Genomic DNA, 144179 nt, shown 5'->3' with positions numbered 1-144179 from the left:
TTGGAAAATATAGGGCATGAGTTAACCCTTTCCTCTCAAGAATTTTAAACTCATCCTTCAGTATACCTTGATCACATAGTTTCTCATACGTCAGATGAATCTCATAATCACCAACTTTGCTAGTTTTGCACATGTAACAACTTCATACATCATGTATCATAATAACCTTAGGTGGTATTGATGATAATGCATTAGTTGAATCTCCTTTCATAGCAATATCCAAAGTAGCATGAAACTTAGGTGGAGGAAAAGTGTCACTCATCACCAATTGAACATTGCTTACCTCTATTCCTTGTTTCTTCATTGCAGATGATGAAGATGCCATATTTTTGTTTTAGGGTTCTGAAAATATCCTTTATGAACTATTTGGCAATACTGGAGATTAATACTTGATCAATTTTTTGTGGCTAGTTCACTTCAAATCACCTTGAAATTTCTTTGCAAATTTCTTAATTGCTTTGTGTTCTCAAAATTTGAATGTAAGGTGTGTAAAGTATTTTCAAATTCTTGATATATACCTTCATTTATTCAAGTTAGGGTCTTCATTAATGCTATATCTTCTAATAGGTGCAATCTAGCTGTAGTGCCTCTCCCATTTGACTTTTGTTAGTCATCTTGATGGATGCAACCTTTCTGATCTTTTGTTGTGATGGATCATGATTGTGACCCTGAGTGGTCTACACCGTTGAGGTGTTTGGATTTATTTTTTTGTATCAGTTGCTTTGATTATGCTTTTGGCTAATCTTTGAGATTATGATGTGATTTTTGGTTCACTAAGGTTTGTGCCAGTGGTTACTAGGATCGATGTGGTATCATGAGGTTGTTCCGTGATTACCTTGAGATGTGTGCAGAGATTGCACTGTGTACTTTTTACCATGCTACACTGGACTAGGTTCCTGTAGCAATGGTTAGTCATGTTTATGACTGTGTTTTCTTATGTGTTTTTAGTGACTTTTTAATGCAGAGTAATCAATCATTATTAAATGTGTAAGTAATTAAATGGATTGTTCATGTGGGATTATTTGGTTATGTGCCGCGGCCATTTACCTTGTTATATTTCTGATTAGAGAAATATTTGTTACTCATGTTATGTTTACATTTGAGAGGACCTAAGGGTCAGATGTTACACTTTGATTCCAATATCATGGATTTTAGACTACTAAGTTGTTTAGTTAATCATATTGCATGATGATGCCATTTTGAGATGATAATGTGTTTTATGATTATATCTAGTTATCTAGTTATCTGGTAATTGGACATACCTCTAATTTTGTTATTTGATGGAATTAATGCTATGGTTATTTACTTCATTCCTACATTGTTATGCTTTATGCGAATGTGAGTGATGTAAATAGATTATTTTAATATAATTAAATAAATGGTTAAATTAAGTGATTTAACGCATTATTTCTTCGGCTATGTTATTATATGCAATTGCACTTGATCGTGTTGTTTAGTGTGTAGGATTTATATCCCTGGCAGTGGTACATGGAGTTAGTGATTCAAACCATTCATATTTTACCAATGTCGTCCTTATATGGTCGACGTATCCTTTATTAAATGTTTAATTTAAACCTTTCGATGATTATTAAATCTGAACTCATTTGCACTATGTGATTAGACCAGTAAGCGTGTCTGTGCATTTAGAGGTTTGCATTGTCGCGAAAGTTATTAAGGAGATTTATATGTTTTTGGGTTTTTGGGCTTTTTAATTGTTTTATTTTAATTTTTGGCAGTTTTTCCATAGTTGAATTCCTATTTATAGGAATATCCTATTTTCATTTGGGTCGATTTGGGGTTTAACTAGATTGGTTGGTTAAATGCCCTAATCGATTATTCACCCAAAAAGTGAATAAGTATCCAAAAAGGAATTTAATTCCTCACTTCTCACTTTCAAATTGGAAAGTTGGAGAGTAAAACCCAAAATCCTCTTCATGAGGATTTATTGTTTTGTTCGTTGTGGGAGCTACGGGCGTGGGATTTTTGCGAGGTTGAGCTCATTGGATCCAGCTCGGGGAAACCTTGGATTGTCGCAATTTTCAGCTACTTTTGCGAGATATTTATTTTATGGTTTAGATTCCCATTTTGCCCTCTTGGCTGTGAGGTAGGACTTTCATGTTTTATTGTTTTTGCTCCGTTTCTGCTTTTGTTTTTGGTAGCCATTTGTTTGGAGGCTGAGAACTAGTGTTCCCCTCCATTTCTATTTGCTAGTTTTGCCCGGTTGGTTGAGTATGAACATTTTCTCTATTTTTGGACTGAGGGTTTAGGATTTTGCACCGTTATGCTGACCATTTTTGCATACGATGTTCGTTTTTATTTATTTTTGGATTTTTGGGGTTTTTGAACCCAAAGGCCAAATGGGTTCTAATTTTGAAGTTTTTCTAAATTTGGAGTTTTTACCTCATTTTGCATGCCGCCCTATTTTCTCAAGTTTTCTTGGCACAATGTAGGTCGTGGACTTGGATGATCTATTTGGATATTAGTTAGACCACTTCTGCACTTTTATGTTGCATTGGGATGCGTGTTGCATCCGTACTCCCAACATTGTGTTGGGTTGAGTAATTTTATACTTGTTGTTATTGTTTCTTTTGGACCTTTGCTTTTGTTTCGTGAAAGCTAGGATTCGTGTAGAATCCATACTCTCAGATTGAGGCCGATTGAGTGGGTTCATGATGTTTGGTCTCGTTACATCATTGGGATTCGTGTAGAATCCAAACTCTCAGATTGAGGCTGGTTGAGTGATTTCATGATGTATGGTTTTATTGGCTTTGGGATTCATGTAGAATCCATCCTTCCCATGTTGCTTTCAGTTGGGTGTTTTCTTTGCATTGTGTTCTCATTCCTGTCCTTGTGTTATGATCTTCGTGATGGTGATGCACCACACACGAGTATGTCCTTGTACATTTTTTGAGTGACTTGCGAGGCTTGATCTTCAGTGGTACTTTCAGAAGTTATGATCATTGGGGTAGGGATGGGAGTGTGCATGCCCACGGGCACTTGTTGTAGGATGAGCATGGGTAGGGTAGGGTAGCATATGGAGGGGGCTTCTATCTTGCAGCTTGGTGACCTTAGTCCCATAGGGTTGGTAGAGGATAGAAAGTTTTAAATAAGTGATAACTAAATAAAATGTGTGACTGTTAATAAAACTTAAGATAATAAAATGGTACTTTTGTGTATTGGCCTTCCATTGAGGGAGTTGAGCTACACAATGTATTGGCCTTCCGTTGAGGGAGTTGAGCTACATAGATTCAAGCTTGGGCTTTTCAATGCCAAGCTACTCTCCATGATGCTAGTCCCTACATAGTAGCCTATTGAGCATCTGACTAGGACCTGTACTCCTTGCATTGTCTTAGGTTCTTGGTTGCAACCATCATATTGTCTGGCATGAGTGTTAGCCTTGGATGTTGTGCTTTATGTGTGTTTGTGGTTGGATCATTATCTCCATCAACACGACAGGTGTGGACCTATGGTTGCCACGTGGTTGGGAGGTGTAGCTACCTTCACCACTGCTAGAGATCGGTATACATAGACGATCTTTTGTCCTAGTGCGACTATTACTGGATGTCTTCACTTGTTACTTCGAGTTCTAGAGTATGCTTTCTTGTGATTTATGCTTTCACTAGGACGCTTGTATATCATGTTTAGATGATGTTATTTTAATTGACACATTCCCTTATCATGATGTTTAGCATATGATTAGATGATGTTTTCTTTAGTAGTATATCTGTTGCTTACTGCTATTTAGCATGTGATAGGTGATGTTATCTACTGTAGGATTATCTCATGCGTTATCACTAGCATGTTAGATTTCCTTATGCTTATATTGTTGCTTGTTTTTAGTAGTGATGTCCCTATTATGATAGTACCGACGATCTGGTCGATGGCTTTGGATGTTACGCATGGGGGATGGCTAGGACCCACGATGGTATTATGATGCTATTGACGGTTGGGAGGAACCATGTACTTAGTTTGGTTGTTTAGCTCTCTATGAGGTTTATTTTAGTGTGTTCTTTGCTGCTGTAGTTTAGATGGATAGATGTTCTTCTTTCTGTGTTGTTCTTGCACTCGAGTCATTCCTTGATTTTTGTGGATTCGGTACTCCCTGGTGTGGAGGTTCTTTGCTCTATTTTGGTCCTTTTTGCTTCTAGGAGTGTTTTTGTTTTCTATGCATGACATTTGTTCAGCATGGTGTGACACTTAAAAAAAGTATCGCACGCCCATGCAAACAATGTCGTACGACACTGTAAAGTATCGCACGCCTTCTTGAGAAATGTTGTATGACATTGGAAGAGTGTCACACACCTTCTTGAGAAATGTCGTACGATGCTGAAAAGTTTTGCATTCCTTCTTGAGAAATATCGTACGACACTAGAAGAGTGTCGCACGCCTTAAGGAGAAGTGTCACCCTCCCTTAGTAAAAGTGTCGCACAATTTTTGTGAAAAACCTGCGCATGCTGGCAGCGGGAACTTTTCTTTGTGATCTAAACTTTTTGAGAGTGGTTTTGGATACCCTTTTGGGCGTTCTTCAACCCTATGTTGTTGCATTTTGAATTCTGTCGATTTCTCTTGAAATCGAGTTTTCGTGTTTTTGTTTTAGTCTCTTGGGGTTTAAAATATATCGTTTAAGTATAAGTTGACATATATTTAATTTCTTATACTTAAGTTGATTTATATTTAATTTCTTATACTTAAGTTGATGTATATTTAATTTCTTATACTTAAGTTGATGTATATTTAATTTCTTATACTTCAACTTAAGTATAAGAAATTAAATATATGTCAACTTATACTTAAGATATATTTTAATATATGCGACAAATCATTTGAGATAGGCTTCAGACCTCTCAGAGATAAGTTATGGATTCTAGGAAATTTCAGGGCTTCAGAAATCCAAACTTACCCAATTTTCAGGGCTTCAGGATTTTAGGCTTAGCCAAATTTTAGGTTTTTGCATTTTACCCCATCTTGGTGTTTTGTTGATGAGTGGTTGTTTTTTGTGCCCTCATCATGTGCGTTGTCGTTGTTGGCTTTGTTTGTGTGTGTCAGTTTGGTTGTGGCATTTGGAGATTCGTTGGTTGTCAGGATGGTGGTGAAGTCTTCCGTTGTGATCGTTGTGATCCTTGTATGATGTTGTCATGTGCATTCATACTTAAAAAAAAAAAAAAAAAATTCTTGGCTTGATTTGAATCCTTGTTTCCAAGGATCTCCGGGTGGGGCATTACACCAGCTATCTCAATTGATATAGACACATTTGAACTTAGTCTCCACTATACAACTTGATCAATGCCATCTAACCCTACCTATACATTAGTATGAAATTAGGTTACTCATACTATATTGCAATGCTCGATCAATATAGAAAATTTTATTGATGCTTGACACTCATTGTGTAAATGATTCTTTTGCACTATTCTTTACATAGAAATATTCTTATATATCTTTTCTCATGCTGATATTAATTTTTACACATTTTATGTTAGGAATTGATGTAAGACAAATTGTTAAATATATAGTTCCTTACATACTTTTCTTAATTAGTTTGAGATGGTGTGATCACCTTCTCCATTGGATTGGGTGACCTTAACTTCATTTTCTCCATTATTTTCTTCTTCCACCTTTTTCTTCTAGTTTTGATTCATCTCCTTCTTTTTTTTTTCAACATCAAGTTTTCCTTTACCCTTGTCATGTTTATTATTTGGTACTAGTTCTCTGGTCCTATAGTTCCTTCTCTCATGTCTAATCCTATGAAAATTGGAACAAAATTTCTTAGGTGCATTCCTATTTTTCTAGTAGGGGTATTTCTGTAATTTGCATTCATATGCTCTATGTCCAAACTTTTGACAATTGTAACAATATCCCTCAAATCTAAGTGTAAACCAGTAAACTTAGGTTTAGAGTTTTGCATACCATTCTTGCTTCTACAAATGTTTAAAATGTGTCTAAGTTTACCACAATGATAGCATGTGTGTTTGCCTTTTGATTTTTCATTCCTTAGCTCTCCACCCTTGGATGATTCTCCTTCTTTAGTAGATGAATGTTTCTTTGTATGTCCTAGTCTAGAAGTGCTACCAGATGACTTAGGTGATTTCATTAGTTCTTCAAAGTATTTTAATGCTTTACTAGGTTTGTTCATTCTTTCCACAAGTTATTTTTCAAATATTAACTAATTCCTTAGCAGGTCACTTTGTGATCTCAAATTTTCTATCTCCATGTCTTTCCTATTCAATTCCTAATTTGCAAGCATCAATTGATTCATCATATCTAGCTAGGTGTTTGTAATATTTTTCACATTAGATGACCTTTCTTCAAGTCTGATAGTCATTTGTCTTTTTTCCTCCATAGCTAATACTTTTTCTTCTGTAACTTTCTTCTTCTATTCGATCACTTCACATAGCCTTACTGACTAGATTTCATGTTTTCTTTTCAATCCTCTACCTTCTTCATATAGGAAAAAATTCTTCTCAAGTAGATCTACAATGGTTGCATCACTCTCATTATAATTCCCATTGTCAAACAATCCTTCTATATCAACTTCTTCATAAAGTGTGTCATTTTGTTGAATGATCATATCCTTTCTCTTTCTAAAGGATTTCCTTATTTCCTCTCTTGCTACTTCAAGTTATTGTATTATGAGGTGGATGTCAGTCACTTGATTATCAATAACCTTTCCCAATTTGTAAGCCTCCATTTCTAAGATTTGAACTATCAAACTGTTAGACTTCCTTCAAGAGAACCAATTCTTTGATACCAATTGTTGGAAGTTTAATTGGGAAATTAAAATACTGAGAGGGGGGAGGTGAACCAAGATATATAAAACTTTTTTTAACCTTCAAAATAAATTTACCGCATTCACCATATTGACCTACTCCTATCTGATTTTTGCATAACATAACTTGTAAAATCAAATGTTGTAATAAGTAAATCTATCTATCAATCACATCTATGAAATGTAAACACATAACAAAAATTATTTGATTACCTAGAAAACCTCCAAGGTGAAGGTAAAATTGGGGTGGGGATGACACCTCCAAATCATCACTACTAGAATAACAAATTTAATCTATTAGGGTTACAATTTGATTACTTCTGATGATCTACCCTATTAGGGGTTTTCCCTACTAGAGATGTTTAAGACTATTAGGTCTTACCATGTTAAAGGATTTTACACTTATAATGAATTAAGGAATCTATTAGGACATTTAAAAAGGTATGTTAAAACCACTTTGTTAAGAGATTTTCCATCATTCAATCTATCGAAATAGACTTAGTACTTGATCCTTTATTTTCCACTATAATTACTAATTACAAATCTCCTCCTTTCAATCTCTAATCTAATCTCCAATGTGATATAGATTTTCTCAATCCTTCACTACTTCATAAGGTCACTATACTCTATTCTTCACAACTCTCTTATGCATGCATCATCCAAAACTTAACTTCTTTCACTTCCTTCATACACTTTTAAATTTCTTCAATAGTAGCTCACCACGTATGAAACAAATAAGCTTTGGATTTTCCTAATTTAAAGACTTCTATGGAGTCTTCTAGATGCTTCATTTCTTGCCTCTTCATCTGATTGGTTTTTTATTCCACATAGAGATTGGTGATCCACATCAAAATGTGTAACAACCTTTGTAACAAACTCTATGATCATTAAATATTGTGTCCATACCATCTTGAAATGGTTTACCTCAAAGTTTGTATCATTTTAGAAATTTATGTTCACTCTATGTTACTCGACACTCATTGTTTCTAATTCTTAGTCATAAATATTCTTTGTTCTATTGCTCAACCTTAACTATACTTGACTCCTTCTATATAACTCAATATCTATGTGCTCTATCTGCTTGACATTTATTGGGCTCAGCTTGTATAGAAAATACTCAATGACCAATAAATTTATTAGCTCCTATAGAGCTTGGCATATACATGATTATTAACAAGTGTTTACATGACTTGACCTATATAAAGTATCTTAGCTGTAGTGATGACCTTCTAACTCTTCCTTATATATGAGTAAGTGTTTGGCACTAATAGAAAAAAAGACTTAGAACTATCAACATTTTTATATTTTTATTGATGTAAAACCTTATTGGTAAGAGAGCTTCTATCTGAGTGGAGTGCCATACTAAGATGATTGATGAAGAGGATTTGAGGAGGACATTAAAAAAAGGCCTAGAGGAAGGGTTGAGTTATGAGGAGCTAAAATGGGAACTTGATTAGTTATACTTTGATAAGATAATATTATTGTGTAATCATAACCTAAGTGGAGAAGATAGTTGTACTGAAACCTAGAAGAAGTGATCAAAGAAAGACCAAATGCATAGGCTTGATTGAAAAAAGAGAACAAGATTAAGGAACTTGAAGTTTATGTCAAGTGATGCTAGAGTTGACAAAACGATATTTTAAGACAAGAAAAATATAGTGTCAGAACCTAGTATTGACTGAGCGACATAATTTGATAGATTATGAGAAAATTTTGTTTTCTAGCTAGCACAAATGAATTATTGGGACATGGAAAGTGCGTTGAAGAAAAAGATGAATGACCTAGATAATTTAATTCAAGGGAAATCATATTTGATTATTTCTATGCATGAATTCAAGGAGAAGTTTAAAGAAGAGAAAAGAAAAAATAAAAAGGTGAATAAATTTATTGTATGTGTTAAATCTTATCAAAACCCTAAGATCTACGATGATGTTTAAGTGGAAAAAGATTAGAATTACCTATTTAAGGAGGTAAAAGGGATAAAATTGAAGAGGTTAGTAGAGTTGGTAAAGACCTTAACAAGGTTGGAGAAATTGTTGATTTTGTTGATTGGAAAAATTGAGCAGAAGGATGAATAGTTAAGTGTTGGGGTGGAAAGTCATTGCTTGAAGGATTGCCAACCAAATCAGTGATAGAGATGTTGATGGAGGCTAGTCAATGAGTCAAATGTTGGATTGGATTGTGATCTATACTTTTTAAGTGAGTTATATTTGTCAAATCAACTTGCTGTTACTTTCTAACCATTGCATTAGTATTGAAATCCTTTAATCAAGGTTGACCTAGTAGTCTTTTGTAAATCCTTTAATCAATATGGAATTCTAGTGGAATGTTCTTAAGCCCACTAACAATACCACTCCTAATAGGGTGATTAAGTCCTTTACCAAGGTCACATTTAATAGAATGTTTTGTAACCTTTAACAGGGTTGTCTCCTAACAGAGCTCACTTCAAAAGAGTGAAAAATTGTTGACATGTTACTCGTGATTTTTCCCAAATTGGATTTCCATGTTAAATCCTAGTGTCATACTTGTGTGGATATTATCTGAGATGTTTTACTTTTAATGTTGTACATTCTAAAAGTTTGTTACTATTAGGACAATGGATTGAAAGTTTATGTTATCGATTATTTTCTATAGAGACCAAGATAGTAAATGTTTAGATCTAAAGTATTTGAAGTGATTAAAAGTTCAATTAGTACATCTAGACCTAAGGATAATTGATTCACCCCACTCTCAATTATTCTAAATCACTCTAAGAGTAGGATGCCTACAAGGTCTTGGTCAATGAACATTTTTTGGTGAAATTTAAGATTGGAAGCTACCATGATGGGGTATACTTTGTGACATCATAACAATGGATACATGTCACATGTTGCTAGAAGATTGTGAAAGTTTAGATGGAATGTTGTACATGATGGGTATGGAAAAACCTACTCTTTGACAAAGGACAAAGTTCATCACAATATCAAACTCCCAGTGAATGAAGAGGAAAAGGTATGTGGTAGTGCTAGGGTATTTCTTGTCGATGGAAGAATTTTTTTGGATTATATGAAACATCATTATTGACACAAAATTTGGCACCCTTACTCAAGGTATGACCCTCAAGTTAACTTGTATAAAATGGAAACAACCTCCAAGTGTGGGACTTGCACTTTAAGGTTGAATCTCTAGAGAAGGTCAACTTCCTTATAATCAAGATGCATATAAACTAAAAATTTTGAGGAAAAGGGAGAAGAACATGCTAAAATTAAAATGGTAAAAAGGAAAGGGGACACACTAGAGTGAAATTTGGTTACTAGCTCTACCTAGGACTGCACTATAAATCAATAAAACATACCATACATAAATCTTAACTCTATATTTATTTCCTAAAGACTTATAAGCATATCATAATTGATGAGATGCTACAAGGAAGATGAATTCAATTATATAGCATTCATAAGAAAAAACATGTACAAGATATTAACTACAGAAAATAAGAAAGAAAAATTTATTGTAAGGAAAATAATATGCATAGATACAAAATGCTGAGAATAGGTAAAACATAGAGAATTCTATTAATGGAAGGAAAGCAAAATTATAGTTGTAGAACATAAAGCTATTGCAAAAATACAATAGAGAAGAACCTCTAAAATATGTACAAAGCTTCCTTTTAAAGAGATCTAGCATAACTAAGTTATAACAATTGAGTCTAAACTCCAAACACATTGGAGTTAAGTTACATATTTGAAAATCAAGAAAATATCAGAATACATATTATCCTATGTGTACATTTGATCATGAAGTGACAAGGAACAACCAAAAATTAAGAATTCTATACAAGGAAAATATCCCAAGTAGAATAAATTAAAAAATCTGATTTCCACATGTATCCAATCCATGAAATGATGAAATTTGGGGTAATAAATGCTCCTGCAATCAAGAAAATCATGCCCATACCCATTTTGAGTAGAAATATAGGAAGGAAAATGACTTATGTTTCATGAAAAACCTTATAAAAGTAATTCAACCATAAATATAGAGCTCTCAAGTCACATCAAAGTCATTAGAAAAAATTAATGCAAACAATAAATATGACTTTTCTGGCTTATGCACCACCACCACATGAAACAACTTCCAGCATAAAAGAGTCATTATGTTGCACAAGCACAAAAATACACAACAACATCTCAACCTATGGAACATCACACCAATAAATCCCTCTCGTCAAACAAACCTTATAAAGTTACATGAGCATGGAAAGACACTACAATTTTAGCTTGTGAACATTGAATGAAAAAAAAATCTTTCTATGACACCCAAACTCATTCGATATACTCCTATGATGTACAAATATGTACAATAGTTTTGGCCTATGCAAAATCACAATGAAGATTACCTTCTCTTCAAACTGTCCTATAATTCTACAAGGATGCAATCAACCTCCAAATGTCGAATGAGAAAAAAAGGACTCATACAATGAGCCAACTCATTTGATGCAACTCCTATGACACCCAAAAATGTACAATCTTTTCATGCACTTGAGAATGTGAAAAATACACAACTTTTCTTGGGGCAAACATTATAGAACTTATCTCATGAAAGATGGCTCTGACCGATTATTTGTATTGGAATAAAGGTTGACAAAAATATCAACAATAATAACTTGTGTTATGCTTTAATTCCAAGGGTGGATAAAGAGGGCATTAGAGAATTTGTAGTAGAGGTTTCATATCAATTAAATGAGTTTCAAGATATTATATATGGTAATATCCATGAGGGGTTTCTATTAGAAATAGGAAATACTAAGAGTGGGGGGCATAAGCGTTCTCCAAACATTTTCCCAGTTATGGATATCATTAACAAACTTATAACTTTCTTATGAAAATAAAGTAATTGAGCTAAATAGTGAACATAACCATAGAATAATGCAACACATAACACCATTATTTGTTAACTAGGGAAATCCTAGCCAAGGGAAAACCCTAGTGGTGATGGTACCCACAAAGAAATCCACTAATCACAAGTATCTTGTGAAAGATATTGACCCTATTAGGAAACTATTACATCTATATAGTATCTTGTTCCTTATTAGAGGACTAGGCTTTGTTAGAAGCCTCAAATCTATTAGGATTTGGTATTACAATTACAAAATGTATGCAAGATGAGACTACTACTTAAACATGCAATATACCATGATATTCTATATACAAAAAGAATAGATACAATGATATCTTCAATATCTGATATGATATTTATAGTTCTCTATACAAAATTTGTATACACTACCTCTTACTACTCTGATCACAATATTCACATCACAAAATAATAGCATAGTTATCGCAATAACCACACATAACTTCACATTTCCAAAACTATTCTTTATATTATATTTTTCTATACTTTTGACATTCATGCTTTCACACGTGTCTCAAAATAAAAAACTATTCTTTTCACACTTAGGGTTAACATCTAGGATGTTATCCCTAATTATTCAAGTAATTATTGTGATAAAAATAATAATTCCTTAACATAAAATATCCAATTTCTTAACTCTATCCTATTATGTCTATTCAGTACTGCATCTAGTAAAACCGTAATAACTCCATCTAGATAGATCCAAATGACTTGTACACTTACATGCATGTAGTCTAATGTCCACTTTATCATTTCCAAACTACGCATGTGCCAATAATGTCTCTATGAAGCTTGCTAGTCAAAATTGTGTCTCTATTGACAGATAAACTTCATAATATTTAGAAAAATTTCTAAATCTTCTTACCAAAGCTTCATCTTCATAATCTACTCACTTAATAATGAGTATATGTTTCCATAAATGAAAAACTTATATTAGCTAGCCTATCCAAATTTACAACAATCCCCCGCTTTGTTATTGATGGCAACATATGGGAAAACTGGCTAAGACCCAAAAATCAAAATTTCAAAACTTGTGAATCTTCAGATGGCCTTTTAAAAAATTTCAAAATGGGGATCATTTTCTATTTATACCATCTTACATCCTTATATCTCCTAATTACAAAAATCATATTATTCCCCCTTTGAATATGCTCCATGTTATACCTCCCTTTACAAATGACATATACAATTTTGCATAATATACTCCTCCTTTGACATCAATGACAAAGGTGAGTCAAAAACTATGTACAAATTAATCTTTTACTAGTACCTTCATTCTTGATATTGATGAACTATTTTATTCTTGAGGATAGTTAGTCCATCATTCAATGCTGCTTTTTCCAAGTCTAAAACTATGAGAAGTGCACCTAATCCATAAGATGCTAACTCAATTTCTTGAAAGTCTAAATAGCTAAAGTGTTCATATGATGTATTTTATTTTAAAAAATTTGTAGGTTGTACTTGAACTATATGAATCTTCAAACATAGATGTTCTCTCAACAAAGAGAACCTCTGCAATAACTATTCTCTTCTTCTCTCTAGTATCCTTGTCTTATCATTGAGTTTGGTGATCTTTTGTTCCAAGTGAATCACTTGAACATCTATCCTCTTCATCTCACTTGTAATCATCTTCATCTCATATTCTCACTAGTATCCTCATCTCATCATTGAGTTTGGTGATCTTTTGTTCCAAGTGAATCACTTGAACATCTATCATCTTCATCTCACATGTCATCATCTTCATCTCATATTCTTTTATCTTAATTTTTACACTAAAGGTATTAATGTATTCATGTGCTAGTGCAAATTTCTCACAAATTCAATTTTCTTCATGCACACAACCTTGCAACTCCTTGATGCATATGTCAAGATTGGATAAATCATCTTTAATATTCTGACATACCTTTGTAAAGATATTAACATCATGCTCTCTTTTTCTTTTTCTATTGCAACCTTAGTCATGGTCTTGCAATGACTATCAAACTCCTCTAATACTTTCATTTCCTTTTTCATAATGTCACTTTCATGAATTTTAATGTGCTTATAAAACTTCTATTTTATTTTTCATTTTCTCAAGAATCTCTTGAGTTTCTTTTATACCTTTACCTTTCTTAATTATTCTTCTAGTTGTCAAAACTAATAACTATTTGAGCATTTCTAATTCAGGGTCTTCTATTGATTCTATTGGAGTAGAGCTCATTATGATTGCTACCAAGGTCTCTATTGGTGACTTTGAATAACTTACTACTCCTTTGCTCACATCTCTGACATGGATGACCAATTGACTATCATCCTCATGCTGATAAGAAATTGTTTCTACCTCTATTTTTGTGTGCTTTAATTGGGGTACACATAGAGCTATTTCTTGAGTAATTACTTTCTAAACAACCTAGAATTTTTGATGATAAATTCTCTTTAGTTCATTTGCTAATGTAGCTAGATCCTTATTCTTATTTTCATATTCTCCATCCTTCTTTTATGCTTATTCTCTCTTTACCCTTTTCTTTCTCTTTATTTTCATCTCCCTCTTTCTTCTCTTCTTCTTTTCTTACCTTAACCTAGTATATCCTACAAATGTCAATAATTAGGCTAGAATCTTGAAAAGGATCTTCTGATGTATCAATAGTAATACTAGTACTATCAATTTTCATTATGTGGCAATTTTAATTTGGAGTGGCTATGATGTGGTTACCTTTGAATCTCTCATCACCACATCTTCCTTTGTTGTAGTTGTAGAAGTGGTAGGTAGTGTTGAAAATTCTTCTTTCCTCATTTCTATGTCTTTCTTCCCTTTTTCTAGTATTTCTATAGGAATAGGGATTGCTCCCCACTATGCTTTCTTCCTCTTTTCTAAGTTTATTTGAACACATTATTTTGTCTTCTGAAGTCTTCAACACTTCAGTGTCCTTAAGATTTGTCATTATCTTTATAAGTGATTCCTTTGTCTCTTTATTTACCTCTTCATGATTGCCTCCCATGCTCAAGATTAATCTTTTCTTGTTCCTGAGAAATGGTTCTATACTCTTCATTATTCTATGAAAATGTTCCTCATTTATAATTTCACAAATTTTTCTTATCACTTTTTCTCTTATGGCTTTTTCTTCTTATTGGTGCAGGATCATCTTCGGTGTAAGAGAAATTTTGCATCACCCAAAAAAAAATTCCCTTTTGTTTCTTGAATAAGGGTTGTCTTAGTGTAGAGTTATTGTTTCTAGAGAATTTCTACTTAGCAAGTTAGTCATACGAGCTCCAGATATCCTAATTTATGAGGTGGATGTTCATCTTGGATATATCAGGCTACTTGTTGAGGCTATATGTCATATCATGAGAATTCATGGATTTATTGCATATTTTTGGTGTGTAATTTTGGTATAAAAGCTTTAGGATCACCATTGAAGATCTTAGATTCCTAGGATGGGCTCCAAAATAGGGTTGACTGGAGCTTGTGCAAGTTGGGCCTCGTAGATCAGAATCTAAGGATTCCAAAAAGAGGTTATAATAGCTTATCAAAGCAATCATTCAAAATTTATGGCCTTCCAAAGTTGGGCCAAATTTTTTTTCCAAAATAAGTATCAAAGGTGTATTGGGCTAACTCTATATGTAATTTCAGAGTTAGTCAGTCTCAAGGATTAGAGTTTAAAATCTAGAAACTTCATAGGCAGTGTAAAAATGCCTATTTATAGAATGCCCACACATTGTTGAGGACAACTCAGGGTGATAGTTTGAAGCTCTTTGTTAAAAATTATTGTAAGGAAGACACCCATGAGGGTTTTCATATTTTATTTTAGAGTTCTATAATTTTGCATTTGCAATGATAATAAGAAGCCCATATTTTGTTCTTGCCAATTGTTGTTGTTTCTTTATTTCTATTATGTGTTTGTGCTATTAAGGGGAGTACCTTTCATCACTTCTACTACCCTATTCTTCATTTTTACTAACCTTTCATACAGGTCTTTAGCAATTTATCCTTGTACATCCCAAAAATTCTTATTAGACAAGATCATATGTCTAATAACTACATTCTCTAGCTGAAATTTCTCAAAGTTTTCATACAAATGATAATACTTGTGTAATTGTACATAGTTTCCATCATGAATAATCATGACATTTAACTTTTAAATCTTTGGCTTCCACTTTTTTATTCCTTTATGTTTTTTTGTCTCTTTTTATTCTTTCCTTTTCTATGTAGCTACATGAGCAATAACTTGTTCTCTCATCTTTTTATTCCCTTCATATGATACCAACACTTTCTACCTTTTGCCTAGTTGTATAGCCATTTCCTTTATTCTCTTTGGTCTGGATGCCTCTAATGGATCTTTCTTAACCTATACTCACTTTTTAGATCTCCTCGTTCCTTCAAATGCACATGTTTTAACCTCTACAATATTGAGCTACTTCTTCTTCTCTATTGGTCTGAACTCATGGAGGTGGAATAACTTGTGGTTGCACTAGTGCAAATACTACATATGGTGTTGAAAATGACTTTTTTGATGGTTCAACAACTATAACACCTATAGCTAATGCTGCTAAATCTAGTGGTACAGGGCTTGCTAATGCCAATGGTGGCACACACATAATGTTTTCTTATCTAATCTATTTCATTCTAGATATGATCTATTTAAGTGTAATGAATTCTTGCAGAGTCATGTCAGTGTCTTTAATTAGCTTCTTAATTGTACTATTTAATTTCCTCTTATTAGACTTCTCAATCTTAGCTTGATAAGCCAGCTACCTATTCTCCTCATAAATTCCAAATCTATCAAATTCAACATATGATTCTGACTTAAGAATTGCTTGAGCATACCCTTCAATTTCCTCTTCAGTTATCTCATAACCAAAAGGGTCAACGTATAGTATTTTGTGTTCAACTTCCTCAATGTATGTAAAATTTGTATCTACTATGAAACATATTTCTTTCTTATACTTGCATACAATAGACGATGGAATTCTGAATCTCTGTTTCATTTTAGTTTGGAATTCTTTACAATAAGTTTTGTACTACTTTTAATTTTATCAATTAGATGTATTTTTTGTAGGTATGTGATCTTTTTCATTGTACACTTATCACTATTGTTCAAATTAGAAATTGACATGAAAGGAAATCTTCTCAATAGGTGGAAAAATATGTGAGTAATCAGGGATTGAAATCTAAATTGTCCATTTTTCACTATCTTGATCTGTTTTAGATTCTTTGTTAGCTAAATTCTTAGAATCTCACATAAGTTGACCTTGGTTCTCTCAACACATAGTTTATATGCTGCATGAATAAATCTAACTACTATGTCATCATCTCTAGAACTAGAACACAACTTGGTTTCCATAATCTTTCTTATAAACCTCACATCATCCTATTAGATTTTTTCTTAGAACTATGCCTCTACCACTGTATGATGATTTGGTGTTCTCAATATTGCCTTCTTCAAATTTTTCTCATTTAGTGGAAGATAAAATTCATTTCTTAAACCCATAATTTCATGTATTAGGTTTTAAAAAATTTCAACTACATTATCTCCCATCCAAAACTTTCCAGCATGAATTGTGCTAAGGATTATCTTTGTCTAGCCTTCTTTGCCAAAATCATAGTAAAACATTTACTTCACAACATCATTTTGACATAGGCTTTCATAACCATCCTTGAATGACATATCTTGATTCTAAACTACATCAAATTCACTATCTATATTTAATTCACCTACTATTTCAGATTTACATCTTGTATAACTACCAATATCTTCCAAATATAACACTTTATCTAGGGTTTGTGAAAAAGTTGTTGATGGGTCATCCTCTAAAGATGAAATTGGGTTTAACTTGATCTTAGGTCTATGAGTGTCCTAAACATTTCAAATCATTATTCCTTTAATTTTAACTAATAAAATATACTCAACACAACTTCATAAATTACTAGCACAAGATCGTAAATACCTCTGAAATCACAAAATTAGGGCTTGCTGACTTTACTTTCAAAGTCATTCTAATTTTCTCCCAAATTTTCCTTCAATTTCTCCTCACATATTCACACAATCAAATGGTACACATAAATCTGACTTCATCATTTAAATCCTTTCAAATTAACTTTTGCATTAATTACACAAGTATGTAAGCATCAAAAAGTTATTTTCATTAATCATAGAAATTTGTTCTCTTCGCGTACTCACATATGAGCTCAAAACCAAATGTACACTTAGCCATAAATTCCTTACATCCATATCCAACTCCTATTAATTGCACAAACCTTAATTCATCCTCTAAGGGTTCAACTTATTTTTTGAGCTAATTTCCCTTTAGTTTATTATGAAATAAGTTGCTCAAATAGATAGAGGTTGGTTAGAAACTATCACTGAATTCAATTTGTTTCCAAGTATTTCACTTGACTTCATTTCTAAAAAAACTTAAGGACTTGTTGGAGTCTTAGCCTTAAAAAATATCTCATTATATTTTGTACATGATCTTTCACATTTTTTTCTAACTCTTGTTGCTATTCTCATTCCTTCTGAGAGTGTTTATATTTCTTCTAAAGTTTGGTTTTGTCATGTTGTTCCTCATATTATTTGGAATTATTATATTGTTCATCCTATAAAATCTTGGCGTATATCTCATATTGTTATAAATATGATATCCTATCACATTATTTCCATATCCATGTCCTAACTAATTGATTTGTAATATGCAGTCTCTTACAATGTGTCTAAAATTGTTTCACTTATAACACATTACAATACTTCTTATAACATTGGTTCCTCCAATAAGTCTAATACATGTAGGGTTAGTACCATGATGCATATTATTGAACATAGGTTTCCTACACTCACTTGTTGTATGTCCAAAACCATAATAGTTATAACAATAACTAGAAATAGGTCTAATATACTTACTTGTACAATCCTTCTTTCTATGACCAACTTCATTGCATGCATAACATCTTCTAGTAAATGACCTCTTTAAATCTTTAGGTGGTTCAACATGTTTAGATACATCTTCAAATTAATTTGACTCAATTTTGTTCAAATCCTCATGCTATGCTTTAGGTTGCTAGATCACAAGATCTAGTCCCTCAGTAACTTCAAATTTCTTAGATAATTCTCCTCCAAAGTATCCAAGACTAGTCTTATCATAAGAAGGTCTTTATGCCATAATCTACTCATCAAGCTTTCACTTCTTGAATACAACCTTTCAAGATGTTTATTAGATTGTGTAAGATATCCTTTCACAATGGCATTATAATTATCAAGTTCTACATATTATAACTTTGAAGATCAAAGTTCAGATGCCACCTTTCAAAATTTTGATCTTAGGTCTGCATTCAATGATCTCAAATCTGATTTAGTTTCTTTGTCATCATCCTTTAGACTCAAATTTAGCTTTGTAATCTCTAGCTCATGCTTTAGAATCTCTTTCTCTTTCTTAAGCCTTGAAAAATTATTACTAGCCTTGTTATGATCTTTATACTCTTTCTTGGATCTAATAGATTCTATCATGTCTTTCAACTTCTCAATGTAGTCCTTTGCATTTTCATACTTTTCCTTCATAATATCTCTTTCTTCTATAAGTACATCAAGTTTCTCAAGAGCTTCATCTAGGTTCTTCTATAACTAATCTATATCCATAGAGATCTTAATCAAGTTGTTAGGTATTCTTTGAGTAACTATGTTGTGATACCAATTGTTAGAAATAGTAAATACTGAGAGGGGGATTAGTATTCTTCAAACTTTTTCCCAATTATGGACATCATTAAAAAACTGATAACTTACATATGAAACTAAATTGATTAAGCAAAATAATGAACACAAACTTAAAGTAATGCAACGCAAAACACCATAATTTATTAACCAGGAAAACCATAGCCAAGGGAAAAATCTAGTGGGGATGGTACCCACAAAATGATCCACTAATCAAAAGTACCTTGTGAAAGATAATGACATTTGTTGGGAGTCTATTACATCTGTATAGTGTCTTGGTCCTTGTTAGAGGACTAGACCTTGTTAGAAGTCTCAGCCCTATTAGGAGTTAGTATTACAATTAAAAATTGTATGCAAGATGAGCCTACTACCCAAACATACAATATATAATGATATTTTGTATACAAAAAAGAATAGATACAAAAGCCTTTTTCTCAATGATGATATCTTCAATATCTGATATGATCTTTATAACTCTCTATACAAGCTTTGCATACACTTCCTATTAATTCTTTGTTCACAATATTAACATCACAAAATAATAGCATAGTTATCACAATAACCATGCACAACTTAACATGTTTCAAAAAATATTCTTTATATTATATTTTTCTAGACCAATGACCTTCATGCTTTCACACATGTGTCAAAATAAAAAACTATACTTTTTCCACTTAGGTTTAACATCTAGGATGTCATCCCTAATTAGTCAAGTAATTATTTTGATAAACAAAATAATTCCTTAACATAAAATATCAAATTCCTTAACTCTATCCAATTCTATCACTACTATATTTGGTCCCAAATTGTGATGGCCACTCATCACCTAAGCGACAATACCACAAATTGGCTCTCATTGGAAGGGCGTCAGATTTTTGCTATCTCAAATTGCAATGACAAGGGTATCTATCACAATTGTGATGGATAAAGTTGTCATTACTTAGAAGAAGGCAAGGGAAAGAGTTCATCTTTACACTATTAGAATTGCGACAGTAAGTCATTGCAAAGACGATGAGGTAAATGCACAAACATGTGTCACCTTTTATAAAGAAACATGATATCAGAATGTGACAGTTCAAAATTAATGACAAAAAAAAGGTATTTTTGTTTAAAATATGAAGATGATGTAAAATGACGAAATGTGTAGAATTGGATGAATTTTATGCCTATAATTTTTATAATTTTTTTGATTAAGAATTTATTCATTTTATTTTATTTTGAAGTCCCTTTTTTAACTATAAAAAATATAGGGTCTAGTTCCCATCAAACAAGTATATGTAAACCATATTTTTTTATTCTGATTTGAAAATATCTTATAGATGACATGTATAGCTAGTGAACAAAAAAGGAAATAATTATTTTTGATGTATATTTTCTTTGTTATAAGTACTCAAGTTCAACCTTATCAGAATCCAATAGTTTTTTCCTCCTGTCAAAACATCCCCATCAAATCTATACATTCTTGAAAAAAATTTACATATTCATGAAGATGATTCTCTCCTCTAGAGATAAATATAATTTTTTAATTTTTTAGATATGATTTACTATTTTTTTTCCTTTTTTGAGGGAGCATCTTCTCAAATGTTGAAATATCGATTTATAATATTTTGAGATTATAACATATTATAACTAATTAAAACACTCAAATATTTATATAATGATGATATTGAATCTGTGATCTATAAAAGGGTATTTTTAGTTTTTGAAAAAAATTGAGTTTTGATAGAGAAATGAGATTTGACCAAAATAGGTTTTGGTATCATAAATGGTGACAGAGATCTATGATTTTACCCGATGCCTTAGGTCTTCACTCTACCATCCCAATTGTGATAGTTATGTGATAGTGGTGTTGTGGGAGGGATGGCTATCTATTAGAATTATTTGTTGAAATTGTGATAGGTATGTGATAACAATGTTGTAGGAGTGACAACTATTTGTCAGAACAATTCGTCAAAACAATCTGTCGCAATTGTGATGGCATGTTGAATTATTAAATTTTTTTTTGTAAGAAAACATTGATTAAGTATTTCCATATTCCCCAGGAGGACATCAAAAAGAGGCTCAAAGTTAGCTATGATTCTCAAGGGAAGCAAGAGAAGTATATGTCCTTGGATGCAACATGTTTCTTCATTGGAGAAAGAAGAAGTGCAACCATTGTAGCATGAGATGCTAAGTTTTATAGAACAATTTTTTGGGGAACTCTTTTCAATAGATGTCTTGTTGGGGAGGATGAAGATGATTGGATAAGAATGCACATCACTTGAGGGACATGGGGAGGGACAATGCAAATGGATAGCCACCGTACCACCTTTGGTCTCCAAAGAAGGTTACCAAGGTGAAGTCAATGCCTTCTTGTATGGATTTATTAGTCATGACATGGTTTTTCCTTTGGTCTCAAGATATCCCTCCTCAACAGGTGAATTCAATGACTTCTTTTTATAGCTTTAATAATCATGGATAGGGCACCCAACTTCTCTAGTTATAATGAACTCTAAAATATTTCTTATGTTTACTTTGATAGTAAGAGAAACAATACGAGTTTGAGGAATAATAATAGACTCACACTATTAGTTGTCATGCAATCATAGGTTAATGTTGAGGCTCACTTGGTTTCAAGAATACTTTAATATTCTCTACTAATAAGGGCCAACTACATGAAGGTGGAAGCTCATTTGGCCCCACCTCCCCCTAACATCTAAATTCCTCATTAACATCTACAATTCATTCATTCCATTAATAATTTCCTCATTAACATCATACCATTGATTTGAAAAACTTGAGAATGCCACTCTAAATCAGAAATTCACGTGCAATTGTGTTCTATATGCATGGACAATAGAAGGATCTGAAAAAACCCACCATGTTTACATTTATTTAATAGGTCTATGCAAACCTCTAACAAAAATGCAAATCTATCAGGTTTTTTATAGCTCCACCTAATGTTGTGTGCATATGAATTGAGATTGCATATTGAACTATGGCATCCTTCCAAATTTCTTAAAACCAAGAGATTCACACAGTTAATTATCATGCAATCTGATGGGACTCAAAATTGCATTCCCATGTTGAGCACCATTCTAAACTTTTGAGTCATTTCGAGCCCTATGTGCATATTTTCTTGCATGTGTACCCGAATATCATTTTGAGGTCTAAGAGGTGTTTTATGTTTCTAACACCTTGCATTCAGTATATACGCACATCTGCTAATGATAAATTGTCATTTTGCGAAGTTATGTTTTAAGCAATGTCCAATTCTACATTTTTGCTTAAGTGTGAAACAACAACAAGAAGCTTAGTTTTTATTTGAATATCTTATACCCAGTTATATTTCATGACTCTCCACTTTGGGAGTGTTTAGTATGCATATCAAAGAACCTATGTTTCATAATTCAAGTTGTTTTGATGTGTTTTGACTAGGTTTGGAATCCTCAATGTTGGTTATCTCTGTCATGCTAATGTAAAATTGTTCAAAATTTTAGGAGGTCCTATTTGACTAGTTGTAACTTGAACCAGTTGACCATATTGAGAAAATTCCTTTTTAATTGTATTCTAGAGGTTAGACATTTTCTATATTCTAGATTTATGGGCACTTACTAGCATACATGGTGGTTACTATTTATGGGCACTTACTATTTTTATCAAGTTTGTCATATGAGCTTGGAATGTTCTCATTTTCTATAGGAAGGTTCATTTTAGAGTTGTAAGCCTTCCATAACAATCTCATTGCTCAAGCATTAGTATCGGAGAAGTTATTGCAGATTTTCAGTGGAAAATTTTGTAGAAAAACTTTAGGCTCATTGTTGGAGGCCTTAGAGTGCTTGGATGAGGTTTGAAAACTCAATGGAAGGGCACTAGCATAGTTCTAAGCCTATAAATCAAGAGACGACATTTCTAAAAAGTGGTTATAATAGCCAATCAGAGCAATGGTTTGTGAGTTATGGCCTTTGAAAGTTGGACTACCAAAATTTCTAAAATAATTTATCAAAGATGTATTTGGCCAACTCTATGTGTATTGTTAGGGTCTATCAGCCTGAGGTATTAAGTTTGAGCATCTAGAACCTTCTTGGGTGACATAAAACTGCCTATTTAAGAAAGGCCCAAACATGTCTAGGAGAGCTCTGGGTGATAGTTTGCAACTTGTCTTGCAAATTATTGTACTTATGAATTCTATAATTCTAAATTTGAGGAGCAAATAAGAAGTCCATATTTGTTCTTGCATTTTTTGTTGTTTCTATGTTTCTATTATGAGTTTATGGTATTAAGGGGAGTTCCTTGCATCATTCCAAATGCAAGTTATAAAGTTTTACTGATGTTAAGAAATGCAAATTGGTCAATACTACTATTCAGGATGTCATAACTCCAAATCCATGATTTTGTGAACTAAATTGATTATACCATTGTGTTCCACTCTGAAAATTCTTTAAGTGTGCTAGTTTTCAAGTCTTGATGAATTTGTCTACACACTTTTCCAAGTCCATTCCATTTGTGAAAATCACTTTTCTACCATTGTTTCTAATCCTATAAATCCAAGTACTCCACTTCACATGCTTTTTCCAAATGCAACCTATTATTTATCATGAGCCCAAATCATAGAGTTATATTCTCCTCATGGTAGTGAGCTAATGCCTTAGTTTTCAAGCCCTCAAGTATCTGTTTGCCCTAATTTTGAAGCCAAAACCAAATCCACTTTCCTATTTTCTAACATGTTTGTTCGCAGTATGTTTCAATTGAACAAACTTGACTATCAATATCTTTTAACCTAGGTGTCTTCATAACATGAGATCTAACAGGGTGAAGGAATATGGAACAAAGAACCATCATGTTAGTTTTCAGAGCCTAGTTATCTGTTTTGGTTAGTTTTTAAGGCTAGCCTATAGGCCCTCTTATCAAAAAAATCTTAGTTTGTAGAAAGTGGGTAAATGAGTTTTAAATGATGTTTTAGGGCTCTATTTTGAATCCAGTTAGTGTGATAAGATCAATGGATCAATTAGAGTAGTTTAAGAAGTTAGTTGTTTGAAATGCAAAAAAAATTTAGCCAACCCATTTTTGTGCTCGATTGACTTCATCAAATCGATAATATGTTGTGGAGATTGGTGAAATTATAGGTGATTTTTATAATGGTAACTAAAAAAGGGAAAGTGCTAAATAGGCTATTGTCTAAAACCTTATGCATAATAGTGACCAAAGGTCCTCTAGTATGTATTATGTATTGAATTTACATAGTTTGATTGCCAAATTAGTTTTCATTGGGGAAAGATGTCATGTGCATGTCTTTATCATGAAGATGGACTTGGCATAAAATGCAACTATAAGGAATGCAATCATTAAAATGTATGCTAAATGCGGGAGTATAGATGATGCATATTCAATTTTTATCTATGAGAAGGTAAATGAGTGTTCTTAGACTCCATTGATTTTGGGCTACATGCACAATGGACAACATGAGGAAACCTTGAAAATTTTATGAAGAATTCAATAGGTAGGTGTTGTATTAGAGCCATCCCCTTTTCTTATAAGAGGTCACCATAGATTCCATAAGTTTGGATCTTTATAAGAGAGCTCATGTATCAATAGGAGCATCATCATTGACCCAAATGCATGTGGAGCACATGAAAATCTATTATTTTGTGATAAAATAAAGATAATGCCCGAAGTGGCTCATGCCCAATATGAAGTCACAAATGTTTAAAAGTTGCAGGGAATATATCTTCTGATGATCCATTGGTTGTGTGGTCTGTATCTGGAGGTTTACAAAATTGAAGGAACACTTTGATTCTAAGATAGCAAGACTGAAATCAAAGATAAAGTCTTCCCTTTGTGAGAACCACAATGCCTTAACATGGATACCTAGGATCCATGCAAGAAGGAGACGAGAAGAGCTCCACAGTAGTAGGGGAAACACTTGGGAGGAAAGTGAAAGAGGCACACACACCCATATCCTATGGAGGCACCTATTTTCCAAAAAATTGCAAATCATTCGCACCAACAATGGAGGCAGTTGGAAGTGTTACCAGACTAAGAGAGTTCCACATTTTTTCTATGAAGATGTGATTTAAAAAAACAAAAAAACTCAGACACTACAAGTAGAGTAAAAGTTCTGTAGTACCCTCCCAAACATGCATCAAAAGTGAAACACCTACCTTCTTGGTTAAGGTTGTAAGTAATGAGGCTAGTTGTCATGCCCTCTCAAGAAGTGATAATGTATTCTGAATAGGGGCACCTGATGGATATTGATCAAAAGAGATCTAATGTATGAAAAAAAGCCTTTTAATTTTTAATTTTCCCATTGTTACAAAGTGATGGATGGATCCTTTTCAAACCACCTTTATCCATGGAAGGGGTGTTAGAAGGTAGGAGGTTGGACTAGATTTGTAAATGTGCATGGTCTTGTTGTAGAAATGGCATCCCGATTAGGGTTGATTCCTTTGCATCTATCTCAAAGTGCTTTAGTCCCACATGAGTCTTGCAGTGTTTTTATTTGTGTTTTAAATACATGAACACACATTGAGTAGAGTGTCTCAAGTAGATACTTATGAAAAGTGTAGGACTTGTATGGAGGGGTCTACCATGGTTAGTTGGTAGCATGGTCAACAAATTTTTTACTAAATGCATGTGATTTCTAAGAGCATTCATGAGGTTGTAAGAAGAAATTAATTGAGCTTCGATGGTACAGAATGATCATGAGATCAATAATTCATACTGTTGGGAGAGGTAGTGAATTGGAGTTATGATGTTAAGAAATGCATGCAATTTCCAAGAGGGTTCGTGAGATCATAAGAATAAATTAATTGAGCTTTGATGGTACAAAATGGTTGTGAGATTGATAGTTCATAGTGTTGAGAGAGACAACGAATTGGAGTTATGATGTTAAGAAATGCACACAATTTCCAAGAGGGTTTCTAAGATCATAAGAAGAAATCAATTGAGCGTTGATGATATGAAATGGATGTGAGATCAAAAATTCATAGTGTTAGGAGAGATAGTGAATTGGAGTTACGATGTTAAGAAATGAACATGATTTCCAAGAGGGTTTGTGAGATCGCAAGAAGAAATTAATTGAGATTCGATGGTATGAAATGGTCATGAGATTGACATTTTGTAGTGTCAGGAGAGACAGTGAAATGGAGTTAAGATGTTAAGATTGATGTAGGATCACAAGGTGAAAAATAAAGGTTTGTGATGCTATGACCGGTAATGAGTTCGGGAGTTGCCAAATTTAAGACCAAGATGTTAAGATTGGTGTAACAGGAAGGTAAAATATACATGTTAAGATGCTATGTCATGTGATGTTATGAGGGGCTCGTAAGATCATGATGAAGAAAGATTAAACTTAAGATCTTACAATTGAAGAGGTGGGTCCTATCTAGGAGGGAGAAAGATTAAGCTTAAGCTTAAGATCTTACACTTGAAGAGGTGGGTCCCACCTAGGCACTTCGATGAATGAGAAATTGACACTTGGCATCCACTGGCAAGGGAAATGGAATAATTTTTTTTTTTCAAATCAGATATTTCAATTGAGCGCACATCCTGAAGGTTTAAATTTGAAGGTTCAAATAAATTTGATGATATTATATAGTTGCAACTATATAGTTATTTAAATATTTAAAATTTAATTACTCTGTTCATGGCCTGAGCCCTAGTTTTTCAAATCAACTCCAGGGGCACCATTCTTATCTGGAACATAGAGTATTATATACCATTGGAACTAGAAGAAGATGAAAATTTCATTTTTGCAATCAATTTTTACACAGGTCTTCAACAGAAAAAGTTATAAGCAAATTTATGATTTCTAGGAATTCTTAGTATAAATATAGATTCGTTGTTTCAAATGGAATATAATTAGTTTTAGATTAGATTGAGATAAGATTATATGCACTGATGACCATAAAGTAAGAATTGAATGTTTTAAATGAGTAGTTGCAAGTGATATGTTTTGTTGGTAGAGGTAGTTGAGGTTTCACAACTGAGGGTAGATGAAGACAAGCAAGATTAGATTTAAGCTCCTACATAATTTATCACATGTATCTAATATTCCATCAAATGATATTTTTTTTCTTACTTTAAGGGGATATATTAGATATTCTGTAACAATAATTAATCAGTTTTGATTGCTAGTAGATGAGAAAAAAGGAGATGAGTTCAACAACAATAGGATAAGGAGTTTTAGAAGGACACATGGAAATATCAAAATATAATCTGGGAGCCTTCTTCTTCTCTATAAATCTTCTTTTCTCTTTGTAATGGTTCCAGTCTTTGGGTCAATTGTCTCCCCAACTACTGCAAGACCATAGTTGGTTCCAATTCCATTTTTTGGTTACTATGAGACCATATTCCTCAATAGTTTCTCTATTATGACAACAATGTAGCACTTTTGAAGCATTCTAATCATATAGTCATCCTTTGTGTATTCTCTAAGTTTTTTGCATACCATAATGTATTGATTTTAAGGAAATGAGTATAAAGCTTTACTTGATGTTTCATTCTAAAATTTGTCTCATTTATGTGGGTTTGTAGTTTTCTATTGACTATGTACAAAGTGTATATTGTCCAGTTACAACTTGATTTTTGAAGTTGTATGCCACTGTGTATCTTACTGTTGGGTCGAGGACTTGAGTAATTTTCTTGATATTGCACTAAAAAAATTGTAGGGATCATAGGAGGATATGATAAGTATGAGTTTCATTTGATGGTTGATGTCTATTTCCAAGGTAGATAGATAGATCAAATATCTAGGTATACGAGTATATTTTGGGAATCCATGTGTGTGTTTCTAACTTATTGAATGCCCAATGGGTAAGGGACTAATAAGCTTGGAGATCATATGTTTTTGTTGTTGTATACCTGGGTTATGTTGATTTAATATTCAATCAAATATCTTTTCCTTTTATGTTTAAGAACTGAAAATAAGTTTCCCTCACTTAGTTTATAGATTTATGTGCTCTATTATTAGCTATTTCATGTCCATGAATGTTTGCATAAACATAGAAGATTCAAGGGTTTTTATCTGTTTGATAGATTTAGTTATATACTTTTACATTGGTGCCATATAAAGAATCTAAGAACCACCCACCTAGGTCTTGTAGAGCCTAAAGAAGAAGAAGGAGACTATAGCCTTATAGTTGGCCTTGGTGTCTGAATAGGTGCATTGACCATGGGAATTAGCTACCCCTAGGTGTATGTGTTCTTATCACTAGGTTATTCAAAAAATGTTAATTCAGAAGCCAACACAATCATAGGTTAATGTTGAGCTTCACTTGGTTTCGAGAATAATTTAATATTCTCTACTAATCAGGGCCAACCACATGAAGGTGGAAGCTCATTTGGCCCCACTCCCCAACATATAAATTCCCATTAACATCTATAATATTTAAGAAATGATCCATCTTTAAAGTACTTGTAATGTCCTCATCGCCTCCTGCTACTCTCAAGGTAAGTCCATCTTCATTGCTCACTAGAAATTCATCACAATTATTTAGTGATTCCTGTAAATCTAACATAGGTACATCAAGGAATGTCTTCATCATTTCCTGCATAAAATGAATCCAATTTACTAAAACATCCCCTAAGAAATAATAGTTCAAGTGAAATAAACACATGAAAAATGAGAGAGAAAAGAAGGAATCTACTTATCAATAAGCGTTGGAATCTACTTATCAATGCTACATGTTGAGTGAGTATTATTATTTTTCTATTGTGCCAAGATCTCTTTGTTTATATATTTACATACATAAATATACACACACACACATATGTGTGTGTGTATATATATATATACATATATATATAATATATACACACACATATACATATACATATGTATATATGTATATATATACATACATATACAAAGATCACAAGGACACAACAACGAGATGAAGAAATCACAAGGGCACGACAATGGAATGCAGTGATCACATGTATGTATGTATGTATGTATATAAAAATTTAAGGTGCAAAGTGGCTTACCTTAAGATCTTGCACACAAATAATGCAGACTAGGAAAAATGTGTAGAGTTCGCAAGAAATTTTTACAAAAACATATCATAGCAGATATTTTTAGAAAGAAATAAGCCATAACCTAGTTAAATGGGTCTAGTTGCTAATTAGTTGGGTTTATTACAAATTCCTATAGAACTATCATTAGATTAGATACAATAAAATAAATGAGATGTAGTGATCAAAAGGGTACAACAATGAGATGCAGAGATCATAAGGGGATGACAAAGAAATCCTAAATCTCCATTGATCTCCATAATCCACAAGATCTCTCTCTATATATACATACACACATATATGTGTATATACATACATACATACATACATTCATACATATACATACATACATACATACATATATACACATATATACATGTATGTATGTATGTATGTATATATAGAGAGAGATCTTTTTAAGTTGCTTATTACATCTTAGCACAAAAAAATTTGATCCAACTACATACATATTCTAGAATCCAAAGAATAAAATAATAAAACTCACTCAACCCATGCTAAGTGACTTACCTCAAAATCATACGCACAAATCATGCAGAGTTAATGGGCAATATATATATAAGGGAAAAAATAATGCCCATTAAAAATGATATTAACTATGCCCATTTTTCCTAGTCTATACATACATACATACATACATACATCTACATCCTTTGCATGGTTCAGAGGTAATTTCATTATGGTACAAGCTTTTGCAAGGGAATGTGCCTCGTGATTATGGCATTTATATAGAAGCATAACTTGCTTCTTTAACTCCTTACACTCAACTCTTCATTGAAGTTATTCTTCCAGTAGTGAGAATAGATGCTACAAATTGTTGGGAGCCAAGGGACCCCGAACCTATGCTATGTTTTATGGATACATGGGGGATGTTACTACTAGCTTCAATACTTTATAACATTTTGGATCATATAGTGATGCCCAAATTAGCAGTAGCAGTAGATATTTGGGATCCTTGTAGGGAGACTATGCTAATACATGCATGGTTACATCCTTGGCTTCCATTGTTGGGCTAGCGTATGGAGCCTATATATCTAGCCATTTGTTATCAATTGGGGAATGTACTTCATGCCTAACATGCAAGTGATGCATCTCCATATGCAATTTTATCACCTTGGAAAACTATATTTGATCATTGGATTTGTTCAAGTCCTAATTTTAATGAAGTAACAAAGTGGCTTTTAGGGTGGAAATGACTATTTTTCCCTAAGATTCATGCTAATGAGAGGATAAGAAGTTAACTAAATGTAGCCCTTGAAATGATAAATCAAGTTGTAGAGGGTATGACAATGGAACAACCTAGGGCTAGAGAGGATGTAAGCTATCTTAGGGTGACAAAACAATGCTAATTTGAGGCACTTTAGTAACAAAAAGTAGCAATAAAATATGCTCAATAACAAGCCTCAACTTCCATGCCCATGGGCAGTGGGATTCACCTAAATAATTCTATTGGTGCACCTCATTTGAGTTTGAAAAAAGTGATTGAGATATATGCACAAGAGCATGACATACAAATTTTCCCTAAAGTGGGATGCACACATGATGATCTTTAGGTTTATGGCTTTGGAAATATCTAGATTCTGTAAAACAACAAGTGCTTGCATAATTTAGAGATAGATGGGTAATTGAATCATTAGAGTATCTAGTTTAGATGCACTATAATCAAATTAGAGGAAATCATTGATAAACCAAACATATAATGAAGAGGAAACTTGAAAAATTGAATGTTGAAATGCTAAAATGAAAGCTATTGAGGATCAAAAACCTATGCCAAAGTTACAACACAATGTGAGGTTGATTATTTTAGATATAAATAAAAAGAAAAGAAAATGAAACATTAATCATTCCCCATTTATTTTCATTGATTGTGGAGAGTTGCGCGCGAAAGAGGGTGGGGAGCTTTGAAGGTTGGTGGAAAGCTCTAAGCTCTTAATGTTGATGGAGATTTCATTTTTGTGCCCTTGTGATCACTACATTTCTTTATAGTGCCCTTATGATCTCTTCATTTTATTACCATGCCCTTGGTGGAGATCAGTGGAGATCTAGGATTTTTTCACCATGCCCTTGTGATCGCTACATTTCATTGTTGTGCCCTTCTAATCTCTATGCCCTTGCTCTGTGATTTGATTGTTGTGTTGTGCCCTTGTGATCTATTTTCCCTTGCTCTACAATTTTCTTCAAGGGGAGATAAAATCCTGAGATGAGACTTGAATAAAATTATTGTGAATCTTTTTGTAGACAACTTATATGGATTCATATCTAATGATCATAGGCCAAAGGTATTCATGTTTATCATACACTTTTCATGAAAAAACCCTAGTTATAGAAGTTTCTTCTACCACTAGAGTGAGTATTCTCCCTTAAGTAAGAAACTATATGCCATTTATAGAAGCCCTTTACTTTTTGGGACATGGAGCACATTCTATGTTAGTAAAATTTAGGTCTACAGTTAATTACATTTTTTTTTTCAAAGATATAAACAATGATTGATTAGAATTTCTTGCATTTGTTTGCAGACATTACCCTCTATCATTTCCTTCCTCTAGACATTATTGTCATCTTTGATTTCCCAAATCTATCCATACACACCTTCCTTCTACCCCACTATAGGCAAGGACTAGAGTTGCATACAACCCTTGTTCTCTAATGTCCATATGGTCAAATATAGACATAAATTACATAGGCATTATTTGCTGACCTACATATGGTCTTTTATTTTACGCAGTCCTCCATATGGTCTATTACAAATATAATAGTCTTAAATGTATATGATTAAATAAAATAAACAAGAGTACTAGCTTTAGCTATATAATTCTAGTATTACTGATTATGTTAAACAAAATGTTTAATAAAACAAGTATGAAGTAACATAAATGAATCATCTATTCAATCCTATTATGACTTAATGTGAATGCATCTGATCACTACCTAGATGATATTATGCATGAGATCTTTACTCAATCACCAAGAGATAATATAATATGTAAGTATAGATTTTTGCATATTTAGTTTGCTATGAATATTTTAGATTGAATGCAAGGATAAGTGATTGTATGAATTCAAGACATGAATGATTAATTTAATTTAGCATAAGTACTATGCAAGTGTATATGTATGCATGCAAAGTAGTTCACATAGTGAACTAATATACATACATATATGTACATATGCATACAATCATCATAATTAGTTATCCCTTAATATGACCAAACCTATTATGTTTGAACAAAGGTACCTCTTCTCCCCTTGAAGAAAATTATAGTGAAAGGGCATGGAGATCACAAGGGCACTAAAAGGCAATGAAATGCAACAATCACAAGGGAACATCAACAAAATCCTAGATCTCGGTTGATCTCCACCAACCTTTAGAGCTCTCCACCCTCTTTTGCATGCATCTCTCCACAATCAATCAAAACAAATGGGGAATGTTTAATGTTGTTTTTTCTTTTCTTTTTTGTTTGTAATCCATAATCCACAATCCACAAGATCTCTCTCTATATATAGATACATACATAGACACATACATGTACATATACATGTGTATATATATGTATGTATACATATATACACATATACATATATACATACATACATACATGAAAACAACAATGCACTTTCTAAGAGTTTACAATTATTCAACAAAATTAATGTTTTACAAGAAAATGCACTTAAATAACTATTAGCTTAGAAGCAAGAACATGGCGTTGAAACAATACATAAAGTGCTTGACATGATAGGTCTACAAGTGAGGGTGTTGACCAATCTTGAAATCTTGAATGCTGAAATGAAAGCCATCAATGACCAAACACCTATGCTATAGTTACAACATAATGTGAAGTGAATTTTAGATATGGTAAAGGTAGATATTTAGAAGTTTGATAATCAAAAGTTAAGGCATGAGAGCCAAGGAGAAGAAGTGGCTTTAGAAAGGGACTGCATGATAGAAACAACAACTAGACAACATAGAGGATATTATGGGAGACACAAGATATAAATTATAAAGTGTTGCAATAGGTACTATGACATTAAAATAACTTGCAAGTGTCTTTGAGAATTTACAATCCAAATATCATAAGGACTACAAGTTGTGCAATTTGTCATGTATTGCATTTGTATTTGCTTATAAGAGTGTTTCAAGTATTGGCATAGTCTCCCTACAATGATCCCAAGTATCAAATTCTTATAAGAGTGTTTCAATGTTGGGAACCACTTCAACATCCCTTACATGGTTTAGAGGTAATGCATTATGGCAGAGACTTTTGCAAGGAAATGAGCCTCGTGATTGTGGCATTTACACATAGGCATAACTTTCCTCTTCAACTCCTTTCACTCAACTCTTCATTAAAGTTATTCTTCCAATAGTGAGAATAGCTACTAAAAATTACTAGGAGCCAAGGGACCCTTAACCTATGCTACATTTTCTAGAGACATGGGATAAGTTACTACTAGCTTTAATACTTCATAACATTATAGATCATATAGTGATCCCCAAATTAACAACATTAGTAGATACTTGGGATCCCCATAGGGAGAGTGTGCCAACACATGCATGGTTACATCCTTGGATTCCATCATTGGGATAGCACATGGAGCCTTTCTATCCAACCATTCATTATAAATTGGGGAATGTGCTTCATGCCTAACATGCAAGTGATGCATCTCATATACAATTTTATCACTTTGGAAAACTATATTTGATCTTGCTAGTTGGGAACAATTTATTATTTATTTTATTTTACCTAATTTGATGATAGTTAGACAAGAATTTTTAATCAACCTAGCTAATAAAAAACTAGACCATTCAACTAGGTTATGGCTAGTTTCTTTCCAAAAATATTTGCTATGATATGTTTTTGTAAAATTTCTTGCAAACTCTGCCTATTTTTCCTAGTCTACATTATTTTGGTGTAGGATCTTGAGGTAAGCCACTTAGCATAGGTTGAGTGGGTTTTATTGTTTTATTATTTGGATTTTGGAATATGTATGTAGCCGGATCAATTTTTGTTGTTGTGCTCAAATGTAATAAGAACCTTAAGAAAAGTTCTCTAAGATATATATGTTTATAAGGAAATATAAAGAGATACTTGTTTAGAAGGAAAAGAAATGAGAATTTGCATATCCTTTGAAGAAAATCACATAGCAAGGGAACAAAAACAAAATCCCAGAGCAAGGGCATGACATGATAATAAAATTGGTAAACAAGGGCACAAAAATCACAAGGGCACGACATGGCAAAAAAATTGGAGAGAATAGACACAACAAAAAAATCAAAAAGCAAGGGCATGACAAAAAAACCATAGAGAAAGGGAATGACAATGAAATTTAGAGATCATAGCAATAAAATGCACTAATCACAAGGGTATGACAATGTTTAGAGCTCTCCACCCTCATTCGAAGCTCTCCACCCTCTTTCATGCAAAGCTCTTCACAATCAAAACAAATGGGGAATGATTTATATCATGTTTTCTTTTCTTTTGTTTATACTTACATGGGCATCACAATTATGACACAAACATTGACATTGCAATGATGTCGGGGATAATTGCAAAAAACTATATATGAAAATCATACCAAATATTTTAGTGTATCTATTGAGTACTCCATATAGTAAAACTATAATAACTCCATCTATATAGATCCAAATAACTTGCACACTTACATGCATGTAGTCTGATGTCCACTCTATCATCTCCCAGCTATGCATGTGCAAATAGTGTCTTTGTTGAAAAATAAACTTCATGATACTTAGACAATTTTCTAAGTCTTCTTACCAAAACTTCATCTTCATAATCTTCTCACTTAATACTGAGTAAATTTTTCCATATATGAAAACCTCATACTATCTAGCCTAGCTAAATTGTTAACATTTTCTGCTAGTAAGGAAAAAAATTATCAAATAGATTTAGTCCTTGGATCTAGTTTTCCTAATAAGGTTTCTCATAAGTTGACTCCAACTGAGATTTGAGGAGTTGGAAAGACAAGTTGAAAAATTATTATGGAAAGGTTAGGTTTGAGAGAGCTTGAGTCCATGTGTAGTACCTATAGTACTAGCACCAAAGAAAGATGGAGAGTGTAGGATGTGTATAGAATCTAGGGGTATAAATAATATAACATTTAAATATTGGTTTCCCCTTCCAATGATAGATGACCTTATGGACTGCTTGAGTGGAGCTCAAAACTTCACAAAGATAGATATCAAGAGTGGTTATTACAAGACATAAACAAGACGAAGGAGGGTCTATATGAGTAGTAAGTCATGCCCTTTGGATTGACCAATGCACCAAAAATGTTTATGAGGATTATGAATGAGGTACTAAAGACATTTATGAGAAAATCTATTATTGTTTGTTTGGATGATATTTTAATTTTTCATAAGACTCTAGATGAACATCTTCTACATATTTGTAGTGTCTTTGAGAGGTTAAGGGAAGAAAAATATAGATTAATTTGGAGAAGTGTATCTTTGTAAAAAGGGAGTTAGTCTATTTTGGGTTTGTTGTATCATTTGATGATCTCAAAATGGACCTAGAGAAGGTAAAGGTCATCTTGGAATGGCCTACCCCAAGGTCTATCATCGAGGTGAGGTCTTTTCATGGGTTGGTTAGTTTTTACAAAAATTTCATTAGGAACTTCAATAGTATATGTGCACCCCTAACTAAAACAATGAGAGGAAATAGAAATGAGTTCAAGTGGAATACAAAAGCTCCAAGGAGTTTTGAATTGTTGAAGATGAAGGTGATAGAGAAACCTATGTTAGCACTCCCTAATTTTAACAAGGTTTTCCATGTGGATTGTGATGCTAGTGATAATGCTATTAAGTTGTATTGATCCAAGAAGGTAAGCCTATTGCATAGTTTAGTAAAAAGTTGAATGATGCAAATAAGAAGTTGTTTATTTGTACTCAAGAGTTCTATGCAATAATTCAAGCATTAAAGAAATGAAGGAATTATTTGTTGCCAATTTTTTATTTTATACTAATCATCAAGCATCAAAGTACTTAAATTTTGCTAGGTAAATTGAATAAAAGACACTTGAAATGGGTAGAGTTCTTATAGAGATATAAATTTATATTGAAACACATAAGTGAAAGATCTAATAGTGTTATAGATGCATTAAGTAGGAGATACATTTTACAAATAGAGATGGATGTTAAAGTGGTTGGGTTTATTGAACTGAAGACTCTATACCTTGAGGAGCCTTATTTTGTAGAAGCTTGGAAGGCTTGAAATGTACCTATTACCCTAGATAGGACAAGGTGTTTGGATTAAATGATCCAAGATGATATGTTGTTAAAAGGAAGTCATCTAGGCATTCTAAGGAGTTCCATGAGGGAGAACTTGATCAAAGATAAATACAATAAAGGAATGACAAGACACTTTGGTTGAGATAAGACCATTGATATTGTTATTTAAGATTATTTTTGGCCTTAGTTATCATAGGATGTAAAGAAATTTTTGGAAAGTTGTTGAGTGTGTCAGACAACTAAAGGACTCGGTTAGAATACTTGACTCTATCAACCATTTCTTGTTCCATCAAGGCCCTAGGAGGACATAAGTATGGATTTCTTTCTTGGTTTGCAAAGGATGTAGAGGGGTACTAATGATTCAATATTTGTGGTGGTTGATAGACTTTCCAAGATGGTGCATTTCTTTCCTTACCATAAGTCCCATGATGCAATTTGCATTGTAGATCTATTTTTCAAAGATTTGGTAAGATTACATGGTCTTCCAAAGAGTATTGTTTCAAATAGAGATAAAAATTTTGCTAGGTATTTGTGGAGTATATTGTGGAAGAAGTTGAAGATATAATTGAAGTTTAATTTTGGACATCACCTATAGATTGATGGGAAAACTGAACTGATGAATAGTGTAAGCATGCTTCAACATCTGAGTTTTAAAACTTTGTAAATTGGTCTAGTGGGGAAATTATTTTAGTTTCTTATTGGATTTTGTTACTAATAACTCATTTTTAAGGCTTTATTTGTGAAGAGGCAAGGTCCCAATATTTTTTTGAACTCGAACTCGAACAATGGGTTTCAAGTTCAAGTTCAAAGATTTAGAGTTTGAAGGCTCAACATCTGCAATGCAAGGATATAGATTCAAAATTTTAAAGTTCAAGATTTGGGCTTACAAATTAAAAGATTAAAAATGAAAAGTTGTGGTTCAAGCCTAAGATGTAGATTCAACAATTCAAAAATATGTATATTTAGAGTTTAGATGGCTCAAAAGGATGAAACAATTTCAGATTAAAGGTTTAAGTTCAAGTTCAAGGACTTCTAAGGGCTAGAGTTATATATCTAAACTCAATGTTTAAGATCTTGACATGTAGGTTGCCAAAGCTTAGGGCTCTAGGTCATTAATTCAAAATGAGTATCTAAATGCAAAGGTTTGAATCTACTAATGGCTCAGTCACAACAAGATACACCAAATGCCATCAATCACAAAAAGGTACACCAAATCTAATAGCTCAGCTAGGATGAGAAAGGTTCAAAGATTTCAAATTGGGCATGTACTAAGGATAGTCCCATGATGAAGCTATGGACAAGGAAATGGTTTATGAGAATTCCCTAAGAAAACTTCTCAGTTGCACCTAGTTCATAGAGATACATAGCCATAAACCATACATTCCTTAAAAAGAATGGAGGTATCCAATTCAAATTTCCTTGGCAAAAGAATATATACATCAAGCATAATCATAGATGAATCAAATGGAGCCTCTATAAGGAATTTCTAATAGTCAGATGGTACGTGCCAAAAAGAGCACCATGATTATATGTGCAATAAAAGGACTAGTACTAAGCTTGGATTTTAGAATAAAATTTGGACTTACAAAAATCAATATAAAGATGGACTTGCATGCAAAACTATTGAAACTAATATTTGGTATGGATCACCAATTTGGATTTAAGAATTTAAGCCAATTTTAAATCAAATACAAGGAATGATGCCATCATTTGGGAACTCCTAAGTTCTATTTTCCCCCTTAATTGAACTTGATATGGCTATGATGAATGACATGCTACGAAATTTAGAGTTAAAGATAAATTCAACGATAATGACATTATATCATTCCAATATGCTCGGTATGTACCATATTCTTTGGTTATTTGTTGATGTTTTAGTGAAATATTTCAAACTCTCGATAGGAGTCAATATAGCTATTGAAATTTATGTCCACTAAGAGTTGGAGTGCTTCACATAGGAGCCCAGTTGCCAAAGAACTAGAGAGTGTGTTTGATATACTCGGCATGACATTGACTTTCCCATGTAAACAATCATAATCAAAATCTTCTTGATGATGACAATGATCTGGTCAATGTTATCTCCCAAATGTGATTCAAATTAATACACATATCAAAGTGATTGATGCAAAATCAAGAACATTCTTCTCAAAACACAAAAAGTCATAATGCTATGATCATAGAAGAGTCTATATCAAGAAATTGTCAATCAGAAAAATATACAATGTTGCATCAGTGAGGTGATTTATGTGGCATTGATATACAAGTTTTCTTTAGGTGAATATTGCATGTCATGAAAGGATGATGTTTCTCAAAACAATGGTCTTTAGGATATGACAACATTATGATTCCCTTTAGTTTGAACATTGGAGATTATCACAATATGCAAGATACAAGTCTCCCCTCAAGCCTCTCCATTATGTAGTTTATTTGAATCCAATAGAGAGAATGGTAGTGAAGTGTTTGACATATTTTATATATCAATTAAAATCATGTATGAGGTGCTTATGCTCATGGAGTCCTTACCTAAGCATTTTATAGGGGATTTTGGTATACATATCAGGAAGCACATAGACAATCACGATAGCATCAATATTTTTGCTAGGGACCAACTTAATGAAAATTATCCATTCTCGATGATAAATGACCAAAAAAGAAATTACAATAAGACAAAGGATCACAAATATGTTAGGTTAATTGATTGAATATTGAGAGGATACTTGGCAACATTCATTGGCAGGAGTGGTACTATGGAATATCCATCGATTGACATTTGTCAATTAATTTGAATAGTAAAAAAAACCCATATGAAGATAAAGAATGAAATCAAAGTGGTCACATGATTTGGTTATACTTATTAGAAGTATAATTGATATAAAGGATTAAAGTTCCAAAGAAAAGTTCATCTGTGAGAGGTAAAACCTAGATAAAAGGAATTAATCATGTTTTTTTACAGGAATTAGTTTTGGTAATTGAAAGAGAACTAATCTAAGAAGTGTTTTGATTGTAACAAGGGAATATATGAGAGTTTATTTTATGTTTTCCACATTCTTGATGGCAAAGAGAAGACATAGAATAGTCTTGTGGTTTCTTTTTTATATCTAGAAATAGGAATGAATTCATATCATAGGTCATGCGGGTTGTATATTTATTTTTCTTGATTATGAGTAATCATGAGGTTCTCTTCTTCACATTTCTAGATATAATCTTCCATTTTGTATCAAACATGTGTTGTACTTAATCATGTGGTTCATGTACTCACATTTTTCTGAATAATATGTTTAACTACACTTATTTCCTCTATAAAGTGGAGGTTTGAATAGATGATCTTATATTTATTTGTTGATCCTCTTGTTTTAGTTTGTAAATATGATAATAGTACTCATCCCATGGTTATGGGAAAGTTTTAACACGCCTTAGTAATTATCTGGCTAATGGTATATCTAGATATTTAGTTTATTGAATATCTTCTAAGAGGGATTTGTACCTCTCAATTCAAAGGAAGATTATCAATGCAATGTAATCTATTCAATTTTTGGTAGAAGTTGTGTCTTCATTGGGTATTTTGAGTTATCATTTACATTTCTTTTTTGAAGGACAAATCTATTTACCAAAAAATAGAAATATGGGCATTTTTCTAAACTGGTTAGTAGTGGATAAGCCCAAGGGATGAGATTTTATTCTACCACAAGTATAATTTTATTATAATAATTTTGTGGATAAGAATACTAGTAGGTCATCATTCTGTTAGAAAGTAAAGTCCACCAAGATAACTAATTGGGGGGGGGGGGGGGGGGGGGGGTGGGGGAGGGTGAATTAGTTATCTAATTAAAACATCTTTTATCAACCTTATTAAACCTAAAACATGTAATCAATAATTGCAAAAACCATAGAAAGATCACCATACACAATAATACTAGATTTTTTAACTAGGGAAACCCTTGATTAGAGGGAAAAACCTAGTGGGGATGGTACCCACAAAATGATGTACTAATATATACATTTCTTGCAAGAGGATGGACCTTTTTAGGAGTCAAAAAAATACATTTAGTACATATCAATCCATGTTAGAAGACTTTGAATCCCTATGAGGAGATTCCAACCTTGTTACAAGTAGTGGAAAGTAGAAGGACCCACTGTCCAAATAGCTTGAGGGGAAAGACCACCAAACTCACAATCCAACTAGCCTTAGGACAATCCTTCAAAAAATAATACAAATAAATAACTATCCACAATAACCTCTTTTCCAATTATAATATCATTATTAGCCCTCCATGCCTTAACCACACCACATACTTCTCTAATCTCAATATATTAAATATATGGCTCACTAGATCTCACATTTAAGTTCGCTCACTCAAATTACATATATCACTTATATTCTCAATCCCTTACGACACACTTTCATCCAAGGAAAAATACTTTCCTTTATACCAAGTTCTCAAACTAATTATTGAGTCAGCCTTGAGGCTTTCTTAATTTACAATTACTAGAGGACCACATTAAGATAATACAATACATATTACATTACATCTTTTTATAATTACACAACACCATTCATTTACAGTCATTATAATCCTTCAAATGTAAAACCTTAGACTTAGTGTGATCATGCATGCCCAATTTTTCATGTCTTCTACCCCTATAAAACTATGCTTAACCAGATTCTATCTCTGTTAGGAGATATAATCAAAACAATAGTAACCATTTCTCGAGATTTCTGTGAGAACATTATCTTTGATAAATCTTGAATAACTATCAATTTTCTTCATATTTCTGCATCCATACTTAACCACATAATTATGACACTTAGTAGAATATGTCATCATCTCTACATAGCCTCATCTTAAACTATGCTTAACCAGATTCTATCTCTGTTAGGAGATATAATCAAAACAATAGTAACCATTTCTCGAGATTTCTGTGAGAACATTATCTTTGATAAATCTTGAATAACTATCAATTTTCTTCATATTTCTGCATCCATACTTAACCACATAATTATGACACTTAGTAGAATATGTCATCATCTCTACATAGCCTCATCTTGATTCCTTTTGTAGACGCTTAAAATCATCCCTAAACACTATATTAATTAATTTTAATATTTTCTATGACATTGTAATTAATTATTAATTAATTAATTATATTGCTCACATTCTTCTACTTATTTAATTATATTAATTAATTAAGTTCATTCTCCTAAGTATTTAAATTTAATTTAAATACTCCTAGCTCTAGTTTGTTAAATTAATTTAACACATGATCCTCCATCTCTCCCCCCTTTTAAATAAATTTTATTTATTTAAATCCTCACACCCTATTAATTTTTCTAAACCCATGATTAAATTAAATTTCATTTAATTTAATCTTAAGCCTAAGCTAGAGCCTAGCCTATAAGCCTATTTTTGCTCTAGTCCCACTTAATCATTCCTAATTATCTCCCTAATCCCCCTCATTAGTCTAAGAGTGTATTCACACATGTGTGAGATGGCATGCCTACACACTCTTGTCTCCCACTCTTCTTCTCAAGTTTTCTCACACATGTGTGAGAAAACTTTGAATTCTTGACCATTTGCATGGCTTGCATGTCACCTTATGTGGCATCTACATGGATGCCACCTCACCAAGCCCTCCCTCAAGCCTATAAATAGAGGGCTTGTCTCAAGCATTTGACATCTCCCATTTTTGCATTGTTATCATGCCATTTTGAATCTTGAGTTTTTATGCTAGAGTTTGCATTTGTAGCTTCATTTTAGCTTGCATTTTTATCATAGTTTGCATATCTAGCTAGTTATTTCATGGCATATCATCTTCATCCTTGAATACCTTCAAGAATGGCTCTCTCCATAGCCATTTCTTGAGGTATTCTTCATCTCATTTAGTCTAGATTCATATCTTACTTGCATACACACTTGCACTCACTCAGTCAAGAGATTTCATTGTTTTTGTGTTTGAGAGAGCACACCAAACATAATCTCATCTTAACACACCAACAAGGCCTCTCATGGGTACCTTTGTTGAGCTATAGAGGTAGTTGGAAGATTGGGTTTGTTAGCTTCTTAGGGTTGCAAAACCCAAGCAAGCATTAGTTAATGTTTGTTCTTTTCATGTTGATGAATCTTTGATGCACTTTCAAAGTTTTTAGCTAATGTTTGTTTGTTAACCCATGATCTTAACAGGTCACATTTTCTAGCACACACCTTCAACTACACAACCTCAATCATTTTCTATGGCTCTATTAGTCTTTACATAATAATTAGTATGTTAACATCAAAGAAAAAACTACCATGAATGTAACATATAATCATGCTAACAATTTCCCCAATGATCCAACAATAATAGGATAATCCCCTATAGGAATATAATCAATATTCATGCTAACAATCTCCCCCTTTATCATTGATGGAAACAGAGATGAAAAACATCTAAGTTTCATGAATACCAAGTATATCTCTGCTACAACTGCTCAATTATACTCTTTCTTTCCAAATCCTCTTCATAAATTAAATCTATATCTTAGGAAAAAATCTCCATCAATGTATTGCTACCTAATTGATTATCTCTCCTATTTCAATGTACTATGAGATATTTTGTTGATCTTAAATTGGTTTTGACAAGTGAGTGTCAACACACTTAAGACATTTACTTAGTTCATGCCAAACTAGTAATGCATGTCGAGTATAATATGTAAATATTAGACCATGTTGAGTTGCAATGAGTGCCGAGTAACTCAAGTGTTAAGTAGATAGACCATGTTGAGTGATTCAAGTGCTAGGTAAATAGTAGATGTTGAGAAGTTAAGGTGCCTAGTCAGAAGTAGAATTATAGTGTATGCCAATCATTAGAGACTTCATATGCTGAGTAACATAGATTGGACATATTTTTTTGTAATGGCACAAACAACTAGGTAAACCATTTTCAATCCAACCTAAAGATAGATTTTGATCTTTTAGAGATAAGAACGAATCTATATGTAGATTCCCTATGCAATTACATGCATCCAATTAGAAAATGGGAAGGTTTAAGTGGAAAAATGGATGAACCTTAGCTATAGAATCATACCTAACCTTAGGCCACCTAAGTCTTCTTAAGGAAGACAAAGCCCTAATTTTTTAACGATGTCAAGAGAAAGATACAAGGGGTGAATGATTGAATTGGAGGAGCAAACAAGATAGTTTGTAGAGCATTCAAGGTGAATTAGCAGTAAGAGTAAATTGTAAAATTAGTTGAGTGGAGAATAGAGGATAGAGGAGGATACAACATTGATACATCAGATCATGAAGGATCAACAAGAGATTAGATAGAGGTGATCTGTTATCAGGCAAGCAAGTGCCAACCAAAGGATCTGTGCTAAAACATTTTGACAGGTGATTTCAATTAAATCTCTTAAAAGAGTAGTCCTAACAGGCTATATGAAATCCTTTAATAGGGTGCTTGCTTTATTGTAAATTGAAGTCCTCTAACTAGGAATACTTCTAATAGGGTTTTGAAATCCTCTAACAAGGTGGGACTTAATAGTATTTTTAAGCCTTTAACACTAGGGTGGGCCTTTCATAGGGCAGATCATGATTCATGGTCAAACTGTTGTAACCTTAATTGGATACACTTTAAAACTACAGTACTGAAGATTTGTGGGTGTCATCCCCACCCCAATTTTACCTTCTCATTTGGAGGGTTACTGGGTAATCATATCTAGTGTTAAGTGTGTGTGTTTGATTACATGTTTAAATGATTAATGCATATGCATTGTATGCAATTTCATTATATTAATACATGTGATGTAAGAATGGTGAAATTTTTATGGGTCCAAGTTTAAAAACCTAATTCACCCCACCCCCCCCAAAAGTTTCTTCCTTTCCCACTTGTAATTCTAACAATTGGTATTAGAGCCTTGTTCTCTAAAAGAGAAGCTTTTTAGCTTAGGGGAAAGATCTTGGAATGGAAGTCTACAAATTGGGAAAGACTATTGAGAACCAGGATATTGAAATACATCTCATACTACATCAACTGAATAAGGCAAGAGAGGAACTAAAGAAATCCTTGAAGAGAAGGAAAGAGATTTCTATTGTAGAGATGGACACTACCAAGCTATTTGCAGATGGTAACTCTAATGAATTTGATGTAGTAGTTGTAGATCTCATGGAAAAGAACAAAATGTAAGCTAAGGAAATCAGAATTCTCAAGGTGGAGCAAGAATCATAAGCTATATTACTATGTGAGGTGACTGAACAAAAGAAGAAATGGAAGACAAAATAATTCTTGCAAATAGATTGGAGGAAAAGTCAATAGAGCTAACCAAGATCTCCAACGTGCAATTGGATACTCTAAGTCAAATGATGAATACTAAATATGAACTGAATGTCAAGGACATTGAGAAAACCACATTGAAGTTGTAGAATGATTTGAAAAGAGAAAATGAATTTTTTGAAAATTTCAACAAGCCAAATGAAGCCATCAAACACTTTGAGCAATTACTGAGGTCCCCTAAATCTAAAAAAGATACATCAAGATTGGGCTACACAAGAATTGAAGAAGGAGAATCATCCAAAGTTTTTGAAGAAAGGAACAACAAAGGTAGGAACTCCAAACCCACTTATCATAGTTGTGGAAAGAAAGGATATACTACTAATGTGTGTAGGAGCAACAATGAAAATCAGAATATCAAGCCTAAGAACATGGTTCATTTTCATAAGTGCAACAAGCAAGGTCATTAGGAACATGAATGCAGAACCAAGACCATGCATAAACAAAACTTTGAAGGATATTGCTACAATTGTTAGAAGTATGGACATAGAGTGTTTGAATGCAGATCCAAATCCATGTGGTCATCAAACAAGCTAGCGAAGGTAAGAAGCTATGGAAACTCTTATAATTGGGATAACAATACAAGATATCACTATCACTATTGTCAAGAATATGGAAATGTTCTTGAGAATTGTATTAGGACACACTTCAGTGGTAACTACAAAAGGTGTTTGAGTCAAACTACATGTTTTAGCTATTTGAAGACTAGTCACATTAGTAAGCATTATCCAACTAGGTCAAATGCACTAAGTTGTGAATTTGATAAAGGCAAAGGCAAGGAAAATGTTGAACATATCAGAGATGAGATGAACAAGACATGGAAAAAGAAAGATATTTGTAGTACATCAAATGGAGAAGGGATCACTTGACCCAATGGGTCAAGAGGAATGTGGGACTGGTATTTAAAGTGTTATATCATACATTAGTTCCAAAAGAAATTAGTACTGAAAGGACTACATTAGCATGAATGAAGATGCAAGATACTGTTGAAAATTCAAGTTTGAGTCTTTAAGTTTTCATGTTGTTGCCGGGCATGGAAAAGCTTTCAATAGATATCGAGTAGAATGCTAGTTGATGCTGAGCTACCAAACTAGCTAGTTGATGTCGATTTTGTGGTAGTTACCAAGTGAAGGTAATATTAATGGATGTTGAATGATTCTTAAATCAAGTTGATGTCAAGTTTATTGTTGTACAAGCATTAAGAATTAAATGCGAGGGTTTTGAATGTTATATGGTCATTTTTTCACTCATTCTTTGTCGTTTTGAATTTGAGCAAGAGCAAATAGAGAAAAAGGTGACTTAGAAACTTGTTTGAAGTGTTTGCAAAGATTTTAGCAATGATCTCACACCAACATTAAGATTTTACAAGGTATTTATCACAAGCTGAGCTACACAATTTATTTTACACAAACCCTAGTTTGACAAGAATGGCATCTAGCTCAAGGAATGTAGAAGGGAAAGAGGTTTTAAATGTTCAACTTGTAAGTAACGAAGTCAAACAACCCATATTCAAGTCCATCCCTGACATAGCATACAAACAAGATCCCTCTGGCACACTTTTAATGATCCTGCCTAATTTTATTATTGTTCAGGATGTAAGGAAATGTTATAATTGTAAAATTGGTAGCATTGGAGACCCAGTAATCAAAGAAGCTTATGATATATTATGTGATAATGGTGTTCTGAAAGAAGAATATAAAATTTTTGAGAGAAAGGGTTTGACCTGTGCCCTAGATTTTCCTACTATATTCAAGACTGAATGGATTAAAATTGTGTTAAGCCAAATACATGATGGATCCCTATGGCTAGAAGGTGGACCAAATAAGATATCAAAGAGGACAATTCATTGGGTTACTGGCTACCCAACCCTATATCGTCCCAAGACTCTAAGAAGCAACTCCAAGGAAGTAATAGAAAAGAATATAGGAGCGAAATGGAACAAAAGTGGAATGACAATTGATACTATTACTGATCTATTATTGGACTTTGCTATTAGGATAATCTCACACAAATTCTATCAATCTAGCAGATTGAATAGTGTAACTTGTATTGCAATAGATGTTGGTTATAAAACTGTAAAGAAAGATCATACTTATGATCTGGCTAACCTATAATTACAACAATTGATGGAGAACATTGGGGCTATAAGGAAAACCAAAAGCGCACAATGCAAATTTGGTTCAATTCTTATCTGTATATTCTTCTATGCACAAAATACATTTCCCTCTTTTGGTACAGTTGGATTGAAGACCAATAGGTCTATTGCGGTACAAATCAATGAGTATATTGAACAGATGGGTGAAAATTTTGAGAGATTGATGACTAGCTACTTTTAGGACTTTAAGAAGTCAATGAAGCAAAGAATGAGGATACCTGTTTCATTGGTTGAGCAACACTACAATGATATATGCTTTCTTGTTGATGTTAATTACACCTTTATATAGGCTGCCACACCAAGTGTCAGATGGTTAAGGCCACTTGGATATGAGATAAATGTTGATGATGCATTAGAAACAATCACAACACTCCTAGTAGAGGAAGTTAACAAGATGAAAAAATCTTTGGGAATTATGATGTGATGAAATCAAAGATTGAAATGGAGTTAAAAATTGGCTCCACACTTAAGCAAAAGGATAAGCTGGTAAAGAAGCTAAAGGCCAAATTTGGTGAAGGTGCAAGTGAGGAAGAAGTGAGAAGAAGAGAAAGACAAAGTAGGATAGATAGATTCTTCTATACCTAATGCACAAGGACAAGGTGTTGTTCATGTCATTGTATTGGACAAGAGCCAATCTAAAGAAGGTGAGCAAAGACCTAAGGTAAAGGAGCAAGAAGCCATATAGGCATTGGTAACTCTACCTACATGATGCAAGGAGGGCATGGAAATAACTAGGTCCAAAGGCACACCCAACAATCCAAACCAACCTTGCAAAGTTAACACAATGGAAGAAAGTACAAAAAGAGGATAGCACCATAGAGAGAATAATATTCTTTTATTGATTCATGAAATAATTAGCATACATGCCCATCTGTAAGGTCTTTTGAGTTATAGCCAGATAAAAGTATACATTCAAGATCAAAATCTAGCATCAAATTCGTAGCTCCAAACACATATGCAACAAACTTTCTAAACTTTCATATTCTACTCTTAACTCCCTCTAATTTTCTCTAACTCTAAGCCTAAATACTCTATTTATACTTGCCAAAATGGCTTATAGATCATTTTAGAACATTACATAATAGCAAGGCTGACCCAATAAGGTTTGGAAAAATCCTAAGAAAAGATCTCATCATAAATGTTGTGATCAAAATCAATGCCGCAAGTCAACTTGCACAAAAAATATAGAAATCACATCCAAAATGTTGACACTTGACATAAATAGGAAAACTCGACACATGAAGAGTCGCTTGACATACACTAGGTAACTCAACACATGAAGAACAACTTGAAACACACTATAGAGATGGGATAACACATGAACCCAAGTGTTAACATGATGTTGTATAACCTCAACTCAGCTTAAGCTGTAAAATTACTAGCACTCGGTAATTGTTGCAACTTGGCAATGACTAAAACTTGACAACAATTGGTAGAATGAGAAAAAATGAGTCGGATAACATGTCAACCTAGGATGCTTCTGCATCAAACAACCAGGGTAGAAAGAAATGATTCTCTTGAATTATTGAGAAGTCGTAACCTAAGCTGAATCCAACTCAGATTGAAAAATCCATGTAGCATCTTCAACTGGTCTATTTTTCCACTTCACCAAATATTCATAGTATTCCTTTCCTCTTGTGCTTTTACCAACTCTCTAATCCAATATCTGTTCAACCTCTTCAATTTTCTTATTAGGATAATCATCAGGTATGAAAACTTCATCATGTAATTCATGATACTTATATAGATAAATAACATTGAATATAGGAGATATATCCATGTCATCAAGTAACTCAACTTCATAAGCATTTCCACTATCAAACTTACTCAAGATCTTACAAGGTCCAAATTTCTTCATCTTCAGCTTATTGTATGTTCCAACTAGAAATCTTCTTTTCTTCAAATGAACCATCACCTCATCACCAACTTCAAAAATATGATGTCTTCTAGACTTATTAGCATTCTCCTTGTACTTCTAATTACTTTCTTCCAACTTTAGTTTCACTTCCTTATGCAAAGACTCCATGAAATTAGAATTTTTTTCTCTTGCAGCACTTCTCTTCTCTTCACCAATAACATCTCTTAAATTTGATACTCCGCTAGGTTTAATTCCAGTAACAATCTCAAAAGGTGTCTTCCATGTACTTCTATTCATAGAATTATTATATGCCAAATCAACTTGTGCCAATATCATCTCCCAATTATGTGTTTCATCTCCAACTAAGCATCTCAGAAAATTACCCAAGCTTCTATTGGAATTAAAGATAGAGTAATTGAGAGGGGGCAAGGGGGGGGGGGGGGGGGGGGGGGGGGGTACGGGGTGGGGGGTGAATCAGTTACTCACAAAAATTAATCCACAAGTCCCTTAGATGTCTTAATGATCTAGTTACTACTTTTACTTGGTAAAAAACTATTGTAATTTAGTAAATTAAACTATTACAACCATGCATGTAACTGAAAATAAAGTGAATACAAGAGGCACTAGATTAACGTGGAAACCCAATATGGGAAAAACCACCAAGTAACCAGTCACCAATTTTCACTCTTCTGAAGTGAGCTCTGTTAGGAGCCAACCCTGTTAAATGTTACAATACACACTATCAGGTGTGACCTTGTTAGAGAATTTAATCACCTTGTTAGGAGTGGCCTTGCTAGAGGTCTTTAGAAATATTCAATTGAATTGTCACCTTGTTAGAGGATTTACAAAATGGCTGTTAAACTAACTCTGTTAAGAGATTTAAAATCACTACTACAATGGTTAGAAAGAAACAATGAATTGACCTGAATAAGATGAAACTAAATTTATTGGATACAGGTCTTTGTTCAGCATCATTAGATCCTCCTTGATCAAATATGGCTCTGCTACTTCTTAATGATCTCTGATCATTCTTCAAATTCACTTTCACAATAATCAGTCTTCATATCACATTAACTTCTCATATCTCCATCTCATACATTGAATTCACAACTTGACTTCTTACCTATACCATTCAAGTTATCAAGTCAGCCCATTTACGTGTTTTAGTTACCAATAAACCATTCATCAGTTGGCTATAGATATTATTCTTAAACAAATAAACATCCTTTACTGGTCGACCCTGCTCAGTAAATATTGCTTCCAAGAATTTCCAGAGTTAACCTTCTTGACTCGATTAACATTACAAAATCTTAAAATCTTTTGGCTGCCGAGTTTACTCAATAAGAACTTCTTTTACCAAATTACCTTTGATGATTGAGTTAACTTGGTAAGAACTATTTCTATCATATTTTCTTCGATTACTGAGTGAGCTCGGTAAGAACTGCTTTTGTCATATTTCTTTCGATTACTGAGTGATCTTAGTAAGAACTGCATTTGTCATATTTCCTTTGATTACCAAGTGAGCTCAGTAAGAACTAAATTACTTTGATTACCTTGAAGGCTCGGTAACCAACTGTCTACTTGGTAGACATTGCAAGCTATCTTTACTAACCTTTTGGGCTCGATAGACACTGTCTATTACCTTGCTGACCTTCTAAGCTTGGTAGACATTGTCTATTGCTTTGTTGACCTTCTGAGCTCGGTAGACTCTATCTGATGAATGATATGACATTGTGTGACATCAAAGACAACACATAATTGAACAATTGTATCTAAAAATCTCCCTCTTTGGCATTGATGGCAACACAACATGTCATAGTAGAATGAAATTTGAAAACAAGTCTCTTTTTTTTAATGAAAAAACTCCCTCTTACATATAATCTCTCCCTCTTATACAAACTCTTATTATTTGAAAATTTTAGAAAGATATGAAAAAATATATTCTCCCTTTTTGACAACACAGGCCAAAGACAAAACAACTGAATAGTATTGTACTTGATGTACTGATTCATATGCAATGTCTTCATTGGTTTGCTGCATCAACTGAGAGATCTTCAATTTTGTTCCTGTTGATGCATCACTAAAACTGTATTTTAGTGAGCTTTAGATAGGGGAATGACCCCTAACTTACCTCTTAGATACAAGAATGCATCCTTAGGTAAAGGCTTTGTGAATATGTTAGCAATTTGCTCATTTGTATGCACATATTCCAATCTTATTTCCTTTTCTTGCACCAATTCTCTAACAAAGTGATACTTTATGGAAATATGTTTGGTTTTTGAATGCATCACTGGATTCTTGGAGATATTAATTGCACTGCTGTTAGCACAAAACATAACAACTGGTTCTATGATTTCTTGCTTCATACCTTTCAATAATTGTTTAAACCACACAATGTTTGAACAATTCACTGCTGCTGCAACATATTCAGCTTTTGTTGTGGATTGAGATGTACAATTCTGCTTTTTGCTTGTCCAAGAAACCAACCTTTTTCCAAGAAAGAAAGCTCTTCCACTTGTGCTCTTTCTATCATCAATATTTCATGCCCAATCTGCATCAATAAACACCTTTAAATCTAATTTTACTCCAAGTTTATACTATAATCCATATTCTTTAGTTACTTTCAAGTATCTGATGATCCTTTTGATTGCCATCATGTGATTTTCTTTTGGTTTTGCTGAGAATCTTTCTACAATTCCTACTGCAAGGGCAATGTCTGGTCTTGTGTGCACTACATATTGCAACTTTCCAATCATAGATCTATACAATGTCTGATCCACTTCCTTTGATTCATCATCCTTGGTGAGTTTTAATCTTGTACACATAGGAGTCCCAATTGGTTTGCAATCTTCCATACCAAACTTTTTCAGTATCTCCTTGATGTATTTAGATTGAGTGATGTAGTTGCCATTCTTGTTCTATTGAATTTGAAGACCAACAAAGAATTTGATCTCACCAAACATGTGACATTTCAAATTTCTTGTTCATTTGTTCTAAAAATTCTTTGCAAAGATCATCATTTCCTGTGAACAAAGTATCATCTACAAATAATTTTGCCAAACCAATCTTATTATTTGGTCCTTCCTTAATGTACAAACGGTTGTTGTCATTAGTTCTTTGAAAACCAATCTGAATAAGATAGTTATACAATCTTTCATACCATGCTCTAGGGGCTTGTTTCAGACCATATAATGCTTTATGCAATTTGCAGACCATGTCCTTCTTGTCTGGATCAACAAAATCTTCAGGCTGCTCAATGTAAACCTCTTCCTCCAATATGCCATTGAGAAATATTGACTTGACATCCATCTGAAAAACTTTGTATCCTTTGAATGTAGCATATGCAAGTAAGGTTCTAACACCTTCCAATCTTGCAACTGGAGCAAAAGTTTCTCCATAGTCTACACCTTCTTCTTGAGAGTATCCTTTGCACACTAGTCTAGCTTTTTTCCTTGATACCTTACCATCTTCATTTAGTTTGTTTCTGAATACCCACTTTGTTCCAATCACATTCTTGTCTTTGGGTCTAGGTACAAGAGTCCATGTTTTATTTTTCTCTATCTGTTCTATCTCTTCATTCATAGTTTCAATCCAACTTTCATTGTCTAGTGCATCTTTGACATTTCTAGGTTCAAAATCAGCAAGTAAACAAGTGCCTTTCAACTTACTTCTTGTCATTGTTCCTTCTGATTTATCACCAATGATCTGATCTGGTGCATGATGCTTTCTGACGTATTTGGCTAACATGGGCTCCTTTGCTTTTGAATGACCAGCATTGTTGTCCTTCTGTATCTCAACTTCTAGTTCTAATTCTGGTTGCTTGGGCTTGGTAGATGCTAACTTGGTAACTTCTATTTGCAACTTAGGTTCTTGAAGCTCGGTAGATGTTGACTTGGTAACTTCTTGCAACTCGATTAATGAAGACTCGGGAGTTGAAGATTCCTGATTGATAGGTATACTTGGTATTGTATTAGGTTCAATGTAAACAAATCTTTTGTAGTCTTTAGGTTCCTTCTTGCTTTCTTCTTCTGTTCTTTCTGCAAACTCATCAACTTTCACATGTACACTTTCTATGATTTTGTGAGTAGATAAGTTTAAACATTTATAAGCTTTTCTTTTGCAAGAGTATCCCAAAAATATTCCTTCATCACCTTTTACATCAAATTTACCTTATTTAGATTCTTTCAAAATGTAACATTTGCTTCCAAATACCTTTAGATAACTTACATTGGGTTTGTAGCCATACCATAATTCATAGGGTGTTTTGAATGAGTCCTTTTTCAGCTGCACTCAGTTCAAGGTATGAACTGCAGTGCTGATAGCTTCCTTCCAGTATTTGATAGCAATGCTTTCTCAATCAATAAGGTTCTTGCACAATCCATTATAGATATGTTCCTTCTTTTTTCTATTCCATTTTGTTCAGGAGTTCTAGGTGCTGAAACCTATCTTTTGATTCCCCTTTCAATGCAAAAGTTATTGAACTCATGTGAAATGAATTCACCACCTTTGTCAGACCTTAAGCATTTCAGTCTTTTGCCTATTTCTTTTTCTACTCTGGCCAAATACCATTTGAATTTTTCAAATGCTTCTAATTTTTCTCTAAGGTACATGACAATCATCATTCTTGAATAATCATCAACAAATACAATGAAGAATTTTTCACCAGTATAACTTTCAATGCCAATAGGTCCACAAAAATTAGTATGCACAATTTCTAGAACTTCTTTAGTCTGATAGTTGTTGCTTTTAAAACTAGTCTTTCCCATTTTACCAATTTGACAATTCTTGCATAGACCAACCTCAGGTTTCTTTATGTCAGGAATACCTCTTACTTTTCTGAATTTACTGATCTTTATTCAGTTGTCAAAGTCTACATGACACAACCTCCTATGCCATAACCACATTTCTTCAAATTGAGCAATGAAACATGAACATTCACCAAGTTCAAGATAAAATAAGTTACCTTTTGTTTGAGTGCCAGATCCAATCAACTTTCCTTTGCCATCCAACAATCTCTCTTTTCCATGTATGAATCCTACCTTGAATCCATTATTGAGTAGCCGTGCCACACTCAAAAAATGATGTTTTAGTCCTTCTACCCAATATGCATTATCACACACAAGTTCCTTGGTTAGAGAGATTCTTCCTTTTACTCTTATATAACAAGGTTCATTGTTACCAAATCTTACACTGCCACCATCATAGTCTTCAAAGTATTCAAACTTAGTTTTATCACCAGTCATGTGATGAGAACAACCACTATCTATGATCCATGTATCATTTTTGCTCATATGAAAATTAGTTCCATTTCCTTATCATTATCAGATTCATCTCTTACAACAATGTAGACAATTTCATCTTCTTCTTTATCATCAGAATCATTAGAATTTTTAGCCATAAAACATGTTTTCTTACCTTTATGCTTGTATGATTTGAAGTCTCTTTTTCCATTGTACTTGTTACCTTTTTTTTCATCCTTATTTTGCTCATTTGGGCACCTAGCAGCAATATGTCCAATTTCTTCACAAGAAAAATAGATTAAAGGAACTTTACCTTTGTATTTTCCTTTGCCTCTTGAATATTTTCTTGCTAGTAGAGCTTCAACCACTTCAAGGTCACTGTTTGAACTTTGTTATGATTCTTCATCACTTTCCAATCATGGTTCCTTCATCTTTTTCCCTTTTTCTTTGAATGAAAGCTTGGCTTCAAATGTTGATTCAATATTCTTGGCAGCTGGAACATAGTTGTCATAGATGTCTAGCTCAAATGCAGTCAATCTTCCAATCATGACTTCTAGATTTATCTTATGATTTGCTTCACATCTTCTTTCTTGAATTGCAGAGACTCTAATTGCATAAATGAGAAGTAGAGTTCTAAGAACTTTACTTATAACTATCTCCTCCTTGATATCTCCTCTAGATGTTTTAATTGCACTAACACATGCTTTGACTCTTTCAACATATTTTACAATGTTTTCATCCTCTCTCATCCTCATTTCATCAAATTGTCCTCTTAGACTTTCTACTTTGGCTCTTCTTACATTATCATCTGCTCCATAGATTTCTTTTAGCTGTTCCCACATTTCAAAGGTAGATTTGTAGTCCTTGATGCCATCAAATTCTTCATAACTCAGAGCAGATGCTATATCTATCATCATAATGTTGTGGGTCTTCTTTTCAGCAATATCATTGACAGATAGTGTACCAGTTGGTGTTTCATATTTTTCATCAAGGTATTTTATTCCTATGTCTCCAATAGAGGCTAGATGAAGTCTCATCAACCCTTGCCATGCTAAGAAGTTGTCCCTGTTAAGTCTTGGAATTTCCCTCTTATAAGACATCCTGATCTTTAGCTTAGATCCTTGAAATATTTTCCTATAAGAACCAAAAACTCTGATACTAATTGTTGGAATTAAAGATAAAGTAACTGAGAGGTGGGGGGGAGGGGGGTGAATCAGTTACTCACAAAAATTAATCCACAAATCCCTTGGATGTCTTAATGATCTAGTTACTGCTTTTACTGGGTAAACAATTGCTGTAAATTAAACTATTACAATCATGCATGTAACTGAAAATAAAGTGAATACAAGAGACACCAAATTAACGTGGAAACCCAATATGGGAAAAACCACCAAGTAACTAGTCACCAATTTTCACTCTTCTGAAGTGAGCCCTGTTAGGAGCCAACCCTGTTAAAGGTTACAATACACACTATTAGGTGTGACCTTGTTAGAGGATTTAATCACCCTGTTAGGAGTGGCCTTGCTAGAGGTCTTTAGAACAATTCAACTAAACTGTCACCTTGTTAGAGGATTTACAAAATGGCTATTAAACCAACTCTATTAAGAGATTTGAAATCACTGCTACAATGGTTAGAAAGCAACAATGAATTGACTTGAATAAGATGCAACTGAATTTACTAGATACAGGTCTCTATTCAGCATCATTAGATCCTCCTTGATCAAATATGGCTCTGCTACTTCTTAATGATCTCTGATCATTCTTCAAATTCACTTTCACAATAATCAGTCTTCATATCACATTAACTTCTCATATCTCCATCTCATACATTGAATTCGCAACTTGACTTCTTACTTATACTATTCAAGTTGTCAAGTCAGCCCATGTACATGTTTTATTTACCAATAAACCATTCATTAGTCAGCTACATATATTATTCTTAAACAAATAAACGTCCTTTACTAGCCGACCCTGCTCGGTAAATATTGCTTCCAAGAATTTCCAGAGTTAACCTTCTTGACTCAATTAACATTACAAAATATTAAAATCTTTTGGCTGTCGAGTTTACTCAGTAAGAACTCCTTTTACCAAATTACCTTTGATGACCAAGTTAACTTGGTAAGAACTATTTCTATCATATTTTCTTCGATTACAGAGTGAGCTCGGTAAGAACTGCTTTTGTCATATTTCCTTCGATTACTGAGTGAGCTTGGTAAGAATTGCTTTTGTCATATTTCCTTTGATTATTGAGTGAGCTCAGTAAGAACTAAATATCTTTGATTACCTTGAAGGCTCGGTAACCAACTGTCTACTCGGTAGACACTGCAAGCTATCTTTACTAACCTTTTGGGCTAGGTAGACACTGTCTATTGCCTTGCTGACCTTCTGAGCTCGGTAGACACTATCTATTGCTTTGCTGACCCTCTAAGCTCAGTAGACTCTATCTAATGACTGATATGAAATTTGTGTGACATCAAAGACAACACACAATTGAACAATTGTACCAACAACTTCTATTCACAACCTCTATCTATCCATTAGTCTACAGATGGAATGTAGAACTATTCTTTAGCTTAGTACCCATCTTCTTCCACAAAGTCTTCCAAAAATAATGAACAAGCTTACTATATCTGTAAGAAATAATACTTCTTGGTAATCCAAGCAATCTAACAATCTCTTTGAAGAAAAATTCAGCAACATGCTCAGCATTTGATGTTTTCTTACATGGTATAAAATGAGCCATTTTAGAAAATCTATCCACAATAATAAGTATAGAATCATACCCCTTTGCTATTTTAGGCAATCTACGAACAAAATCCATACTAATGTCACTCCAAGGTTTCTTAGGAATAGAAATAGTTGTATACAATCTAGTATTCTGACTTATCCGCAAACTCAATGTCTTATCAATTCCAAAATGTCCAACCAATCCACCACTATGCTTTTCCTTCATTAGATTTAACCTCATAGAACTTCTAGGAATACACAACTAAATACCTTTGAACAACATATCTTCTTGAATAAAATATTCATTATACTTACTAATGTGATCTATCAGATTTGGTGCTTTGCACTCTCTCCACGCCTTAGAAAAATTAGGATTAACATCATACAACTCTTTCATTTCATCAAAACCAACAACTTCAATGTTCATCTTTGTCAACAAAGAATGTCTTCTACTTAATGTATCAACAACTCTGTTAGTAACTCCACTCTTATGTTTGATCACAAATGTAAAGCTTTGCAACTACTCAACCCACTTCATATGTCTTTGACAATATATGTTGACTTCCCAAGTACTGGAAAGCTTTATGATCAATATAGAACACAAACTACTTTGGGATTAAATAATGTCTCCACTTCTTCAAAGCTTGAATAATAGCATAAAATTGTTGATCATACATAGAATACTTCCTTTTAGCATCATTCAACATCTCACTAAAGAAAGCAATACGCTTACCTTCTTGACTTAATACGGCTCCGATTGCACTACCACTTGCATCACACTCAACTTAAAATACCTTATTGAAATTAGGCAAAGCCAATAAAGGTAATTCAACAACCTTTTGGCTTAAAGTATCAAAAATATTATCAGCTCCATGTGTCCACTTGAATTCCCTTTTATCTCCTCTCATTATTTCAATCATAGCATTACAAACAACACTAAGATTCTTTATAAACTTTCTGTAAAAACTAGACAAACCATGAAATGATCTTACCTCACCCACTTTCTTAGGTGTAGGCCATTCCAAAATTTCTTTAACCTTCTTAGGATCCATCTTCAATCCATCAGCTAAAATCACAAATCCCAAATACACAATCTCCTCTTGCATAAAAGAACACTTTTTTAGATTAGTTAGCAACTTTTCCTCTTTCAATATCTACAATACTTGCCTAACATGCTCAAGATGTTCTTCATTAGTCTTGCTAAATATCATAATATCATGCAAATAAAAAATCACAAACTTACTCAAGAATCTTTTCAAAGCTTCATTCATCAACCTCATGAAAGTACTAGGTGTATTAGTCAAACCAAAAGGCATAACAAACCATTCATACAAACCATCTTTTGTCTTGAAAGCAGTCTTCCATTTATCACCTTCTCTAATTCTAATCTAATGATAACCACTCTTCAAATCAATCTCTGTAAAATACTTTTCTCCAATCAAAAAATTCATTGTGTCATCCATCCTTGGCATAGGAAACCTATATTTCACTGTGATCTTGTTAATAGCTCTAGAATCAATACACATCCTCCATTCTCATTTCTTCTTAGGTGCTAATACAATACGTACAAAACATGGAATCAAACTCTCTGATTAAACCCTTCTACAATAACTCATGCACTTGCTTGTTAAGTTCTTCATTCTTTTTAGGTGTTAACCTATATGGTGCTTTGTTCGAAAAACTAGCTCTAGGAATTAGATCCATACAATGACTTATACTTCTTACTAGTGGTAAACCATCAAGAATATCTTTAGCAATAATATCCTTATACTCATTCAATAATTTTTCAATTTCTTCTGGTACTTGTCTACCACTAGCTACTATCACTTGGTCATTACCAGCTTTTTCTATCACTTGACCATTACTACCAACACTTGGTCCCCTAGGAACTATGGAAAAATATACTTGATTCTTCTTCACTTCTTTTTCAAAAATTTTCCCATTAACCATGCAAGCTTTTATTGCAGTACAATTGATCTTATCTAGATTTTCAATCAAAGGCAACAATATTTGCTTCTTCTCATTTACCCAAAGAGAATATTGACTCAATCTTCCATCATGTACAACATATCTATCATATTGCCAAGGTCTACCCAAAAAAATATGACAATAATCCATAGGCATAATATCACACAACACTTCATTAAAGTAATGTCTAATCTTGAACTTCACAACACATTGTTCACTTACCAATAGCTTGTGCTCATCTTTGATCCATGAAACATGATAGGGTTTGGGATGTTTTAACCTTTGCAATTGCAACTTTGTAACCAGCTCTTCTAATGCCAAATTTGTAGAACTTTCACTATCAATGATCACCTTGAAGTATTTTCCATCCATCTTATATCTGGTCTTAAAAAGACTTCTTATATAGGTTCCTTATCACTTCCCTTATTACATAAGGTTCTTTTCACCATTAGATTTTCTCCAACCTTAGGTCCTCTTGGTGAACTCTCAATTTCCTCTTAATTCATAGAATTTCTATTATTTTATACACTTTTAGAAGATCTACATTCAAAGGATTGATGCCCTTCTTTACCACATCTAAAATAATTACCATAGAAATGACCTCTAGAATAAGAATTACCTCTTCATTGGGAAGAACTAGTACTTCCTCGGTATGAACTACCACCTTTCCACTCGATCTTGTCTTTGTCATCATTTTTCCATTCAAAATTTCCTTTATCTTGTGTAAAACTTTTAGATCTACCACCTTCACCATAAGATCTACCTCTACCTCTCTAGAATCTACCACTTCTACTTCTTTGTCTTTGTTCATGCTTCTTTATCAAGGTCTCCTTAGCTTTCAAGGTATATTGATATGTGTCTTCTATAGCTTACAATTTCACAAAACTTATTTCATCTTGAATTCTAGATCTCAATCCATTAATCTACCTTACAATTTTCTCAACATCATCATCCACATATCCATTCTATAGAATTCCTCAACATACTCTTTCACAGTCATGTCCTTTTGTCCCAAATTTTGCATCTTTCTCAACAAGCTACCTTGGTCATCGGTAGGAAGGAATTTTTTCTTTACCTTGTTCACCATTTTCAGCCAAGTTCTGATTTTCTACTTTTCTCTCCTTTTTTTATTAGTTTGTAAATGATCACACCACAGTGAAGCATGACCTCTTAGCCTAGTAACTACAATCTTCACCTTCCTATTATCAAGAGTGTTTTCATACTCAAAGAAGTTCTCCATATCAAAGATCCAATCCAACATGACATTAGTGTCCAACTTTCAATCATACAGAACAACTTCTATAGTAGGCTTTGAATGTGCCCTAGACAATAGTCTCAACAATCTTTCCTCATCTTGATCTTCTTTAGGTTCTAGATTAGGGTTTGGTGATACCTCTTCATCATCACTCACATCCTTAAGATGTGCTCTTCTCCTTTGGGCTATCTTGACAATATCTAATCTAGCTGTAATTTGTCTCAATAAATGTAACATGACATTATTGGCATTTCCTCTACCATGAACCATCTTTACAAATTAGGTTCCTACAAGTTATAGGTCAAATCCATAGATCTGCAACTATACAACCAAATCTAACTCAGAGTTCTACATGATCCAATCTCTACAAGGAAAAACGTTATGCTCTGATACCACCTAACACAAGGAGGGCATGGAAATAACTAGGGCCAAAGGCACACCTAGCAATCCAAACCAACCTTGTAGAGTTAACACAATGGAAGCAAACACACACAGAGGACAACACCATAGAGAGAGAACAATATTCTTTTATTGATTCATGAAATAATCAACATAGATGCCTAGGTGTAAGGCCTTCTAGGTTGTTGGAGTTCTTTCTAGTAAAGAACATATCATGTGGATTTAAACCTGATACCAAGAAACAAAGACAGGGACAAGCCTAAGGATGAGCTAAATCCTATATTCAGCAAGGCTAAATCTCAGTTTTGGGCCAAACATTAACAGAGTCAACAGAACTCACTTCACTTTAGGCTTTGATAAGCCAAGGCGGGAAAACCTAAGGGATTTATCTTATTAACTTGATATTCTTCTATGCAAGACTATCCCCTATAACAGAAATGGTCAATATTCTTCTATAATTTACTGACAAATGTCCTAATTATAGTAGCTAATTACAACCAAAGAAAGTAACAACAAATAAGTCATGACCAAAACTTCTATCTCTTCAATACATAAAATGGGAAATTGATTTTTTGTTGTGATTTTTATGTAAAAAGGTGAATCAACAATGTACTCTTGAACTTTAGAATGGACTAGTGCCTTATCGAGTGGGATATACAGTTAGAGATTAATGGGTTTGGACTTGTTTTAATCAAATTATGATTGAAAATTTCAACATTAAACTTTTGGTTTCATTCTGATTCTCATCCTATCCATAAACCCTAAACCTTATCAATTATAGAAAGCAATTACCTAATTCTTTGAATCAACAAGAATCAATAATAGATATACAACCTTTTGCACTGCATTAAACTGAAGAGAAACTTGTCTATTCAGTCCCATAGCTATAGATCTATGAAAAAGAGACAAAGATTCAAAGATAATGATGTTTAAGGATAAATCGTTCAATTTAAATCTTAAAATTGCAAATAAAACTCATAGTATGACACATAGAAAAAACCATTGGTCCCAAATATTCCTTTTTGTATTCAAGTATGCATACATGTGAGCTAATTCAAATCATTATAGAACAAAAATGGATGGACTACAAAATATTACATGACACATAAAAATTCTACAGACAACTAACCTCTACTTCTCATCTTGGGAATCCATATATATGATTGCAACAAGCTACAAATGAGAGGAGGACACAGATCAAAAAATTAATGCAGAGAAAAAACTTTTGGAAGATGTACATAATAAATACATAGAACATTCTTTCAAAAATATTTATAAAAAAGATAAGTAGCTAAAAAGGTAGAAAAACATTAATGTTGAACCTTTGATCTTTTCTTCTCCATGTACTTTATCTGCTCTATTTGCAAAATATCTTAGCTACTTCTTTGTTGAACTGATTGAGTATCAATACTCACTCTTCCTGGCTATGATGACTCATCCTCCTCAATATTGTTTGTCTAAATTAGGGCCTCAATAGTGTCCTTGATTGGCATTGATGTTCCTTGTCCCTCTTTTCCCTAAGCTAGAGCCATCCTTTTCTCTGCTTGTGCCAATTGTTCTTTGAGTGATGTGATTTCATCTTCAAGTTCCTGAATTTTGGCCTCAATCTCAAAAAATTTTCTTTATAAACATGGTTGCTCTCAAATCCTACAAATTGAGAAGCTTATTGTTCTTTTCATGTCATTATGTTTTTTTCAAAGTAAGATCCTATGATATTATGACAAAGGTAGCTGAAAAAACCTTTCGTAACATCACATTACTACAACCTTGGCTTTTTTATCTTTCGAACACACTTTGACAAACTCTTGTTGACTAGTTGAACATAGAGGAAAAACCCCTCATGATCTTATGACATCCCTTTTGTCATAGCATTGGCATCAACTTCATCTCCTTATATGATCTCATGACTAGGGGCCCATCGAGGCATCATAACCCTTCCAAAAATAGCTCTCTAATCATACGACAAGGGGCCATCATAACATTTTGGGTCACTTTTCTTTAACCTACAATCATATGATCATAGTTTAACTCACCCTTTTATAACATCATGAATGATCCTTTTTGCTTCTATGATTCTATGCCAAACCCTTGAAAACTTCATATCATAACATTGGCTGCTTACTAATTTCCTTGTGCAATCTTATGACATCCATTTATCATAAGATCAAAGAGCCTCTTTCATAACCTTGAGATCTTACGATGAAGAATTCATCATAAGATTAGAGAACATTGCTTGTTACCCAACTTAAACCTTTTATGGTCCCACTAACTCTGACATTAAACACACCTAGCACTTGTACATTTGCTTTGTCCAATTAGGAAGTAGACACCTATTCTAACAACTCATCTCATTGTTCACCCTTATCACCTTTACGATCTCACAATGACCATATTGTCACAGATTGTAGATTTCCTCTTAATTGCTCATGATACCATGATAAGCTTTTCATCATAACATCACAACCCTTCAAATTCTTCTTGGAAATCCTATAATAGCATATGAATCATAACATCGGAGAAGACAATGATGCAAGTCACTCAAAACGTTATATGATCATATGATAAAACCATTTTTGTAGCATCAAAGACCTTAATATTTTCGCTTGTCATGTTGGCAGCCAAACCAATGTAAATTCTCCATTTGTACTTTTTCTTCATTGCTGGCATTCCCAACTAGACCCATTAATCCTTGAGGACATGTGTCATTGAGTTGCTACCTTGCTATACATAAAGAGTGTGCATGTAGCCATAGCGATGAAGCGACAACCCTTGATCTAATCTTAATCTAATGGCTGAAATTTTAATGCATTTTTAATATTAGAATGGTGGGTCTCTCCTTTTATTTTCTTTACTCACTATGTTGTTATCCTTAACATTTGAGAAACTCACCATAGTGATAAAGCGACAAGCATAGATCTGAGCTTAATATGAGGGGAAGAAAACTGCATGACATATAGATAACTATGGTGGGTCCCCTAGTCACCATGTCACATTGGGTAAATAGTGCACAGCTTCTCATAGTGACTTGGCGACGATCATTGATCTAAACTTGATCCAATGATCATAATCTTTCATTTGACCTCTAACTTGGGCGTGGGTCTATGTTATTGCTAACGTGGGAATATCTTTTCCAGCTGGCACATAAATCAATATTTTAATCCTAGCTGTATCACCATCTAACTTAGGTCCCACCATATGCAGATTTTCTAGCTAGGAACTATGTCGGTATCGATGGAATGTAATATTTTTTCCAATAGTGACATAATGACTCATCAAAAAATTTGGATTTCGGTGACACCATTTGCACTTCATTATTCTTGATTCCTTTTCAATTTTGATAGTTCTAACATGTAACTTGTGACTAAAAACTTCTAAAAAAATGCACTTTATGGTTGTTGTGCCTCCATTTCATGACATCACTAGTCAATTTCATGATAGTCGCTATATCGCTATGGTTAAAACACTTGCATCTTCATATGGCGATGACGCGACTGTCATATATCTTGTAAAGATTAGATGGTGTGAAATAAAAAGGGAAAAGGCACTTGAGGTGTGAAACATTTAAATGGGACATGGAATATTTGAGATTTGAAAGCTTAGTGCCTAAATAAATTTAAAAAGAACACACGACGTAGGGTTTAAATTTTTTTTTTTGTAAGGCCAAAGAATCAAAAACCCTAACCAGGCAAATAATGAATTCAATTCTAATTTTTAAGCTAGGATTTGGAAAAAAATATTTTGTAAAAATTAGACCAACAATGGCTTTGTCTGGGGATGATAGACTACCCGAGTCTATGCAAGAATATAGAATCTATGGTTTGAGCAGACCACATACCTAAAAATATGAACAAGAACTAGAGACTATACAACCAAATGTACATATATACAAAGATTATACATATTTGCACAAGTATTTATAGATATATATTGTTTTTGGGAAGTAAAATACCTTCAACATAAGTATCTCTTCAAAAATTTCCCATGAACTAGAAATTCTAAAAAGCCTCCTGACGATTCTTTAATAAAATATGAATCTTCACCCCAAGAGGAGTCAACTAAATAAGGTCCCAACTAGATGCGATCAAATTTCCCATGTTTACCTTTGTCTTCTAGCCTTGCATTCCACATCAAAACAAGATCATTAGATTGAAATTTCCTAATCACTACCTTCTTGTCTTATAAATGCTTTGTCTGTAATTGCAATGTCATGTTTTCGAAAGAGGCCTCTTTCCTTGTTTTAGCTAATCCAACTAGTTCATTAATCCTCTCATGCATGTCATCAATAATATCATCATATATCTAAATATAGTTATACAAACCCATCAGATTATTCTGAGGCATTTTGGCCCAAATTTCATATACAAGGTCAAAAGGTGAAACACCTATTACCTTCTTTACTATCACTCTATCAGCCCATGTAGCTAACTATAATCTTGAATCCCAAGCCTTTTTATTGTCATTCAAGATCCTCTTGATGACCTTTAATAAACTCTTATTTGTAGATTCTACTTGTCCATTCCCTTGTTGATGATAGGGTGAGGAAACTGGCCTACTAATGCCATTTTTTCGCAAAATTTGATGAATTCCTTAGATCTAAAGCACATAGCATCATCAATTACTATTATTTTAGGTAATCCAAACCTTGTAATGATGTTATTGAGTAAGAAATTATTCACCACTTTGTTGGTTGAATTTCTAGTAGGAATTGCCTCAACCCACTTTATGAAGTAATCAGTTGCAACTAGTATCCAAGAAAAACCACTACTAGAGCTAGGTGAAATCTCTCCTATAGAATCCATTCCCCATTGCTGATAAGGTGCCTAGACTTCAACTAATTTCAAAGGTGTATTTCCAAAAAAAATTAATTTTCCTGCAAGCCTCTGGCATGAATCACATTTTCTTACTAAGATTTGAGCATCTTTAAACACATTAGGCCACCAAAAACTTGCTCTCATAACCTTATGGGCTGTAGTCTTTGCCATATAATGTCCACCACATATACCTAAATGCCTGTCATTTAATATTTTTTCAGATTTCTGTTGATCAATGCATTTCAGGAATACAACTTCAAAATTTCTCCATCATAAAATTCCATTCACAATAATATATCTAACTGAATTCAATTTTATAGTCCTCCTTTCATTGTCTGTTAGATGAGGTGGAGATTACATATGTTGCAAATAATATATTACATCTTTATACCAATCACATTGATCCATATCACATATGCCAAGGCTAGGATTTTGATCTTGAACATTTATTTGATTGGCATCCAAATTTGTTTGTGCCATGAGCTTTGCCAATCCTTGACCTCTTTCTAGCTTAGTAATCTCAATATCTACATTAAACTCTTGGATTCTATTAATCCACTGCTGCATTTGGCACAAAAGCAATAACAATAGCACCAACTAGGTAACACCTAAAAGCCTTAACAACTTTGACTAGAGCATATGCTTGCTTCTCATTTATGTCATATTTCAACTCAGGAGGTTGTAAGGATTTACTAAAAAATGCTATAGGTTGTTCATGTCCATTTTCATTTTTTTGAAGTAAGACTACTACAATAGTATGAAAAGATGCAAAGGAGAAAATATGCATGGGCTTTCCATAATTAGGGGTCCTAAGAACTAGAGCATTCTTAATAGCATTTTTTATATCTTGGAAAGCAATAGTAGGCTCACCTTCCCAATTTATTATAGCTCCTTTTTAAAGCATTTTTGAAATTAGCCTACTAACTTCATCAAAGTTAGTCACAAATATCCTTAAAAATTTTACCTGTCCAAAGAAAGACTGTATACCTTCAACACTTTTTGGCTTTTGAACCTTGTCAATCACTACTACCCTTTTAGGATCAATTTTTACCCCTTCTTTTGAAACTATATGCCCTAAAAGCTTTCCTTCTATGACCCCAAAGGTACATTTTCTTGGGTTCAAAGATGCACCATACTCCAAGGCCTTGATGAAAATCTTATCAAGATGCCTATAGTGATCCTTAGCCTTTTTTGAATAAGTATTTAAGTCATCTTGATATACTACCATTAATTTGTCAATATAGTCTTTGAAAGCCACATCCATAGCTCAGTGGAAAGTTTCTCCTACATTTATGAGGCCAAAAGGCATTCTTACATACACATAAGTTCCTCATGGAGTGGTAAAGACTATTTTGAATTGTTCTTTTTCATAAAAAAGAACTTGGTTATATCCTAAAAAACCATCCGTCATGGACATCAATTCTGAACTAGTTACTTGTTGAAGCATAACCTCCATATTGGGCAGTCCATAATTATCTTTTAAAGATGCAACATTTAGGTTTCTAAAATCAACACATAGCCTAATATCACCATTCTTTTTTCTAACAGGTACCAAATTAGACACCCATGAAGAATGCCTAATAGGTTTAATTATTCCCCCATCTTTGAGCTTTAATAATTCTTCCTACATCTTAGGGGCTAGAGTATGATTGACATGTCTTTGTTTTTGTCTAAAAGGTTTCACACCTTCTTTAAGCGGTATAACATGTTGGAAAAAATCTTTCCTATAAGCCTTGAGGTCATCATAAGACCATGCAAAAACATGTCTAAATTTTCTTAATAAATTAATCAAATACTTTCTAATCTGAGGGGTTAAGGTCTTTCCAATGTATACCTTTTTTGGGGAATTAGCTGTGCCTAGATTGATTTCCTCTAATTCTTGTGGTTTTTTATCTTGTGCATTTGAGTGCACTCTATCTTAATTATCAAAAGCACTTTCCAATACAACCAAACCTTGGGGTACCTTGTTATTCTTTAATTGTAGGATCTCTTGTCCAAATATTGTTTCTCTCCCATTAATTGTTTCTACCAAGGCACTGCAATCAAGTTCTTGTCCATAATATTTTTCCTCGTTGAGTAGAAAATTTAAGATATCTTTGTTATCCTCAAAAACTTTCCAACTGTGTATATTATCTAGGATTGAAGGCCTATTCTGTACTTATATAGTAGATACACCAGCAAATGATATATTATCAAGATTTATGACCATGTTTTCCAATAGATCTACCATCTTATTATTACTCCTGTCTTTCCATATTATCCCAAAAACATCAAAAGACTTAATCATGTCCCAAACAACATTCCCATATTGCTTCAGTCTTTTATTTTTTGACACATATATACCTCTAACCTGAGAGATAATCAATTCAGAATCAACAATAACATATATTTTCTTGATTCCATGATGTGCTACAACTTTCAATCCTAACAACAAAGCATCATATTCTGCAACATTATTGGTACATGTAAAATTTAGAGAAAAGGAATACCTAAGTGTATTTTTATCTAGGGAGATAAAAAAAATTCCAACTCCTGATCCTTCCTTTGAGCTTACTCCATCAAAGTACATGTTCCATAAATTTGGAGAAGCCAAGCAACATGTGACCTCCTGTTCAATTAGTGTAGGAAATTTTTCAACTTCTTGGATGATCAATTCAGCTCTAAATGCATTCACATCTGTGTCTATGAAATAAGTTGTATCCTTTTCAATACTTTCCTCAAAGATATGAGTTACTCTTGGTTGTTTATTGACCTTGATAGCCTTTTTTCTTACTTGAAAAGTGGCATATGACAAATCACATTGCATACTACCTCCCATTGTAGCACTCCAATTCCTTGAAAGTAACATCCCATAGTTGGGGGAATATCTACTACAAGGACTGACATAGTTAATTCTTCATTAGGATATGCAACAATTATAAAAGGTAAAGCATTAATAGTAACTATGATATGTACCTCCCTAGCATCCATTGCCCTGCATTCTACCTTGTCTAGTGTCAAATCCTAGACCAAGAGCCTCCATGACCTTGAAAGGCATTATACTATTTGAAGCACCAGAATCAATCATACAATTTTTTAATGTCCTACCTTTTATGATCAAACTTAGGAAAAAGGGATCAATATCTTTCAAGTATGCAACTAATGAATTGTCTAAATACATTTGGCGTATTTGAGACATGACTCCATTCTCTTCCTTTTCCTTTTCTAGAGCTGAGATCTGTAATGTACATGTTAGTTCTTGTGTATAAACACTATTATCTTGTATCTCTCCTAGCCAAGACAAAGCTTTTCTCTTATGTTCCTCTATCCTAAAAATTTCTGACAAAGGAACTTTGACAATGATTTGTGATAGCATTGGAATCATATCAATTGGATCATAAGCAATATTTTTGACACTAGCACCTAAGGGTATAGGATTTTGGACAACAAATAATTCCTTTTGCTTAATAACTTCATATCTTAATTCCTTTTCTAAGGTAGTTGGCTTACTGATTTCTTCATTCTAGAAATGCACCTTTTTCTTTGGCTCCCACTTTTTATTCTTATTTTCCTTAATCTTAGGAACCTTGGGAGGGTTCTTCTTATTTTCATGAGTAATTTTTTTAGTATTATCTTTGATGAAAATGCCAGATGACTTCACAGGGGCACCATTTACAACTCTATTTCTCAGATTGTAAGTACTTTGGACTTGTGCAACTAATTCTGAAGTGATTCTATCAATTTCTTCATTGGAAGGTTTTCTCAAATTGATTTGATCAATTGTAGCTAAAGTGTTACATATGAGATTTTCATCTTGGTCCTCATTACCAGAAAATACTTGTTGATGATATGTGTGATACACATCTCTTTGGTTTGTAACATCATGGTTAGATTGATTAGAATCTAATTCTCCATCACTATCACAAAGATGAATCATATTACATGTAACATCCTCTTGATCTTTATCATTTACATCTTCATCATTTTGCACCTGCTGATTTATAGTAAAAGACTGAGCCACAACACAAAAATTAGGGGAATGTGGTGAATGAAAAACAAGACACCAAGGGACATCATCAGTCATATTTACAAAGTTTCTTTGCAAAGGATCTAGTGTTCCTTTGCCCATATTCCCTTGTGTGGGATTAGGAATAGGCTTTCCATCCTTCCACTGAGTAGTATAAGGATAATTTTTCATCCTAAGTTGCCTATTAAAATTGTTATTAAAAGGAGCCTTTTCTGCAACATTTATTTTCTTTGCTTGGTAAGCTGGAGGACTTAATCTTTTTAGTAAACTTAGAACCTATCCCATTGTATCATCCTTAGGTTTCTTTCCTACAACGAGGATTTCACTATCTTTCTTACCTCTAGGATTGAATAGTTTAGGGTCATCCCTTTTTCCAAGTTTTCCAATAGCTCTTCTATTATTTTCAATATTTACAACCATTGTATAAACATCCCTCAATGTTTTTGGATCTTTATCCCTAAGGACATAATCCATCTTACTATCAAAAGTATTGAAGTAAGTGGTAAGACACACATCTTCATTTAATCTCATTACTTGGAAAAGCTTATACATACCTTTTTGAAACCTAATATTGAAGTCAAAAGTTGATTCATTTGGGTTCCTCTTAATTTTATTGAAGTCATTCAGCATGAAACCAACATTAGTCTTGTCACCATATTGTTCCTTGAATAGGGCTTTAAGATCACTTCATGATCTAATACTGTCATTAGGCAATCTTCTAAACCAATCTCTAGCATCCTCAATTAATGAGTGAACAAAGAGTTTCATCACTACATCTTCATGTTCAATCTCATAATCATTAAGCATATCAATGAACCTTCTAAGATGCTCTTCACTAGTAATAGCATTATTTCCAAAAAAACTTGGTCACTTTTTCCCTAAGGTCATTTGAAATAGGATGAGGAAAACTAGGGATACCCAAGAAAGACATTTGTTTATATTTTTCCATATGGATTGGTTTCCTTTGGGAGACTAGTATGCTTGAAGAACTTGCCCCAATAGCCTAACTTTGAAAAGGAAGCTAAGTTTATTGGGAAATTTGGAATAGGGGAAAATGGCCAGTAGTAGTAGAAGTTGAAATAGGGGCTAGATGTGAGGAACTTTGGCCTACTATGAAAGGACCAACACTAGATATGGTAGGTAAAACCTGTGAAAGTTGGCCTAACTAAGCTACTAAGGTAGAGTTTGATTTAATGAATTGGATTTTTCTTCTAGCGTCAGCTACTTGAGCTTCATTTTCTACCCTTTCAAGTTCCTTGATTAGATCTTCCTTTTCCTTTCCTAACTTCTCCAGATCTAAATCAAATTTTGTCATAACTAAAGAAATGGGCTTATTAGGGAGATCTGGTTCACTAATTTGTATCCCAACAACCTTTTGCTTCCCCTTATCTAAGTCCTTCACATGTGCCTCCTCCACTCTAGTCTCCAAAGGCTTGTAAGGTTGAATAACAATAGGGGCTTGATTCTGTTTAAGAAGTTGTTCCTATCGTTCAACATTAGTCTTCAGAACATCCATATATCCAAAGATGTCAAAATGTAAATTTGAAGACCTTTCTTCCAATCTCTTGTTTTTCTCTTGTAAGGAGGCCATCCTCCTAAGTAGGTTATTTATTTCAATAATAGTATTCAGAATAATCTTCTCCTTTTCCTTTTCCAAGCATATATGTCTAGCTTCCTCATCTGCAACTTTATTTCTAAGAAGGACAAGCTCTGGAATTAACTCATGATCTATAGTAGCAACCTCAAAATCCATCGGGTCAAAATCTATAAGGTTTACTACATAAGGTTCTTGTCTAGGGCTAAAACCCATCTCCATGTTTTCCCTAAAACCCCAATTGTGGTTGATTTCATTCACCATGTTTGATCTACAAGGAAAATCCTCCATAGGTGACATATTTTTATCATGGAAAACCTTTAATAGGGATGAAAAAGTATCCCCCAAGAGTGCAACTTCCTCTGACTTAGTAATTTTGAAGGACAACTCCTTCTCTTTCATAGGGTGATATAATGATTGGGTTGACATATTCCTTTTAGGGACCCACATAGAATTAAAATCAAACTTCTTTTTATTTTGGTTCCTTCTTACCCCAGGAGGTAGCTCAGCTAAGATTGGTATCTCAGGATGATTTCTAGTAAAGGCATGTGTATTCTTCTTTTTCTTAGCCATTGATTTTAGGATTTTCTTAAAACTTTTAGCACCAGCTACAAAACTTTGACTTGAGTCACCATCCTATAACAAGAAAGTATGAAATAAAGCCAGAAAAAGAAGAACACCATAGGGATTTTGATGTTTCTAAAGCACAACTTGATAGTAATTCCTCAACTCCCTAGTAGTGTCACCATTTTGTTGGAGTTCTTGCTGGTAAAGAACATATCAGGTGGATTTAAACTTGATACTAGGAAACAAAGATAGGGACAAGCCTAAGGATGTGCTAAATCTTATATTCAACAAGGCTAAATCTCAGTTCTGGGCCAAACATTAATAGAGTCAACATGACTCACTTCACTTTAGGCTTTGCTATGCCAAGGTAGGCAAACCTAAGGGATTTATCTTATTAACTTGATATTCTTCTATGCAAGACTATCCCCTATAGCAGAAATGGTCAATATTCTTCTATAATTTACTGACAAACTTCATGATTGTAGTAGCTAATTACAACCAAATAAATTAACAACAAATAAGCCATGACCAACAATTCTATCTCTTCAATACATAAAATGGGAAATTGATTTCTTGTTGTGATTGTTATGTAAAAAGGTGAATCGACAATGTACTCTTGAACTTTAGAATGGACCAGTGCCTTATCCAATGGGATATAGAGTCAGAGATTAATGGGTTTGGACATTTTTAAATTAACTTGTGATTAAAAATGTCAACATTAAACTTTTAGTTTCATTCTGATTCTCATCCTCTCCATAAACTCTAAACCTTATCAATTATAGAAAGCAATTACCCAATTTTTTGAATTAGTAGCAATCAATAAGAGACATACAACCTTTTGGATTGTATTAAACTAAAGAGAAACTTGTCTATTCAGTCTCATAGCTATAGATATATGAAAAAGAGATAAAGCTTCACAGATAATGATGTTTAAGGATAAATCCTTCAATTTAAATCTTAACACTACAAATAAAACTCATAATATGACACAGATAAAACCATTGGTCCCAAATATTCTTTTTTGTATTCAAGTATGCATACCTGTGAACTAATTTAGATAATTATAGAACAAAAATGGATGGACTGCAAACTAATACATGACACATATAAAAATTCTACAGAAAATTGACCTCTACTTCTCATCTTAGGAATCCATATATAAGATTGCAATGAGCTACAGATGAGAGGAGGACACACATCAAAAAATTAATGGAGAATAATTTTTTTTGGAAGATGTACATAATAAATACATAGAACATTCTTTCCAAAATATCAATAAAAAAGATAAGTAGCTGAGAAAGCAAAAAAACATTAATGTTGAATCTTTGATCTTTTCTTCTCCATGTACTTTATCTGCTCTATTTGCAAAATATCTCATCTACTTATTTTCTGAACTGATTGAGTATCAATACTCACTCTTCTTGGCTATGATGAATCATCCTCCTTGATATTTTTTGTTTGAATTAGGTCCTTAGTAGTGTCCTTGATTGGCATTGATGTTCCTTGTCCCTCTTTTCTCTGAGTTGGAGCCATCCTCTACTCTGTTTGTGCTAATTGTTCTTTGAGTGATGTGATTTCATCTTCAAGTTCCTAAATTTTGGCCTCAAGCTCAGCAAAGTTTCGTTATACACATGGCTACACCCAAATCCTACTAGTCAAGAAGCTTATTATTATTTTCATGTCATTATGTTTTTGTCAAAATAAGATCCTACAAAATTACGACAAAGGTAGCTAAAAATACCTTTCATAACATCACATTACTGCAACCTTGGGTTTCCAATCATATGAACACACTTTGACAAACTCTTGTTGACTAATTGAACACATAGGAAAAACCCCTCTCGATCTTACAACATCCCCTTTGTCACAGGATTGACATCAACTTCATCTCCTTATATGATCTCATGACTAGGGGCCCATCAAGGCATCATAACCCTTCCAACAACAGCTCTCTAATCATACAATAAGGGGCCACCATATATCATAGGTCACTTTTCCTTAATCTGAAATCATACGATCACAATTTAGCTCACCCTTTTGTAACATCATGAATGATCCTTTTTGCTTCTATGATGCTACATAAAACCCTTGAAAACTTCATATCATAACATTTGCGGCTTTCTAATTTCCTTGTGCAATCTTATGACATCCCTTTATCGTAAGATTAGAGAGCCTCTTTCATAACCTTGAGATCTTATGATGAAGAATTCATCATAAGATCAGAGAACATTGCTTGCTACCCAACTTAAACCTTTTCTATTCCCACTAACTCTGACATTGAACACACCTAGCACTCATACATTTGCTTTGTCCAATTAGGAAGCAGACACCTATTCTGACAACTCATCTTGCTATTCACCCTTATCACCTTTACGATCTCATGATGAACACATTTTTTCAAGATTGTAGATGCCCTTTTAATTGCTCATGCTACCATGATAAGCTTTTCATCGTAACATTGTAATCCTTCAAATTTTTCTTGGCAATCATATGATTGCATATGAATCGTAACATCGAAGAAGACAATGATGCAAGTCACTCAGAATATTATACAATCATATGATAAAACCATTGTCATATCATCAAAGACCTTAATATTTCTACTTGTCATGCTGGTAATCAAACCAATGCAAATTCTCCATTTGTACCTTTTATTCATTGCTGGCATTCCCAACTAGACCCATTAATCCTTGAGGACATGTGTCATTGAGTCACTGCCTCACTATACATAAAGAGTGTGCATGTAGCTATAGAAAAAAATTAGAAACCCTTGATATGATCTCAATCTAATGGTAGACATTTTAATGCATTTTTAATATTAGAATGGTGGGTCCCTCCTTTTATTTTCTTTACTCGCTATGTTGCTATCCTTAACATTCGAGCAACTAACCATAGCGATAAAGTAACAGCTATAGATTTGAGCTTAATCTGAGGGTAAGGAAATTGCATGACATATAGATAATTGTGGTGGGTCCCCTAGTCTCCATGTCGCATTGGGTAAATAGTGCACAACTTGTCATAGCAACTTGACAATGATCACTGATCTAAACTTGATCCAACTATTAGAATCTTTCATCTAACTTCTAACTTGGGTGTGGGTCCATGTTACTGCTGATGTCAAAATATCTTGTCCAGCTAGCATGTAAATTAATATTTTAATCCTAGCTATATCACTACATGACTTAGGTCCCACCATATGCACATTTTTTAGCTAGGCACTATGTCACTACCAATGGGATGTAAACTTCTTTCTGAGAGCAAAATAGTGACTCATCAAAAAAGTTGGATTCCAGTGACGCCATTTGCACTTCATTATCCTTGGTTCCGTTTTAGTTCTGACATGTAACATGTGACTAAAAACTTCTGAAATAACGCACTTTCTAATCACCGTGCCTCCATTTCACTACATCACTAGTCAATTTTGCAGCAATCACTATTTCGCTATGGCTAAAACACTTGCATCTTCATATGGAAATGATGTGGCTTCCATAGATCTTGTAAAGATCAGATGATGTGAAATAAAAAGTGAAAAGGCACATGGGGCATGAAACATTTAAACAAGACATGGAATATTTGAGATTTGAAAAGCTTAGCACCCAAATAAATTTAAAAAGAACACATGACTTAGGGTTTGAAAACTTTTTCAAAATTCATTAAAATGCAAGGAAAAAGAATAAAAAACCCTAACCATGCAAATAATGAATTCAATTCTGATTTTTAACCTAGGATTTGCAAAAAACTTATTTTGAAAAAATCAGACCAACATGGGTTAAGACCAAATACAAGTATATAATCAAGATGAAAATCCAACATTAAATTCATAGCTCCAAACACATATGCAATATACTTTATGAACTTTCACATTTTTCTTTTAACTCCCTCTAATCTGCTCTAACTCTAAGCCTAAATACTCTATTTATACTTGCCAAAATGACTTACTAATTATTCTAGAACATTACATAATAGCAAGGATGACCCAATATTAGTCTGGAAAAATCCCAAGAAAATATCTCATCATAAATATTGTGATCAAAATCAATCTTGCAAGTCAGCTCACACCAAAATGCAAAAATCATGTCCAAAATGTAGACACTTGACATAAATAGGAAAACTTGACACATGAAGAGTCACTTAGCATACACACTAGGTAACTCAAAACACACTATAGAGATGGGATAACACATGAAATCGAGTGTTAACATGAGATGGTATAACCTCAACTTATCTTAAACTAAAAAATTGCTGGCACTTGACAATTTCTGCAACTTGGCAATGACTAAAACTTGGCAACAATTGGCAGAATGAGAAAAAGTGAGCAAGATAAGACATCAACCTAGGATGCTCTTGCATCACTACATCTAGCACTTCTCCTATAAAAGTTCTTCAGAAGCTGAGCACATAAGCTATACCTTTGAAAATCTCAGTGCTAGGCTCAAACACTTTAAAAGCCAAAAAGGTAATTCACTATGGTGATATCACTCTTGATGAAGGGATTATTATTCCCAAGTTTGATTATGATACAATGACACTAGATCAAATAAGCATTTTATAGCAAGCTTTAGAGAAGAAAAAGCATCAATAAATGCTTAGGAGAGAATATAGGGAGAAGAAAGCTCTTCAAGACATAAAAGACATCTTTTTAGATGCATTTAGTCTACCTACTCTTGAAGAGACCAAGCCACTATTAGAGCAATTGTCAGACATAGTGGAAAAGGTCAACAATGAAGACATTAATACAAGTGCAAAACTTTTAGAGTGGTCAAAAAAGAAATTCCAGAGCAAGGTCAATGAGAAGATATTTGGTGAAATAGCATTGACTCAAGTTGCATTAGAAACAAAGGTTGAGGATGTGAAAAAGGTACTTGAGAACATATTCTCATTGTACACTAAATTGTGTGACCCTACACTCTTCACCCAAGAGACTAGACATCATATTTTGAGCCTAGAGAGAAATCTCAATATATTAGGTATAAGGTTACCTAGGATACTAGCTCAGAGTGAGAATCATTTTAGTACATTTCTTTAAACACAAAGTCAATTAGTTGTGTTAACAATAGAAGAGGCTAGCATAAGAGCCAAATTAAAAAGTATACAAGCATCTCTCACCACTCATATGGAGATACTGCACAATGAGCTAGGCTATGAAGAAACTTTGCTAAAGAAAGACCCCAATCTTTCAACTTTAGATGGCCTAGTACACCTTGTTGTTGAGCTTTCCATCCAACTCAAGACACTAGATGTTGCATGTGACAACTGGGATGCAGATCTTAAAATTATAATGGAGGTCCATAAATCATTTTTGGACAAACACACTATACATGTATAGCCCATTTGACATAAGTGTCAAAAAGGGAGAGACAGATAGATAGAATGGGGGAGACAGATAAAAAGGGGGAGATAGAAAAAAGGGAGAGAATAAAGAAAGGGGGAGAAATACAATGCAGAGATAGAAATAGAGTAGCATGAAAGAGTATAAGTGTATGGAAGTCAAAGAGTATCAATCAACAGAGACAAATCTAATTAGAATAGAGAACATATTTTGGATATAGAATAGATATATTAACTCAAGGGGAGTTATAAATTTTGAGGTATATAGGTTATTGCAAAATTTTGAAATTTTAAAGTTTTGTATATAAGCCAAGTCATGGATGTGTTATACTTGAGAAGATTAGATTGATTATGTATATTAAAGTGTTTTTGACACTCATGTCAAAGGGGGAGATTGTTGATCTCAGATTGGTTTTGATAAGTGAGTGTCAACACACTTAAGACATGTACTCAGTTCATGTTGAACTAGTAATGCATGCCAAGTACAACATGTAAATATTAGACCATGTCGAGTTGTAATGAGTTTCGAGTCACTCATGTGTCAAGTCACTCAAGTGCCAAGTAGATAGACCATGCCAAGTGATTCAAGTGCCGAGTAAATAGTAGGTGTTGAATAGTTCAAGTGCTGAGTCAAAAGTAGAATTATAGTGTATGCTGAGTGACATAGATTGGACATATTTGTTTGTAATGGTACAAACAACTATGTAAACCATTTTCAAGCCAACCTAAAGATAGATTTTGATCTTTTAAAGATAAGGATGAATCTATATGCATATTCCCTATGTAATTACATGCAGCCAATTAGAAAATAGGAAGGTTTAAGTGGCAAAATGGATGAATCTTGGCCATAGATTCATACGTAACTGTAAGCCACCTAAGTCTTCTTAAGGAAGATGAAGCCCTAAATTTTTAACGATGTTAAGAACAAGATACAATGGATGAATGATCAAATTGGAGGAGTCAACAAGATAATTGTACAACATTCAAGGTGACTTAGCAGTAAGAGTAAATTGTAGAATTAGTTGAGTGGAGAATAGAAGATAGAGGAGGATACAACATTGATACATCAGATCATGAAGGATCAACTAGAGATTGGATAGATGTGATCTGTTATTAAGCACACAAGTGCCAACCACAAGATCTATGTTTGAGACATTTTGACAGGTGATTTCAGTTAAGTCTCTTAACAGAGTAGTCCTAAAAGGCTATATGAAATCCTTTAATAGGGTGCTTGCTTAATTGTGAGTTGAAGTCCTCTAACCGGGCACACTTCTAATAGGGTGTTGAAATCCTCTAACAATGTGGGACTTAACAGTCTTTGTAAGCCTTTAACAAGGTAGGCCTTTCATAGGGTAGATCATGATTCATGGTCAAACCATTGTAACCTTAATTGGATACACTTTACAACTATAGTAGTGAAGATTTGTAGGTGTCATCCCCACCCCAATTTTTCCTTCTCATTTGGAGGGTTTCTGGGTAATCATATCTGGTGTTAAGTGTGTGTGTTTGATTATATATTTACATTATTGATGCATATGCTTTATATGTTATTTCATTATATTAATGCATGTGATGTATGAATGGTGAAAGTTTTATGGATCCAAGTTTAAACTCCTGATTCACCCCCCTCCCCCCAAGAAGTTTACTCCTTTGCCACTTGTAATTCCAACATGTTTTTCATGTACATCTTCTCTCCCATTAAGAATAATGATAAAGGCATCATTATGTCAATTCTACTACATAAGATCTTCAATAAGCTCAAGTGTCAAAAGACACTATTAAATACTAGTTACCGAGAGCCCTTCATGACTAAGCTCAAACATAGATACTCCCCCATAATAGAAGCATCAAGCATTCAATATAGATAAAAAATAGTGTTATGTACTACTAGTCTCATACAATCTTTGCATCAACTACTTAGAAGTAGGAAGGCGCATAACCCCAAACATACCTCTCAAGTACTCAAACATATTCTTAAAAAAAGGCTTTTTAAATATATTTTCTATCTTCTCCTTTGTACTAATATAATCTAATCCGATATCCTTCTCTACAACTCTCTCTCTCTCTCTCTCTCTCTCTCTCTCTCTCTCTCTCTCTCTCTAAACATGATACTTGATAGATATTTTCTTAGTCTTTGAATGTAACACAATATTTTTAAACAAACTTGTTGTACTTGTGTTATCACAATGTATGATAATAGGCTTGGTGAACTCAACTCTAATGTCTTATAATATTTGCTTCATCCACATGATCTAATTATAATTATTTTCTTGTGCTACATACTCTACTTGTACTGTGCTCTATGAAATACAATCCTATTTCTTTCTTAGCCAAGAAACCATTCTTCCTCTTAATAAAAATACTCTACCACATGTACTCTTTTTGTTATCCATAGTGCTTGCCCAATCCATATCAGTATATGCACATAAGGTAAAGTCATTTTATCTATCATACCAAAACCCAAAATAAGGTGTACCCTTCAAATATTTGAAAACCCTCTTTACTACTACATAATGTGATTTTTTAGGATCAACTTGAAATATTTCTGTAATGCTAACTTTATTTTCTATATCCAGTCTTGTGTGATTAAATATTACAATCCTCCAATCATTGATCTATACTTCTTCAGCTCAATAGTAGGTGCCTCATATTTTCTAGATAAATTATGCCTAGTTACTAAAGGTATACCAACAAGTTTACAAATTTCCAAACCAAATATTTTAGATACTTAGTATGTGACAAGAAAATACCATCACTATTCTACACAATCTGCAGTCCCAAGAAATGCTTTATCTCACCAATCATGCTCATCTCAAATGTTGGAATACTTTAGGATAACTGAGAGGGGGGGATGAATTAGTTATCCAAGGTCCATATGTATAAATAAAACTTTTCACAACTTAGTGAACCCATAAAACATTTGACTTCATGCATGCATCCTTAAGATTATGCAATCACTTAAAACTTGTAGGTTACTATTAAATCAACTTGCAAAAATGTAAATATGAAACACAATAGATTCATCAACACACAATGATTTACATCAAAACCCAATTTGGAAAAAACTACCAATAACATGCTACTCTTTTTCACTATTCTGAAGTGATGCCCTATGAAAGGCCAACCTTGTTAAAGGTTATAATACATATTGTTAAATGTGACCCTAATCAAGGATTTCAATCACCCTGTTAGGAGTGAACCTTGTTAGAGGACATTAGACCATTCATGTGGAATGTCACCCGATTAAAAGATTTACAAATAACTGATAGGTCAACCTTAATCCAAAGGATTTACCCTAGATTGATACAATTATTAGAGAGTAACATTAAGGCTTGATCTAATAATAACTTACAACTCCATTTTTAGATTATAGATATTTGTTTTAGTCCTCCATTCTACTGCCCCTTCACTCATTGCAGCTCTAATAGCTTTTTCACCCTTCAAACATTCATATCCCTAAGCCTTCTTTCTTAACCTGCCATTGTAGACTCTTCTCTTAGGTCACTTGATGAAGCTAAACCCTAATCTCCTTGACTTCCTTAGGTTCTCACATATGAAAACCTTTCTTCATGACCAACCAATCCTATAAATAGGAAATTAAGATCTTTTTACCGCTCATTCTCCATCATCCAATTTAGGGTTAGGATGGATTAGGTAGGAGACAATGAATCTATCCTACATTCCATATCTCTTCTAGAAACTTCTTGAATCCTCTTTGAATTCACCTAAAAATGGTTCACCTTGAATTCTATGCCTCTAACTCATCAATCTTATCTTTCACCTAGTTCACATAATCTAAGAAAATAAACATGTCAACCTAGATCCATCAAATTCATGATCTTTCAAATAATGTAGTAGCTCAACATTAACTTGCTTTTGATGCTCAAGACATATTTCATTGCTTGGTATCCTCTATAAAATCACTTGGCACAAAATAAGTTTTATAAGTGTTCGGCATCAACTAAATTTTACTTAGCATCCACTATTCTACTCAGCATACACTAGCTTTGCTCAGCACCTACTATCCACTCAATCAATCTTGGTAGACAAACTTTGTGTAACTTGTTCTTCTAAATTTCTTAGTATAACCAACCTTTATCAATACATCATGTTATCACTATCTTAATTGATTCTTGTAATCCTTTACATAATCATAACTCAACCTTTCCTCTAGGTGCTATTGTTACATCTTTTGATCAAATCTTCTTCATCAACCAAATAAGTGATAGTTGTACACTCGAAAGTGTCCCACTCTACACCCTTCTATCCAAACGATTCCATGATTTTGGAATGCTTGGATGCCAGCTTAGAGCTCCCTATCCATGGAGTGTAAGAGAGTGTATTTCAAGTTCAAGGGCTCTCAGATGAGCTTTAGAGATACTCTTCTTGCTATTAAACCATGCAATGGGAGGTTCCAAAGACAAGATGCAAGAATGCAAATGTCCCAAGGAGTTCCTCAAGAATGCAATGCAAATGAAGATTAAACTAGAATGAGATGCAAAGTGGAGCTATGCTAAAACATGTATAAGAGTGTTACAATACCATTATTAAGCTATGTGAGATTAAGCTACATGTAAAAATGAAAGCTAAGCTAAGCTAGAATGCCATGATGCCATGGATGAGAGAATGTAGACAAGAAATAGAAGTTCTCCACAAAGCTCCAAAAAAACCTGTTAGAAAACCTGCAGCATAACAATATTCAAAATGAGGATGGATTGAGGGGGAAAGCTCTCTCCCTTTTAAAGATGTATGGATGGTAGAGATCAAGATGAATATGGTGGATGATCAACGATGGAATTTGAAAAGAGGAGTGATCCATGTGCACACACAAGTCAACCAATAGAATATAAGTTGACTTGTCACGTAAGACAAAAGTCTCACAAGCCTTTTCTTTTAATTGTAAAATAGAAAAAGGACTTTATGTGTGCACTTTAAGTGGGTTAGAAGAATGGGGTCTTTTATTTAATTAAAAGGGGACATATTCTTTTAATCAAATAATGAACTTAGGATAGCATAGTCAAACTATAGGTTATAATCAAATAAATTGATTATTGGCAATTTGGCTTAGGTAAGTGATTAAATTAATTTAACCAAAATGTTGAAAAGGGGGCTAATAGTCTAGATGACCATTTTTAGGTGATTGCATTTGCCCCTTTTTGACTAATGCATGATCAATTTGAGAACACATTAAGTCAAAGAAAATAGAAAGCCAAGTAGGCAGTGATAGATATAGATATCTAATTTCAAAGAATGAAATGCAGAAATAGATAGCAAGTCCTGAATGCACAGCCTGATAGCAATAGTACTGAACACTAGGAAGATGATGTTAGGATCTGAAAAGAATTCTAACACCTAGCAAAGTGAATAGATCAAGAGCAAGTGATAAGTTCAAACAAATACTCCTAAGAAATAGATAGCTGTAACAATAAGCAATAGAGTATTTTTGCTCCCTCGGGATCAAAATTGTAATGAGGTAAGGGGATGCAAAAACTAGATAGACATGAGAAAAATAGAATATAGCAATGTCCAAGATGACAGATAGATGATTAGAACCCAAGAATGACTATAAAAAAATTGATAAAATGCCCCAGTTTGACTAGAGTTGACTTTGAAGGATATAGCATAAAAATTAGGTCGAAATGAGTAGAAAGGTGATTTTAGACATAAAACAATGAATTGAAGTAGATATAAAGTATGGAAATGATGAAGACATGAAGAAATGAAGATGCCCTAGTGATGATTCAGAGATTAGACCTCAAAAGGTCAGCTAACTACTCAGAAGAAAGTAGAATTTTAAAAGACAATTTTGACCATCAAGATGAACTCAAATTTGGATTTCAATCTCAAAAATGAATCTAGGATTTTGAAATTATTTAAGAGGTTAAAACTTTATATAATGTGATGATAAGATAGAAAAGAGATGAAGCAAAATATTAAGAAGGTGAAACAACATGAATAAGAAGAAAGTAAAGAAATATATGAAAGGAGTTAGCTAATATGTCCACAAAAAGATGAAGAGAGAGCTCTCCCCATATGCAAGAATGCAAGATTAAGCTAGAAAATGAACCTAAAATGCAAGCTAATATGCAAAGTGGTTTACCAGCAAGAAGCGCATAACATTTAGATTCTTAATTTCATCATTGAGCATTTATTAGGGACATCATGAGATCATACAACCATCACTAGTATAACTATGAGGATGTGAATATGATCGATATTAGATAGGTATGTGGAAATCCAATCTAAGCATCATAGACATGTAAGTTAAGATAACTACCCGACTAGATTCCCTAAGTTTAATTTAGCAAGATTACACCTGTATTAAGGCATAAGTGCCAGCATAAACCCTGAGTGCAGTCTTGCAAAATAGTCAAGGATGATACATTTATAAGTCAAAGTGTTGAATAGGACAAGAACACATGCTTACAACACTATAGACAAACAAAGTATACCCACAAGCAGAAATCAAGAAGACATGCCCCATGCCCCCAGTCTTCTAGTCAATAACATCCTCAAAAGACTATTAGGGAGGGAACACATGGAAAAGAAATCATCACAGACAGCACACAAAGTACATAAAGATCAACATAGCTCAGTCGTTTAAGTGTTAAAGTGTGTGTGTGTAAGTCACTTGGCCATTTCTTCCAGACTCGATTCTGATAGTGAGAAATATCACAAAATCAGAGACCATAGGTAAACTATCTGTAAAGTGTTGAAAAACACTTGATGTCAAAGTGGGTGGGGGTAGTGTTGAGAAACACTATTTTGTGATTTGTCAAAGAAACCCTAATGCACAAGAATACCTCAATAGGCTATGTAGCTATGCCCCTAAGACAAGGACAAGAAACAATTCCAAGCTAGGAAATATGTAGCGAAGTGGATGATTGAGACTGATAGACATAGGTGCAAGGATTTCAAGTAGCGCTTGTTTCTAGGTTTTCACCACTTGACAGATTTTTTCAGAACTTTTTTCAATTTTTTTTTTTTTTGGTGATACATAAAAGTGCCTATTGCTAGGTTTTCACTAAGATGATCTTTTTTCAAGACATTTTCTGATTTTTAGGATTTTTTCAGCATCATATATGATTTTTTGAAATTTTTAGAATAATTTAGAGATCACTAGTTCTCAAGCAAGATCACATCATTTTCTCCCAATGTCTAGCAAGGTATAGGACATGATGGAGAAACAAGCCAGTGGATAAGAAGAGATGGATAAGAAAGGAGTATGAAGCAAGTAAAAGTGATCCTCAAGGACTGACTCCTCAAGAGTACCCAAGCTAGGGAAAGAGGTGAAATAGTCATATGAAGCATGTTTTGGATAAGCAATGGAAATAATGAGCAAGATAGCATGTAGAATAAGTAGTGAAGACAACAAGTGAGATAGCATGAAGTGTGTAGTCAAAAGAGTAGCCATGTCAAGAGACCTATGAGAACCATGTTTCATTTATTATGATCAAGACCAAGGGGTCAACTAGATAGTATAGCAATGGGATAGAGCAATAAGAATAAAGCTCAAGATAGAGGCTATAAGTGAATGGGAGAGCACAATAGAAAATTTGGTAGATAAGATAACCAATATGCAAAGATAGCTCAACATTGTCAAGATCAAAGAGAGAAGAGGGGATAGATGGATGATGAAAGAATTACGCATGATACCTATTTGCCAGGTTTTCATCATGGTACTTATCCAAGGTGCCACAAGATGTAGTTTTCACCATAGGATGCATTTATTTCTCTTTACTTTTTCTACCAAGGTGCCACAAGAAGGAGTTTTCACCAAGGCACATTTTTTTTTTAAATTTTAATTTTTTAAATTTTAATTTTTTTTGAATTTTTAGAAAGAGCTCAAGCTTTTTGAATGTAGATAGTGCTCCTATAGAAAAGATAAGTCATGATAAGACAAGACCATAGAAAGGTATGCTCAAAGATGTTGATGATGAAAGAGAAATGGTAGTAGGAAGAGTATACGGAGAATAATAGTTCATGTATAGAAAGTAAGTGTAAGCTTTAGAGGATTTCACGAGGGTAGCTGAAATATTGGACAAGATCAACATTGGCACACACCTTGAAGGGTATTGAAATGATGTAGGAATCATGGATGAAGTAGCTTGAGGTTTAGATGTATGAGGTGGTAGAAGAGATTTGGAAAAAAAGTGGAGTGGAAGGCTTTGGAATAATTTTAGGAAGATTTTTGGAAGAAGATGGAATGGAAGCCTTTGGAATCTTGAATGTCAAATTTGAAGTATTTTCAATATTCAAGTCTTTTAAAAGAGACTTGGGAATCCATATAGCTTTAGATTTTCTTTTGGATACTTCAAAACACATTTCTTCAATAATGGGTTTAGGAACCCATATTTTTTTTGATTTAGCTTTTTTAATTGTGGACCTTTGCAGTCTCTTTTGTGCATTTTCCTTCTTAGCATTCACATGTCGATTAGATGGGACATAGTGATCTTTCTTTTCAATGGATTCTTATGTTTATTCTCACTTCCAAAGGACTTGGGATTTGTGAATGAATAAGGATGATATGACTGGTTCAAATGTATAGATGGGTGAAAATTCATCAAGGATGAGTGTCTTTGTTGATCTTGAGGTATTATAGGAGAGCTAGGGAATGAGCTAGGAGTGAATGTAGGAGATGGAGGAACATAAGGCCCCAATATGGATGGAAGGTTTGAATGCTTTAGCTTAGATGGATAAGGACCAAGGATAGATTTAGAAGATGCAAAGGGATAGTGGGAAGGGATATCAACATCTTTAGAATGAGCAACATGGTCAAAGCCATCAATAGACTCATAAGTACCTTTGATAGGAACAACATTTTTAATAAAAGCACTTGAAGCTTGAGCATAATTTTGAAGTGGATGTGGAGAAGTAAAACATGAGGGGATGCTTTGATCTCGACAAGTAGCTTTGGATAGCATATGAAGAGAACTTTTCTCATATTTTTTAGTAAGCTCAAGGGAGATAATGGAAGTGGTATCTTCATCATACTTGGGGGGTGGACAAGATATATGATATGGAGGGGAAAAATATTGAAAGAGATGACAGGGTGCTTGATCTTGATCTTGATCTTTATTGAAATTTATAGCTTTTTCTTTTTGAGAGTCCTCTTGACATGGAGCCACTTCCAAGGACAAGGGAGAATGAAGAGTGAATGGAGTAGTGTTTGGATTAGGCATAGTAGTGCATGAAGCTTGAGGATGTTTAGGATTAGTAGCATGGAAAATGTTTGCAACCAAGTGAAGGTTAGCTTGAGTTTCTTTTAGAGGTAGCCCTTGAGAATACACGTAGTCAATGTGGAAAGCATTAGGTTCCTTTTTTAATAGAGGCATGTTGGAAAGCTTTGAAGTGTTGGGAGATGCACGAGTGTTGGAAGAAGTGGAAGATGTAATAGAGCCACTACTAGACATAGGTTCATTAATGTAATCTTGTTCAAGAAAAGTATCTTCATCACATGAATCATTAGAGGTATCAATAATTCCATTATCAATAAGATCTTGGATTTTATGTTTTAGCTCAATGCAATCTGAAGTACTATGCTCATTATGTTGATGATAAGCACAATAGATATCCAAGAATGGGTTTCCATATGAGCTAGACTTTGGTAACATGATGATCTTATTGCTAAGAAGTTTTTGCAAAGTGTCATCATAAGAATCTTCCAAGGGAGCAAAAGTTCTATCAAAAGTATGTCTAGGATCTTCTTGTTGTTTCTCAAGTGAATAGAATGCATTCATTTCTTCATCATTATCTTGGTCAAAGATAGGTCCATCATGAAATTTTGGCATAGGCTCAAAGAAGGTATCACTTGCTTGTTCTCTAAAGAGGTCTTTAGATCTAGAAGATGAAGACATTCGATGTCTTGAAGTAGAGCATGTAGACCTAGAAGAAGAGGATGACCTCAAAGAAGGTGACTCACATGCATGTAAAGACCTTAAGGAATATTCATGTAATGATTCAATCTTCTCCTCCAACCTTTTCTCAAGTTTAGACTTCATTTCTATCATGCGCTTAGAGAGATGAAGGTAAGAAAGATCATTTTTCTCTTCTTGAAACTCTTTAGTGACATGGAGGATATCATGATTATCTAGATTTGGTTGAAGTTTGGTAGCACAAGGTTTAGCTCCCATAGTTTTAGATGCAAAGCCAAGCATAAAAGAGCCTAGAAGATAACTTGATGTTCAAACTATAGGAGGTAGAGTGTTTACTTGCCAAGATAGTAGAGAGAGATTAAAGTGACTTGTCAAACAATATGTCCAAGAAACTTACAACATGAATGACTCAAGTCAATAGCTAGGAAAGATGCCCAAATAGCCAAATAGATAGAGCAAGCAAAGTGACAAGTGAACAACTCTCCAACCCAAGAGTGTAGTCAAGAAATCAAGGCAACCATTTCAGCAAAAATATAACTAGCAAGTGGATATAGACCATGAAGATAGAAAGACCAAGAGTACCAAGACCAAAGAGTTACTTTAAGCATGGTCAAAAACTAGAGACATAGCAAATCAAAGTCAAATGATGAGACTCCCCTTAACAAGCAACACAAGAAAAATGTTAAGACTTGATGCTTTGACTTGGTTGACAAAGTTTGACAATAGTTGATAGCATAGCAAGTTTGATGTTCAAAAATAATTTATTTCCAAGCAAGATAGTGACACATGAAGTAGTCTTCAAACAATCAAGCAAGGGACAAAGAAACCTTGCATGATACAAGCATATGTGACATCTCAAAATAATTTCCTATAATTATCATCATGTGTATGTTCAAAAGATTTTCACAAGTATACCACATTTGAGAACACATCAAGCAATATCTACCTAAAGGACATGGTTCATTATTCAACAACTTGGCTCACGCTTGATGCTCCTTTGCCTCACACCAAGTGGTTTCCCACAAGAGATATTGGCTTTTTCATGGAAATTCCATAAGCATAACCAAGGGAACACAGATGGTGAGTGTAAAATCTTGGGGTGATCCAGGTAGTCCACTAGGATCGATCCTTGCACCAAGAAGTTGAGCGGCTAAAAAAGGTAGTTACTAACTTAGGGTGTTTAGATAGGGCTTCTATTCATAGTGTTCCTCTTGCTCCCAATTATGGGACACCTCACCTTGCGATGAGTAACCGATCTCACGATCACAAGAGTACCTTAAGAATTCTTTCCTAGTGATCTCCCTATAGTCGAAATCCCATAAGCGATCACACTAGATGAAGATAAATGCTACATCTACCGAGGTTTTGTGTCCTTGATAGCCTTGATTTTATAGTGGGTTGGAAGAGCCAGGTAATCTGCTTGTCCCCACTTGGGTCGTTCCTCTCAGGTTGTCCGAGAGCAGGCCCTCTAAAGGATTCTAAACTACACAAAGAGTGGATCAACTTTTGGAAGTCAAGATTTCTGATTCACCACAAGGGTGAAGATAATACTCTCTTATTCCAATCATTTTCTCCCAAACACACCAAAAAAATTCAATTGCCTCTTACTCTTGAAATCAAATGGTAAGTCAAGATTTCTGATTCACCACAAGGGTGAAGAGCATACTCTCCTATCACCAAAAGATCCCAATTGTAAGTTTTAATGTGCCTAAAAATAAACAACTAGTATATGCCACACATGTAAAAGTAAAGAACAAGAAAAATTGAGTTTTTATGCGTTGGGTAGCCCTACAAACAATCATTAGTAGCCCTTGTGCATTTGAAGCTCTGACATGCATTCTTTTTATGCAATGTTCCAATTTTTTTCACAAGGATGGCAACCTGCAATCACAACTTGTTAGCACCACAAGTTAGTGTAAAATAACATAAAATACTACAATAAAAAGTGGTTAGTTGCCTCAAATATCCAAGTTATCTTCCAATCAAGTGTATGCAAAGAAAGTGCAAACTAATCACAAATGCTCTCATTTTTACTCTTTACTTTTGATCTAGTCAACAAGATTATACTTTTTTTCCTATTATTTCAGATCCAAAAATAAAAATGAAAAGAAGAGAACCCTACTAAAAATTAGAGAGATTTCCAAAAATACAAAAAATTCAAAAAAATCTCTTCATTTGCTCCCTAGAGACCGATTTTGTCAAAACAGGCCAAATTTATCAAATCGAGTTTTTGATTCCTAATAAAATTTCAAAAGTCAAAATACAAAGAGAGTACCCCTCTTAGAATTCAAAAAGATTTTTGAAAATGTAAGTTTTTCTAAAAAATGCACCGATTTGCGATTAGAAATGGCTTTTTTATGAAAAACAAAGAAAAAATCATAACTCTCGCAAATCATGTCAAAATTCTTTGAAAATCAGACTAAGACATTTTGAACACATACCCAACCTGAAAAAAAATTCAGAACCAAACTCCAAGTGGTTTAAAAGATATGATCAAATCTTTAAACCAACTAGATTTTTGGCCTTCAAACCAATCTACTTATGGGTTGGCCTTAAAATCAAAGTGATAATTCTAAAAAAACACTTAATTAGATCCAATATGCTGCTGTAAAAAACCAGAGATAATAAATGGAAGCAAATGGAGCTAGAAATTTGATTCAAGCTTGAGTTTGGAATGCTTGGATGCCGGCTTAGAGCTCCCTATCCACGGAGTGCAAGAGAGTATATTTCAGGAATAAGAAGGCTCTCAGATGAGCCTTAGAGATACTCTTCTTGTTAGTAAACCATGCAATGGGAGGTTCCAAAGATAAAATGAAAGAATGCAAATGTCTCAAGGAGTTTCTCAAGAATGCAATGCAAATGAAGATTAAGCTAGAATGAGATGCAAAGCAGAGCTATGCTAAAACATGTATAAGAGTGTTACAATACCATTATCAAGCTATGTGAGATTAAGCTACATGTAAAAATGAAAGCTAAGCTAAGCTAGAATGACATGATGTCATGGATGAGAGAATGTAGACAAGAAATAGAAGTTCTCCACAAAGCTCCAAAGAAACCTATTAGAAAACCTGCAGCATAACAATATTCAAAATGAGGATGGATTGAGGGGGAAAGCTCTCTCCCTTTTAAAGATGTATGGATGGTAGAGATCAAGATGAAGATGGTGGATGATCAACGATGGAATTTGAAAAGAGGAGTGATCCATGTGCACACACAAGTCAACCAATAGAATATAAGTTGACTTGTCACGTAAGACAAAAGTCTCACAAGCCTTTTCTTTTAATTGTAAAATAGAAAAAGGACTTTATGTGTGCACTTTAAGTAGGTTAGAAGAATGGGGTGTTTTATTTAATTAAAAGGGGACATATTCTTTTAATCAAATAATGAACTTAGGATAGCATAGTCAAACTATAGGTTATAATCAAATAAATTGATTATTGGCAATTTGGCTTAGGTAAGTGATTAAATTAATTCAACCAAAATATTGAAAAGGGGGCTAATAGTCTAGATGACCATTTTTAGGTGATTACAATAGTACTTAAATCACATAAGTAGTTGTCTTACCAGCAAATAACAGGTTTGACATTAGTGACAAAAAAATGATTGAAACATATTGATCATACTTGTATGTTTTCAAGAATCTCCCTCAAACAATCTATTCTCAATAATCTCCCTCTTTGGTATTGATGGCAAACCAAACTGATCAACCAAACTGACTAGGTTAAAATAGTAAGACAATACCAAAAAGAAAATGATTCCTTGTATTGAAATCTCTCTCTATCAGCAACTTCCATCTTTTGAATAGGTTATAAAATGCATCCTTATAACTCCCTTTGAATTACTTCTTGTATCTCCCTCTTACTAGGTAGATGTGAATATTTGTTTGTCTATGTTCTCTTGATCAAAAACTATCTCCCTCTAACTAATGTAGAAATTATCTTTCCTTTGATGTATTTCTCCTTTTGATAAGTAAAACTCTCCCTCTTTGACAATAATGCCAAAGACTTGTCATCTTAACATGCAGAGATAAGCTTCTTCAATTTCTCTAGTTTCTCCCTCTGTCACCTTACTTGTGTCTAATTTGTATTTTTAGCTCTTTGATTACTTTAGGCAGCTCCTAAAGTAAAATATTTTGCATCAATGTGTAACATATGAACAACAACTTGTTTGATGCAATGCACTCTTGTTGCTACTTAGATAGCCTTTGATAGGGGCATCACATGTAGTTTACCTCTTAGATACTCATGAGCATCCTTAGGTAATGATTGTGTGAAGATATCAGTAATTTTCTCTTTAGTGTTAACATATTCTATTTTCACCTCTTTATCTTGAACTAATTCCCTCAAGTAATGATACTTCATTGCAATGTGCTTAGCTTTTGTGTGCATCACAAGATTCTTTGATATATTGATAACACTTGTATTATCACAATAAAGTATCACTAGTTTATTGATCTCTTCCTTCATACCTTTGAGTAATTGTTTGATCCATAATTTGTTTGTACAATTTACAACAATAGCAACATATTCAGCTTTAGTAGTAGATTGTGAAGTGCAATTTTATTTCTTGCTATTCTATGTAACCAACCTCTTGCCTAAGAAAAATGCTTCTCCACTGGTGCTCATTTTGTCATCAATATTTCTAGCCCAATTAGCATCAATGTAGGCTCTTAATTCAAGTTTCTCATTCTTCTTATAGTATAGACCATACTCCTCTATTCCTTTTAGATATCTCATTATTCTCTTTACATCCATCAAGTGATTCTCTCTAGGATTAGCAAAGAATCTTGCAACTATCCCTACTAGATAATGCAATGTTAGGTCTACTATGTACTACATATTACAATTTTCCAATCATAGACCTGTACAGTATTTGATTCACCTTAGTTGAATTGTCATTCTTTGACAACTTGTGTCCTATCACCATAGGTGTAGTTACTAGTTTGGAATCCTCCAATCCAAAAAAATTTAGTATTTCTTTGAATTACTTTGACTAAGTGATTTATATACCACACTTCAAATAATATACTTGCAAATCCACAAAAAAATTGATCTCTCCAAACATAGACATCTCAAATTCTTGCTTCATTTGATTTGAAAAATCCTTACATAAAGCATCTTGACCTCCAAATATGATATCATCAGCAAAAAATTCCAATAAAAAAATACCTTTTCCTTTCTCTATCTTCATGTACAGATTGTTGTTATCGTCAATCCTTTCAAATTTAATCTTCACAAAATAATTATGAAGTCTCTCATACCATGTTCTTGGTGCTTGTTTCAAACTATATAGAGGTTAGTGTAATCTACATACCATGTTCTTATTGTTAACATCAAAAAATCCTTTTGGTTGTTCTATGTAAAATTCTTCCTCTAATACCCCATTTAGAAATGCAAATTTAACATTCATTTGATAAAATTTTAAACCTTTGTATGCAAAATAAGCAAGTAATGTTCTTACTCCTAATCTGGCAATAGGAGAAACTGTCTCTCCATAGTTAATTTCTTCCTCTTGTGCATATCCCTTGCAAATTAGTCTTCCCTTGTTCCTTGTGACTTCACCATTTTCATCTAGCTTGTTTCTAAATACCCACTTGGTGCCAATCACATTTTTGTCTTTTGATCTAGGAACTAGAGTCCATGTTTTATTTTTCTCAATTTGTTCAATCTCTTCTTCCATGGCTTTACTCTAATCCACATCTTCTAAAGCATCTCTCACTGATTTGGGTTCCTTCATACTCAACAAAAATGTATTATTTCTCAATCTATTTCTTTTCATTGGTCTAACATCTTTATCTCCAATAATTTTTGTTGCAAGATGATATCTTTTCACATATTTGAACAATCTTGTTTTAGGTCTAGTTTCCTCATTTTTTTTTTCAACTTCAAATTCGCTGTGCACATCTCTATCAGGTAGTTCAACATCTCTTTCATTTATAGTAATCTCATAATTAGAATGTGCCACAATTTCATTTTGAAATTCAGCATCTAAATGTAGCTCAATTCTTGAATGTAACTCAACATTCATAGTATGTGACTCGACAGTCATTGAAACTTGTTGTTTGTTTGTAGCTTGATTTGCAGCATCTTCTTTAGTAGGCATACCTTCATAAAAGTATACAAATGATTTGTATTCTTCTATTTCTTTCATAGGTTCAACCTCATGTACTTCTATATATTCATCAAAATTTACATTTGCACTTTCCACAACTTTGTTAGTGTTAGTATTTAAACACTTATAAGCTTCACTTCTTGTGGAATATCCTAGGAATATACCTTCTTCACTTTTTGCATCTAGTTTACCATTCCCAAAGTCTTTAAGAATGCAAAAATTGCTTCCAAATACCTTAAAATATTTTACACTGGGTGAGTATCCATACCATAGTTCAAAAGGTGTTGAATGAGTACCTTTCTTTTGGAATTACAATAGGAAAGGTGAAATTCTTGGGGGGGAGGGGAGGTGTGTGAATCAATAGTTTAAATTTGGACCCGTAAAACTTTCACCACACATCCATCTCATACATTCAATGTACAAACTAAAATAACATGTAAAGCATGTACATATAAATCATGTAAGCATGTAAACATTCACACATATATAACACCAGATATGATTACTCAAAAACCCTCCAAGTGAGAAGGTAAAAGTGGCGTGGGGATGACACCCACAAATCTTCACTACTGTGGCAATAAAGTGTATCCAACAAAGGTTACAATATTTTGATCATGAGACATGATCTACCTTGTGAAAGATCTACCCTATTAAAGGCTTACAAAGACTATTAGGTCTCACCTTGTTAGAGGATTTCAATGCCCTATTAGAAGTATGCCTTGCTAAAATACTTTAACTTACAACTAAGTAAGCACCCTATTAAAAGATTTCAATAAAATCTATTAGGACTACTTTGTTAAGAGGTTTTGACTGAAATCACTTATTAAAATGTCTTGGCATTGATCCTATGGTCAACACTTTTTTGCCTGATGACAGATCACCTCTAAACAATTTTCTTCTTGATCCTTCTTGATCAGATGTCTCTTTGTTGTATCTTTTTCCTTTCCTCTATTATGCTCTACTAAATCTGCAATGTTGTCTCATTTCATGACTCCTTAGCCACCATAAATTCTCTATTTTCACATGCAAACTTCTCTATAATCTCCTTCAATTGCTTACACACTCTCTCATGGAGAGTTTAGGGGGTTTCCTCCTTAAGAAGCCTTTGGTGACTTAGGGTTAGGTATGAATCTATGGCTAAGATTCATCCATTTTCCCACTTAATCCTTCTCATTTTCTAATTGGCTGCATGTAGTTACATTGGGAATCCAAGTTAAGATTTGTCCTTATGTCCAAAATATCATAATTCATCCTTAAGTTAGCTCAAAAATGGTTTACATAGTTGTTTGTGCCATTACAAAAAAATATGTCAAAACTATCTTACTTGGTATTTGAAGTCTCTGATGCTCAACATACACTAATCTTTTTGCTATGACTCAGCATCTATATCACTTGGAATCCACTATTCACTCAGCTCTTGAATCACTCAGCATACAATGTCTACTTAGAACATGAGTGACTCAACACTCACTATGAACTCAACATGCTCTATAATATATACATGTGGTGCTCAACATGTACTTCTTGTTTGACATAAACTAAGTAAATAACTTAAGTATGTTAACACTCACTTGTCAAAACCAATCTGAGATCAACAATCTCCCCATTTGACATGAGTGTCAAGAACACTCGAGTATGCATTAATACCCTTAATCTCATGAGCATAACATATCTCTGACTTGGCTTATATTCAAAATTTCAAAAATTCAAAATATTGTAACAACTTAGATGCCTCAAAATATTAGTTGATATGTCTATTCTATATCCAAAATTTTGCACTCCTACTGAGTAAATATGTCTCATCTAATACTCTTTGACTTCATGCTATTTATTACTCCGCCTTTCTCATACTCCCCCTATATCTCCCTTTTTGTTTACTCTCCCCCATTATCTTATTCTCCCCCAAAATATTTCTTCTCTTGGTTTGTCTGATTCACCCCCTTTTTGACACTTATGTCAATGGGCTATACACTTATAGTGTCTTTGTATAGAAAAGGCTTATGTACATCTAAGATTATCTTGAGAGATACATCTCAATTATCACATGCTACATCCAAAGACTTTATTTGGATAGCTAGCTTGGTAGCAAGGTGGAATAGACCATCTAGTGTAGAAAGATTTGGGTCTTTCTTCATTAGGGTTTCAACATAGCCTAGTTCCTTGTGCAAAATTTCCATATGGGGCGTGAGAGTGGTTTGGATGCTAATAAATTTGGCCCTTATGATGGCCTCATCTATTGACAATACAACTAACTGACTCTAGGTTTGAAGCGATGTCCTGAAATGCTTCTCACTCTGAGCTGCTGTCAATGGCAATTTCAAACCTAATGTACTAATTTGACTTTCCAAGCACAAGATGTGACTTCTAGTCTCTTGGGTGAAGAGTGAGGGATTTCACAATTTAGTTTACAATAAGAATATGTTCTCAAGTACTTTCTTCACATCCTTAACCTTAGTTGCCAATGCAACTTGTGTTAGTACTATATCACCTGATATCTTTTCATTGAATTTTCTTTGAAACTTCTTTCTTGACCATTCTAATAATTTAGCATTTGTATCTAGGTCTTCATTACTGACCTTCTCCACTATGGTTTTTAGTTGTTCCATTAGTGGCTTGGTCTCATCAAGAGTTGGTAGACTGAATACATCTATAAAGATGTCTTTAATATCTTATAGTGTCAACTTCTACCTATGCTCCCTTCTAAGTGTTTCTTGATGCTTCTTCCTTGATAGGGCTTGTTGGAGTATGCCCATATGTTCTATGGTCATTGTATCATATTCATACTTGGGCAAAATGATCTCTTAATCAAGGTTCACATCTCCATATTGTATGACTTCCTTTGCCTTTGAGGAACTTGAGCTTGGCACTGAGATCTATAATGGAGTTGCATTTGTGCTTGACTTCTAAAGAGTGGTAGCAGAAGGAGTGCCAGATGTTGGTAAGGTTACTAGGGATTGGATGGAAACTTGCTCCTATACCTTAGATGTTAGCTCTATCTCTTTAGGCTTTCCCTATTCTACCACAATGACTTGACTTGCAACTTGGTCTTGTGTTGTAGGTGCAAATAAGTCTATCCAACCCATTTTTTGTTGTTCTACAGTAGCAACTTGTGTTTCCACTATGCTCTTCTCCACTATATCAACCTCAAAAATTATATCAACCTTGTCAGATGCATCTTTTGGTATATGGATCAAAGGTTGTACATTAGTGACTAGAGGGATGATAGAAGGTGGTTCTTGTGGATTCAACTTTTCCCTTGCAGTATCAGTCATTGTTTTTTGTAGTTCATCCACATTGACCAATACAGGATTATCACAAAGTTTTGCTTGTAATGTGGATTGATCTAATATATTTTTGAGATCTTCCTTAGTAAGGGGATTGATGTTCTATGTTGTGACATCAGAAACATCCTCAACAGTTATTGTTTTAGTGTTCTCACTTCTAACATGTGGAGGACTGACACTCATCAATTGTGTCTTGCACACTCTATTCTTCATGCTACTCTTCCTCGGCTATTTCCTTGTCATCTATTTGCATTTTTGTTCCTCCCTCAACTATATTTTCTTGATCATCTTCTTGATCATCCTTCACTTCAATGGGTTCTTCCTCACCTTTTTTGTAGTCAACCCATAAGTAAGCTTCCACATCTAAGTGGTCTTCTGAACTACATCTTCAATATTATTTTGTAAAATTCTAAAGGCACTGTATTTAGGTACAAACCTAGATTTATACTTCTTTATAGGCTTAGCAATTTGTGCCTTAGTTAGTTCAGACATCACTTGTGCAAGTGAGGTTTCTCTCATTTGTCTCTCCAAATTTAGACAATAGTGCCATTTTGCTACACTCTATCATATAAAATCTTTGTTATTGAGTTGGTAATCTCTAGTGGGGTAGTCTTGAATTTTTCCATCATAGCATATATGGTTTCTTCCACTTGTTTTTTCTCCACTTTACCCAAATTATCAAAATTAACATGTATAAATCTTGATAAGTCTGCATGATTCTTAATATTTTCACATAAATTTTCTAAGTCTAAAAGAGGATTGTGACTCACCAGCTTAAATTGGCTATTTTCATTTGACTCTATTTTCTCTTCATTAGACTCAGCTTGTGCCACATATTTCCTTCTTGGCCTTTTCTTCTCTTGACCTCCTTTCTCTAGTGGTTTGGTCTTTTCCTTAGCCTTTTGTGCTATTGCACATGTACTAGCCCTTGTAGTAGGTGCAGTTGGCTTGGGCTGACTCGGCTTAGCTACCATTTTGGCTTTATTCACTAGTTTTACCTTAGCTTTCCTCTTCTTTGGCTCAGTAGGAGTAGTTCCTTCCTTAGCTTTTTCTCCCTTGACACCTTCAGTCTCCTCCTCTTCTTGGGCTTCTCCCATACCCTGAGTTAGTGCAAGAGGTGCTTGGGTTTAAGAATCTTCTTCTTCTTCTTCTTCCTCCTACTTAGTATCTTCACCAAATTTGGCCTTTAGTTTCTTAACCAACCTAATCCTTCCTTTTGATAACTAAGATAGTCTTTAGTTCCATTGTGATTTTTTACTTTTCCAATTCATAATTTCTAAATGCCTTACCATTTTTATCCACCTCTTTTGCAAGTAATGTAGTTAGAGCTACAGAGGTCTCATCCACATTTATTTCATAACCAAGTGGCCTCAACCATCTCACCCTTAGTGTAGCAACTTATACAAAAGTGTAGCCAATTTTCACTAGGAAACAAATGTCATCATAGTTTTTCTCTACTAGTGACACTAGTATTCTAAACCTCTTTTTCATTGATTTCTTGAAGTCTTCAAAATAACTTATCATTAAAGATTCAAAATTCTCACTTAATTTCTCAAAATATTCACCAATCTGTACCACCACTAATCTATTTGTTTTCCATACCATAGTGCCAAATGAAGGGAATGTGTTTTGAACATAAAAGAATATGCATATCAATATAGAACCAAATTTACATTGTGCACTCTTTTTCTTTTTGATTTCTCTAAGGATCTTCATCAAATGTTGAAGTTATAGCTTTGCAAGATCATATGTGTGATCTTTCTTAAAAATCTTGTATCCAACATCTGCTACTATACAGGGCACACTATTTGATCTGCTAGTTGGGTGATATAACCCTTGTAGAAAAATCTACCAGAGGATAAGTGATTGTGTCAGTTGTCATGCCTCTCTTCTTCCATACAACTCCATTGTTTTTCTCAGTCACCTCTTTCAAGTCACTTCTTAGTGTCTTAGGCTAATCTAGGGTTGGGTAATCAGTCACCCTATGGATTATCCTTTTAGTAATTTTGATAGGTCCATTATCCAACCATAATGAACCATCATGAATTTGGCTAAGCACTATCCTAATCCATTCTATCTTGAATACATTCAAAAAATTAAGGGCATGATTTAACCCTTTCCTTTCTACAATTTGAACTTTTCCTTCAAAACACCATTATCACATAATTTATAGTATGCTTACCTAATCTCCATATCACCAATTCCTATCTTACAATTATACCATTTTCTCATATCTTGCACCATTAAGATGTTTAGTGGTATCATAGATAGTGCACCAGAGAGTCTTTCTTATAAGAAATATTAGAAATAGCTTTGAAAATTGGTTTTTTAACTTCATTACTCACTTATTGGCTGTTCAAAACTTCCTTCCCCTCTACATTCTTCGACCTTGATGTCATAATGTGAAACTAGGGTTTTCAAAAATATAAATTATGTAGCTTAGCTCTTGATAAATACCTTATGAGATTTGATGAACTAGTGTAGAATCATTTCTTAGATCTTCTAAAACTACTTTCAATGGATTTCTAGATTTTCTTCTACTCTCCTCATTCTTTCTCAAATTTGAAATAAAGTGAAATGCACTTAAAATTGATAAAATTCCCTTTGAAACTCTACAATTAATGTTGAGTGCTTACACAATTGTAAGCTTAGCATCAACCAATTTTAGGCTCACTCAACATCCATTACCATTCCACTTCCTTGGCGACCACTACAAGCTTGGGATCAACTAGCCACTTTGTTAGCTTGACATCTTCTAGCATTTTACTCAGCACACATAGGAAATGTTTCATGCTCAACAGTAACATGAAAAACCTAAAGATTTATCTTGAATTCCTAACAACATCTTGCATCTCCATTCATGCTAATGTAATATTTTTAGTACTAACTCCTTCGAAATTGATGAATGATATAACCTTTAATTATTAGTCCCACATACCTCTTGATTTCCTAGTTTGATGAGATGTGATCACCTGATCCATTGGGTGAAGTGATACCGTCTCCATTTGATGTGTTGCAATCATCTTTCTCCTTCCATGTCTTATTCATCTCATCTCTGATGTGTTCAACATCTCCCTTGCCTTTGCCTTTATCAAATTCACAACTTGGTGTCTTTGATCTAGTTGGACAATATCTACTTATGTGAACAGTCTTCAAATAGTTAAAACATGTGGTTTGGCTCAACCACCTCTTGTAGTCACTATTGAAGTGTTTCCTAATACAATTCTCAAGAACATGTTCATATTCTTGAAAATAGTGATAGCTATATCTTGAATTATAATCCTAGTTATAAGAGTTTCCATTGTTCCTTAACTTTGTTTTCCTATTTGATGACCATATGGGCTTGGATCTGCATTCAAAAGCTCTATGTCCATACTTCTAACAATTGTAGCAATATCCTTCAAATATTTGTGTGTGCATGGTCTTGGTTCTCCATTCATGTGCCTGCTGACCTTTTTTGTTGCACTCATGACAAGTAAGTTTAGAGTTTTTACATTTGTTGTTCTTTATTTAGCACTTTTGGACGACTCTTCTTCTTCAGTGCTTGTGTACCCCAGTCTTGATGTGTCATTATTAGATCTATGGGATCTCACTAATTGCTCAAAGTATTTGATGGCTTCACTTAGTTTATTGAAACTTTTATCAAATTCCTTTTCCCTTTTTAGATCACTTTGCAATTGCTCATTCTACAACTTCAATATTGTTATCTCAATGTCCTTGGCATTTAGCTCATAGTTGGCATTCATCATTTGACTTAGAGTATCCAATTACATGCTGGAAATCTTGGTTGGTTCTAATGATTTCTCTTCCAATCTGTTAGCCAAAATTATTTTGTCTTCTTCAATCATGGATTTTTCTTCCATGGCTTTCTTCTTTTGTTTAGTCACTTCACATAGCAGTATGGCTTGTGATTCTTGCTCTAACTTGAGATTTATGATTTCCTCAGATTGGGCTCTATTCTTTTCCATTAGATTTTCAATTGCTGCATCAAATTCATTGGAGTCTCCATTTGCAAATAGCTTAGTAGTGTCTATCTCTCTGTATTGCGTGTCATTCTCTATAATAGCAATTTCCTTCCTTCTCTTTAAGGATTTCTTTAATTCTTCTCTTGCTTCATTTAGTTGGTTTAGAATGAGATGTATTTTGATCTCCTAATTCTCAATAGTATTTTTCAAATTGTAGACTTACATTTCCAAGATCTTTCCCCAAAGCTACAAAGCCTCTCTTTCAAAGAACAAAGCTCTGATACCAATTGTTGGAATTACAATAGGAAAGGTAAACTTCTATGGGGCTGAGGGGTGGTGAATTAGTAGTTTAAACTTGGACCCATAAATTTTTTACCACATATCAATCTCATACATTCAATGTAAAAACTGAAATAACATGTAAAGCATGTACATATAAAGCATGTAAGAAAGTAAACATTCACACACATATAACACTAGATATGATTACCCATAAACCCTCCAAGTGAGATGGTAAAACTAGGGTGGGGATGACACCCACAAATCTTCACTACTACAGTAATATGGATCCAATGAAGGTTACAATATTTTGATCATGAGACATGATCTACCCTATGAAAGGTTTTCCCTCTTAAAGGCTTACAGAGACTGTTATGTCTCACCTTGTTAGAGGATTTAAACACCCTATTAGAAGTGTTCCTTACTAAAGGACTTTAACTTACAACTAACTAAGCACCCTTTTAAAGGATTTCAACATAATCGGTTAGGACTACTTTGTTAAGAGATTTTGACTAAAACCACCTCTTAAAATATTTAAGCATTGATCTTGCAGTCACCATTTGTTTTCTTGATGATAGATCACCTCTAAAAAATTGTCTTCTTGATCCTTCTTGATCAAATGTCTCTTTGCTATATCCTTTTCCTTTCCTCTATTCTGCTCTAACTGATTCTATAATGTTGTCTCACTTCATAACTCCTTAGCCACCATGAATGCTCTATTTGTGCATGAAAACTTCTCTATAATCCCCTTCAATTCAAACATGCACTCATGGAGAGTTTAGGGTTTGTCCTCCTTAAGAAGACTTTGGTGACTTAGGGTTAGGTATGAATCTACAACTAAGATTCATCCATTTTTCCACTTAATCCTTCCCAATTTTTGATTGGCTAAATGTAGTTGTATTTGGAATCCAACTTAAGATTCATCCAAGTCTCCAAAATATCATAATTCATCCTTAAGTTGGCTCAAAAATTGTTTATATAGTTGTTTGTGCCATTACAAAGAAATATGTCAAAACTATCTGACTTGACATCTAAAGTCTCTGATGCTTAGCATACAGTAATCTTTCTATTGTGACTAAAAATTTGTATCACTTGACATCCACTATTCACTCAGGTCCTAAATCACTTGGCATACACAGTTTGCTTGGCACTTGAGTGACTTGGCATGCTTTATTTTATATACATGTGGTGCTTAGCATGTACTACTTGTTTAGCATAAACTAAGTAAATAACTTAAATGTGTTGACATTCACTTGTAAAAATCAATCTGAGATCAACACTTTCTTGATTTGCACACAGTTCAAGGTATAGACAACTATACTTACAACTTCTCTCCAATATTTCACAGCAAAATTTTTCTCCATCACGAGTGTTCTAGCATAGTCCATTATAGATCTATTCCTCCTTTCAAAAATTCCATTTTGTGGAGGGGTTCTAGGTGCAAATGTTTATCTTTTGATTCCTTTTTCATTATAGAACATCTCAAACTCATGTGATGTGAATTCTCCTCCTCTGTCATATCTCAACCACATCAAAATTTTACATGTTTTCTTTTCAAATCTTGCTAAGTACCACTTAAACATTTGGAAAGCATCATATTTCTATTTTGAAAACATTATTGTCATCATTCTAGATTACTCATCAACAAACAACATAATGTACTTAACTCCTTTGTAGCTTTGCACATCAAATGGACCACCCAAGTTAGTATGAACAATCTCTAGTATTCCTTTAGAGGTATAAGCTTTGCTCTTAAAACTTGACTTTGTCATTTTTCCTAACTAACACTGTTTGCACATTATATTATTAGGCTTCTTCAACTTAGTCTAACTTTTTTCATGTTACTGATACTAACTAGGTTATCAAAATTGACATGACATAACCTTGTGTGCCATAGCCATACATCATCAAATTTTACAACTAGACAAGTAGCATCCTCTATATCAAGATAGAATAGATTACTCCTAGTTTGATCACTTTTTCCAATCAGTTTTCAATTTGTGTCACTTATCTTAACAATCTTGTTTTTAAACTTAACCTTACATCCCAAATTATTCAATTGTGACACACTCAAAAAATTATAGTTAAGTCCTTTAACATAGTAAGCATTGTCACATAAAATATTATCTATGAGTTTGATAGAACCTTTTCCCTTTATCAAACATGGTGCATCATTACCAAATCTTACACTATTTCCATCATAACAATTTAGGGTAATGAACTTACTTTTGTCTCCAGTCATGTGATGTGAACATCCACTATCAATTATCCATCTGTCATATTGGTTCACACAAGTCACAAGTGTAGTTTCCTCATCTTCATCAGATTCTTCCTTTACTACAACATACACCACTTCATCATCATGTTCATTAGATTCATCTCTTGTTTCCTCTTTCAACAATGTAGCATAACTTCTTGCCTTTGCCTTTGTAGTCCTTGTTGTCTTCATCTCTTCTTCTCTTTTATTTGTCATCACTTCTATAATTCTTCTTATATGAACATCTAGCAGCAATATGACCAACCAAATGCAATTGAAACAAATCATAGGCAATTTATCTTTGAACTTTCCTTTACCTTTGTGGAATCTTCTTTCCAATAGTACTTCAAGCTTATATTCTACATCCTCCTCATCTTTATCACTATCACTAGACACATACTTCTTCTTTTTATTTTCATTAGGTTTCTTCAATGATACCTTAGCTTTGAAAGTAGATTCAATATTCTCAGGTTTGTAGTTATCAAAGTTAGATAGCTCAAAAGCAGTGAGTCTACATACTAGACCTTCAAGTGATAGTTTATTCCCTAGTATGCATCTCAGTTCTTGAATTATAGAAATTCTAATAGAATATATAGGAAACAATTTCTTTAAAACTTTTCTTATTATAGTATCTCATCTATATTACCAGTAGCTCCTCTTATTGCATTAAAAACATCTTTTATCATTTCAACATATTGAGCAATATTTTCACCTTTTTCCATTCTCATATCATCAAACTTACCTCTGAGACTTTCAACTTTGGCTCTTAGAACATTTGTATCTTCTCCATAGATAGTGGTTAGGGCATCCCATATTTTATTTGCACTGTTAAGACCTTTAATATCATCAAATTTGGCATAGCTTAGGGCAGAGCAAATCTCCAGCATTGCCTGGTTATGTTCTTTCTTCTTTTTCATATCCTTAGTAGTTAGGGCACCAGCAGGATCAATATGCTCAACAAAAATGGTAGATTATGCATGATCTCCAAGTTCTCCAAGGTGTAGCTTCATCAAACTTTTCCATGCAGGAAAGTTATCTCTATTAATCTTGGGTACTTCTCTTTTTGACATCTTGATCTTTATGCTTCTAGTACCTTCAAACTAGTTCTCTTAAGCAGATGGCTCTGATACCAATTTTTGGAATACTTTAAAATAATCGAGGGGGGTGAATTAGTTATCCAAGGTCTAGATGTATAAATAAAACTTTTCATAGCTTAGTGAACCCATAAAACATTTAACTTCATGCATGCATCCTTAAGATCATGCAATCACTTAAAACTTGTAGGTTACTGTTAAATCAAGAAAAAATGTAAACATGAAACACAACAGATTCATCAACACATTTGACACAATGATTTATGTGAAAACCTAATTTGGGAAAAACCACTAGTAACATCTTGCTCTTTTTCACTCTTTTGAAGTGATGCCCTGTGAAAGGCCAACCCTGTTATAGGTTACACTACACACTATTAAATGTGACCCTGTTAAAGGATTTCAATCACCCTGTTAGGAGTGAGCCTTGTTAGAGGACTTTAGACCATTCACTTGGAATGTCACCTAGTTAAAGGATTTACAAATGACTATTAGGTCAACCTTAATCCAAAGGATTTACCCTAAATTGATACAATTGTTAGAGAGTAACAGTAAGGCTTGATCTGATAACAACTTACAATTCCATTTGTAGATTACAGATCTCTATTTTAGTCATCCATTCTACTTTTCCTTCACTCATTGTAGCTTTGATAGTTTTTTCACCCTTCAACCATTCATATCCTTAAGCCTTCTTGCTTAACATACCATTGTTGACTCTTTTCTTAGGTCACTCGATGAAGAAAAACCCTTGTCTCCTTGACTTCCTTAGTATCTCGCATATGACAACCTTGCTTCATGACAAGCCAATCCTACAAATAGGAAATTAAGATCTTTTTGCTTCTCATTCTCCATCATCCAATTTAGGGTTAGGATGGATTAGGTAGGATACAATGAATCTATCTCACATTCCATATCTCTTCTAGAAACTTCTCCTTGAATACTCTTTAAATTCACCTAAAAATGGTTCACCTTGAATTCTGTGCCTCCAACTTATCAATCTTATTTTCCACCTAGTTCACATAATCCAAGAAAACAAACTTGTCGACTCAGATCTATTGAATTCATGATCTTTTAAATAATGTAGCAGCTCAAAATTAACTTGCTTCTGATGCTCAACACATACTATGTTGCTTGGCATACTTTGTAAAATCACTCAGCACAAACTAAAGTTTACTGGTGCTCGATGTCAACTAAACTTTACTCGGCATCCACTATTTCGCTTAGCATACACTGAGTTTGCTTAGCATCTACTGTCCACTTAGTCAAGCTTGGTAGGAAAACTTTTTTTAACTTATTCTTCTAAACTTTCCTAGTGTAACCAACCTTTGTAACCTCAAGTAGATTATCACTACATCATGTTATCACTATCTTAGCTGATTCTTTTACTCTTTTACATAATCGTAACTCAACTTTTCCTCTAGGTGGTATTGTTACATCTTTTGATCAAATCCTTTCAATTAATCAAATAAGTGATAGTACTTAAATCATATAAGCATTTGTCTTGTGAGAAAATAGTAGGTTTGACATCAGTGACAAAACAATGATTGAAACATATTGATCATTCAAAATTCTCCCTCAAACAATCTATTCTCAACATCAAATTCCTTCTTCATTTCACTGCAAAATTATTTACTTGCTTCATCGTTACTTCCCAATATTATATCATCCACAAACATTTCAACAATCAAGAAACCATTTTCAATTTCCTTCAAATATAGATTACTATCTATAATATCTTTAGCAAATCTCAATTTCGCCAAATATTTTTCCAACCTCACATATCAGGCTCTAAATTCTTGTTTCAATCCATGTAATGCTTTTTTCAACTTACAAACCATATATCATTCTTCTGTCAAGGAAAACCTTTGGGTTTCTCAATGTAGACTTCCTCTTCAAGTTTTCCATTAAAAAATGTTGATTTGACATTCATCTAGCACACTTTGAATTTCTTGTTAGTTGCATAAGCGAAAAAAATTCTAACTACCTCTACTCTAGAAATAGGTGAAAATTATTTTGCATGATTTGTACCTTCTTGTTGTGAATAATCTTTACATAGAATTCTTTCTTTGTTTCTCACAACTTCACCTTGTTCATTCATCTTATTTCTCAAAACCCACTTAGTTCCTATAGCATTCTTGTCTTTATGTCTAGGAACCAATTCCCATGTATCATTCTTCTCAATATAAGCTAATTTGTCTCTCACAGATTTAATCTAAAAATAATCTTTACTAGCTTTGTCAATACATTTGGGTTTTTCTTGTGAAATCAAACATATTTCTTCTCTTTGTACCTTATTCCTTGTCATAACTCCTTTTCCCTTGCTAATAATAATATGATCAACATGATAATTCTTTATCATATTATTATTAAGAGTCATTATCTCAAGTCTTACTTATACTCTAGGTTAAATCCTCAGTTCATATCTTTTTCCCACAATCTGTATGTCATTTTATAAATATGTCTTAGTCTCATAAAAAGAACTCAAAATTCTCTTGGATAGCCTTTGGATTAGTTTCTTTACCATAATTATAATCAAGCATTCTTTCTTGAATTCCAAATTTCTCATCAACCTTAACATTTGCGCTCTCAACAATAGTCTTAGTTCTTTGATTAAAACATTCGTAAGTTTTACTTTTCAATGAATAACAAAGAAACACACCTTCATCACTTCTTGCATCAAACTTACCAATGCCATCTTCTCTCTTAATGCAACACTTACTTCCAAAGATTCTAAAATACATAACTAAGGGTGCATGTCCAAACCAAAGCTCATGAGGGGTCTTACAAGTACCTTGTGTGATTTTTACTCTATTAATTGTATATACTATTGTGTTAACTTCTTGTCTCCAAAATATTTTCAAAACATTGTTCTTAAACATCACAACTCTTGCAATCTGTGTTACCAATTTGTTTCTCCATCTAGCTATCATTCTTCTTAAGTGTCTTAGGGGATAAAAGTTGTCTTTTAATGTGATTTATTTCACAAAAAATATTAAATTCATTTGAAGTAAATTCCCCACCTCTATCAAATCTTAAGAATTTAATCCTCAATCTAGATTTATTTTTAACTCTATTGTTAAACACCTTAAAGTTTTCAACTGCTTCAGAGTTCTCTTCAAGAAATGCTACCCACATTATCCTAGTAAAATCATCAACAAGAGTCATGAAATACATTTCATCATAGAATTCTCTTGTGTTTGTAGGACCACTTGGATCTCTGTGTACTATCTCCAACTTTTTTGATGTAGTAAACTTTTTTTTCAAAAGAGAACTTTTCTTCTGCTTTGCCATAACACATTCCTTGTATACCATGTCAGTATACTTCACAATTTAGGAAAATTTCTAACATCAAGTTGTAGTTCTCAGTTTCACATTGTTATAAAAATTAATGTGACAAAATATCTTATGTCTATCTAGTTTAGTAACCAAGCATGTCATATCAGTAGGATTCAATTGAAAAACATTACCTCTCAATCTTGTACTAGTACCAATAAACTTACCAGCTTTATCCTTGATAATGCACATCTTTTCTATGAACTGTAACTAATATCCCTTGTCAACTAGGCATCCAACACTCAAAATATTATGTTTTATGTAATAATATGTATAATAATTGGGGGAGATGAGTAAGTTATCCAAGGACCAGATCAATTGAACAAACAAACACTTAAATAACTTCAAATCTTATCATTCAATAGCTCGACATCTATAGTCAACATTCTATAAACATAAACTAGTAATCCACTATCCTAAATATAAAAAACTTATAGAATATAAATATTAATCAATAAAACATCACATATAACATATACACAAGTTTGACACTAGGATCTAAAATGGAAACCCAATTTGGGAAAAAACCACCAGTAACATGTCACCCTTTTTTCACTCTTGTGAAGTGAGCTCTATTAGGAGCCAACCTTGTTAAAGGTTACAAAAAAAACTATTAAATGAGACCTTATTAAAGGATTTAATCATCTTATTAGGAGAGGCGTTGTTAGATTACTTAAGAAAATTTCATTATAATGTCACCTTAATTAAAGGATTTCAATATGACCATTAGGACAACCTTTATTAAAGGATTTCAAATACTGTTTACAATGGTTAAAAAGTAACAACATGTTTGATCTGTCAACTACAACTCACTTTGCAAATTCAGATATCAGTTTGCCTCACAAGTTTCTTCACTATGTGGCCTTCATTATCGTCTTAGTCTCTAATTTTCTTGGCAACCCTTCAAGAAATCACTCTTCATCTCCACTTAATTCATCTTAGCCTTCTTCTTCAATATTCTAGTAAGATAACATCAACAACTATTCCAACCTTCAACCTTCTGAACCACTTATCTTGACATTAGTAAGTTGGGCTCTCGCACTTTCTTAAATAGGTAATTTTGATTTTTTTGGCTTAAACGCCACCATAGTGAAAGAATTTTCCTTAGGGAAAAATTACCCAAGATCAAGGAACTCAAGCACAAGCACAAAATGGACCAATAAAGTATGATTAGAATAATAATATGATATTCAATTGATGTTACTGCATGTACATACACACTAGGAGTGCCTGAATATAAAGGCCTCTAAACTGACTAGGAGTTAGCACATTGACAAGTCTTACAATAAGGCACATGTCCACCAGGAGTGGATTATCCTCCATTAAGCACATGAGTTAGTGTAAGGATGAGAGGATAAGCCTACAAAGGTGTAGCATGTAAAATTATGTTGTAGACACCATGTGCTAAAATAAGAATGTGAATAACTATGTTATCAACATGACAACTCAGTTAATTATGCAAACTCTAGTGTTGTAGACACCATGAGTTGAATTAGAGATGCTAACTCTTGTGTTGACAACATGACAACTCATAAGAGTACGTAAACTCTTAAAAGTCAAACTAAAAAATAATAAAATAATGCATTGACCTAAGTAAACTTAAGTAAAGTGCAATAATTAAATACTTATTTACACCAACACATAGTTCTCAGGGTCACAATCATATTCAACATACTCAATGAATATGTCTTCCTTCTTGTTTATCCTCTTCTTTTCTAGAAACTTCTTTACGAATACTTGCATACAAAAGTATAAATAAAGTTTTCCTTAATTTAAATGTTCTAAGTCATTCATCCTTATCTTCAACATGCTTTCCATATCCAAGGAAATCAACTTTATTAGCTAGAAATTATGATTTCTCAAAAGCTGTCAAAATGTGGTTCTTTAGCCAACATTATGTTCTAACACTCGATCATAATTGGGTTAATCGGTCACTACTATATTTTTTTCTTGGCATATATACTCTCATTCGATCAACACTAATGTTTGGTCAACACTATTTTTTATCAACATTTACTGTGGCTCGGTCGACACTAGCATCACTCAACATATACTTTAAATTCTTTAATAATCTTCTCTATTACTTGGTCAAGCCTATGCATTTTTTTTTTTAATCTCTTTTTCAAGGATTCATTGTAACTATCTTCTCTTGTAATATGGTTTAAACAATCACTTTATCTTGTCAAATTCTAACTAATCAAGTGTCTATTTTTAGTTTCATCTTCATCATTCAACCTATCCTCTACATACTTTTGTTATGAAAAACTTCTCAAATCCTCTTCATCAATCAAATAGATATGACATATAGATAAGATAAAAAAAAATTCTCACTAATAAGGTTTGACATCAATAGAAACATAACAATTATTTCAATTATAGTTTCCAACATCTCCCTCTTTGGCATTGATGACAACACCTCTAGTTACCATGCAATCCAAAACATGTTTTTTCTTGAGCAACTCCCTCTCTATAAGATCTTCATTAATATCCCTAGTTTTATTCTAATTCTCATTTCTGTGTCCAACAATCTGTCTCTTTAGTTTCATTTTTATTCTCATCTACACAACTCTGATATGCATCACATAAGCTCCCTCTATCATATCAGACCATGGAATCAATCATATTCTTTTGTATTGTTGATGATGCAGGAGCATCCAGAGGTATAAGGGCAATCTTGTGTTGCCCAAAAAAAAATGTACTTAGACTTAGTTTCTGTTTGATGTGTTTTTATTTTTGGATACCCATTTGGGTCAAATAAAGGTTCCAACTCTCACAGTTCCACTATCAGTGCATTTGAAAATCCCAAAAAAATAGGAGCATGTATTTGGGCCATCATTTTGGTAAACTAGAAGGTGTGAATTGGTTAGATGAATGTAATCATGATTTAGAGCATTCCAAAAAAATAATCAGGTCAATAGGCCACACGGTTTGAAAGTTATTACAGTTTTTTAGGTTTTGGAGACCTCCTAAGAATGCTTCAAAGTTAGGTTTTGGGCATTAAATGACCTCGAAAAGGGTCAAAAAATGGGGGACAAGAAAAGCTTGTCCATAGGGCTATAGAGCACTTCGAGAGCTTTCCTAAAATGTAAATGGTTCGTCAATCAGAGCTACGATTCAAAAGTTATGCCTCCTAGAAGTTCAATTACCGTTTCTAGATTCTTCTAGATTTGCACCTGTACACTTGAAAGTGTCCCACTCTAAACCCTTCTATCCAAACAATTCCATGAGTTTGGAATGCTTGGATGCCGGCTTAGAGCTCCCTATCCATGGAGTGCAAGAGAGTATATTTCAAGAATAAAAAGGCTCTCAGGTGAGCCTTAGAGATACTCTTCTTGCTAGTAAACCATGCAATGGGAGGTTCCAAAGACAAGATGCAAGAATGCAAATGTCCCAAGGAGTTCCTCAAGGATGCAATGAAAATGAAGATTAAGCTAGAATGAGAATGTCAAATGCAGCTATGCTAAAACATGTATGGGAGTGTTACAATACCATTATTAAGCTATGTGAGATTAAGCTACATGTAAAAATGAAAGCTAAGCTAAGATGCTATGGTATGAGAGAATGTAGACAAGAAATAGAAGTTCTCCACAAAGCTCCAAAGAAACCTGTTAGAAAACCTGCAGCATAACAATGTTCAAAAGATGAGGATGGATTGAGGGGGAAAGCTCTCTCCCTTTTAAAGATGTATGGACAGTAGAGATCAAGATGAGGATGGTGGATGATCAACGGTGGAATTTGAAAAGAGGAGTGATCCATGTGCACACACAAATCAACCAATAGAATATAAGTTGACTTGTCATATAAGACAAAAGTCACAAAGCCTTTTCTTTTAATTGCAAAATAGAAAAAAGACTTTATGTGTGCACTTTAAGTGGGTTAGAAGAATGGGGTCTTTTATTTAATTAAAAGGGGACATGTTCTTTTAATCAAATAATGAACTTAGGATAGCATAGTCAAACTATAGGTTATAATCAAATAAATTGATTATTAGCAATTTGGCTTAGGTAAGTGATTAAATTAATTTAGCCAAAATGTTGAAAAGGGGGCTAATAGTCTAGATGACCATTTTTAGGTGATTACATTTGCCCCTCTTTGACTAATGCGTGATCGATCTGGGAACACATTATGTCAAAGAAAATAGAAAGCCAAGTAGGCGGTGATAGATATAGATATTTGATTCCAAAGAATGAAATGCAGAAATAGATAGCAAGTCCTGAATGCACAGCCTGATAGCAGTAGTACTGAACACTAGGAAGAGATGATGTTAGAATTCAAGAAGAATACTAACACTTAGAAAAGCAGATAGAGTGAGAGCAAGTGAGAAGATCAAACAAATGCTCCTAAGCAGTGATAGAGTATTTCTGCCCCCTCGGGATCGAAATTGAAATGAGGTAAGGGGATGCAAAAATTGGCTAGAAATGAGAAAATTAGAATATAGCAATGTCCAAGATGAAAGATAGATGATTAGAACCCAAGAATGACTATATAAAAATATTGATAAAATGCCCCAGTTTGACTAGAGTTGACCTTGAAGGATATAGCATAAAAATAAGGTCGAAATGAGTAGAAAGGTGATTTTAGACATGAAATAGTGAATTTAAGTAGATATGAAGTATGGAAATGATGAAGACATGAACAAATGAAGATGCCCCAGTGATGATTCAGAGATTAGACCTCAAAAGGTCAGCTAACTGCTCAGAAGAAAGTAGAATTTTAAAAGACAATTTTGACCATCAAGATGAACTTGAATTTGGATTTCGATCCCGAAAATGAATCCAGGATGTTGAAATTATTTAAGAGGTCAAAACTTTATATAATGTGATGATAAGATAGAAAAGAGATGAAGTGAAAGATTAAGAAGGTGAAAAGACATGAACAAGAAGAAAATAAAGAAATATATGAAAGGAGTTAGTTGATATGTCCACAAAAAGATGAAGAGAGAGCTCTCCCCATATGCAAGAATGCAAGACTAAGCTAGAAAATGAACCTAAAATGCAAGCTAATATGCAAAGTGGTTTACCAGCAAGAAGTGTATAACATTTAGACTCTTAATTTCATCATTGAGCATTTATTAGGGACATCATGAGATCATACAACCATCACTAGTATAACTATGAGGATATGAATATGATCGATATTAGATAGGTATGTGGAAATCCAATCTAAGCATCAGAGACATGTAAGTCAAGATAACTACACGATTAGATTCCCTAAGTTTAATTTAGCAAGATTACACCTGTATCAAGGCATAAACGCCAGGATAAACCCTGAGTGCGGTCTTGCAAAACAATCAAGGATGATACATTTATAAGTCAAAGTGTTGAATAGGTCAAGCATAAATGCTTACAACACTATAGAAAAACAAAAGTATATCCACAAGCAGAAATCAAGAAAATATGTCCCATGCCCCCAGTCTTCTAGTCAATGACATCCTTGAAAGACTATTAGGGAGGGAATACATGGCAAAGAAATCATCATAGACAGCACACAAAGTAGATAAAGATCAGCATAGCTCAGTCGTTTAAGTGTTAAAGTGCGTGTGTGCAAGTCACTTGGCCATTTTTTTAAGACTTGATTCTGGTAGTGAGAAATATCACAACATCGAAGACCGTAGGTAAACTATCTAAAAAGTGTTGAAAAACACTTGATGTCAAGGTGGGGGAAGTGTTGAGAAACACTATTTTGTGAGTTGTCAAAGAAACCCTAATGCACAAGAATACCTCAATAGGCTAAGTAGCTATGCCCCCAAGATGAGGACAAGAAACAATTCCAAGCTAGGAAATGTGTAGCGAAGTGGATGATTGAGATTGATAGACATAGGTGCAAGGGTTTCAAGTAGTGCCTGTTTCCAGGTTTTCACCAAATTGATAGATTTTTTTTTTTTTTTTTTTTTTTTTTTGGTGATACATCAAAGTGAGGTTTTCACTAAGATGATCATTTTTTCAGGACATTTTCTGATTTTTAAGATTTTTCAGAAGGTTTTAGATATCACTAGTTCTCAAGCAAGATCACATGATTTTCTCCCAATGTCTAGCAAGGTATAGGACACGATGGAGAAACAAGTTGGTGGATAAGCAAAGATGGATGAAAAAGGAGCATGAAGCAAGTGAAAGTGATCCTCAAGGACTAACTCCTCAAGAGTACCCAAGCTAGGGAAAGAGGTGAAATAGTCATATGAAGAATATTTTGGATAAGCAATGGAAGTAATGAGAAAGATAGCATGTAGGATAAGCAGTGGAAGCCAATGAGAGAGATAGCATGAAAGTGTGCATTCCAAGAGAGTAGACATGTCAAGAGGCCTATGAGAACCATATTTTATTTATTATGATCAAGACCAAGGGGTCAACTAGATAGGATAGTGATGGGATAGAGCAATAAAAATAAAGCTCAAGATAGAGGCTATGAGTGAATGGGAGAGCACAATAGAAAATCTCGTGGATAAGATAGCCAATATGCAAAGATAGCTCAACATTGTCCAGATCAAAGAGAGAAGAGGGGATAGATGGATGATGGAAGAATTACGCATGATGCCTGTTTGCCAGGTTTTCACCATGGTACTTATCCAAGGTACCATAAGAAGTAGTTTTTACCATTGGATGGATTTATTTCTCTTTACTTTTGCTACCAAGGTGCCACAAGAAGTGGTTTTCACCAAGGCACATTTTCATTTTTTAAAATTTTTTTTTGAATTTTTTTTTCTTTTTTTTTTTTGAATTTTTAGAAAGAGCTCAAGCTTTTTGAATTTAGATAGTGCTCCTATAGAAAAGATAAGTCATGATAAGCCAAGACCATAGAAAGGTATGCTCAAAGATGTTGATAGGGTGATGAAAGAGAAATGGTAGTAGGAAGAGTATATGGAGGATAATAGTTCATGTATAGAAAGTAAGTGTAAGCTTTAGAGGATTTCATGAGGGTGGTTGAAATATTGTACAAGATCAACGTTGACACACACCTTGAAGGGTATTGGAATGATGGATGAATCATGGATGAAATAGCTTGAGATTTAGATGTATGAGGTGGTAGAAGAGATTTGGAAAAAAGTGGAGTGGAAGGCTTTGGAATATTTTTAGGAAGATTTTTGGAAGAAGATGGAATGGAAGCCTTTGGAAGCTTGAATGTCAACTTTGAAGTATTTTCAAAATTCAAGTCTTTTAAAAAAGACTTGGGAATCCATATAGCTTTAGATTTTCCTTTGGATAATTCAAAACACATTTCTTCAATAATGGTTTTAGGAACCCATATTTTCTTTGGTTTAGCTCTTTGAGTAGTGGACCTTTGTGGTCTCTTTTGTGCATTCTCCTTCTTAGCATTCACATGTCGATTAGATGGGACATAGTGATCTTTCTTTTTCAATGGATTCTTATGTTTATTCTCACTTCCAAAGGACTTGGGATTTGTGGATGAATAAGGATGATATGACTGGTTTAGATGTATAGATGGGTGAAAAGTCATCAAGGATGAGTGTCTTTGTTGATCTTGAGGAATGATGGAAGAGCTAGGGAATGAGCTAGGAGTGAATGTAGGAGATGGAGGAACATAAGGCCCCAATATGGATGGAAGGTTTGAATGCTTTAGCTTAGATGGATAAGGACCAAGGATAGATTTAGAAGATGCAAAGGGATAGTGGGAAGGGATATCAACCTCTTTAGAATGAGTAACATGGTCAAAGCCATCAATAGACTCATGAGTATCTTTGATAGGAGCAACATTTTTAATAGTAGCACTTGAAGCTTGAGCACAATTTTGAAGTGGATATGGAGAAGTAGAACATGAGGGGATGCTTTGATCTTGACAAGTAGCTTTGGATAGCATATGAAGAGAACTTTTCTCATAATTTTCAGTAAGCTCAAGGGAGATAATGGAAGTTGTGTCTTCATCATACTTAGGAGGTGGACAAGATATAGGATATGGAGGGGAAAAATCTTGAAAGAGATGAAAGGGTGCTTGATCTTGATCTTTCTTGACATTTATAGCGTTTTCTTTTTGAGAGTCCTCTTGACATGGAGCCACTTCTAAGGACAAGGGAGAATGAAGAGTGAATGGAGTAGTGTTTGGATTAGGCATAGTAGTGTATGAAGGTTGAGGATGTTTATGATTAGTAGCATGGAAAAGGTTTGCAGCCAAGTGAAGGTTAGCTTGAGTTTCTTTTAGAGGTAGCCCTTTAGGATACACATATTCAATGTGGAAAGCATTAGGTTCTTTATTTGATGGAGGTATGTTGGAAATATTTGAAGTTTTGGGAGATGCATGAGTGTTGGAAGAAGTGGAAGACGTAATGGAGCCACTACTAGACATAGGTTCATCAACATAATCTTGCTCAAGAGAAGTATCCTCAACACATGAGTCACTAGAGGTTCCAAGATCAACAATCTCATCATCAATGAGATCTTGGATTTTATGTTTCAGCTCTATACAATCAAAAGTAGCATGGTCATTAGATTGATGATAGGCACAATAGGTATCCAAGAATGGATTTCCATATAAGCTAGACTTAGGTAACATGATGATCTTATTGCCAAGAAGTTTTTGCAAAGTGTCATCATAAGAATCTTCCAAGGGAGCAAAATTTCTATTAGAAGTATGTCTAGGATCTTCTTGTTGTTTCTCAAGTGAATAGAATGCATTCATGTCTTCATCATTATCTTCATCAAAGATAGGTCCATCATGAAATTTTGGCATAGGCTCAAGTGCTTGTTCTCTACAAAGGTCTTTAGATCTAGAAGATGAAGACATTTGATGTCTTGAAGTAGAGCATGTAGACCTAGAAGAAGAGGATGACCTCAAAGAAGGTGACTCACATGCATTTAAAGACTTTAAGGAAGATTCATGTAATGATGCAATCTTCTCCTCCAACCTTTTCTCAAGTTTAGACTTCATTTCTGTCATGCGCTTAGAGAGATGAAGGTAAGAAAGATCATTTGTCTCTTTTAGTTCTTTGTATTGCGCATATAGATCTTGAAACTCTTTAGTGACATGGAGGATATCATGATCATCTAGATTTGGTTGCGCCAAAAATGTACACTTGAAAGTGTCCCACTCTAAACCCTTCTATCCAAACAATTCCATGAGTTTGGAATGCTTGGATGCCGGCTTAGAGCTCCCTATCCATGGAGTGCAAGAGAGTATATTTCAAGAATAAAAAGGCTCTCAGGTGAGCCTTAGAGATACTCTTCTTGCTAGTAAACCATGCAATGGGAGGTTCCAAAGACAAGATGCAAGAATGCAAATGTCCCAAGGAGTTCCTCAAGGATGCAATGAAAATGAAGATTAAGCTAGAATGAGAATGTCAAATGCAGCTATGCTAAAACATGTATGGGAGTGTTACAATACCATTATTAAGCTATGTGAGATTAAGCTACATGTAAAAATGAAAGCTAAGCTAAGATGCTATGGTATGAGAGAATGTAGACAAGAAATAGAAGTTCTCCACAAAGCTCCAAAGAAACCTGTTAGAAAACCTGCAGCATAACAATGTTCAAAAGATGAGGATGGATTGAGGGGGAAAGCTCTCTCCCTTTTAAAGATGTATGGACAGTAGAGATCAAGATGAGGATGGTGGATGATCAACGGTGGAATTTGAAAAGAGGAGTGATCCATGTGCACACACAAATCAACCAATAGAATATAAGTTGACTTGTCATATAAGACAAAAGTCACAAAGCCTTTTCTTTTAATTGCAAAATAGAAAAAAGACTTTATGTGTGCACTTTAAGTGGGTTAGAAGAATGGGGTCTTTTATTTAATTAAAAGGGGACATGTTCTTTTAATCAAATAATGAACTTAGGATAGCATAGTCAAACTATAGGTTATAATCAAATAAATTGATTATTAGCAATTTGGCTTAGGTAAGTGATTAAATTAATTTAGCCAAAATGTTGAAAAGGGGGCTAATAGTCTAGATGACCATTTTTAGGTGATTACAGCACCGACTTCTAATGCAGCTTCTGGAACCTTCTATTTTGTCGATGGATGCCTACTAGCACTTTCTAGAATGTAATCCTTGTCCTTAACCCTTTGGGGTCTATTTAAGGAGATTTCTGGCATTGTAAAAGGCAGTTCGGAGTGGAGTTTGAGAGGAGGTACTGAAAGGAGAAATTATCTCCAGATTTATGCTATTGTAAGCCCTTAGGGCATGTTTTGAAGTTTATTTTCTCTGTACTGTTTGTACTATCTTATTTTCTTAGTTAATACAATTTCCCTTTTCTGTTGTGTCCATTCTATTCTTGGGTTGTGTCCCCATCAAGTGGTATCAGAGCCTGTTTTCCTGAGTGTGTAGACAGAACGCCGATTGTGAGGCAGTTTGCACCAGGACTGTGTGGTTGTGGGTTTGAGTTAAGAAGATGCCTCCACAAAGAGAGCATGGTGGAAGGGCTAGAGCTATTAATCCTAAGGAGGTTAGAGCCCTCCAAAGGCAGGTACAGGCATTGCAAGAGGAGCTCTGTAGAGGAGCAAATGTTGTCGCAGGTGACGACAGTGAGGATGACAATGAAGAAGAAGAAATGGGACCAGAAGGGGAACTTGACAGGGAAGTTCTGAATCATGTAGAGGAAAGGCTTTTTAGGGCCATTAATAAGTTTGGGAAAAGACCTACAATTGAAGTGGGTGTATTTTCAGGAAATCTGAAACTAGATGAGTTGATCGATTGGATCAATGAACTGGAAGAATACTTTGAGTATGAGGATATCAGGGACCCAGATAGGGTTAAGTTTGCAAAGGCCAAACTGAAAGGCCATGCCAAAATCTAGTGGCAAGAGGTTCAATTGGAAAGAAACAGAAGAGGAAAGGAGAAGATCACAAGATGGGATCGCATGGTGGACAAATTGAAGAAGCAGTTCATTCCTGTGGACTACGAGCTTGATCTGTTTAAGAAGATGCATGGGTTAAAGCAAGTAGGAAGATCAATCCAAGAATATACAGAGGAATTTTACTGAATCTTGATTAGAATGGGGCATGCAAAAGCAAATAAGGAGAAGGTTTCTCGTTATATCAGTGGGTTGCGACCTAGCATCCAGGAGGAATTAAGTCTGGTAAGAATCACCAGCATTGAAGAGGCATACCAGTTTGCCCTATGAGTTGAAGAGAAGATGAATAAAAGGTTTGAAGGAAGAAAAAGAGGGCATGGTCAAGGAGGAAGGGGAAGCGGTAGATCATCTAGAGGCCGTAATGAAACCCAAAAGAAAAATGAAGATGTGGGTACTAGTAGGAACTAGAGGAATGAGGGTTTCAACCTCTCCCATGATCAAGACTTTGGAAATCAAAGAGGAAGAGGTAGAGGACATGGACAAGGAAGAGGAGGCTTTCTTGGTACCTGTTTCCATTACAATGAAGAAGGTCATCGTGCCTTTGAATGCCCTCAATGACAAGGAAGGATAGATAGGAGAGCTGAGGGCCAAGATAGGGTTGCTCATGCGGATGAGGATGCATAATCATCACATTCAGAGGATGCAGAAAGAGGAGAGACCTTGGTAAATGAAAGAGTCCTACTAAGTGGTAATATTGAACTAGGACAATGGAGGAGTTTGTTCCGTACCAGATGCAAGTGTGAGGATAAATGTTGTGACGTGATCATTGATGGTGGTAGCATTGATAACTTGGTATCAGAAGAGATGGTCTCTAAGGTGAAGCTCAAGAGGGAGAAACATCCACAGCCCTATCGGATTGCTTGGGTAAAAGATGATCATAAGGTCCTGGTAAGTGAACAATGTTTAGTAAAATTCAAAATTGGGAGTTACCATGATGAAGTTCTCTATGATGTTATTTCGATGGATGTTTGCCATCTATTGTTGGGTAGACCATGGCAGTTTGATAGACATGCAGTGCATGATGGACATGCAAACACATACTCTCTCACAAAGGATGGAGTTCGCCATAAATTGAAGCCCATGAAAAAGGAAGATGAAAAGGTATGTAGCAGTGCTACGATTTGTCTTATTGATGGAAGGAAGTTTTTAGATGGCATGAAACATCAGCATATGTGCTATGCTTTGATTCCTATGAAAGATAAATAAGGTAGTAGTAAAATACCATTTGAAGTTTCAAATTTACTAGGGGAGTTTGGAGATATTATCTCTGATAATGTTCCAAATGCATTGCCACCAGTAAGGAAAATTAGTCATCAGATAGATTTGATTCCAGGAGCTAGTTTTCCTAACAAGGCTGCCCACAGGATGACTCCTACTGAAATAGAGGAGCTAAATAGACAAGTTCAAGAGTTGTTGAGGAAGGGCTTGATTCGAGAGAGCCTGAGCCCATGTGCAGTACCTACAGTATTCGCACCAAAGAAGGATGGAGAGTGGAGGATGTGTACAGATTCTCGAGCTATAAATAGGATCACCATCAAGTACCAGTTTCCTTTGCCAAGGATGGATGATATTATGGACTGCTTGAGTGGAGCTCAGTACTTCACAAAGATAGATCTGAAGAGTGGTTATCACCAGATACGGATTTGAGAAGGAGATGAGTGGAAAATAGCCTTCAAGACCAAGGAGGGTCTTTATGAGTGGTTAGTCATGCCCTTTGGATTGACAAACACCCCAAGCACCTTCATGTGGCTCATGAATGAGGTACTTAAGAAGTTCTTGGGAAAATTTGTTATTGTCTATTTGGATGATATTTTAATTTTCAGCAAGACTTTGGAAGAACATTTATTGCATATTCGTAGTGTCCTTGAAAGGCTAAGGGAAGAGAAACTATTAATTAATATGAAGAAGTGTAACTTTGCAAAAAGGGAGTTAGTCTATTTGGAGTTTGTTATATCACCTAAAGGTCTCAAAATGGATCCGAAGAATGTAAAAGCCATCTTAGAATGGCCTACTCCAAGGTCTGCTACTGAGGTAAGATCATTTCATGATCTGGTTAGTTTTTATAGGAAGTTTATTAAGAATTTCAGTGGCATATGTGCACCCCTAACTGATACAATAAGAGGGGATAGAAAAGAGTTCAAATGGATTGCAGCAGCTGCGAGAAGTTTTGAATTGCTGAAGAAGAAGGTGACAGAATAGCCTGTGTTGGCACTTCCAAATTTTAGAAAGGTTTTCCAGGTGGATTGTGATGCTAGTGGCAGCACTATTGGGGCTGTATTAAGCCAAGAAGGTAAGCCTATTGCATATTTTAGTGAAAAATTGAATGATGCAAAGAAGAAGTATTTTGTTTATGATCGAGAGTTCTATGCAATAGTTCAGGCCTTAAAGAAATGGAGACATTATTTATTGCCAAAGGAATTTGTTTTGTATACTGATCATCAGGCATTATAGTACCTAAATAGCCAAGGTAAATTGAATCAGAGGCATATGAAGTGGGTAGAGTTCTTGTAGAGCTATACATTTGTGTTGAAGCATAGAAGTGGAAAATCTAATAGGGTTGCAGATGCACTAAGTAGGAGACAGTTGTCGTTTACAGTAATGCAGGTTGAAGTAGTTGGGTTTGATGAACTCAAGAATTTGTACCCTAAGGATCCTAATTTTGCTAAAGCCTGGAAAGCTTGTAAAGAACCTATTGCTCTAGATAGAACCAAGTGGTTAGACTATTTGATTCAGGATGGTATGTTGTTCAAAGGTAGTCAATTGTGCATTCCAAGGAGTTCCATGAGGGAAAATCTAATTAAGGAGAAAAAAAGTGGAGGGATGGCAGGAAATTTTGGTCAAGATAAGACCATTTCCATTCTTAGAGAACATTATTTTTGGCCTCAAATTTCACAGGATGTGAAGAAGTTTGTACAGAGTTGCCAGGTTTGTCAAGTTGCCAAGGGGTTTAGTCACAATACTGGCCTATATCAGCCATTGCCTGTTCCATCAAGCCCATGGGAGGACATAAGTATGGATTTTGTTCTTGGATTGCCAAGGACACAAAGGGGTAATGACTTAGTATTCGTGGTGGTTGATAGGTTCTCCAAAATGGCACATTTCATTCCATGCCACAAAACTCATGATGCTGTCCATATTACAGACTTGTTTTTCAAAGAGGTGGTAAGACTACATGGTCTTCCAAGGAGTATAGTTTCTGACAGAGATACTAAATTTGTGGGGTATTTCTGGAGGACATTGTGTAAAAAGTTGAGAACAGACTTGAAATTCAGTTCCACGCATCACCCACAAATTGACGGCCAAACAGAAGAGGTAAACAGGAGTCTGGGCAATTTGCTGAGATGTTTAGTTGGGGATAAGCCCAAGGGATGGGATTTGATTCTACCACAGGCAGAGTTTTCTTATAATAACTCTGTAAATAGGAGTACTGGAAAATCACCATTCCAAATTGTATATGGGAGTAGCCTAAGGACTGCACCAGAGCTAAGGAAGATAGAACAAGGGGAGAGGACAAGTGCTGAAGCTGAGGAATTTGCTGAACATATCAAGCGTCTACATGAGGAGGTTCAAGCACACATTACCAAGATGAATCAAGAGTATAAAGCTAGGGCTGATCAAAGGAGAAGACATAAGGAATTCCAAGTAGGAGATTTAGTCATGGTGCACTTACAAAAAGAAAGATTTCTAGCCGGTACTTACAACAAGCTAAAAATGAAGAAATTTGGCCCCTGCAAAATTTTGAAGAAACATGACTCAGGAAATGCATATGAGGTGGAGCTACCAGAAGGTATTCACATTTCTCCCATCTTCAACATTGTAGATTTAACAGAGTATCATGATGATGGTGCAGATGAGGAGCTAGATTTAGAGCCATGTCCAATTCCTACTTCTAAGGAGGAGATAGAAGACATTCTAGATCATCGTGTGGGTAGGAGTACTAGAAACAGGTAGTATGAAGAGTATTTGGTGAAGTGGAAAGGACGACCGATCGAGGACTCAACTTGAATTTCAGCAGCTGAGGTTTCCCATTTGGGATTTCCTCTACCATTTATAAAGTGACAGGGTCACTTTTCAATCTACCCTGGGTGTCTGACGCAGGAGCATCCAGAGGTATAAGGGCAATCCTGTGTCACCCAAAAAAAAAAATACTTAGACTTAGTTTCTGTTTGATGTGTTTTCATTTTTGGATACCCATTTGGGTCAAATAAAGGTTCCAACTCTCATAGTTCCACTATCAGTGCATTTGAAAATCTCAAAAAAATAGGAGCATGTATTTGGGCCATCATTTTGGTAAACTAGAAGGTGTGAATTGGCCAGATGAATGTAATCATGATTTAGAGCATTCTAGAAAAAGAATTAGGTCAATAGGCCCCACGGTTTGAAAGTTATTATAGTTTTTTGGGTTTTGGAGACCTCCTAAGAATGCTTCAAAGTCAGGTTTGGGGCATTAAATGACCTTGAAAAGGGTCAAAAAGTGGGGGACAAGTGAAGCTAGTCCATAGGGCTATACAGCACTTTGAGAGCTTTCCAAAAATGTAAATGGTTCGTCAATCAGAGCTACGATTCAAAAGTTATGCCTCCCGGAAGTTTGGTTACCGTTTCTGGATTCTTCTAGATTTGCACCGACTTCTAATGCAGCTTCTAGAACCTTCTATTTTGTCGGTGGATGCCTACTAGCACTTTCTAGAATGTACTCCTAGTCCTTAACCCTTCGGGGTCTATTTAAGGAGATTTCTAGCATTGTAAAAGGCAGTTCGGAGTGGAGTTTAAGAGGAGGTACTGAAAGGAGAAATTATCTCTAGATTTATGCTATTGTAAGCCCTTAGGGCATGTTTTGAAGTTTATTTTCTCTTTACTGTTTGTACTAGCTTATTTTCTCAGTTAATACAATTTCCCTTTTCTATTGTGTCCATTCTATTCTCGGGTTGTGTCCCCATCAGTTGACCACATCTTTCATTCAATTACTCCCTCTTATTAATCTCTCCCTCTTCCTTATGGTAATTGCTACTCAACAATTGTATCTTTTTGCATGGTTAACCAACTTTCATTATCTCCCTCTAGATAATCTCTCCCTCTTTGACAACAATGCTAAAGAAAATACATATTTTCCATGTAGATATCTTTATGTTAATTCTGAATTCTACATTTGTCATCTATGTATGATTGATACAACATTATTATATCTTTTTTCCCTTACTTCTACTTTAGGGAACTCCTAAAGTAGGACTATTTGCATCAACTTGTATGATAATATAATCAACACATTTTATGCAGAGCACCATTTTTGCTTAACTAGATTTTTCTAAGGGTATCACTTCTAGTTTACCTCTTAGATATTCATGAGAATCTTTAGGTAAATCTTTAGTATATATATCATCTATTTTCTCTTTATTTTTCACATACTCCAATTTTAGTTCTTTGTCTTGAACTAGCTCTCTCAAATAATGATACTTAATAGCAATATGTTTAGTTTTTGTGTGCATCACATGATTCCTTGATATTTTGATAGCACTAGTGTTGTCCAATAGATAACCACTAGATCTATGATCTCTTCCTTCATACATTAAAAAAATTTCTTGATTAATATGATATTTGAGAAATTCACTATTTTTGCTACATATTTAGCTTTGGCTATTGATTGAGAAATGTAGTTTTGCTTCTTGCATGTCCATGAAATTAGTCTCTTTCCTAGAAAGATTGTGCCTCCACTTGTTCTCTTTCTATCATCAATATTCCCTGCCCAATCAAAATCAGTAAATACCTTCTTACTTATCATTCTTCTTGTAATATAATCCATATTATTTTTTCCTTTTAGATATCTCATTATTCTTTTCACTACCATCATGTGATTCTCCTTAGGACTTGTAGAAAATCTTGCAACTATCCCAATTGCTAATATATCAAGTCTTCTATGAACAACATATTGTAATTTTCCAATCATTAATCCATATAATGTCTGGTTCACATTAGTAGAATTGTCATTCTTAGATAACTTGTGTCTAGCAGACATAGGTGTACTAAGTGGTCTTGAATCTTGCATTCCAGAGTTCTTCAAAATCTCCTTGATATATTTGGATTGAGTAATGAAGAAACCTTTCTTCATTTGATATACTTGTAAGCCAACAAAGAATTTGATCTCACCAAACATTGAAATTTCAAATTCCTTCTTCATATCATCAAAAAATGATTTGGATAATGCTTCCTTGCCTCCAAATATGATATCATCAACAAAAATTTCAAAATCAATATCTCATTTTTCTTGTCAATCTTCAAGTATAGATTATTGTTGTCACTAATTCTTGCAAATCCAATTTTCACCAAATAGTTATGCAGTCTTTTATGTCATGCTCTAAAAACATGTTTCAAACCATATAGATCCTTGTGTAGCTTGCTTTAGGCTTCTCTAAGTATACTTCCTCTTCAAGTATCCCATTTAGAAATGCAGATTTGACATCCATTTGATATACCTTAAATTGTTTGTAAGAATAATATGAAAGTATAGTTTTGACTCCTTATAGTTTTCCAATAGGGGAAAATGTTTCCCCATAATCAAAACCTTCTTTTGTGCATATCCTTTGCATACTAGTCTACCCTTGTTCTTTGTGACTTCACCTTTTTCATTAAATTTTTCCTAAATACCCATCTTGTTCGAATAACATTTTTGTCTTTTGGTCTAGGTACTAGTGTCCATGTTTTTTTTTCAACCTATTCAATTTCTACATTCATTTTTTGTATCCAATCTTCATTCTCTAAAGAATATTTCATATATTTGGGCTCAAACTCACAAAGTAAGAATGTCTCAATTCTGAGTCTCTTTCTTTTTGTAATACTAGATTTTTCATCTCTATTAATTTTCTTAGGTGCATGATGTCTTCTCACATATTTTTCTAGTACATTTTCTTTTCTTCTTTAATCTTTGGTAGGTTCATCTTGAACAATTATTTCAAGCTCATTATCTCTCTCATGTTTAGGTTCTAGTTCATGTTTTCCATCCTTAACATTGTCTTCTTGATGTTTGGCTCTCTGCCTGTAATTCAACATCATTCAATTGTTTCTCAACACCCATGGTCTGTTGCTTGGCAAATGAATTTTGCAACTTGACACTTCCATTTTGTTGTAGATTTGTAGCATTTTTCTAATGTTTGGGTGGGATGCTAGGAGCACTATTATTCACATATATGAATAAATTATAGTCTTTAGGTTCTACCTTTCATTCTACCTCATTATTTCCTACATACTTATCACTTTTCACATTTTAACATTCCACAACTTTGTTAGTGTTAGAGTTCAAACACTTATAAGCTTTTCTCTTAGTGGAATATCCTAGGAATATGCCCTCATCACTTTTAACATCAATTTTTCAATTTCTATTGTCTTTAAGTATATAACATATGCCTCTAAAAAATTTGAAATATTTTACACTAGGAGCACACCCATACTATAGTTTAAAAGATGTGGCATTTGCAACTTTCTTGACTTGCAGTCTATTCATGATATAAACTATTATACTTACAACTTCTCTCCAATATTTTTGTGATACGTTATTCTCCATCATCAATGTTCTATCATAATCTATGATTGTTCTATTTCTTCTTTTAGCTATACCATTTTGAGGAGGGGTCCTAGGTGTTGGCATTTGTCTTTTTATTCCTCTGTCATTGCAGAATATGTTAAATTCATTGGAAATGAATTCACCACCTCTATTATATTGTAAGAACTTCAAACTCTTTCATGTCTCCTTTTCAACTATGGTTGAATACCACTTAAATAATTGAAAACATCATATTTTCCTTTAAGAAACATCACAATCATCATTCTAGAGTAGTCATCAACAAATAAAATGAAGCTTTTTTCTTCACAATAGCTTTGAACGCTAATAGGTCCACATAATTTAGTATGAACCAATTCCAAAATATCATTAGTTGAATATGTATTTCTCTTGAAACTAAACTTTGTCATTTTTCCCAATTGACATTTCTTGCACATATCATTATTAGGTTTCTTCAGTTTTGGAAAACCTCTTACTCTTTTCATCTTACTAATACTAACTAAATTATCAAAGTTTACATGACATTACCTTTTGTTCCATAACCAAATTTATTCATATTTTACAAAAAACCATGTCTCATTAGATAGATCTAGATAGAAAAAGTTACACTTTGTTTGATCACCACTTGCAACCAGTTTACCATCAACATCAAATATCTTGGCCTTTCTGTGATGGAATTCAACTCTGTAACCTAATTTATTCAATTGTAAAACACTCAACAAATTATAGTTAAATCCTTCAACCCAATACACATTATCACATTTGATCTTATCAGTCATTTTTATTGATCCTTTACCTTTCATAAGACATGGTACATCATTACCAAATTTAACACAACTACCCTTGTATGGTCAAATGTTCTCAAATTTACTTTTATCACCAGTCATGTGATTTGAATAACCATAATCAATTATCCATCTATCACTTTATTCACATTAAATATTAATGAATTTTTCTCATCTTCATCATAGCCTTCTTTCATAGAAATATAGACTACTTCTTCATCATTACTTTGAGATTTAGTATCAATTTTTTCTTCAACAATGCAACAAGTTTTCTTAACTTTATCTTTATAGTCCTTGTTTCTCTTTTTGTCTTAGTCATCTCTTTCCCCTTTGAACTTTCTTTCCTTAATCTCATCATTGTCATCTCTATTAGGACTTCTTGCAGCAAAATGACCAACTTTGTAACATAAAAATAGATTATAGGAAGTTTACCTATATATTTTCATTTGCCTCATCCAAGTCTTCTACCTATTAGTGTGTCAAGTTAATCAAGTTCATCGTCAGAAGTATCACTATCAATTTTCGCATGTTTTCCTTTTCTTTTCTTGCTAAGAACTAGTTGTGATTTAAAATAACATTCAATAGTAATAGGAGTGTAATTTATCAAAATTAGACATCTCAAAAGTAGTAAGCCTACCAATCACACCTTCTAGAGTTAGGGTATCACTTGGAGTACATCTTAGTTCTTGTATTGCAGAAACCATAATAGCATAAATAAGAAGTAGAGTTCTCAATACCTTTTTTATTACCATTTTATCCTCAATATTTCCATTAACACCTTTAATAGCATTGATAACCTCTTTGATTCATGCATAGTACTTAACTATATTCTCACCTTCTATCATTATCATTCTTTTGAACTTTCTAATTTGGCTCTCATGACATTATAATTGTTGACATTAAGGTCAAGTATGTTTATTAGTGACTCACACTTAGTCAATTGGTTAAGCTGCTACCGAGCTTATCTTTTAGTTTTCTGTGTTGACCAAGTGCTATAGTTACTACTAAGAAATATAGTTGTTACTAAGTTCTATAGTTGCTATGGGGTTCCTAAATCAATATTTAGTACACACTAAGCAGTATCTACCAAGTTGATTAGTAATAGTGCAAATCGGGCTTCACAGTATTAACTGAGTTGCACAATGTCAACCATAGTCTCTAGTGTCTACTAAGCTTCTAGTGTCAGTGATGTGAACCTTGTGTTGACCAAGCCAAGGAGGGTCAACCAAGTGATTCAGTTTAGACCAAGCTCACAATGCTAGTATTGACCGAGCATTGTAGTGTCAACCAACTGATTTAATTTATACTAAAATCATAGTGCTAGTGTTGATTGAGCCATGTAGTGTCAACCAACTAATTCAATTTATATGCTAAGTTCTACAACATTCACCAAGTCACTAGTGTTGACTAAGTTTAGACTAATTTGAAATGATTAGTATGAACTGAGCTTCTATGTCTACCAAGAGTATGATGATGCCAAGTGTTGACAATGGTTGTTGAGTATCAGAACCTCATCAAGTTTTTCTTTAGAACCTAAGTACCAATAGTTGAGTTGACTTTGTGATCTTATTGGAAATCTATGTAGTAGCCAACTTTGATGAATTTTGTTTTGGATTGGTATATATGTATTGTATTGTATCATATCCAAATAGGTGTATCATGTGATGATGCAAATATAAAGAGAAAAAGTGTGAATTAAGAAGGCTAAAAGTAGTATAAGGAACAACAAAGATTTATCTACCACAACAAGGTGATCTTCACATTTCAAAGGAATCTCAACCAGAAAATCAGAGTTTTAGATCAGAGATTAGCCATTGGTTCATCCTAACAAGTGTATCAGTTAAATCTTTTAATAGGGTAGACTTAACTATCTTTTGAAAATCTCTTTTCCAAGTGCATACTTCATTGTATATTTTGCAAATCCTTTAACAAGGTGGACCTCGCAATCCTTATTGCTCCTAATAGAGTATATCATCAGAAGTGATCAATTGTAAGCCTTAACCAACCAACTTTACATTGCAATACTAAATCTTGTGGGTATCATCCCCACCCTAGTTTTACTTTAAATTTGGAAGGTTTCTATTCTAAATTGATGAAGTGGGTTGCAAATATAATATCTAGTGAATAAATTACCTATGATACCAATGTTCAAGTTCTAGAAAATCTTGCAAGACTTGAAGAGAGTTGTATGCAAACCAAAATCCATCTTATTCATTGAAATTCAAAGAATATATACAATGATGGAATACAAACAACCACCATAACCATGAATTTGAAATGTTTATGTGGCTAAAATTAAAAAAAACAACAAATTAAACTAGAATATTCAAAACTAGTTGTCTAATTACCCTAGCTTGTTAGGGTCATAACTTTTGACCCATAGCTCAGAATTCAAAACTGCTTACATCATTTGAAAAAAGAGCTAAAAATCTAGTTTCAGTCCCTAAAATAGCGAGCCTATAACTACCTAATTTTTGGGAACAATTATAGTTTTGGCTTGAAATTTTAGCAGAAGATCCCCAAAAAGGAAAAACAAAAAGATATAGAAAAATTATAAAAATATATGAAACATACTTTCAAAAAATTAGATCTTCCATATAATGTAGATCAATCATCCCCCTTAAGAGGCAATGGACCCCATTATATCAATCTTCTATAGTAGATGAGGGAATTATGTTGCAACTTGGTCCTTGGTTAACCATTTTCCCTGATGAGAGAATTGACCAACTCAAACCACCCTATATAACAGAATTTTCTAATTTCTCAAAGATTTCAACATGACTTCAGTGACATGATCACACTATAATGGCATAGTTGTGGATGGATTCAATTTTGTAACATGAATATGTTCAATACCTTGAGAGATGTGCAATAATGGAGGAAAATAGGGTCACAACTATTCCACATTAAAAACTAGATGTATTCCCAAGTCATATCGAGTTCAATAGCATTCTCACCAACTTGTTTCTTAATGGTATATGGCCCATATCGAATAGGATGAAGCTTTCGATAAGGTCCTTGGAGGTGCTCCTTCTAAAGATGTAGCCATACCTTGTCACCAATCTAGAAATGATGGAGAGTTCTATGTTGATTATGTCTTTCCTTATACTTCTTGTTGCTCTATGCTAAAATATCATGAACTTGTTGCTATAACTATTTGATCTTTTCATTACATTTGTCTTCTTTATCTACCTCCTTTTTAGTATTGAGTGGCTGACTAGATTGCAAGACGGGTAGTGGTACATCTATGAGTGCCAATGATTGATACCCAAGAAAAACCTCAAATGGACCATGTCCTATAGTAGAGTGGAGTGCATGGTTGTAGATGTGTTGCACATAAGGAAAGCTCTCATCTCATGTACATGGGTGTTTGGAGTGGTATATTTGAAGGATATGGATAATAATTCTATTGACTACCTCTATTTGGCCATCTATTTGAGGATGAAATGTTGTAGACTTTGTCAACTTAGTGTCCATTCTAGCCAATAATGAAGACCAAAAATTGTCGAGGAACCTGCTATCCTTGTCTAAAATAATGCTTTTTGGCAACCCAAAGTGAACCCAAACATGTTCAAAAAATAGCTTAGCAGTCTCCTCTACTAAATTTTTTTTTTTTACAAGCCACCATGATAGCCATTTTAGAAAATATATCTCCTACCACATATATACAATCATTTCCCCTTCTACTACTTGGCAGCCAAAACATAAAGTCCATTGAAATAGAATGCCATGGTTTATTAGGAATCGGTAATGGTAGATAGAGGCCCAATTTTCAATTTGAAGGCTTTGAATTACACAAGTAATTCAAGATTTTATATATGAAATGATATCATTTTTCATTTTTGGCCAATAGAAATACTTTTGGATAATTTTAGTAGTCTTACCAATACCAAAATGTCCTACCACCAACTATAGTGTGATTCCTATATCAGTTTCTTTCTTTCTTCACTAGGGACACATATGTGACCAATATGACAAAGTAACCCATCTTGTATATAGAAGTTAGAAATATTCTTCCCTTCTAAGGTTGCATTGTAAATATTACAAAAATGAGTATCCTTACCATATAGTTGAGGCCAAGTTTCTATTTGATGGCCACATGAACCCAACACCATTGTCAAACCTATGATTAGAAACCTACTCAAATAGTCTACTAATTTATTAGTGCTTCCCTTTTTATGAAAAATTTGAGGTGAAATTATTGAAAATAATTTGACCACCGCTGATGTCTATCATTCTGCAACTTCACTTGTGTTTGTAATAATTGCAAACATTTATGATCTATATGTATCATAGTTTCCTTTTCCAAAATATAATGCTTCCACTATTTATAGGCTTGAACAATGGCATACAAATCTTGTCATAGGTGGGTTACCTGAGAACTATTTTAGAAAATGTCTCACTATGATATGCAATAGAATGCCCATGTTGCATGACTACAACACCAAGAGTGTAATCTGAGCCATCTATTTCTATTTCAAATGATTGTTGCAAATTTGGAATGACCAATACTAGAGCTAAACATAGTCTGATTTTTAAGTCCTCAAATGCTTTTTGTTTTTCCTCTTTCCACCTTTGAGTGACTAATTAAGAGGCCATGATAAATGTGAAAAATCAAATACAAATCTGTGATAGAAGTTGGCTAGACTCAGGAAATTGTCAAGTTCTATGAAATTTTTAGGAGGTGGTCAATCTTTGATTATTTGTATCTTTGTAAGGTCCACATGAACACCCTCATGGTCAATGATGTACCCTAAGTAATAGATGATTTGCATACAAAAAGATAACTTGCCTATGTTGGCATAGAGTTTACGTTTCTACAAACTCAAGAGTACTTGTTCAACATGTTGCAAGTGTTCAAACCAAGTTTTGCTAAATATGAGGATATCATCCAAATAAAAAACTATGTCATTGAAATAAAGTGAGAAGATGGGAGGAAGTTAGACTAACTTGTATTAATGGATTTTATTGAAAATCATCTCTTGCATGATATGGATTTGCATGGGGTTGATTATATTTCGAACAATAGAAGATCTGGGAAGGACCTCATCCAAGTTAAGTTGCATAGAGCTCTTATTCATAGTGACTAGTTTTTAAAATATAAATGCTCTCTTTTTTCTTAGGTTCGTGTTGGATTGGATCACTACCCTAATTTCCTTGTGGCTAATCCTTTAACCTTTAAGAAGAATTATCCTTTTAGGTTTGAAAAAATGTGGACTCTTCATTTAGGACTAGAAAACATTGTTAAGGAATGGTGGAGCATTCAAGTGGAGGGTACTACCATGTTCAAATTTGTAAATAAGTTAAAAAATGTTAAAAGGAATATCAAAAGATGGAATACAGATACCTTTAGGAAAAATTTTGATAATAGAAAGAAGTTTTTTGAGGAACTTAAAGAGATTCAAGACAGTATTCAAGTTGATGGATATGAGATAGTCTCTAGGGAAGAGGAGAGTGTGAAATTGATTGAGGTGCATGATATTATTATTAAGGAGGAGATGATTTGGAGGCAACAATCTAGAAAAGTTGTTTTGAAGGAAGGGGATTGGAATACTAAGCACTTCCACATGACCACATTGAAGCATTAAATGACTAATCTCCAGACTTATAGCTAATGGGGTTCCTACTAAGGATGAGGAGATTATAAAAAGGGAAGCCATGGATTTTTTCAATAATTTATTGCACAGTGATCCCAATCTAGACAAGGAGAAGTAGAAAATGTTTTTGGACTATATCCCAAATTGTATATCAGAGGATCAAAATAAATTCCTCATTGCTATTCCACCTAATGATGAAATTACCAAGGTTTTCTTCTCCTTTGATGGAGACAAGGCACTAGGGCTAGATGGGTTGCCTTTTCTTTTCTTCCATAAGTATTGGTGTATCATCCAAGAAGATGTTTATAATGGGGTTAAGGAGTTCTTTGGATCTAGGAAAATTCTCAAGGAGCTTAATGGTACTTTCCTTGCTTTGATTCCTAAAAAGCCAAGTGTTGATTGTGTGGACCATTTTTGACCAATCAATCTTTGTAACTCTTTTTATAAAGTTATATATAAAGTGCCAACTCTCAAAATTATATCATTCCTCTATAATTTGATTTCCAAATAGTAGAATGGTTTTGTTCCTGGCAAGTAGATTTTGGATTCTATCATCTTGGTGCATGAGAATGTCCATTCCCTTACCATGTCCAAGAGAGGGGTTTCTTCTTCAACTTGATTTATCTAAAGCTTATGACATGGTGGATCGGGCTTTTTTACAAAGAGGGTTGGAAGATTTTGGTTTTAATAAGAGATTTAGGGAGTTGGTCCTAATGTTGGTTTCTTTTGCCACCTTCTCTATTCTATTGAATGGCTCTCCAACTCATTTTTTTGGGCTTCTCGTGGTTTGAGGCAAGGGGATCCACTTTCGCCTATCCTCTTTTTTCTAATGGTTGAATTTTTAGGAATATTTGTGGAGAAAATGGTGTCAGTTGGGGATTTTTTTGGACTTGAACCCTCATCTAAAGAGCTCACTTATTCTCATCAGCAATATGTGGATGATTCTATAGTGATGGGAGAAGCTTCAATGAGGAATTCTTAAAATATCAAGAAACCTTTAGAGGATTATGGGCAAGCTTCTAGACAAATTATCAACTAGAACAAAACTGTGATATATTTCATCAATGTTAATTATAATAGGTAGAATAAAATTAAAAGAATTATTGGATGTGAGATGGGTACCTTACAGGCTCTTATCTTGGCTTAACCCTTTCTCTGGACCCACCTGAGATTTTTTGGAGTTCGTTGATTGATAAAATCCATTCAAAATTAGCAGGGTGAAAAGGGTCCCTCCTTAGCTAGGCTAGTAAGGCTATTGTTCTCAAATCTACCTTATAGAATGTTTTACTGTATGGTTTCAGTGTTTTTAAGATCCCTAGAAAGTTTGCCTTGGCAATTGAAAAAATTTAGAAGCTTTTCTTATGGACAGGTATGGAAAAAAAGAAAAGAATTGTCTTCATTGCATGGGAGAAAGTTTCCATGCCTTTCAATAAAGGTGGCCTTGGACTAAGAAGAGTTGCCCCTATGAATGATTCTTTTCTTGGGAAATTGATATGGAGGTGGCATAAAGAGGATGGAGAATGGAAAGATATTTGGAATGATAAGTATGATAGGAAGAATAAAGATCATAAACTCTTCCTTAACAACAAGACTTTACAAAGGGGTTTAATGATTTGGAAACGTGCACAAAAAATAAGAAGATATTAAGAAAGGGGTTATATGGAATGTGGGAAATGGGAGGATTTTTCTTTTTTGGGATGATATTTGGATTCTTGATCACCCCCTTAGTTTTGATCAAAGGTGGAACAACTTTATGGAGTAGTGCAAGAATCTCTTCCAAATTTTTGTAGAAGACTATTGGGAGGAGAATAATTGGTTAAACATCAATAGAGTTGATAAAAACCTTAATTGTCTCAACAAGATCCTAAATGTTTTCTTTTTAAGCCATGAGGAGGATGCTTTGATAAGGAAATATAATCCTAATGGATTATTTTCTCTATCTTCAATGTATGCTAATGCTTTTGAAGAGAACTAGGAGCCTTGTTGGGCTAAAGCTTGGTTCAAAGGTATGACTCCCAAAGTTAATGTATTTTTTTGGATTCTTCTATAGGATAAAATTCTAACAACAAATAATTTTTTGAAGAGAGGGGTCAACATTATCAATAGATGTTATCTCTATAAGGAAGCTGATGAATTAGTTGATAATTTGACTATTCATTGTTCTTTTATAGAAGATTATGGGAAAAGGTTTGTGGCTTGCTAAATATTACCTAAGTATTCCCTACTACAATTCAATATTTTTTCAATGGTTGGAAGTCTCCCTCTACTTATACTTTGGTTATGAAGTTGTGGGATTTTATTCTCCTATTTCTTTGCTAGGGCATTTGGAAGGAACATAATGATAGGGTGTTTAGGGGTAAAGAAACTAATCTAGGTCAATTTTTTTGTAAGATCAAGAATACAGTGTCTAAGAATATCAAACCCTATGGAAAAGGGCACCAACCTCAAAATGCTTGGGAAGAATAAATGTTTCAGAATTGGAATTTGAATGGTCTTAGTATGGTGCAAAATGGTCCTAACCTTAGGGATCTAGAAAGATGGGATTATCCTTTGAAGGATTGGTATAAAATTAACTTTGATGGGGCCTCTAAGGGCAACCTAGGAATAGATGGTTGTGGTATCATCATTAGGAATATTAATGGGATAGAGTGAGTGGAATGGCTAGTCCTATTGGGGTTCAAACTAATAATGTGATAGAAGCAAGTGTGACCCTATATGTTCTTACCCATACAAAAAGTTTGAATTTGAATAAGATATGGCCTGAGGGGGACTACCTTAATATAATTAATTTTCTTAATAAAGTTATCAATCCTTCTTGGACTATTCATAATATTATAGGTAAGGCCATCAATCTTATCAATTCCTTTGAAATTTGTGTTTTCACTCACAATTAGAGAGAAACAAATTAAGTTGCTAACTGGGTTACTAATGTGGCATGCAAGAGTGATGAACAATTATTTTGGAATCAAAATGATATCATCCCTATCGAAGGGTTTTTATTGATTAAGCATGAAAAAGTTAGAAGTAAACAAAAATGTTTCATTAATAATGAATATACCAGCAAGGAGTAATAATTATATGGCCAAGGTAGAGAAGTGGCATGTTATTATGCGGATAGTGTATTACCATTCAATACCACACAAATTATGGGTTTTTTTTCCTACAAAAATCCTTGGTTGCAATTTCAACTTTGGTTTTCTTTTGTAGAGGGTTATTTTGAGAAGAGAGAGTCATCATTTCAATGACAAGAAGATGAGAGGAAAGAGAAAGAGAATTGAACTGACTAGCTGCAAAGAGTGGAAGAAGAAGAGTGAGATTTGGGACATATTGGAGCAAGTGAATTTTACTAGTTCTATGGAGAAATTGAAAGGCAGTAACCTTACCATTACCTGAAAATTTATCAAAACATGGAAACAATAGAGTATTTTGGTGGGGAATTAGAGGATGGAGGTTTATGAAGATATCATTAGTGAAGCAGTGGGGCTTGACATGAAGCATATTAACTTCTACTGGGATAGGAAGCTCTTAGATCAAGCGGTTGAGGATTTTGTGGACTTGGCTAAGGAACACAATAGGTTGGTAAAAATAGGTAATTCTTACTTTAGCCTTGCTTCCATTTCTTGCCCCTGGAGATTTTTTATGTTTGTGGTGATTGGGTATCTTACCTTAGATGGCCACTTCACTAAAATATATGGTCATCATTTCATGTTGGTTAACCATTTTAGGCATAGGGTTAGGATAAATTTACACTTTTACCTTAGACAATCTTGGGTAATTCTATTTTAGCCATTCAAAATGATCCTAAGGGTGATCACACCTATCATGAGGGGTTAATGGTTTTAATAATGAACCTTCTAAAATCCAAAAAGGTGGATAAGCCCTGATAGAGAAAAAAAATATTTAGATTGTGAGATGGAGAGTAGTGAATCTGAGGGGGAATTTGATGAAGATATAGAGGATGAAATGGATAAGGTTGAAATGAAGAAGAGGAAGAAAGGTGATCTTGGGAGCTCTTCTAAGAAGAAAAGGAACGAAAAGGAGAGTGAATCAAAACAAGATAGTGATTGTGAGGAGGAGCAAAAAAAGGGTTTTGAGAAGAGAGGATCTTTGGGAAAGGTTTTGAGAAATAGTGGGATGAATGCTGAAAGAGATTTTTTCCCCTCTAATGATGAACTCTTAATTAAGAGGCTGGAAAGAAAAAGGAAAAAGGTGCTTGCTTAGGATGTAGATGATGAGAATGAACTTAAGGAGATGGAACTAGATATGAACAAATAGGGGGAGCACGAGGATGTCTTTGAGCATAATAGGGAAGCGGATGACTAGGGATTTATAAACGAAATCATTGGTAAACCAAGGATAATGATGAAGGATATTGGTACCCTAAAATAGAAAATGTAGGATATATCAAGGGATTTTGATAAGCTCAATAAGAGGGCAATAGGGGAGAGAACACTTGGTCAGCACATTGATACTCTCTAAGGTTATAGGTAACACAGAAGAGGTAAAGAATTTGATGAAGTGTGTGCCACCACTTAAAACCAAGAACATGAATTTAAATCACTTAGGAAAAGATCTTCAAAAAAGGATGGATGTTCTAGATACTAGAGTGGGTAACATGGAGAAAATAGCCAAGAAATTGGTAGATCAAAATTGCATTATTTTGAAGACCATAGCTAACAACTTTAACACCTTGTTGAACAAGATAGAATAGAGTAAAGGTTAAGACTCCTATGCTATGAATGAGGACTAGGGCTCGAGAAAGTGCACTAGGGATAATTACAAGAAGAATGAAGGAGTGGAAGCAAAAAAGTTGGATGAAATGAAAGCATCTACAGAAAATATGAACATCTTAGTAGACCAAGCAATAGACCTTTTGAAGACTCTGCAGTTGTATGGGGGTTGTCTTTTTGCTTTTCTTTTGTTGTCATTTCATACATAGTTTTATTCTAGCCTCTTGTTTTTTTGCCTATTTTGTCTATTCTCTTTTGTCTTTGAGGCCTTTTCTTATCTGAACTTAAATGCTCTTGTTTCTATGATACTTTGTACAAGGTTTTGAGTCCTTTAAAACCTATTTTTATGTAATCAAAACAACTACAAAAGAATCAATGAAAGATCTAAGCACATCATTCATCAACCTCATAAATGTGGCCAGAGCATTTGTTAGGCAAAAAGGCATAACCAGCCATTCAAACAAACCTTCCTTGGACTTGAATGTAGTCTTCCATACATCCACTGGGTCAATTGGTACTTGTTGATACCCAGATTTCAAGTTAATTTTTGTAAAAAACTTAGCCCCCTTAAGTTGATCCAAAAGGTCATCAATTTGAGGAATTGGATATCTATTTTTCATAGTAATTTTGTTAAGTTCCATGTAATCAATACAAAGTCTCCATGTCCCATCATTCTATCTTGCCAAAATAATAGGGCTACCACAAGGTGAAGAACTTGGCCTAATATGTCCCTTCCAATCAACTCCTAAATTTGTCTCTTAATTTCATCATTTTCCAAAATTGATCTCCTATATATTGGTTTGTGTGGCAATGGTGTTCTTGGAATTAGATCAATAGAATGCTTGACTTGGTAGTGTGTTGGGATCCTTGCTGGTGATTTAAACAGACTATGGTATTCTTATAAGATTTTATCCATCTCCTTTTTCTAGTATACTATGGTGGTCACCTTAGTATGTGTGTTAAGGATAACTGACTTTTTTTTCTTAGAACGAATCATGAGGAGTAAAAAAGTTCTACTTTGAGCAATTAAACATTTGCATTATTTAGCACTAATTAAAGAAGTAGCTTGAGTTGGGCATACCTCTGGTATTCAATATCTCTTTTCACCAAGCTTGATTCTAATATTGTGTGGTCTGGATTCATACACCCCATGCCTTTGATACATGTATGGTTGTCCCAAAAAAATATCACATACATCTAAAGGTTCTACATCACAGATTATTTCATCCTTGTATAGTTTGATTGAGTATGGTAGGTGACACTGCTGATTTATCTGAATGTCTTTTCCTTCACTAACCCATCCCATAGAGTATGGTTGTGGGTGTTTTTTCATTTTTAAACTTAATCTCTTGGCTTTCTCCATACAAATTAAGTTCTTTTGGCTCCTACTATAAACAATAAAATGTAGAGGCTTTCCATCAACCCACATCTATGAATGGAACAATCTCTCCTCATCTTCTTGTAGAACTACTATCATTGTTGCAACTATGGTGCAACGGTTTACTTCTATTACTAAATCATTTTTAAAAGTTTCTATTGGTGTAGATGTAGGCTCAACTTCCTCTCATATTTGTGTCATCAAATTCTTAATTTTTCAACAATCCTTTGTGTTGTGTGTTGGACTCTTATGTATCTCACACCACATTCCCATATTTATTTGTGTCTTTTTGGTAGCCCACCATGTATTCTTATGTAAATTTGGGGGGGGCAGGGGTCGGGGGTAAGATCCTTCCCCACTAGTTTTCCTCTGAATTTATATTTTCTTTTATCCCTTGGCCTTTTATTTGAAAAGTAATCCCTATTTCTTTTACGTTTTAACTCAATTTTTGTAGCATATTTGTAAGCAGTTTCCAATGTTTCAATATTCAAGAATTCAATTTCATTTTGAATGTATCTATGAATCCCACTATGATGCCAAAATTTGATGCTTCTCTGAATCTTCTATACCAAGTTTTGTAGAGAATGCATGAAATGTATTGGTGTAATATTGCATAGATTAGTCCCTCTTTTGTCAAAGAAACTGCCATTCTATATATTTATGTTCATATACATTTTTAGGCAAGTATGCTTCTTTTATGTATTCCACAAATTCTCCCCAAGTGGGTTTGTTATCAGAGAGTATTTCTAGCTCTTCTCCCACCTCACTTTCTTTATTCAATATTCTAGTTTCCCATGCTAGTTTGACATTAATTTCAGCTTTCAAGAGGGTGAATGTTATTTTTTCCACATCAAAATTTATTTTACAAAGAAATATCATTCTAACTTGGATAACTAATTATCAATAGCATCAACATCAACTTTTCCTTCAAATTTAGGATATCAAAGTTCACCTATACTTTAATAGGGGGATTCCCATGGAATTGTGCTACTGAATTCGATACTTGTTGGGACTTCAAATTTTTTGAAAAATTACTCATCATATCTTCTTGCTACCTGGCCAAAGCCTCTTCCACCATCTTCTTTACAGAGTCTGTCAAATTGTTTGACATCTTTGGTTTTGTGCACCATAGAGGAAGGTATTACAATGGATTTCTTATAGCTAATCCTAGTCTTTAATAGGAAGTTCTTGTATTAGTTGGCATACTAGAGCGTTCTTTCTTTGATACCACTAATCTGAATTGATGAAGTGGGCTATAAACACAATATTTAGTGAATCAATTACCTATGATACCAATGTTCAAGTTCTAGAAAATCTATCAAAACTCAAAGAGAGTTGTATGCAAACCAAAAACTATCTTCTTGATTGAAATTCAAAGATTATATACAATAATGGAATACCAACAACTAGCATAACAATGAATTCAAGATGTTTACGTGGCTAAAATAAAAAACAACAACAAATTAAATTTAACTATTGAAAAATAGGTGTCTAATTACCCCAACTTGTTGGGGTCATAACTTTTGAGCCATAGCTCAAAATTTGAAACTGCTTATGCCATTGGAAAGAAGAGCTAAAAACCTAGTTTGAGTCCCTAAAATAGTGAGCCTATGGATGCCCAATTTTAGGGACTAATTATAGTTTCAACTTGAAATTTTGAGTAAAAGACCTCTAAAAAGGCCAAACAAAAAGATATAAAAAAACTGTAAAAATAATATGAAAACTACTTTCAAAAAATTAGATCTTCTATATAATCTGGATCAGTTTCTGGGTCACCATATCTTGTGTCAAAGTGTTATGAATGTTTTATTGCTTTAAATATTCCATGCATGCAATTAAGATCAAAATATATATGAAGGATTAACTAGTGAAATAAGATTAAGTTTTTTTGGTTCCAAATTCACCCCTTCCCTCTTAGTATCCTAGCCTATCCTATATTTCCAACAATTGGTATTAGAGCTATTGTGGTTCTCGAAGAGGAAGTTTAACACTTGAGAAAAGATCAAAGGCAATGGAGGTATACAAGTTAGATAAGGCTATTGATAATGAAAACATGGATTAGGAGCAACTCTCTTAATCATTGAAAAGAAGAAAAGATCTTGCAGTATAAACAAATGACAATCTCTACACTAAAGAAAGAATTGAAGACACCTATCCAGAAAGAAATTCAAATGAAGTTGATGAAGCAATCAAAGATCTATTAGAAAAGAATTCTAATCTTTAAGAAGAAATCTGAAATCTAAAATCTGAAAAGACAACAAGAAATTTAGTCATTAAGATTATATGAAGTCATGGAAGAAAAAGACAAAGCCAAAGAAGAGATAGAAGAAAAGAAAAATGAAATTCAACATATATCTCTTCAACAAGTAGACTTCATTGATCAACTTCCTAATGCAAATAAAGAAATCATGAATCTAATATTAGAGAATGAAAGATTGCAAAATGGTCTAAACACTAAAAAGAAAACCAATAAAAGAATGTTGAAATCTCAAGAAGACGTGAATTAGTTGAATGACCAAAGTTAGTACAGATAGAAAGGAAAAGTAGGAATAAGATATATAAAAGAAGGTGAATCATCCAAGCAAGGAGATCAAAAGAATCAAAGGCCTACTTGCAATCACTATGGTAAGTTAGGTCATACGTCAAACAAATATTGGAGTAATGGTAAAAAAAAATTCAATGGAAAATTTTACAATTGCAATAAGCATGGTCATAGAGCAAGTGAATGCAAAGAGAAACCTAAATTTGAAGGTAAATGTCACAAGTGCAAGAAGCATGGACACAAATCTTCTGAATGCAAAACCAAGATATTGAACCTAGCAGAATAGATCGTGAAAGATATATTCAATTGGGATTACAATGCATGGTGTAGATGTCACTACTATGGAGAAGTTGGGTAAATTGGAGCAAATTATGTGAAACATCACACGAGGACAAGAGACACCACTAGAAGATGTTTTATTTGTATAGAACTTCGACATCTTTCCAAGAATGGTATGAACACTAGAAGGATTGAAGATGAAAAGAAAGCCAAACTGACAATTTCAAAAAGAATATGAGGTAGCAATGGATTCCAAAATCTTCTGAGAATGCAAGTCTAAGCCATGAAATAGATGTCACTCAAGAATTGGGTGACTCAATAATTTCAACTTGATCTTCCTCAGGATAACTAGAACTAAGACTTTGAAGAATACATCTCACATTAGTTCCAACTAGTAAGAAGGAAAGATCCATATCAACATTCAAGATGCAAAGGGATCACTGAGTGATATCAAAAATTCAAGACCTTACCAAGCTAGGTCAAGTTATAAGACCCTGCCAAGTAAGGTCAAGACACACTAAGACATTGTGCAGACACTGAGTAATGATAAGTTCACCGAGAAATGAATGAATCTACCAAGAGTTAAGGTTGAACTGAGTGGAAGATAGTCTATCATTGAATGAGAAAACATACCAAGCATTTATGGTGATTGAAAAGTGAAAATTTGTTAAAAGGAAGGAAATTGAATTCATTTATCACTATGAATTTTTGAAGAGCTATTTGCAAAGGGAAATTTATGTGCTTTGAAGTGATTTGTGTGTTTTTTTTTGAATATTTTCATGTTTTCATAAACCCTACTAAGCATGGCATCTTCCAACAACAAAACTAAGAAAGGATCCAAGATGTTGGTTTGAGGAGTCGATTGGAAAGCACCAGACTTCAAATTGAGTCTAACAATTGCAGAAGTACTTGACCCAAGTAGAGCTCAATCATAGATTTCTCCCAAGGCATTACTCATTACTGGTATATGTTCACATTTTTTGCTATTTGATATAAGAAATTGAAACCCTAGAGATGGATGAGACTTTGGAAAAGATGTGTGTGAATGGTGTGTTGAAACCCAAGCATCAACATTTGGAGACCAAGGGTTTAACACACATTCTGCATATGCCCCAATACTTTTAGATAAAATGGATAAGGTTTATCCTTAGTCATGTACACAATGGGAAATTATGGTTGGAGTGGCCTATTCAAATAACAAAAAAATGATTCATTGAGTCACAGGGCTCCCAATGTTGAACAAAGAAAAGACTACCAAAACCCTAAGTTAGGTAGAACTAAAAAACAAGACTCTTGCCAAATGGGATGGAAGAGGAATGAAGATAAAAAATGTGACTGACATGGATCTAAAATTTAGAATTCATGTGATAGCTCATAAGATCTATAACTCCAGTCATCTCAACAACATGTCATGTGAGGCAGTTGATCTGGCTCTCAAGGTAATGAAGAACAACCTATCCTTCAACTTTCCTAAGTTAATTCTAATTCAATTAAACAAGCACATGGAGAGCATATGGACTTCAAAGAAAAATCTATATAAGTTTGGTTGACTCTTAACTTGTTTATTCTTCTATATGCAAAAATTCTTCCCTGCTAAAGGTTCATTCATATGGAGAAAAGATGTACTAGTATTATATTAGATTAATGAATATATAGCAGAGATGGGTGAGAACTTTGTTAGTATCCTGGACAACTATTTTGATTTATCAAGGAAAAGATGAATAATAGATGTAGAATACCTTAGAAATTTGTAGAAGACTACAAGGATGAAATTTGTTTCATGGTAGACTATGACAAAGTGTACATTCAAGCAATCAAACCTAGAGTGGTGTGGGTTAAGCATTTAAGCTATGAGGTTAACATTGATGACACCAAGGACATCATTGAGGAACTACTAAATGAACCTATGGATCCCAAGGCCACATGTTTTGGTACTTATGAAGAAGCCAAAGAAAGAATAGAACTTTAAATTAAGCTTCCTCAAGTAGTTGATAAAGGAAAGAAGAGAATATAAAAACTAAGGAAAGTAAGTTCTACTCTCCTGTTGACTGAAGGAAAAGGAGATGATGTGGAATAAGATGAAGCAGAGGATGAAGCAGAAGAAAAAAAGTCTAAGAAAGAATAGCCTATAAGGAGGAAGGTTAAGGTTATCATTACTCGACCCACCAAGTCATTTACTGTAATATTCACAAGAAGAGAATCAAGATCAAGAAAGAAATTGAAACTAGGTGAGGAGGATGCCGACGAAATCATTTTCAAAAGGCCTCCACCTATATTTTAGGAGAAATTAAAGGAAATTTAAGGAGAAGTTGGCATGGAAAATTTCAAATCTCTTAGATATGAAACCAGGAGTGTAGAAGAGAAAAAGAAAATTGAAGACATGATGATGTCACAATTAGGTAAATGGAAATACTCCCCTGATCAACTTTTATAGCAAATTCCCAATGAGCTTATGCAAGCAATCAAGCCAAGATGGGAAAATGCTAAAAAAGTTGCACAAGATGTATTTGAACAGACTCTGAGGTAGCTCATGCTGAGTCTTAGTGACAAAGAGGTAAAATAACCCATGAAGAAAAATGAGGAAAAACTCACTCTAAAATTAAACACATGCATGATATTGGTAAATGACATGAACATGTGGTAAAGAGAACTACAACTACATGAAAGAATATTTACAAACTTCTTCAACTAGGTGATTTTTTTTTTTCATGTTAGTGACATAGATGATGAAGATGAAAAGGAAGATAATGGCAATAATGATGAAGATGATAGAGAAATAGATGATGTAAATTAGGATGATGAGGAGGAAGAATAGGAAGCTATAGAGGAGAATCTCCTTGAGATTAAAAGTATTGAGGAAACCAACTCAAAGAAGATTGCAGCAGTAGTAATGGCCTCATTTCCTCATTCTCTGAGAAAATATTTAATTCCATGAAGCTCAGAGAAAGCTTTTTCTGAGTTCGTTGTGGAAACCATTGCAACACCAAGCACCCAACTAGACTCTGAACTTGTTCAGCTAAGTACCATATTGACTAAAGTGATCAACCCTTCATCTACCGAGAAAATATTGCCTCCACCATCATCAGATTTGGAAATACAACAACAAGGTATTTATGCTATTAGTGCAATATCTACTTTTTTTTCTATCTCTTCTATTTCTACTATTTTTACTAGTCCAAATGTGTTAGTAACAAGTACAAGGATAGTTGTTAAGAAGTCTCAATCAAGTACTAAATTTTCAAGAAATGATAAGGGTAAAGAAGGAGACATTGATCTAGATGAGGATATAGTTATCCCAAATTGGGATATCTCTACTTTGAATCTTGATCAAATGAACATTATGGGTGAATTGTTGTAAAAGAGAGCTAAGCAAAAGAAGCTTAAAGAAGAGAATAATAGAGAAAACCAAGTTCTTGGAGATGTAAAGAACATATTTTTAGATGCACTAAGTATTGAGTTTGATAGTACACAACCTATTTTGGTTCAATTGCTAGAAGTTGTCCATAAATTCAATGAAG

Source organism: Cupressus sempervirens, chromosome 2 (assembly GCF_028749045.1).
Source record: "Cupressus sempervirens isolate cs-2001-9-10 chromosome 2, ASM2874904v1, whole genome shotgun sequence".
Classification (NCBI taxonomy): Eukaryota; Viridiplantae; Streptophyta; class Pinopsida; order Cupressales; family Cupressaceae; genus Cupressus; species Cupressus sempervirens.
Note: the sequence above shows the minus strand (reverse complement) of the source record.